The following is a 144,179-nucleotide window of genomic DNA, read 5'->3' as shown; positions in this document are numbered from 1 at the left end:
GGCAGTGTGAGTGTTGAGTTGTGTCAGAGTTCTGGCAAGAAACAAGTGGCACTTTCCAATTGGGTAATTTGTGGGGAGTTCCGTAGAGGGACTATTTCCAAAGGAATTGGAAGGTTAAAAAACAAACAAGGTTGGGTGCAGAACCTTGGGCCCTGAAGGCTCAAGGTCAAAGTGCTGCCTGGCAGGTGGCTGTAGCCATGGTGGTGGGAGGAAAGCAATCCGTGGTGTGATAGGAGTGGGGAGCAAGTAAATACCTTGACCTCACTCTCCTCCTGCCCTTCGGATTTTTGCCAGTGCCGTTCTTTAGCTGAACCAGCCATTCAGCTCAGCCTACTTGGTTACACAACAAGGTGGATGGAGCACACAGGAGATACCCAGCGAGTGGAAGCTCAATACGTATTTATAACCTGAACAAAAAGAAGCCGGACTAGGTCCCAGATCTCAGAGTTCAGGGAACTTTGACTGCTCTACCTCCTGAAGTAACTGCTGTGGGGTATTTAAAGTACCTGCTGTGTAAAGTGTTGCAGGCTGGGGCACGTGGGCGGCTCAGTTGGTTAGGCATCTGCCTTAGGCTCAGGTCATGATCCCAGGGTTCTGGGATCTTGCTCCAGGTTGGGCTCTGTGCTCAGCAGGGAGTCGGCTTCTCCCTTTCCCACTCCCTCTTCTTGCTCTCTGTCTCTTGATCTTTCTCAAATAAATAAACAAAATCTTAAAAATAAAAAATAAAGTGTTGCAGGCTGTGTCAATCTAGGAATACTCAGCTTGAACAGAATTTACCTGGGCTGCTGCAGCCACCAGCACAGACTGACATCTGCGCTCAGGGGCGCCTGGGTGGCTTAGTAGCTTAAGTGTCTGAGTCTTGATGGCACCTCAGGTCATGATCTCAGGGTCATGAGATCAGGCTCATGACCTCAGGCTGCCACATCAGACTCCGTGCTGAGTGTGGAGGCTGCTTGAGATTCTCCCTCTCCGTCTGCAACCCACCTAAAGAAAGAGAGAGTTAAAAAGAAAGAAAATAAATTTGAAAAATGAAATCTGCGCTCAGATTTCAGAAAGGCGAAGAAAAAGATGGCTTCTCCCTCTCCCTTCCCTGATACCTGGGTTGCTGTGAAGAGGCACAGAAATGGCTCCCAGGCACGTGACGGGAAAGCAGCTAAGGAGGCCTGGGGGGTCCTGGGATCGAGCCCCATGTCGGGCTCCCTGCTCAGCGAGGAGCCTGCTTCTCCCTCTCCTTGTGCCATTCCCCCTGCTTGTGTGTGCTGTGTCTTTGTCAAGTGGATGAATAAAATCTTTAAAAGAGAGGAGGAGGCCTGGGCTGAGCCATTCAAAATGCTTCCTGTGGGGAATTCTGCACTTAGGATCTCCTTTGGAGAAATAAGTACTTTACAGGCCAACTGCCAGGGTGGGTTGCCCATAATGTGAAAAAGAATCAGCTGCTATAAGAAAGAGGGGTGGCTTCATACCAATTCTATGTTTGTTTAGTGACTTGATGAAGTAGTTGTAGCTTAATACCTGGATATGTGGCACACTATCTCCAATATTAAACATAAAAATTAATTTTTGTGCCCCTGTTTTAGGGGTGGGGACTTTTTGGATATCCTTTGCCTGATGTTGGTAGAATCTCTCTGGTTACCCCCAGATAATTACACTCCCGGAAAGGTTTCTGTTTGAGAAGGCCCCTGAACTTTTCCATGCTTAATAGCCCACTGACTTTTAGTTATAGACTCAATATGGAAAGGCTGAACTTCAGAAACAGTTTCTTCAGTGTCACCTGATCAGTATGTCATCAATATAATGAGTAATTTCACTATCTGAATGAGGCTTAGGACAGCTGTTTAAATATCAATTTAATAGATTATGTCAAATGTTACAGAGTTGAAATATCTTGGAGGCAAGACCATAAAGGTAAATCACTGGCCACCAAGTGTCAGCAAACTGTTCTTCAAGTCTAAAATGTGAAGAAAAAAAAAAAGTATTGGGATTAAAAACAATGCCCTAGTAAGATCAATAAAAGGATACCAATCAGGGATGATTTTTTTTAAAGATTTTATTTATTTGACCCCACAAGTAGGCAGAGCAGCAGGCAGAGGGAGAGGAAAAAGCAGACTCCCCATTGAGCAGAGAGCCTCACGAGGGGCTCGATGCAGGGCTTGATCCCAGGACCATAGGATCATGACCTGAGCCAAAGGCAGACACTTAACCAACTGAGCTCCCTAGCAGCCCCCCAGTCAGGGATGATTTAGAAAGCTCTTCCTATAGAAAACCAGTTACAGATTCATTACATTAGTTTTCTGTAATCCTCAATTGACATCTGAGATCCATCTACTTTTCTAGTAACCCAACAGAGTTGAAGGGGAAAAGGTTGGAAGTGGGGATGGATTCCCAGTTACTCCAGTATGAGCTAAGATTTCACTCATGATCTAGCCTGGTACTATTTCCTGTTTACAGTTTTGGTGGGACAAGAGAGCTCCCTGAGTCCATTTTTTAGCAGCCAGTATACATCCCATTTCAGTAAGTCCTTTCTCCAAGATAGCAATAACTTAATTCCAGTGGTTACATAGTATCCTATCAATGTTCATTTCCTGACCTTGATATTTGTGATATGGTTATGTAAGACGCTAACATTAAGAAAGGGGGATGAATGGTATAAGGAATGCTGTACGAGTTTTGCAACATTTCTGTGGGTCTAAAATGATTTCAGAATAAAAGGTTGAAACAAAAAACAGCATTAGGGAGTGATGAAATCACCAAAAAGGATACCTTTGATCTCTGTCCCACCTGTGGAGTTAGTAAAACGGTCCACCTCAGACCCTTCCTCCTCCATATCCTTGAATATTTAGTCTTTCCCGTTTGATTGAGGTTTCCAAGAATTTGCATTATCTCTGATCCTGTATCTAAATCCCCTGAAATACTTGACTATTTCCCTTGTGCAGAGCATCTGGACTCAGGCATATGATTTCGCCAGAGGAATCTGAAAGTGTAAAAGGTCTAGAGAGAAAGGACGTCAGGGCCACATGTCTCTCCCTTTGAGGGGCCTTGTCCTTAGTCTTTAAGGAAAAGTTCCCTACATTCAGAGACATTAAATGGAAAACATAGTTTTCAAAATAACTACTTGCTGTCTGGGTACAAAAACAGCTTTATTCTTAGCCTGGTGACCCTGCTCTTGGCTGGGTTCCCAGATCTCTGAATTACAGAAGTTATGTTGAGTGTTTGCCAAGAGTGTTACCCTAGTGGCAGCTGTTATTGGAGAGTTTGAGAGATTAACTCTTTCAGGTGCTACATCACTTACTGTTGTAATTTTATTAAATCACTAGTAAGCAATGACAAGATAGTTTGACAAAGAAACAGTTGTACGGACAGAATGAAACACTGGCTCACAAAAACAAATTCTTTAAAGGATTTTATTTTATTTTTTAAGATTTTTATATATTTGAGAGAGAGAGAGCATGAGAGAGAGAGATATCACAAGCAGGGGGAAAGGGTAGAGGGAGAAGCAGACTGCCCCCTGAGCAGGGAGCCTGATGTGGGACTCGATCCCAGCACCCTGGATCATGACCTGCGCCGAAGGCAGACGCTTAACTGACTAAGCCAGCCAGGCACCCTTAAAGGATTTTATTTTTAAGTAATCTCTACACCAAACATTGGGCTCGAACTTACAACCCCAAGAGTTGCATGCTCTACCTACTGAGCCAGCCAGACACCCCACAGAAATCCATTTTCTGTTTGCCCAATTCTCTGGCTATTTACCACCAACACCATCCATGCTCTGCAATAGCTCTGCTTCTAACTATTTGAAAGAGCAGGATGTAAATCTTCGAGAAAATAGGAATGCCAGTTTCTTTGCATTTTGGTGAAAAGTAGATTATTTGGGCAACTGGGGCAGCCTGGCTCCGGCTGATTCAGAGGGCCTCCTTAATCATTCCTGACTCCTTCTGTTCTAATTCTCCAAGACTGCAGTTGCTCTCTCACATCCCATGACAAGGATCATGGTCATCTGCATAATCTCACCACACACAGAGACAGCAGCTAACTCTTGGAACATCATATTCAGAGGAGAGTGCTCACCGTGAGACCCCCTCTCCCCCAGTTCAGCCTGGTCAGTCCGAACGTCCTCTGCCTTTATCCTATGATCCTAGGAGCCGACATAGATTGTCCAGAAGTCTGGTTGTATATTACAGTGAGAGCTGGATTTCTGGGGAGTCACTGGGTCTCTTCTCAATAGTGTGTCTATTCATTGGCCCTCAGAAGCCTTCTTTTACCTCTGTTACTGGGTAAGTTTGAGGGGATCTATGGAGGACTAAATAAATTTGCTCTTCAACATCCTGAGAAGAAAAGTCAGAGAATCTGGTCCGGGGAAGAGACCAGCTGAATGCTCCCTGCCTATTCTGATTTCCTGAAAGCCCAGGAAAAACAGCCAGGAGACAGTGCTCTCATCCCCTCATCTTTTTACCCTAAGCTTTAAACTCCAAGTCTTCTACCCAGATTGACTTTCCTCTCATAATATCACAGTTTTCTATTATAATATTGTCAGTATCAGTCAGACTCAGGTCCTGCTAACTGGAATTTTCTTTCCTGCCTCATGTCCTGTCAGCGTTTCCTCCAGTGGCACGAACTAATTCTGGCCTACCCAACGGACTACATAGATTTAGACTACATCGCATTGTTTCCATTGGTGGTCTGTTGCATCTTGAATGTGGTCTCTAATTAGGACATCTGGAATCTCTATCATAGAACCTTGAACTTATCTAGGAGGTGATAATATCCTCGGATAAAGTGAATGGCATTTGCTAGGTCTTAGAAGAATGTCTTATGCTCAAATCATCAAGAACAACATGTACAAACTTGGACCTACCAGCAAGAATTACCGGGAACTAGTAGAACCATCAGTATTTGCTTATGATACACAGTGACGATGCAGTATTTACTTTAACCAATGCCAAAGCTCATAGAGTTCCAGGTTTTGGCCATACCTGAGACCAAATAAAAGCTATAGTCAGAATCCTGGGGTTATGAAGAAAATCCAGAAAAAAATTGATATTTTCATGCAGATTATATATAGTTAGTTCACCTTAGAGTGGACCAAAGTCTTTTCATTTTTTTCTGAGCATGAAGTAAGGTAGATATATAGACACTGATTGACATTTCTGTGATCGGTGAAGATCTTAGAAGGGATGGCATAATATGGGAGACACTCCTGAAAAACCCCATCATCCCTTCTCATGTCTCTATGTGATTAAAGTTTAAAGGTGTCAGGGCACCTGGGTGGCTCAGTTGGTTAAGTGTCTGCCTTCAGCTCGGGTAGTGATCCCAGGGATCTGAGATTGACCCCCATGGCAGGCTCCCTGCTCAGCAGGGAGTCTGCTTCTCCCTCTGCCCCTTCCCCTGCCTGTGCTCTCTCTCTCTCTCTCTTTCTCTATATCAAATCAATTAAGTCTTGGAAAAAAATTTAAAAAATAAAATTTAAAGGTCTGAAATTATAATTGTGGGCAAGATAATTGTATCACATATATGTATGTATATGTGTGTGTGTATAAATGCAAATTAGTAGAGAACAGCATCATAAGACAAGAGAATCATTCTGTATCAAGAGCACCACCCATTCATGTATTTATGAGATTAAAATGGGAAGACGGGTGCCTGGCTGGCTTGGTCGGTAGAGTATGGAACTCTTGAATCTCGGGGTTATGAGTTTGAGCCCCACATGGGGTGTAGAGATTACTTGAAAATAAAATCTTGAAGTAAAATGGGAAGATGTAGGGGCACTTGGCTGGCTCAGTCAGCAGAGCATGTGACTCTTGATCTCAGGGTTGTGAGTTTGAGCCCCATTTTGGGTGTAGAGATTACTTTAAAAAAATAAAATAAATGAGAAGATGTAGAGGAATTGCAATGCAAATAGATACCGTAAAAAAAAAAGATTTATTTATTTGAGAGAGAGAGACAGTGTGCATGGGGGTGGGGGGCAGATGGAAAGAGAGAGAGAAATCCAAGCAGACTCCCCTCTGAGTGCAGAGCCTGACATGGGGCTTGATGTCATCATCCTGAGATCATGACCTGAGCTGAAATCAAGAGTTGGACGCTTAACCGACTGAGCCACCCAGGAGCCCCGTGTTTGTATCTTTAAACAAAATTTTTTTACTTTTACCAATTTTTGAATCTTATATAAAACATTGACTTTTTTTACTTGATCACCATTTTTATTTAGCTGAATGCAAATCTTACAAGTGTATTCTACTTAAAAGCAAAAACATCTTTATGTAGTATGATTTAATTTACATACCATACAACTTACTTATTTAAAGTGTACAGGTAAGTGGTTTTAGCATATTCACAAGGTTGTGCAATCACCACCACTACTAATTCAAGAACAATTTTATCACCCCATAAAGAAACCCTGCACCCAGTTTCTCCACATTCTCACCAACACTTGTTTTTATCTTTTTTTTTAAAATTAGTCTCTGTGCCCAACATGGGGCTCAAACTCACAACCCCAAGATCAAGAGTCATATGCGCTATGGACTGAGCCAGCTGGTTGTCCTTCTGTCTTTTTCATTATAGCAATTTTAGTGGGTGAGAAGTGGGCTCTCACTGTGGCTTTAATTTGTATTGTCCAGATACCTAATGATACTGAGCATCTTCTCATGTGTTCATTGGCAATTTGTGTATTTTCTTTGAGGAAATGACTATTCACAAGTGTTGCCTATTTAAATTCCCTCAGCCTGAAGTTTATCTCACTTCCTCATCCTCAATCAGGTTTTTTTTAAACGAGCAAATGTTGAGAATTCGTTCGTTCTGATAGCTGAGTAATATTCCATTGTATATATGGACCACAACTTCTTCTTTTTTTTTAAGATTTCACCTATCTATTCGACAGAGNTATTTGACAGAGATAGAGACAGCCAGCGAGAGAGGGAACACAAGCAGGGGGAGTGGGAGAGGAAGAAGCAGGCTCATAGCAGAGGAGCCTGATGTGGGGCTCGATCCCACAACGCCGGGATCACGCCCTGAGCCGAAGGCAGACGCTTAACCGCTGTGCCACCCAGGCGCCCCAGGACCACAACTTCTTAATCCAGTCTTCTGTTGAGGGCATCTCGGCTCCTTCCATGATTTAGCTATTGTGGACAATGCTGCTATGAACCTCAATCAGGTTTCTGCTCAAAGACTACCTATTCAAATATGTCTTCCCTCACAAGTCTATTTTAGATTTAAAATATTTAAAATATCACCTCTCTCATCAGGCTCGATCTTATTTTTTTTATACTTCACAGCATTTATCATTTTATTTTCTTATTTCCAAACTAGAATAAATGCTCTTGACAGCAAAGACTTTGTTATCTTTGTTCATCTCATCAACTTAGAACATTGCCTATGAGCGCCTGGGTGGCTCAGTCGTTAAGCCTCTGCCTTTGACTCAGGGCAGGATCCCAGTGTGCTGGGATCCAGCCCCGCATCGGGCTCCTTCCTCAGCTGAGAACCTGGTTCTTCCTCTCCCACTCCCCTTGCTGTGTTCCCTCTCTCACTGTCTCTCTTTCTGTCAAATAAGTAAAATCTTAAAAAAAAAAAAAAAAGAACATTGCCTACCACATAGCAGGCTTTTACTAAATATTCGCTGAGTGAAGTTGAATACTGAAGGCAACAACAGAAAATAACAGCTTTTCTGTTTCTTTTGGAGTTCCTTTCAACAAGGTACTCAGCAGGTTTATTTCACCTTGACAAAATAAATGCTATATAATTAAGACCTAATATAAATCCATTTTGAATATACTCAGGAGATACAGAGTTTAAACAGATTAGTTAAACTGACTTTAATTTTCAGTGAGATTTTATTTCATTATTCATCGATGACAAATTCTTAGGACAAGATTTAACTGTCATAATTCTGTTATTTATTTTCTACATTTACTTTATACCCTGTACATACACCTACTCTCACTTGAGGTTAAATGTCTATCTCTTACTCTCTGACAGGAAATCAATACTATATATGATCCAAACTGATTTTGTAGAGCAGAAAATTGAACATACTAGGAAAATCAACCTGATATTTTGTTCTTTACTGGAATGTATAGTCCATTTACATTTAATGTAATTGCTGATCGGTCTGAGTTTAAATTATTATTTATTTTCTATCCTGCTTATTCTATATTTTTTATCTTCTTTTAGCTTTTTAAAAATTATTCAGGGTGCCTGGGGGCTCAGTTAGTTAAGTGGATGACTCTTGATTTCAGCTCAGGTTATGATCTCAGGATGGTGGGAACAAGCCCCGCGTCAGGCTCCGTGCTCAGCGTGGAGTCTGGTTGAGAATCTCTTTGTCCTTTTCCCTCTGCCCCTCTCCCCACACACATGTGCTCTCTCTTTCTCTAAATAATAAAACTATATAAAAATTAATCCATTTACCTCCTGTATTAGCTTATGGTAATAACTCTTGATTTATTAACATTAAATCAAAATTAATATTTTTACCACCTTGTGAAAAATGCAGTGGTTTTAGAACATTTCCACTGCACTTATTTCCTTCCTACATATGCTATTTAATTCTATGTGTATTTTAAACTCCATAGTATATTATTTGTAAATATTTATTGGGGCATGTGGGTGGCTCAGTTGGTTAAGTGCCTTCAGCTCAGGTCATGAGCCTGGGATCAAGCCCCATGTTGGGCTCCCTGCTCACCAGGGAGCCTGTGTCTCTCTCTCCCTACCCACCCCCACTCATGCTCTATCTCTCTCTCTGAAATAAATAAGTAAAATATTTAAAAAGATATTTATTTAGATTTATATACACATTTAACCTCTTCATTATATTCCATTTCTTCCTTCGTCTAAATGCTCTCCCCTGGAATCATTTTCCTTGTGCTTGAAGAATTCTCTTTAGTTTTTCCTTTAGAAAAAGATATGCTCTATTATCTCAATTTATATTTTTCTGAAAATTATTTCAATTTAATTTTTTTCAATAATCTTTATGAAAAATAAATGCTTTCATATTTAAATATCTCTTTTGCTAGCCTAGGCTTCTACTTTGTCACATATTTTCTGTCAGTGCTTTGAAGGTATCATTCCAGTGGCTTCCCGTTTCCATTTTGCTGTTTTTAAGTTAGTTTTTAGATTATTGCTGTTCCTTTGGAGGTTGTCTTTTTTCTGTGGCTGCTGGTAAGGCTTTTTAATCTTTAGCTTTCTTTTCAGCAGTGTTCCTACATAACAATTCTGTGGACAGATTGCAAAGATCACTGCAACAATTAACTCCCATCTCAGATGTTCTTCTAGGAATCTTGCAGTTCCCTTATCAGGAGATAAGAGTCTAGAGCTATTTTCCTTGCACTGACATCTTTGTGCTTATCTCAAACAATAGAGTACAGTTGAAGTGATGCTATGCGACTTCCAAAGCTAGGTCTAAAAAATGCCATGCATTTCTGCCATCCTCTCTTGGGACATTCATTTTGCAGGTCAGATATCATGCTATGTGAAAACTTGAGCAGTCTGTGGACATGCCCATATACACAGGAACCACAGTTGCCTTTAGGACTAGGTAGCTGGTGGAAGTTGGAAAGGCTTTAAGGAGACTGTTAGTGAAAGCCTAAAGGACCCCATGGAGGCTATTAGGGAAGCAACAAAAACTTATTGGAAGCCGAAGGCAACACTGACACTTGCAGTAATGTGAAAAATGGAAGAGACACCTAAATGAATTCAATAATCTGGCTGAGGGGATTTCCTGGCAGAGTACTGACAGTGCCAGCTGACTTCTGCTGCTGCCTATGATAAAATGCAAGAGAAAGAATTAAACTAAAGAATGAACTGTTACATGTGAAGGAACCAGGATTTGCCAAGTTTGACAATAATACTGTATCTTTCCCGGCCTCCCCATATGGCAAATTAGTCTTTAATTAAGACAGGACCTCAGACCAAAGTCAAATCCAGAGTGGGTCTATGGGAGATCCTTCATAAAGACCTCAGAAAGATTCAAGGTAGTGCTTCACAGAACATTTCAGACTGACAGAAAGCCCTCTGAAGATTTTAAGGTATCCCCAGCAGATCCTAACTATTAAATAATAGGCCTTGTTAGAATCTCAAGGGTATTACCCTCAGCATCCTCACAGGGAGACCCAGGTAGAGAAGTTTTTGCCTCAAATAGACTTATATTGCTGTGTTTTACCTAATAAAGTGAACCTCACTAAGGGTTTTAGAAAACCCACATAGTTCTTAAGAGAATTGTTCTGGTAGCAGTACAAATTTGAACTGAAATAGAATGCAGAGAAGGAAAGAACTTTGGACTCCTGATCTTTTTCATCTAAGAAGCTGACTGAGGAGACTTTGTCGTTGCTAACTCAGTTTTTTTTATGGAAAAAAAAGGTTTTCACTCAGAGGGTGGAACCAAGAGCTACAGAGAACAACTTACAGAGGGTTAACTGAGCACCAAAGAATTCGCAACATGTTCTCAGCTGGATTTCAAAATTGCTAGGGGCCAGTGACTGTTGTGTGCCTCCCACTTCCCCCATTTTTGAACAAGAATGTAAGAGTTATCTTACACCTATCCCACATTGTATTCTGTCTTTGTGTGTGTAGTTGTTTCTTTAGTTCACAGGTCTTCACTTTGACAATGATACTCAAGGAGCTATACCCAAAGAAGTATACCAGACGAGCCTCATCTGTACCTGGATGTGATATAGGTGATGCAATCTTAGACACTATAATGGAATGAGATTTTTGAGGGGCCTTGGAAGAGGAATGGATGTATTCTAACTGTGGGAGGAATGGGAACCACTGTGGCCAGAAGGCAGATTTTCAAAAAATGATTACAGTATTTCCCATCCTATATTCTTCTAGAACCTTGCTGCACTCTTTTTAAGAGGTGAACTCTATGTTGTCCTTGAACTTGGGTGGGGCTTTGGGACTGCCTTGACCAATAGAGTATGGCAAGAGTGATGCTATGTAGCTTCCAAGACAGGTCAAAAAAATGCCATGCAATTTTGCTTTGCTGTCTTGGGATGCTCACTCTTGGATCCAAGCCCAAGTAGCCAGTGAAAAGACCCATGTGGAGAGAAACTGGGAGATCCTCCTAACACATAGGACTGTCTGAATTCCCAGATGATGGCCACTACCAACCTCCTTGCCAGGTGAGTGAGAAAAATAAATGGTTACTATTCCCCCCACCCTTTTTACTGAGAGTGTGCGAGCACAGTGGGGACGGGCAGAGGGAGAGGGAGACAGAATGGTAAGTGGGTTCCGTGCTTGGTTGTGTAGTCCGACATTGGGCTTGATCTCACCACCCTGAGATCATGACCTGAGCTGAAATCAAGAGTTGGATGCTCAACCGACTGAGACACCCAGGCACACCAAATGGTTACTGTTTTAAGCCACCATATTTTTGAGGTAGTTTTTTACATAGCAATCGCTAACTGAAACATACCCCAAACCATTGTTATGTGAAATAAGAATCATTTTGCTTATAAAGACACGATTTGGACAGGGTTTAACAGGTACAATTCTGCTCTGCTTCAGATATCCAAAGCCTTTGCTGGGAAGATTTTAATGGCTAGGAGCTAGAATCATCTGGAGGTTTTTCACTCACATATCTGGTACCTGGGTGGAAATAATTTGAAGGCTGGGCTCCATTGGGACTATCACAGGAAATGTCTATAGTTGGCCTCTCCATGTATTTTTGGCTTCCTCACATTATCACAACCTCAAAGTAGTCAGACTCCTTAAGGTGGCTCACGGCTCCAAGAGCAAGTGTTCCCAGCAGAAAAGGTGGGACCTTCGTAGCTTTTATGATCTAGCTTCTGAAGTTACATAGTACCAGTTATGCTCTACACAACGGACTGACACAGAAGCATATCCAGATTTGAGAAAAGAATATGGATCTTCCACCTCTTGGTGGGAGAAGTGTCAAAGAATTTATGGCTATGTTGTAAAACTGCCACACATAATTTTTCTGTGATAATATGGTATTCTTTATACTTGCCTTCTTTGAAGTGTATAGTTCTTACGAACTGAATGTGTCACCTCAAAATTCATATTTTGAAATCCCAACCCACAATGCAGTGGCATTTGAAGGTGGGGCCTTTGGAATGTTATTAGGTTTAAATGAGGGCATGAGAGCGAGGCCACCATGATGGAATTAGTGCCCTTATAAAAAGAGGAAGAGAAACCAGAGCTCTCTTTCTTTGCCACAGGGAGACATGGGGAAAAGACAGCCATCTGTAAGCCACAAAAAGGCCATTACCAGGAACTAAGTCTGCTGGAACCTCGATCTTGGACTTCCCCGCCTCCAGAAAAACTGATTATCTGTTGTTTCAGCCACCAGTCTATGGTATTTTATAGCAACTCAAGCTAAGACATAGTGCTTCTTGAATATGTGGCTTGATGTCTTTGTCAGTTTTGGAACATTCTCAACCACTATCTCTTCAGATACACTTATGCAATGCTTTGCAGCCCTGATGTCAAAGAAAATGAGGAGTGAGGCCTCTAAGAATGTCACATTATGGTTTTCCAATGTCTATTCTTAAAGCCAGGAAGCAGGAAAATAAGTCATAATCATTCATCCTCGAAACAGAGTTTGGACTTAACTATTCTAGAGATGCTGCCCTTCTTTACCCCAACTCCACCTCCCAAAAGATTCTTCTCTGATCTCCAAGATGAAAAGGTCGGCCTGGCTTCCTTATACCAAGACCTCTCTGTAAGGTCTGGCCAATGAAAATTCTATCCTACCACCAGTTTTGAACCAGTAGCAAACACTGGATGGCAATTCTCCCACAGTGATTAAAGAAAAAAAAAGTAACCTAGTATTTGTTCAACTTTAAATTTCATCCATGGCTTAAAGTGTTAAGTAAAAAAAAATCTAGAAGAAAATACAAATTTTAACAGAGGGGATGCTTTTTACTTTTTGTGTTGTATACTTCTACATGAATCTTCTATAATAGGCATGTGTTACATTAGTAAAATTAATGAAAACATAATGTATTAAAAATGTTTCCTAAAATGTATCATTAATACCCATGACATGAATTTAACATTATCGAGGGGACAATGGATTCACATATGATTCTTAAACACCAGAATCTGACCTTGAATTTCTCATGTCAATAACAGACCAATGCATTACAATTTAGGGGAAGCTATATTCTGGATAGCTCCAAGATGCTTACAGAAAAAGGTTAGAATTTGTTTCCAAGCATCTTCCTGAGCCCTAGAATGAGCCCTGGGCTCCCCACCCCAGATTATAGGTTTGTTCAGTAATTTTGTCACAGAAGCTGGGCATAGGGGGAAGTAAGGAGGCTCAATATAATGCCCAGTCCCAGGATAAGAGATGATCTCGGGTTTTTCCTTTCCATGGGCCTGTAACCGTTCAGAGGCTATTTGGGCATATAACTCACTCCTCCAGTTATGGTCATCCTGACCAACGATGAAGAGGATGGGTCCCTGGGCCTTCTCTATTGGAATCATGCTGGGGTTTTCATGCCCTCCTACAATATCATTCCGTATATCCACAACATCCAGGAGGCCTGAGAAAGCTACCTTCAGTCTCCTAAAATCATGGCCCAATGATGGGATGCAAGTCTGCTTGTAGTATATGCCTCTCTTTGCACTGAACCCAGATCCATTGATGGAAACTGTGGCTGAGATGTTCTTCAAAAATGAGGCCATGGAAAGACAAATATCAGCCCCTAAAGAAATGCCCAGAAGTCCAATGCCTGGGCCCTTTACCTAGAAGAGAAGAAGAAAGAGGAGTCAAGAACATATCTCATAGAAAAATGTTCTATGATGATGGCAGTATTTTTCATCAACATCAGTTCACTTAGTGAGTTTTGATACTTTGGGTCTGAGTTAAGCTGAGGGTAGAGGGAAAATGGGGGCTGGGAAGTAGCTGTCCCTTTAGAGGTTGACAGAAAAAAAAGAAAATGGGGCTCCTGGTTGGCTTAATTGGTAGCACACATGACTCTTAATTTTAGCATTGTGAATCGAGCCGGACACTGGGCAGAGATTAGTTTAAGAAAAGTAACAAAGGTATTACGTAGTAAAACATTTTTTTAAACGTATCTAGAGATGCTAACTTTAATTTGTAAGTTGGCCACAAGAGTATCAACCTCAGTCCTTAGGAGTTTCTATCCACATAAAAAATATCTGGGTGAACCCATGGCAAACAAATTGTAAACTCACTGGCAAGTCTGGATCTTGATTACAAATGTTCCAGACTATCATCCACTAGAGAACGCTGAGTCATGGAGCCTGTCAAGTTCAGGTCCTCATTCAGGTGGGTATGATCTAAGTCTCAATGTGCCAAGGTAGCTAACTGTGCGGAACCAAGTTCTGTTCTAAGCGAGTGACTCATCAGACCCCATCTACATACACTGGCAAATGATTAACTTTATAGAAACAAAGTAAGACTTCAGAGTCAAATTAGGTAATTCTTAGCTTCTGAAATACGTGGGCAAGTTCTGATCAAAATCTGAGTACACACTGATACCAGAAATTAAAGATTAAAAAATCAAAATAAAAAGAATCTGCACAGAAAGTAAACAACAAAACTAAAAGACAACCTAAGGAATGGGAAAAGATATTTGCAAGTGACATATCTGATAAAGGGTTAGTATCCAAAATTTAGAAAGAATTTATAAAACTCAACGCCCAAGGCACCTGGGAGGTTCAGTGGATTAAGTGTCCAACTCTTGGTTTCGGCTCAGGCCATGATCTTAGGGTCCTGGGATTGAGCCCTGCCTTGGGCTCCCTGCTCGAGGGGAGTCTGCTCCTCACTCTCCCTCTGCTCCTCCCCCTGCTTATATTCGTTCTTGTGTGCACTCTCCTTCGAATTTTTTTTTTAATCTTAAAGAAAAGATGTTCAACATCACTCATCATCAGGGAAATGCAAATCAAAAGTACAATGAGATAGTACCTCTCACCCATCAGAATAGCTAAAATGAACAACACAAGAAACAAGTGTTGGTGAGGATATGAAGAAAAAGGAACACTCATGAACTGTTGGTGGGAATGCAAACTGAGGCAGCCACTGTGGAAAACAGTATGGAGCTTCCTCAAAAGGTTAAAAATAGAACTACCCTACAATCAGTAATCACAGTATTGGGTTGTACCCCCAAAATACAAAACACTAATTCAAAGGGATACATGCACCCCTATGTTTATTGCAGCATTGTGTACAATAGCCAAATTATGGAAGCAGCCTAAGTGTGCATCAATATATGAATGAATAAAGATGTGACGTGTATACACACACACACACACACACACACACACACACAGACGGAATATTATTCAGGCATAAAAAAGAATGAAATCTTGCCATTTGCAACAAGATAGATATAACTAGAGAGGATAAGCTAAGTGAAATTAAAGAAAGACAAATGCCATGATTTCACTCATATGTGGAATTTAAGAAACAGAACAAATGAAGAAAGGAAAAAAAAAAAGAAGTCAAGAAACAGACTCTTAACTATAGAGAATAAACTGATGGTTACCAGAGGGGAGGTTGATAGGGGGATGGGTTAAATAGGTGATGGGTTTAAGGAATGCACTTGTGATGAGCTGCTGAATCCCTGTATTGCACACCTGAAACTAATATAACACTGTATGTTAACTATCCTGGAATTAAAATAAAAAACTTAAATAAAAAAAAGCATGTAGGGGCGCCTGGGTGGCTCCATTGGTTAAGCGTCTGCCTTCAGCTCTGGTAATGATCTCACAGTCCTGGGATGTATCAGGTTCCCTGCTTAGCGGGGAGTCTGCTTCTCCCTCTCCCTCTGCCTCTTCCCTCTGCTCATGCTCTCTCTCTCAAATGAATAAATCAATCTGGAAAAAAATAAAAGCATATAGATCTAACAAACTGGAAACTCATTTTGCATAACAAATGCAAATTCCTGAATAATTCCTTTAAATAAAACCTCACATGGATCTTTATGATTAATTCTGCCTTACTAAGCCATCTGACAGAGAAAGTGTAAATAGGCACCTAAAGCCAAGGAAGGCTCCAAAAGAAATCTCTGTGAAAGAAGAATTGCAGCATCAGGGCACCTGGCACCGGTGAGTGCAAAGTGACACCCTCTCTGGATGTATCTTTTTTTTTTTTTAAGATTTTATTTATTTATTCGACAGAGAAGGAGACAGCCAGCGAGAGAGGGAACACAAGGAGGGGGAGTGGGAGAGGAAGAAGCAGGCCCATAGCGGAAGAGCCTGATGTGGGGCTCCATCCCATAACGCTGGGATCACGCCCTGAGCCGAAGGCAGACGCTTAACCGCTGTGCCACCCAGGCGCCCCTGGATGTATTTCTAGAGAGAATTATATAATAAAGGACATTAGGAGAACCTCTGAGTGTTGAAGCATGTAGCACAGGGCTTCTTCAAAGTAGTCCAGGTGTATGCTGTTAATTTCCTTGGGGAGATCTTCAAAGTCATAATAAGCTAGAGCCAAAGTGGCAAAGCCATGACCCGCCAAAAGGCTGGCTCGATATTCCAGCAGGCCCCCTCCAATTCCACAGATGTCAATGATCCCCGGGAAAGGTCCAGGTCCTAGAGAAGGGAACAATATAAAGGAAAGCATTATACAATTTAAACAATTTGCGTTCCTTCTAGAGATCTATTTAGTGGGCTCCTGTGAATCAAAGGGGGAAAAAAACAGCTCCCTGAGTTACTAGGCAAAAGAAATACAAGTACCTTGAAAGGAAAGTCTACAAGGTACCTTCTCAGTGAAGAGTTTATCCTCCATACGATTGTATAAGTTATCTACAAGGTTCTAAGAAGCTTTAGTTATCAGGGAGAGTAACAAAGTCTTTCATTAATAACCAAATCAAGAAACGAGGGATTTCATGTTTTAGACTGTTGATTCATAGTGTTTTGTTAGAGGATTGGACATAAAATTAATCTTGAAATAATGCAGAGAGGAAAGAAAAATATCCAGAGATGGCTTCAGGTGAGAAAGTCAGTGGAGCCTAAAGTGTCATCTGTGGTACATATGGGGCATGAAGAAGTGGAGAAGAGGCCCAGTGTACCCACGGCACTACGGAAGGGTGATACGGCAATAGCTTCCTTGATGGATAGGGCTGATGAGATCTACAGAGCAGTTATTAGTGACAAAACGGACCACATACCTATCCATCCTGACCCTCACTTGTGGGTTTTTTTTTTTTTTAAATCTGCAGAATAACAGTACTCACTTCATTGAGATATCATGGCGATTAAATGACATAATGCAAGCAAAACGCATAACACAGAGCCCAACACGTCAAAATACTCCATTTTGGTTGGCCACTGGCTTAGTCATCTTCAGCTTCTTCGTCCTTACCCAGGACCTGAACTCCGCCTGCAGCAGTACCGGAACCTCTAGCCGCCAATACCCCCAGCCGCGCGCCTCCTAACCGCCCCCCCCCACTCACCTGGGGGCAGGAAGAGCGTGCCCCGCGCTCTGCCCGCGCGCACCGGCTCCCGCCGCACCCCGGGCCGCAGGAAGTCGCGCTCGTGCACCGCCCGGCCCAGGAGACGCCCGGCGTCGGGCTCGTGGCCGTCGAGCACCTCCAGCTCCACGGCGAAGGGCGTCTGCACGTCCCGCTTTCACAAACCGCCAGAAACGCTTATCCGGCTCCAGGGCCCACACGAGCCCCATGGGCTCGACCCCCACGAAGCTGCCGCCCAGCGCAGGCGCGCGCGCCAGGTCCAGGAGGCCGCCGGCGTCGGCTTGGTACCGCGCGTGGGCCCGGAAGAGCGCACCCTTCTCGTCGCGCAGGGAGGCGCGCAGCGTGACGGGCTGTCCCGGCGCCAGGCCCCGCACGGCGATGCGCACGGGCTCGTCCCAGCGGCAGCGGCCCGCGGGCTGCAGGATCACCGTCACCATCCCGGCTGCGCGCGGCTGCCTTCTGGACCTGGAGCGGGGAAGCTGGAAGTCGCGCCCGGCCGAAGTCCGGTCCAGGAGGCGGAGAGCGCTTCGCAGGCCCGACGGGGTCAGGCGTCCCCTGGCGCAGCAACAGTGGGTGGCGGAGCCGCGTCAGGAGGCGTCTGGGCGCTTCAGACCCATGGCCTGCGCACCTGGGACCCGCCCGAGGTAAAAGCAGCAGGTCGTTCTCCCAGCCCTGGCCTGGCGCGCGGGGCGTTCTGAAAACTGGCTGTGGTGCTGAACCCGCCTCCGGAACTCTTGTCTCCCTCAGGCCAGACTCAGTTCTTGGAGTGAAAGTTGGCTAATGGATTCGTGGTGAAATCAGAACTGAGTGAGTTTAGGCAAAATTCCAAGAATTCCAGCCCCTCCCTGGAAAAGGGCAACTCTTTTTTTTTTTTTTTAACTTTTAGTGAACTATACATAAAAAAGCGCGCAACCCCTAATTGTACAGTCCAGTGAATTTTTACAACCGGAACATACCTGTGTAACCAAGCACAGGAATCCAGAAACCTCATTACCAGCACTCCCGCAGCCACCCTTATTCCTGCTCCAGGCACTTCCCCTGTCCCCAAAGGTACTCTAACCTATTCCAACAAAATGAGCTATTTTATGGAAATGAATCCTTCACTGTGTCGTCTTTAGTGTCTTTCTGCTTTCGCTCAACATTGTGAGATTCATGTATATTGTTGGGTGTAGTCGTAGATCATTTATTATCACTGCTAAGTGGTGTTCCGTTTTGTGATAGGACAAGTGTTTGTCAACGTTACTACCAATGGGCTTTTGATCGTTCTCAGATTGGGACTATAGTGCTATGAACATTGTTTTGATGAACATTCATGTGCATTTCAGTGGGGTATATACCTGAGTGGAATTGCTGTATGATAGGGAATGCATATGTTCAGCCTTAGTAGATGCTAAAAGTCAACCTTTTGAACGTGACCCTAGGAGCAGTATGGATATAATGTTCAGAGGTGCCCAGCATTTTATTTACACATACAACAATAATAGCTACTCTTTATCAATGCCCAGGTGCTTTACATACAAAATTCAGCATGTTCACAAAACACTGGGAGCATTTTTCAAATATTGCTGAGATGGAACTTGAGGCTAGGGGAATAGTAAGCCACTGAAGTTATCTAAGAAGTGACAGAGCCTTCACTAACTCCAGACGTGGAACTCAAAAGGTGATTAGCAGCATTGTAGTGAGACATAATCAGAGTTCCAGCTCTGACTTTGTTAACTAGTTCAGTAGCCTTCAACAAGTTTTTTATTTCTCTGGGTCTCAGAGTTCTTGTGTGTAACATGGTAAAAGTCTCTGATAGAGGATGAAACATGATAGCGTATATGAAAGTCTTAGAGTATGTGAAGCAAAACGTAATGTTTGATTTCATAATCGCCAGAGACTGAACCCATGTGTTTCATTTCTCAAGGTCTCCAGATAACTGCCATAGGTTTGCATATTGCTTTTTTAAACATACATATATTTCTGTATAAGAAAAATAAATAAATAAATACATAAATACATAAATAAATAAAAACTTTGATGTCACTCAAAAAATTAAAAATAGAGCTACCCTATGATCCAGCAATTGCACTACTGGGTATTTACCCCAAAGACACAGACGTAGTGAAGAGAAGGGCCATATGCACCCCAATGTTCTTAGCAGCATTGTCCACAATAGCTACATTGTGGAAGGCGCCGAGATGCCCTTCAACAGACAAATGGATTACGAAGATGTGGTCCATATACAATGGAATATTACTCAGCCATCAGAAAGAACGATTACCCAACACTTGCAGCAACATGGACGGGACTGGAGGAGATTACGCCAAGGAAATAAGTGAAGTAGAGAAAGACAGTTATCATCTGGTTTCACTCATTTATGGAACATAAGACATAGCAGGGAGATCGGTAGGAGAAGGAAGGGAAGAATGAAGGGGAGGTAAAGAGAAGGGGGAATGAACCACGAGAGACTATGGGCCCTGGGAAACAAACTGAGGGCTTCAGAGGGGTGGGGGGTGGGATAGGCCAGTGATGGGTATTAAGGAGGGCCCGTATTGCATGGAGCACTGTGTGTTATACGCAAACAATGAATCATGGAACACTACATCAAAAACTAAGGCTATAGTCTATGGTGACTAACATAACATAATAAAAAATGTTTAAAAAAATCTTTTCTTTATCACTATATTTTGCCAATTTAATAACAATATCTCTTGGTGTGGGTCTGCTTTTGTTGATTTTGATGGGAGTTCTCTGTGCCTCCTAGATCTGGATATCTGTTTCCTTCCCCAGATTAGGGAGGTTTTCAGCTATTATTTCTTCAAATACGTTCTCTGCTCTTTTTCCTCTCTCTTCTTCTGAGGCCCCTATAATACGAATGTTATTATGTTTGATGGAGTCACTGAGTTCCCTAAGTCTACTCTCCTTTTGCACAATTCTTTTTTCTCTCTTTTGTTCAGCCTGGTTACTTTCCATTACTCTGTCTCCTTAGGTCACTAATTTGTTCCTTTGCTTCATTCACTCTGCTGTTCATTCCAATTGTGTTTCTCATTTTGCTTATTGAGACCTTTATCTCTGCTATGTTATGCCTTATCTCTGTGTTAAGGGTTTCACTCATGTCTTCCACTCTTTTCTCAAGTCGAGTGAGTATCCTTATGATCATTGCTTTAAATTCTCTATCAGGCGTGTTACTTATGTCCATTTCATGTAGATCTTTGGCCGTGGCCTTGTCCTGTTCTTTCATTTGGGATACATTTCTCTGTGTCCTCATTTTGCTGCCTCTCTGTGTCTGTTTCTCTCCATTAAGAAAGTCAGCTGTGTGTTTTGTTCTTGAAAGTAGTGACTTTATGAAGAAGAGGTCCTGGAGTGCCCTGCAGGGCAGGGTCCCCAGTTCAGCAGAACGTGCCACTTCAGGAGAGTCTCCTCTGTGTGTTGCTTTTGCCCTGCTGTTATGTCTGAGTCACTTTTCCTTTCAGTGTAATCATCTGGCCTGACTCTGCCTGTTTGGAGCTGTACTTACTCTGTGTAGTGTTGGTGGTACTCAGGCCAGTCCGGAGGGGGCGTGCCCACCAGGGAACTTGAGAGCAGGAGGAGGTGGTAGCAACATTTGTGCTGGGCCACTAGGCCTATGGGAGATCCTTGAAGTGCTGTGAAGCGCTACTGTGGCTAGGGCCCAGGCGTGTGCGTGGCCAGAAGTGAGACTGGGCTCTGAGTTGGGCAGTGACGGGACCTGACTGGGTGTAGCGTGCAGGATTGGCTGGGGGCGCAGGATGGCAGCTGCACACAGCTGGGCACAGCACAGAGCAGTGGCTGGGCGCCCCACACCAACTGGAGGCAGCTCAGGGCAGCAGCTGTGCACCCTGTGGCTGGGCGGGACTGGTGTACAGTTTTAACAAACTTTGTCTTGAGTCCAGGGCCAAGGAGGTAGGCTTGGAGTGGGCGAGTGTGTGGTGCACTGCCCGCAGATTAGGTAGCAAGTTCTGTGCAGCCCAGCCTCCCGCAGGTGGTCCTGTGTTTGTGCTGGAGGTGGGGCATGAAAATGGTGCCTGCCAGCTTCCTCGTTTTCCAGGTCCCCCAACATGCTAGGAAATCAGAGTGACTACACCTGTCCCCCATTTGCTCACTGGCATTGCATAATCTGCTGTGTTTATTTTGCCTCTCTGTGCAGGGTGTGTTTTAGGGGCAACAGCCCAGCTATCCCTTGCCCTCTTGGGTGGAAGTGCTGAGTCAGCTGACTTTTAAAACTCCAGGCTCCAAGTCCCACTCACTAAACAAACTCTGAGAATTCAGCCCCTCTGTTTCTCAAAGCCAAACGTTATGGGGATCGGTGCAAGGGCCTGTGTCACTGCCCCCTCTACACACCCAACTCCTTCCCTGCTGCAGGCAGCCTCCCTCTGCCTTTATGGCACTCCTAACCTATTGCATACAGCTTCTCCTCTATATTTAGTTGTGGAGTTTGTTCTCGCAGGGTTTCGATGGCTTGATGGCTCTCTGGTTCAGTGACTTGGATGTGGATGACACCTAGTTGTAAACATGGGACGGAGTGATCTCAGGATCCTCCTAGTCTGCCATCTTCCCCTCACCAATAACTGATTTCTAAAACTAAGACTTGGGCTAGTTCTCACAGAGAAAGATCTTCACTTTACAGAAATTTAAAAAGAAGTTTTATCGAGGATTGTAGAATTTGGCACTGAGACTCCATAAAACTATGTCAAAGTTTACAAGGTACCACTGATTGTCAGAGATATTGATTAAACAAACACGATATGCATTGTATGTATGATTTAAGAAAACAATTGGCGTGGGGCACCTGGGTGGCTCAGTCGGTTAAGTGGCTGCCTTCAGTTCAGGTCATGATCCCAGGGTCCTGTAATCGAGCTCCACGTCAGGCTCTCTGGTCAGTGGGGAGTCTGCTTCTCCCTCTGGCTCTATCCCCGCCCAACTGGGGTCTACCTCCCCTCCTCCCTTTTTTAAGTAAGCTCCATGCCCAGTGTGGAGCCCGACACTGGACTTTAATTCACGACCCTGAGATCAAGACCTGAGGTGAGATCAGGAGTTGGATGCTTAATGGACTGAGCCACCTAGGCACCCCTAAATACTTCTCTTTTTAAAAGGAAAATATGGGGTACCTGGGTGGCTCAGTCAGTTAAGCCTCAGACTCTTGGTTTCGGTTCAGGTCATGATCTCATGGGTGATGGGGTCAAGCCCCATGTCAGTCTCCACACGCAGCTGGGAGCCCGTTTTAAGAGTCCTTCCCTCTAAACCCTCCCTCACTCAGGCTCACACACACGCATGTGTACTCTCTTTCTCTCTCTCTAAAATAATAAATCTTTAAAAAAATAAAAATGGGTTCTTGGGTCAGTTAAACATCTGACTTTGGCTCAGGTCATGGTTTCAGGGTCCTGGGATCAGGCCTCAGGTCAGGCTCTCTGCTTGGCAGGCAGTCTGCTTGTCTCTCTCGCTCCTCCCTCTGCTTCTTCCCCCGCTCATGCTCTCTCTCTCTTAAATAAAATCTTTAATAAAAAACAATGAAGGGGATTTGGGTGGCTCAGTCGTTAAGCATCTGCCTTTGGCTCGGGTCATAATCCCAGGGTCCTTGGATCAAGCCCTTCATCGGGCTCCCTGCTCCATGGGGAGCCTGCATCTTCCTCTCCCTCTGCCTGCTGTTCCCCCCTGCTTGTGCACTCTGTCTCCCTCCTTCTCTCGCTGTCAAATAAATAAATAAATAAAAACATAAAATAAAAGCAAAATGTCAGTCAAGTAGTGACCAATAGCTTCTATACAGAGATGCTAGGAAATAAATTAAGTTTGCAACTTGTTTTTCCTTAAAACTATAAACTTGCTGAACTAGAATCCTCTTTTAAACTCTGCAGAACCTATTCATTATCCTTAAAGGAAAACTTATATTTCCAGCCTTACTCTTTCTTAACAGGGAAGTCTTCTGCATCCCAAGGAAATGGTCTGAGATCTACACAGAAATGAATTTACAAAGGTAATCATCACAACACTAATCATTACAGCTAACTTGTTTTTAAAACCGGGATGTCCAAAAATAGAAAACCACTTAAGTAATTATAGATTATGAAATATTGTCAACATTCAGAAGTTTGGGTATCATGCTCAGTGTATGATGTTAGGTCAGAGGAAAGCAGGATAAAAATCTATACACATGGTTAAAATATGAGTACATGTACATACATAGAAAAAAATCTGGAAGGAAATGAAGTACACCAAAATTTTAATTGTGCTTTGTTTTTTAAATACTTAAACACTTTATTTTAAAGCATTTTAAATTTACAGAAAAGTTGAAAAATAACAGTTTCTTGTATACCCAGCACCCCCTTTCCCCTTTTGCTCGTACCCTATATTAATATGGCATATTCGTCACAACTAATGAGCCAATACTGATACATTAGTATGAACTAAACTCCATGTTCTGTCCATATTTCCTTAGTTTTTCCCTAATGTCCTTTTTCTGTTCCAGTATCCCATCTAGGATACCTTATTACATTTCGTCATGTCTCCTTAGGCTTTTTTGGCTGTGACGGTTTTTCAGACTTTCTGTTGTTCACGACCTTGACAGTTGTGAGTATTGTGGTTAGGTATTTTGCAAAACGTCCCTTAATTTGGGCTTGCTTGAAGCTTTTCCCATGATGAGACTAGGGTTATGGGTTCTTGGGTGGAAGACTGCAGAGGAGAAGTGCCACTTTCAACACATCGGTCATACCAAGCTTACGTGGTATCAACACAATTTATCCCCGATGTTTACCTGGCTAAGGTAGTGTTTGTTATGCTTCTTCATTATAGAGTTACTCCCTGTCCCCCTTTCCATACTGTACACTCTGGTAGCGAGTAACTAAGTATAGCTGCCTGCCTTTTGACTTCTTTAGAATTTTCAGTATTTTCTAAACGTCTACGATAAACATACATTTCCTTAAAAAAGTAAAAAGAAAGCCATAAACCAATTTTGAATCCTACCTGTAGTTCAAGTCCCTTCTGAAATGCAACTTCTCTTTAAGTCCTCCCCACCTCTCCACCAAGTTAGATGTTGTTTGTCCCATCCTTTCATAATATTGTCCCTATGGCACTTTTATTCTGTTCTACCTCTACAGTGAAATGTTATTTCCCCCACTTGTTTATACATCCATCTTATTTCAGAAGGGATTAAAGGAGGGGCGCCTGGGTGGCTCAGTTGCTGGGGGTCTGCCTTCGGCTCAGGGCGTGATCCCGGAGTCCTGGGACCCAGCCCCACATCAGGCTCCTCCGCTGGGAGCCTGCTTCTTCCTCTCCCACTCCCCCTGCTTGTGTTCCCTCTCTCGCTGGCTCTCTCTTTCTCTGTGGAATAAATAAATAAAATCTTAAAAAAAAGGGGGGGGATTAAAGGAGGGGCTCCTCTCCTCCCTGTGTCTGCTGCAAGGCCGAGTCTACAAGGGACATGGTCATCCATGCTCTTAACATTTTTGTGTCTGTCCTGAGGCTCTCTCAGGAGCCTGCTCTAGAATTGTTGAGGACACCATGTGTTCCAGCATGATAAACGGTGAAGAAATTACCTTGGGGAGTATAGTTAAACCAGTCTGGTTTTTCTTGCCCATGTGCTGAGGAAAGCATGCAGAAAGCACAACCAGCAGTACACAGAGAGGAAGCCCCCCACCCACTATTCCCTTCTTGGCTGGGGGGTGGGGAGGCATCCCTGAGCCCACCCAGGTGAGTGGAGACTAGAAAATATAAGCACCACATTTTCTTCATGTAAAAACAAACAAATAATCTTTGACTGTTTCATACGTTTTTGTTTCTTCTGTCTCTCAGTTTTCTTCTGGTTTAGTCCTGGCTTGGCAGAGCCAGAGACCACAACTCTCTAGGTAGCACCTTACTTAAGAGCTTTTTTCCAGACAACACTCTATTTATTTAGGTGCTCTCTGCATCTGAGGCAGGATTCTCTGTAATGTCCCGATTTAGAAAATTCCATGATAAAACAGAAAAAGAAGGGAAATATAAATAATATAAGTCATAATCCATGTTAAGAAAAAAGATTCAGGGGCGCCTCGGTGGCTCAGATGGTTGTCTGCCTTCTGCTCGGGTCATGATCACTGGGTCCTGGGATCGAGCCCCATGTCCAGCTCCCAGCTCAAGTTGGGACTCTGCTTCTCCCTCTCCCTTTGCCCCTCCCCCTGCTCATGCTCTCTGTCTCAAATGAATAAATGAAATCTTAAAAAAAAAAAAGATCCAGTCGCCATGTTTACATCTTAATAATCTTCCTGTTCTTTTTCTATAATTGTAAATATGTTTCCAAATGTTATTTGTAAATATTTTCTTGAAGACATCTCTGCTCTGGAAACTTATCTTAGGGCCCATGGATGTAACCATCAATCTCTAAGCCTTCCTAATTAAGTATGAGAAACAACCTTGCTAGTGTATAATGCCCAACATGCAAATATCTGAATTTTCATTATTAGGGAGAAGAGCTTTAGATTGGTATCACGGTCATCTTTCTTTGGCGAAACAACTGTTAACAGCAATCACTGACTCTAGCAGATTACATTTGCTTTAAAATGTTGTGAACGGGGCGCCTGCCTGGGTGTCTCAGTCTTAAGGGTTTGCCTTGGCCTCAGGTCATGATCCTGGGGTCCTGGAATTGAGTCCTGCATGGGGCTCCCTGCTTAGCCTGGGAGTCTGCTTCTCCTTCTGCCTCTGCCCCTCCACCCTACTAGGGCGCTGTCAAATAAATAAAATCCTTAAAAAAAAAAAAAAAAAAAAAAAGGTTACGAACAAGAGCTGTGTTTGCACATATTCTTTCACTTGCCTCCCAGAGTTGTGAGGATTAAATGACTGGCATAAAATTGGTGCCCTGGAAGCATATTTCTTTCCCCAGCTGGTCTCCTTCCTGGACTAAAACCACTGTCAGTTCCATGTGTTGCTGTGGCATCAGGTTTGTGTGAAGTAAAAGCTGCCTCTTTCCACCACTTGTTTTGTAAAGTCATTATTTTTAAAATAACATTTACACCACAAAACACCTTTTTTTTATTGGTACATATATGCATGTTAAAGCAGAATCTGTGAAGGGACACACATAAAAACCATCACAAAGATTATTTTATTTATTAGGATGATGGTAGCCTAGGGATTGATGGGCCACTGTGGCTAGAATATTTTGAGTTGAAGGCAAGGGAGACCCTGCAGGCTCAAGAGAAACTTCTGCCCTTCCCTTGATTACATGGAAGAATCTAAACTGAGGGTCTTTCCCAGAATAAGGGTTATTAACAGAGATAAACTGTATCTGAGTGACCCATCTGTATGGTAGGGCAAACATCTAATTATCAAACATCTGCCCTTCTTACTGCCCTGTGAATTGCATTCCTTCCCTTCGAAGTCCTAGACCCCTAATCTTTTCTCCTTAGTTCAGGATCATGTACATACCTCATTTTGCCTGTCTTTGGAATTTCCATGTCTGTGTGGATTTCCTGTGCATATGCGATCAGAATTGATTTTCTCCTGTTAATCTGTCTCTTGTCAATCTGATTCTTAGTCCAGCTAGAAAGACCTATGACAGGACAGGAATTCTTGCTCCCTGACAGTAGTGACAATGGTGAGAACACTGAAAGGAGACGGCATCTTCACCTGTAATGTTCCAATATTTAACCTTTAATAAAAGTTGCTTATACTTATGGCTCTCTTTTCATTCCTGACATAATTTGTATGGAGACTATGTTTTTTTTTAAAGGTTTTTTTTTTTCCATTTCTTTATTTAAGAGAGAGAGAGAGTACAAACAGGGGGAGCAGCAGGCAGAGGGAGAAGCAGGCTCCCCGCTGAGCAAGGAGCCCCATGTGGGACTCAATCCCAGAACCCTGGGATCACGATGTAAGCCGAAGGCAGACGCTCAACTGACTGAGCCACCCAGGTGTCCCATATGGAGACTATTTTTAATGGTGATGTCATTTAAAGAGAAAGGAATAAAAACCCAAAAGTGTTTTAATAATACATCTGGTGAACTGTCTTTAACTTTTGCTGCTTAGCATACATTAGTTTCACCTCCTAACCTTCAAATAGTGGGTTAAATTTTCAGGAGAGTCCCCCTAACTTTTCCCCACCAAGTGTTTGTGGAAGAAAGTCTGGAGCTGCTTCCAAGTGTCCACCTGGGCCATGGCATGAGCCCTGGGCTCCCCTCCCCAGATGACAGGACCACCCACCAAGGTGTGTAGGGAAGCCCGGCAAAATGGAAAGTAAGGAGGCTCAATGTAGTGCCCTGCCCCAGGGTAACAGATGATCTGGGGCTTCTCCCTACCATGGGCCTGTAAGCGCTTAGAGGCCTCATTAGCATAGAATTCACTCTTCCAGTTGTGGTCATCCTGACCTACAAGGAACAGGAAGGCACTCTCAGCCCTTTCCACAGGAATGAAACTCTTCTGGTCTGCTCCTTCCAAAGGGCTGTTCAGGACATCCAAAATGTCTGCCAACCCATCTTTGGTCAGCCTTACTCGATTTGGGTCAAAGCCTACAGGGGGCAAGGTCTCATCTTTGTAGTGTAAGGCTCCCCCGACATTGGCCACAGAGCCATTGATTATGACAGCGGCGGTGATGCCCTTCAGGAACGAGGCCATGGACAGGCAGAGTTCGCCTCCTTTGGAACTGCCAAGCAGCCCGACTCCTGGACCCTTTACCTGAGAAAAGGACAGAGGAGGAAGGAGAATGAGGCCATGAACAGTGCAATGTGATGAGCAGTGCCTAGAATTGGAAAATAGGTGCAACTGAGCCTGAATCTGGGCTCTACCATCTGCCAAGTTTTGCAATCTTGGGGTATTCAGTTATTCCTCCTATCTTCCTTCCTACAATTTCTCCATCATCATTCTTGGTGACTTCAGCAACCATGTGGAGGATATACAACTCTGGCTTCTCAGCATCCATGTTTCCCATCCATCCTGCCACATTCACTTACGTTTGCTTTCCACTTACCCAAAAGACCATGTCACACCTCTCCTACAACCTCAAGCCTCTTAACCTTTAACCCTGTTTTCTTTCAGTGTCAGCTCTTCACACCAGTGGCATAGGCTCAATGCACAGCTCTCCAGTAGGAACTCTGCCTCTTTTGACCCTGCAGGATCTAGTTAGTTCCACAGGAGCTCAAGCTCTCTGCCTTCCCTTGGGTTTCCCAAGTACCTCTGTGCTTATCAAAGGTGCCCCTGCTGCCTACACTTGGAAATCTCCCTCACTCTCATTCTCCAGGACTTGCTCCTGCAATTACATCATCTCTCTCCTTCCTCATCACTTTCCTCTCTACTGGCCCACTCCCATGGGGGTACTTAATGCTCTATTTTCATAACAAACCCTCGACCTCACATCCACTCTGCCCTAGTTTTCTACTCTTTTTCAAAGCAAAATTTGTGGGGACCAATTGTCTGAGTTGTTCTTTTTGTCTTCCCTTCTCTACCCCATCCCCTCAAGGTAGTTTGGGTCTGCACTATTCCAAAAGGACTGCTCTTGTCACAGTTACCAACATCTATTATAAATGGCCCTCCGATTCACCTCTCAACAGCAGTCTTTTTCTCCTTATGGCTTCTACAAGAGCACCCCTGACTGGTTTCAACCATTTATTCCTCCTAGAGGAAAAGTATTAGGAAATTAAATGATATATTATTATCATCCCAAACTTTTAGAGGAGGAAAGAGAGGCAGCAAGGTCATGGGGCTAGCTGGCAATTGGTGAAATCAAAACAGATTTAACTCTTATCTATCCACAACTCATGCTGGTGCCACTGCACACTATCACCTTTTTAAGAGTTCCAAAGCTTCCCATCCACTGAGCTCTGAATTGTAAAATACGCAAGGTTTATCACCTGATCCTCTGATATCCTGTGCCTGTAACTCTCAAAACACTTCCTAGTACCTAGGTTCTTTGGCTGCCCAGTTCTTCTTTAATACTTAACACTGTGCTCTTGGAGGGGCCACAAGGAAGAGAGGGTTATTATGCATATTTAACCTAGGGCCTTCTGGAGATAGCGTTTCCTGTCCCCTTTCCCTCTACTTCCTGTTATCAAAGCCAGGGTTCTCAAATATGTTTGGGCTTATTATGATATACTGTAAAATACGGGGATTTAAAATTCCAAACCAACTACGAACATCTTTGCTAGCAGGAAATACGATAACATAAAACTGCATAGAAACGGTCTATGAGAAGGGACTCTAAATGGTAGTGTGTGGGGGGGGACTGGGAGTGGCTGTGGTGAATATGTCACATTTTGCGAAAATTAAGAGCAGTTATGAAGACACTGATACATAGATCATAAAACCTAGAGAAGTTCCAACCTGAGGGTGACCCAGCAGGTAGTTCACAGCTTCTTCAAAGTACTCCAGGTGGAGGATCTCCAGGCCGTTGGGGAGGTCTTCATAGTTATGATAAGCCAAAGCCATCACAGCAAAACCCTTGCCAGCCAGCAGACTAGCTCGATGTTCCAGAAGGCCACTTCCAACTCCGTAAATGTCCACAATCCCAGGAAAGGGCCCTGGTTCTTTGGAAGAAACAAAACACAAAACTGAACTATTCCCGAAACTCTCTGCAGTGGGATCAAAAGCCCTGTGTTGCCTACTTGGTGATGTCAAAGTTTTCTATTGACAATCAGAAATGCTAGAAGATCTCTGGTTTTCAAAGATCCAGACAGTGGCATAGGCTCAATGCACATTTCCCCTATACCCAGAGCCTCAAAGCCCCACAGATTCTTTACAAAAAACATGCCTTACTTTTGTAATTAAAGATAATTTACAAGCAGACAATGAAAAGAGCAAAATCATTACCACTACCCCCCCCCCAAAGCTGACAATGCCAAATGCCTGAGAGCAGGTAGAACAAGTGGAACGCTCATACACTGCTGGTGGAAATGCAAAATGATACAGCCACTTTGGAAAACAGCTGGGCAATGTCTTACAAAGTTAAACACGTACTTACCATATGATTTAGCAATCTCATTCCTAGGTATTCACCCAAGAGAAATGAAAATTTGTGTTCACACAAAAACACGTATGCAAGTTCGTAGTGACTTTAATCATCATCTCCAAAGACTTGAAACGCAGCCTGTAAACCCATTCTTCAACTGTTGAATGAATAAAACTGTTTTTGGGTTTTGTTGTTGTTTTAAAAGATTTTATTTATTTGTTTGAGAGAGAAAGAGAGAGCACATGAGTGGGGATGGGGCAGGGTGAGAGAGAGAGGGAAAGAGAGAAAGAGAGAGAGAGAGAGTAGCAGAGACTTCCGACTGAGCAGGGAGCCTGGGATCACCACCTGAGCCGAAGGCAGCCATGTCCTACCCACTGAACCACCCAGCCTCCCCCTTCATGCTAATTTTCCTAAACCTTAATATACTGTGAGAGTTAGAAGTAAAGTTGCTATACTTTGCTATATATTTGCTATATATATATAGTTTTTTAAAGATTTTTATTTATTTTTTTGACCAAGAGAGAGAGAGAGAGCCAGCGATAGCGGGAACACAAGCAGAGGAGTGGAAGAGGAAGAAGCAGGCTCCCCGCAGAGGAGCCCGACGCGGGGCTCGATCCCAGGACCCCGGGACCACGCCCTGAGCCAAAGGCAGACGCTTAAGGACTGGGCCACCCAGGTGCCCCGTATATTTTTAAATATACCATTTAAAAAATCATTAAAGGGGCTGGCTCTGTCGGTAGAGCATGGGACTCTTGATCTGGGGGTTGTGAGTTTGTGCCCCACCTTGGGTGTAGAGATTACTTAAAAATAAAACATTTTTAAAAATAATCATTAGAGACTTGGAACTATTGGGCTGCCTGGGTGGTTCAGTCGGTTAGGCGTCTGCTTTCGGCTCAGGTCACGATCTCAGGGTCCCACAATGGGCTCTGCTCAGCCGCGAGTCGGCTTCTCCCTCTCAGTCTCCCTGTGTGCTCTCTCTCTCAGATAAATAAATAAAAGCTTAAAAAAAAAAAAAAGAAAGACTTGGAACTACCTTATAAATGTTTTTGTTTTCACTTAAAACTGTTTTTTCCCTTTCCTTATGATGTCTTCCAACCGACCTCTCAGTTTTGGAGAAGCAGAGCCACCTCCCCACCAGGGCCCACTTTGAGGCCCCCACAGACCTCTACGATGTTGGGAGCTACCTCCTTACTGTCGGCAGAAGTGCAGGAGACAAGAGAAAGGCAAGCAGGTCAGCCTGGGACGCAGCGCGCTCACCTGGGGGCAGGAAGAGCGTGCCGCGCACTCGGCCCGCGCGCACCGGCTCCCGCCGCACCCCGGGCCGCAGGAAGTCGCGCTCGTGCACCGCCCGGCCCAGGAGACGCCCGGCGTCGGGCTCGTGGCCGTCGAGCACCTCCAGCTCCACGGCGAAGGGCGTCTGCACGTCCCGCTTCACTAGCCGCTTCAGGGGCTTCTCGGGCTCCAGGGCCCACACGAGCCCCATGGGCTCGACCCCCACGAAGCTGCCGCCCAGCGCGGGCGCGCGCGCCAGGTCCAGGAGGGCCGCCGGCGTCGGCTTGGTACCGCGCGTGGGCCCGGAAGAGCGCGCCCTTCTCGTCGCGCAGGGAGGCGCGCAGCGTGACGGGCTGTCCCGGCGCCAGGCCCCGCACTGCGATGCGCACGGGCTCGTCCCAGCGGCAGCGGCCCGCGGGCTCCAGGCTCCAGGTTGCTATCTTCCGGGCAGGGGCCCAAGAGACCCAGCCACCAGACCACAGCTTTGGAGACCTTGGCAGGTGGCCCCATTGGCCGAGTCCGGAAGCTCGCAGGATAGCGCCAGAGGAGGCCGCCATTTTGCCTTTTGATTTCGGTCCTCAGTCAGCAGAACAGGGCAGTGAAGAAAAGTTAGAAACTGTTCAAAGATCTTCTAGTGGCGGACTGCCTCATCTGCATGTTAAGCGCCGCGTGGGGTTTGAGTAGCCCGCCAGATTCAGCTGGGAGGGCCAGACTCCTGTCCCACCAGGTCAGTGACTTACCTTTAAAAGCAAGAGCGAAAATAACACACATGAACTTGCTATACATACTGAAAAACCTGCACTTCGTGTGGGGGAAGACTTCTCCGGTTCTGCTTCTCAGAAGCTCCTTGGCCCATGCAGTGTTTGCCAAACTAAGGGCTGGCTCTGAAGAATTTTGGCACCTGGGAAAGTCTCCAGTCGCCAAATTTTTTTAAAAAATTAATTTCGAGTGGGTTGTTATTTTTCCACTTTTTTTTTTGAAGATTTTTATTTATTTATTTACTTGAGATACAGCACGAGCACGAGTGGGGCGGGGGGAGGGCAGAGGGAGGGAGAGNAATTTCGAGTGGGTTATTTTTCCACTTTTTTTTTTGAAGATTTTTATTTATTTATTTACTTGAGATACAGCACGAGCACGAGTGGGGCGGGGGGAGGGCAGAGGGAGGGAGAGAAGCAGGCTCTCCGCGGAGCAGGGAGCCCCAAGGGGGGGCTGGGACCTGAGCCAAAGGCAGAAGCTTAACTGACGGAGCCACCCAGGCGCCCCTGCACTCGCCAAATTCTTAACGGCTAAGAGGACTGCAGGACTGGAATTGAGTTTTATCAATTTGTTGAGTAGTTTACTTTCATTAATTATCATAAGACGTTTTGGAAAAGTGTGCATCATGGTGTTTTGCTTGTGAATTACCTGTGTATAGGCTTATCTTCCACACCATCCCCACATTTAAGGGGTCTGGAGTTTTACTAGCTGTGTGACCACAGCTTCGTTCCTTGTAGGTGTAAAAATAGCCAAATGAGATCATAGTTATTATACTGCATTGTCGAGTTGCTGTACTAGGCAAATGTTATGTCCCTCTCGTCTGGGACATCTTACTTCCCCCCCCCAACTTCTTCATTAGTGGGGATGGGTTCCACCTAGTGGTGAATTTTTCATCAAACTTAATTAACTTCAGGCCCTTTCCAAGAGTTTGTATTTGATTTTAGACTCATGATTTTTTCATATTTATTAGAGAAACCTGCAAGCTGTGTAAGCTCGATTCAAGCCCACAACACCTGTTTGCTACTGCTCCCCATGACCACCCTCAAGGACCTTCCCAACCAAGCCTTTTTACCTAGTTTCAAATGTTCTCATGTCCTGCTCATTATTAATCACGCAATTCCCTGTAGCTCTAATTAGTTTTGCGCTGGTTCTGTGGGGTATTGCAGTGTATTTTGTGCACAGAAACTAAAGAAAGTAAATAATAATAGTTCCTAATCCTTTCAAGAACCTTATGAGAAAATTAAGGCCTGGAGGGAGAGGTGAACTGATTTGCTGAAAATCAAACAACTAGAAGTAGTGGGATTGGGGCGCCTGGGTGGCACAGCGGTTAAGCGTCTGCCTTCGGCTCAGGGCGTGATCCCGGCGTTATGGGATCGAGCCCCACATCAGGCTCTTCTGCTATGAGCCTGCTTCTTCCTCTCCCACTCCCCCTGCTTGTGTTCCCTCTCTCGCTGGCTGTCTCTATCTCTGTCGAATAAATAAAAAATAAAAAAATCTTTAAAAAAAAAAAAAAGAAGTAGTGGGATTTATTTATTTTTAAATATTTTATTTATTTATTTGTCAGAGAGAGAGAGAGAACACACAAGTAGGGGGAGCAGCAGGCATAGGGAGAAGCAGGCTCCCTGCTGAGCAAGGAGCCCAATGCAGAACTTGATCCCCGGATCCAAGGACCCCAGGATCATGACTTGAGCCGAAGGCAGATGCTTAACCAACTGAGCCACCCAGGTGTCCTGAAATACTGGGATTTATATCTTTGCAATCAGATTCCAGTCTGTGCTCTGAACGATAATGCTTTAATTGTTCTTACATGATATGTCCTATGTTAAAGATTTGTAAAACAGATACTGATATACTGTTGATGAATGCATAAACTAGTATGACCTTTTCAGAGCAATCTGGTTGAAATGTTTAAAAGGTGTATTCCCTTTGACTCACAATTCCATTTCTAGGAATTTCTCCTAAGTATTCATGAATGTATGTATATATTGGCTATAAGGATGCTTATCATATTGTTGTTTTAATAGAGGAAAAGTTAGAAACAAACTAGCAATATAATGGTTTAATCAATTGTGATGCAGTCATGTAAACAGAAGAGATGTAGCCATTAAAGATGTTATAGCAGAATATGATGGGGAAACTTGCATGACATTGAAAGCAGGTAGAGATCCCTATAACCTTAAAAAATGCATATCAATACATTAAAAAAAAAAGACTAGTCAACAGTTATTCAAACTATTGTTTCTTAGGCTTTGGGGTATTTTGGGTAGTTTTAATTTTCTTCTTTATCCAGAATTTCTATCCGAAATAACATGTTGGGATGCCTGGGTGGCTCTGTTGGTTGAGAATCTGACTCTTGCTCTCAGCTCAGGTCTTGATCTTAGGGTCGCCTTGGACTCCACACTGGGCATGGAGCCTACTTAGAAAAACAAAAAAACCAAAAAAACAGAGAGAGAGAAAAGAAAAAGAAATAACATGGCTTTCATAATTAAATGTTTTTTAAAAATGGTATTATACAGGGGCGCCTGGGTGGCACAGCGGTTAAGCGTCTGCCTTCAGCTCAGGGCATGATCCCGGCGTTCTGGGATTGAGCCCCACATCAGGCTCCTCTACTATGAGCCTGCTTCTTCCTCTCCCACGCCCCCTGCTTGTGTTCCCTCTCTCGCTAGCTGTCTCTATCTCTGTCAAATAAATAAATAAAATCTTAAAAAAAAAATAAAAAATAAAAATGGTATTATACAAACATAAAATTTATCATTTTAACCATTTTTAGGTGTATAGTTAAGTACACGCACAGTATTGTGCAACTATCCATCTCCAGAACTCTCATCGCCCAAGCTGAAAACCCCTGCAGCCCCTGGAAACCACTATTCTACTTTCTGTCTCTAGGAATTTGACTATTCGAGGTATCTCATATAAGTAGGATCATACAGCATTTGTCCTTTTGTGTCTTATTTCAGTTAGCATGTCTTTCACGTCCATCCATATATGTAGCATGTATCAGAATTTCCCTCCTTTTTAAGGCTCAGTAGTTTATGTATGCAATACATTTTATCCATTTGTCTATTGATGGGTTTTGGGTTATTTCCACATTGACCACTGTGAATGTACTGCTATGAGCATGGGTGTACAAATGCCTGTTTAAGAACCCCTGTTTTCAATTCGTTTGGGTACATACTCATAAGTAGTAGAGTTGCTAGATCACATGTAATTCTGTTGAATTTTTAGGTCTTTCAGTCTTTTCATCTCATACTATGCCTTTTCACCATTTGTAAGGGTCCCAGGGTCTTTTTTTTGTTTGTTTGTTAAAGGTTTTATTTAAGGGTCCCAGGGTCTGAGCACAGCTTGAGCCCAGGCACTAAAGTGAGTTCTATTTATTTATTTATTCATTCATTCATTCATTCATTCATTTATTTGACAGAGATAGAGACAGCTAGCGAGAGAGGGAACACAAGCAGGGGGAGTGGGAGAGGAAGAAGCAGGCTCATAGCGGAGGAGCCTGATGTGGGGCTCGATCCCATAACGCCGGGATCACGCCCTGAGCCGAAGGCAGACGCTTAACTGCTGTGCCACCCAGGCGCCCCTAAAGTGAGTTCTTAAGTTGGTCAGCAAGGTACGGTGACCACCTGAACAGCCCCAGGCCAACAAGACAGACAGAATCTCATGCCCAGAAATCCTTCCTGCTGTCAGGACAAATTGTTTTTGTAAGCGAACTCCTGAAGACCAGTATTCTGGAGGCCTGGGATTTTACTAGTAGAAATATGAAATTTGAAGAGTCCCTTTGTAAAAACAGTGTCGCCAGCTGATCATCTAGCAAGGATTTGGGGAGCAGGAGAGATGGAATTGAACTGTGTGATCAAAGGAGATTAATTGGAGGTGGAGCTGAAAGGGGATTGGAAAAGACCCCAAAGACAGACCCATTCTACTGTTACTATTTGTTCTATTAGCCTAGTAATCTGAAGCATGCCAGAGCTGGGTGTTCATGTGTTCCCTTCTTTGCCTCTTTCTCAGCAGGACTTATGAACGCTTGTGGGGGAAAAATACGGAGCTGCACAGACTTAGAAGTTTATTTTCAAAGGATGACCAAGAAGTCCATTGTGCCGTCAATCAGTAAATACAATGCAGTTTCCCAAAGTTGTTTTCAAAAGGAAATTAAATAAATAGCTGAGGATACCAATGATTGAACCTGCAAATTCTGTCAGTAGACCCATGGAATTCTAAAGAGGAGGTTGCCTGGTAACCAATATAAACAGCTTTGGAACCTAAGAAACGAAGGGAGGTTTAGGATGCAGAACCTTGCTTCCCCGTGAAGACTGGGTTGCAGGAGGCCATCCTGAAGGTAATTTCAAGATGCTGCTACTTTACCAGTGTCTGAAAAGAGCTTTTAGCATCAGCTGAATGATGAGAGGAAGTCTGAAGTAGTTGAAAAGATTTTGGATTTGGATTAGGTGTCAAAAGGGTCTGGATTGCTTCAGGGATTAACCAGTACTGTGATCTTCATAGTGTCTCTTGTCTCTGGGCCTCAGTTTTGAAATCTGTAAGATAAAAGAGAACAGAATCATGTTTATGGCAGAGTTTCCGTAGTAATCTCAGGGGACAGTAGTAGATCTGTGTGAGTGCATGGCAAGGGCAGGAATTAGAAAGTAGAGGGGGAAGAATGAGGGAACTTTCTGATGAGAAAGAGGCAGCAGGGGCAGAGGTCTGAAACAAGCCAGGTTAAGAGGCTGTGTTCCCTGATCCTGCTCTCCCCACCACCAAGCTTCCTTCATTTCCCCCATAGATACCTGTTGGGGCTGTGACTTCTCTGAATTTAATGTGTATAAACACCTGTGAGAGCTGGTTGAAATGCAGATTTCTAGGCTTCACTTGCGGTCTACTGAATCAATACTCTGGGATGGAGGACACAGGATTCTGCATTTTATTTTATTTATTTATTTTTTAAAGATTTTATTTTTTTATTTATTTGACAGAGACAGAGACAGCCAGCGAGAGAGGGAACACAAGCAGGGGGAGTGGGAGAGGAAGAAGCAGGCTCATAGCAGAGGACTGATGTGGGGCTCGATCCCAGAACGCCGGGATCACGCCCTGAGCTGAAGGCAGACGCTTAACCGCTCTGCCACCCAGGCGCCCCACGATTCTGCATTTTAACAAGCTCCTCAAATGATCTTGATACAGAAGGTCCTTAACCATTAATACTCTCCTGGAAGCTGACTGTCCCCTCTTGGGCCCTACATTAAAACTTCAGACTCTGTGGGTGGAGGTGAGAGTCTATTACTTTTTAAAAGCTCTCAGAAATACTGTGCTAATAAGGTTTATTGTTTTTTAGCCTCCTGTGGTGGTTTCTGCTGCTTTAATAACAAGGAAAAAGCAAGGCATTGCTCTTTTTAGCATGAATTATTCAGGCCACTTCAATTATTTCTGCAGAATAAAGGTTCCAGACCAGGGGATGAGGGCCGGGGACTGGGAAGGTGAACCAAAAGGTGGTACTAAATTTGGAACCTTTGAGATGTCACTCATTGGAATCTGGATTCCTCTATTAGGTTTTATTTGGAGGCATATGGCCTAACCCTTCCAACCTGACTCCTGCTTGTCTAGCCAGGTTCCTAGAGGTGCAGAGATAATGCTGGTGATTGCTGTTTACCAGATTACCTGGCCTGCAGTTATGCCAGGTTTGACTGACTACAGGTTGCTGTGTATTCATTTTCTTTTTGTATGTTTGTTTTTTAAGATTTTATTTATTTATTTGAGAGAGAATGAGCGGCGGGGGTGGGGGGAGAGCAGAAGAGCACAGTGAGAGGGAGAAGCAGACTCCCCGTTGAGCAGGGAGCCAGCCATGGGGGACCCCAGGATCATGACCTGAGCCCAAGGCAGGCACCCAACTGACTGAGCCACCCAGGCGCCCCTCAGTTTCTTATGTTGTCTGTATATAAAGGTACCTGGGACGTACCACTCTGCTTTGGCACTTTTTAAAAAAAATTATTTATTTTTAAGTTGGCTCTATGCCCAGCACAGAGCCCAACACAGGGCTTGAACTCACAACCCTGAGATCAAGACCTGAGCTGAGATCAAGAGTTCGACAGCTTAACCGACGGAGCCATCCAGGCACCCCCTGCTTTTGGTTCTTAAGGGGCCATTTGTTGGGAGAGGACCTTGCCTCAATGTTGGTCTAGGTAACATTAAAGTTTGGATAATATGGAGCCTCCAAACTCCATACATAGTTTTTTTTCTTCCCTCTCTATCCACCTTCTCTTTAATTGACAAGGGCCCTAGTATTCCTAACCTGTTCTCTAAGTGCCCAGTGTACCATCTAACTGTGGGACTCCAGAGACTTACCTTTAGGGGCGTAGTCCATGCTCTAAATCAGTGATAATTCTTCACAGTTATGTAATACTATGAAGCTTGCAAAAAAACTTTCATACATGTTCCCTAATTTTGAGCTTCATATCAACAATAAATTAGAACAGATATCAAACTCTATTTTCAGACTGGCACACCGAGGCAAACCAGGTGGGCTGGGAAGTGCAGAACCTGGCCTTACACTTGTTTTCTGACCCTAAGTCCATCTAGGACAGGCCTCTTTTTTTCTTTTTTTTTTTTTTTAAGATTTTATTTATTTGACAGAGAGAGACACAGCGAGAGAGGGAACACAAGCAGGGGGAGTGGGAGAGGAAGAAGCAGGCTTCCCGCTGAGCAGAGAGCCCAATGCGGGGCTCGATCCCAGGACCCCGGGATCATGACCCGAGCCGAAGGCAGACGCCTAACAACTGAGCCACCCAGGCGCCCCAAGGATAAGCCTCTTTTGACCAAACCCTTCGACATTTTGTCCTGTCCTCATTCCTTTTCAAAACACATGAGGAGTTCCCCTCTTTTCAACAAGCCATCATACTAGATGAGAATAACTATACCTTGACAATTTATAATAACTGGTAATGCTAATATGGTATTCTTTCTGGGATGCTGGGATTGTAACCAAAAATTCTGTATGCCACCTGCTAAAGGGTGTATATATCTGGGGACACCCAAAATCATTCTGTATAGTCGCCTTGGGGTGAAACCAGTCCTCATCGTTTTTCAAGTGTTTAGGATCAAAATGCCCCCTGCCTTAGAAGCAAGAATTGACGCACTAATATGTTAAGAATGATAAAATGTGGGGCGCCTGGGTGGTTCAGTTGGTTAAGCGTCTGCCTTCAGCTCAGGTCATGATCCCAGAGTCCTGGCATCAAGCCCTGGATCAGGCTCCTTGCTCAGCAGGGAGCCTGCTTCTCCCTCTCCCTCTACCTGCCACTACCCCTGCTTGTGCTTTCTATTTGCCAAATAAATAAATAAAATCTTTTAAAAAGATGATAAAATTGTTCTACTAGGTAATACACGAGGCATGAGTACATGAATATTATTTATATCTAATAATTCATCTTCAACCAGTGAGAGTAGGCACTATTTCAGAAAATTACCACTTGTGACCACCTTCTCCCCCTGCCATAACGTTTTGGTTTTTTTTTTTAGATTTTTTTATTTATTCGACAGAGATAGAGACAGCCAACGAGAGAGGGAACACAAGCAGGGGGAGTGGGAGAGGAAGAAGCAGGCTCACAGCAGAAGAGCCTGATGTGGGGCTCGATCCCATAACGCCGGGATCACGCCCTGAGCCGAAGGCAGACGCTTAACCGCTGTGCCACCCAGGCGCCCCATAACTTTTTTTATTCTAACTTTTAAAATACTCCATGCCCTTATGGCCATGGTGCTTTCATAGTCATGAATAGATGGAACAACTAAATTAGTCTTCTGTGCAAAAATTCCTGATATCATACTAATCATGTATGATTTAATTTGAGTGAGGTTATCAGTTCTGGCCTAGTGACATCTAGATAAAAGCAGGCTCATAACAAAAATAAATATACCCACAGGTCAGATTTAATAGACAGAAGAAAGTGGACCAAATCGAGTCCTAAAGAGAGAAGGTACTGGGAAGCCAGTGTGGCACAGACGTTAAATGCTCTGGAGTTGCAATCTGGCAGCAAAGTTTAAAACCTGGCTCTTCTACCTACGGCCTGTGTGACCTGAAGCAATTCATTTACCCATTCGGAGCCTCCGCTTCTTTCCATACACATTAAAAACCATAGTTTCTTCCCGTGTAAAGCCCTTGACAAAGTGCAGGCATACCACATTTTATTGTGCTTCGCTTTACTGCACTTCACAGATACTCCATTTTTGAGAGATTGAAGGTTTGTGGCAACCCTGTGTCAAGCCAGTCTGTCGGTGCCATTTTCCCAACAGCATTTGCTCACTTTGTGTCTCTGTGTCACGTTTTGGTAATTCTCGCTATCTTTCAGACTTTCTCATTATCACCGTATTTGTCATTGTGATCTCTGATCACAGCTCACTGAAAGCTCAGATGATGGTTAACATTTTTTAGCAATATTTTTAAATTAAGGTATATATGTTGGTTTTTAGATATACTGCTATCACACATTCTGTCAACTACAATACAGTGTAAAAATTTTTACATGTACTGGGAAACCAAAAAATTCATTTGACTCACTTTTTTAATATATTCATTTTATTACAGTGGTCTGGAACCAAACCCACAATATTTCTGAGGTATGTCTATACTTCATAATTGTCAATTATCATTATTAGACCAAGGAAGAACTTCAGAAGGAAAATTATTTTAAAAAGCACTAAATGTCGGGGCATTGGGTGGCTCAGTCGGTTAAGCATCTGACTCTTGGTTTCAGCTCAGGTCATGATCTCAGGGTCTTGGGATGGAGCCCTATGTCAGGCTCCACACTTGGAGAGGAGTCTGCTGGAGATTCTCTCTCTCTTTCTGTCTCCCTCCACCCCTCCCCCTGCTTGCACGCACACACTCTCTCTCTAATCCAGGCATTTGTTCTCTACAGTATTTTCCATGCTAGCTAAAACCTGGAAACAGCTTGCCCAATAATTAAGGAAAAGGTGATTTATCTACTTGGTAAAATATTCTGTAGCTGTTAAACACTTTAACAATGAAGACTGTGTAGCAATATGGAAAGGTACTGGGTGATTTTGAAAGACAGCAGAGACAGAAGACATGGTCCTTAGGCAAAATAGTTAGAGAGCCAAATAACTAACGTGAGGTGTCATAGGACTGAGAGTTGGAAGTATGGTACGCAGTCATGATTGCACACCTGAAACTAATTTAACACTGTATGTTACCTATACTGGAATTAAAAAAAAAAAACTGGTACAGATGAGGAGTGATTTATACATTTGTGTGGGACATGGAGGCCTGGATAGGTCAAGAAAGTTCTGGAGCAGGTAGGAACTGACCTAGGCCTGGAAGAATGGATAGAATTTGTCAAGTATGGAGCAAAGGCTACTGCAAGTAGAGGGCACAGAAGGAAGCTCCACTGTGTAGAGGGAGGAATACGCAGAGATGAGTTCAGAGACTTGAGAGGTTATGAGCAGAGAATGTCATAAACTGGGATCACACTCACGCAGAACCCTGAATGCCAGGCTGAGTTGTCTGAACTTTACACTATAAACCCTTCAAACACGCAGAAAGCAACATTTGAGGAAAAATTAGAAGCAAGGATACGGCTGAAAAGCAGTAATGTAATCCCTCATAAGAAGAGGAGGGGCTGAGCTTTGGGGACAAACGGGAGAATTGGAAGCAAGGGGCTGATACAAGGAGTATTTAGAATGCTGCACCATTTCTTTCTTTTGTTCTTCTAACTCGTGTCACTTCTCCCCATGCCCCTGCCTCCCACTCCCCCGCCTCCCACTCCCCCATCTGTCTTCCCATTTCTTTCCTTTCTGTACTGCTACAGGCTACCGATTTCTACTGACTTAGAGCTCTCACCAGTTTTTTCCATTCCCTCAACAGGTACCTGGTCATGCCTCCAAGCCCTGTACCTGGACCAGGCAGTGTGGAAGGAAGCTTTTGCTGGGAAACAATGACCAGAACCCAACAGGGAAAGACTCTTCTTTCCCACCATTTCCATCAGTCACTCCCCCCACGGCTGGGATGGGGCATGAATTTTCCCCACTCAAAACCAGGAAATGAGGAGTGTGCCTCCTTGTCCAGTGTACCTCCAGTCTTCCACTTTAGCCCACATCGCTGTGCACACCTCAAGAACCAATATTTGCAAAAGGCCGCTACAAACCTTACCTTCTCTCAGGAGGTGGTATGGCAGCGAGGGCTTCCCAGCATCCCTTACAGCCAGTACAACTTCGACCATCTCTACAATGCAGACCATATCATCCAGCCTCCCCAGATCAGCAGGGCCCGATGTGAGAAACCCACTGGCTTCAAGTTCTTGCGTTCTTCAGGTCCCACGGCAAGGGTCACCTCCCAGGCTGTGAAGACAGAAAGGTCTACCAATCTTAAGAAGCAGCTGAAGGAATCAAAGCCAGCAAGTGTGGTCCAGGAAAAATCTTGCCCTCTCATCCCTCATTCCCGCAGGGATCCAGACATTCTGGGTCTGTCACTTTCTCCAGATGTGAACCTGGAGGAGAGGGAATCCTGGCTACCACCTCCTGAGAAGGAGGCCAGAGCCTGGGAAGCCATTGTGCTGGAAAAGCTGAACAAGCGCACTGCCCGATGGATCCAGAGCAAACGGCCCCTGAGGCCTGGGGTCCCCCCCAGCAAGTGGCAGGGCTTCTTGCGCCAGCAGTACGACTGGAGCCACATCCGGGATGAGCTTACTTCCACCAGTGACCTGGAGCTACTGAAACGGCTGGAGGAAGAAGAAACAGCAGAATTTGAGGATGAAAATGTTATCCTGCCACCCCAGGAGAGACAGAAGCCAGAGCTGCTGCTTCCTGTTTATTATAGGTACACTGGCTGGGGCCTCAGGCACACTCTGAGAATCCTTGGGTCCCCTTTCAGGACTCCTGGGTTGGTTCACATTCCTTATTTCAGAACACACTGTCCCACCCACCTCTAATGTTCTCCACTGCCAACTTGTTCCCTACGATCTCCTTAAAGTAAGGTGCTCTACCAGGTACTTCTGACATCCTGAGTTGAATAATTCTTTGGGGGGGGGGCTGTCTTGTACCTTGTAGGATGTGTAGCAGCACCCCACTGGATGCCAGCAGCACTCTCCAGTTGTGACAACCAAAGATGTCTTCAGACATTGACACATTCCCTTTAAGGGACCAAAATCACTCCTGGTTGAGAACCATTGCCTTTAAAGGGATCAGTTCTTGGCCTTTCCTAGCAGACTGAGCTATTTTGCTACCTCGGTGCTCTCAGAAATGTATCCATATTGAGAGTGAGAAGGCAGAGACCTCAAGGCTCTGAGGTTCGGTTCAGTCTCACTTTGAATAAGGAGGCAACATGTCAGTGACTCAGAAACTGACTGGCAGCCAGACAGAGAACTAAACAACGTGAGAGCTGATTACCGCATATTTCTTAGAGTGCTTCCTTCTCATTTATAGCTAGAGGGAAGACCAGAGCTATTATAATATCTGATTCCCAAAAGTAAACTTTTTAAAAGTTAAGTGGATCCATTTATTGGACAAACATAAACTGCCTTCTTCCTCCTTGCCAGGTGCTCTGCAAAGTGCTGGGAATACTATGTAAACGAGAGACATGGACCCTTTAAGGACCTTATGATCTATTCAATGGGGTTGACAGACATTAAATAACCACACACGTGATAAAGTGAAGTGATGTAGGAATTGGTTCCCTTCCCCCCAAGTCCATGCATCCTCTAAGGGAATCATGTTAAAAAAAGGTACTGCTGGGGGGGGGGCACCTGGGTGGCTCAGTCTTTAAACGTTTGCCTTTGGCTCAGGGTGTGATCCCAGAGTCCTGGGTTCAAGCCCCGCATCAGGCTCCCTGCTCTGCTGGGAGCCTACTTCTTCCTCTCCCACTCCCCCTGCTTGTGTTCCCTCTCTCGCTGGCTGTCTCTCTCTCTCTGTCAAATACATAAATAAAATCTTAAAAAAAAATAATTTCCTAAGCTATTAAAAAAAAAAAAAGGTACTGTACTGTTGGGAGCCTGGCCACTCTACCATGCTGCCCAGTGGCTGCAGGAGTGGCTCCACTGGAAGAAGGTGGCTGCAGAGAGGCCCTTCTGACGGGTCTGAATGTCCATTTGGCACTTTGGGAGCAAGGCCAATAGTTAAACATAGGTGGTTTCCAGATGCTCATATGGGTCTGATGGAAGGCCAGAGGTCCATGTCCTACTTTCCTATCTTTCACTTTTCCCCCCTCTCCCTCCTGCTAAGATTGCCCAGTTACCTGCCACAAGTGCAGACAGCTGAAACAATGCCTGGCAACAATGAGACTGCTGAGGATATCAAAGGAAAGAAGAACATCTGCCAGCCCCCAAAGCAAAGCCACTTCCGGCAGGTGAATCCTCAAGCTGGAAAGTTTGCTTACTCCACAGACAACACCTTCGAACAGGAGATATACTTTGGTAATAGAACTGGGGTGCTGTGCTGGGGGCTGAGGTGGACATGGAGCAGGGAGGTGGAAGGCAGCCGGGGAATGAATAGTCACGGGTGTGGATAAGTGGCCCTAGATGACCAAGGGGTTCCGGGCAACATCCCCCTGTGACTAGCTCAGGAAGGTTCTTTTGGCAGGGGGCAGGCAGGTATCTGGTGGGGAGGAATCTGTTCTCCCTTCCCCTTGCTCTATCCTTTTATCTTACTAAGGAGGTTGTGGAGTGTGGGGCTGTAAAGCAAACAAGATTTGGCTTGGAGAACAACTACCTCTTCTCTGCTCTTCTCCTTTCTCTCCCTTTGAGATAATTAAGGTGCTATGTTAGAAAAAAATCACAGGCTTTGGAGTCTGGAGAGGATCCGGTGTAAGCCCCTCCCTACTAACTTTAGCAAATTATATAATCCCTCTGAACCTTTTTTCTAAAATGATATTAACAAAAATGCACTTAAGGGGTGCCTTGGTGGCTCAGTCAGTTAAGCATCTGCCTTCGGCTCAGAGTCCTGGGATCGAGCCCCATGTCAAGCTCCCTGCCCAGCCGGGAGTCTGCTTCTCCCCCTCCCCCTTGCTTATGCTCTCTCTCACTATCTCGCTTTCTCTCTCTCAAATAAATAAAATCTTAAAAAAAAAAAAAAAGCACTTCAAGGAAAGAATAGACAGGAAAGCATCTATAATGGTTCTTGCTCAATGCTCAATAAATGTCCATTAACTTCCCCTTCCATCTTGCTATCCTTTCGATGCCTGGGCTTCCAAGATACACGATCTAGGTTTGCATGTTCCAAGCTGTTTGTTTTTCCTTGCCCCCATCTTGTTCCTAAACTGTCAACTGAAAGTGTTCTTAAATGTTTAAAAGAGTTATTCAGATGCAGTTATTTATGACTAATAAGAAACGGATTAGATAACCCCTTTATTGGGACGTAGCTTTTCATAGGAGACAATGCCTTCAAGTTAAGACAGGTTCTGCCTTGGCTTCCAAGCCTCTCTGAGACCACCAGCTCCTATTTCCAAGCAATAGTCACCTTCAAAGGATGCCCCTACATCATGGTAATCATGAGTGTTTGGGGCTGAAGAGTAAGGCAAAAGGAAACTGGGTCTGATCCTGGTGACTGAAAACCCAGCAAGAGAGGAAGGAGGGTGGTACTAGGGACTCCTTATGTCTTTATCTGTTCACAGATCGAGTCCGGATCATCCACCAGATTGGTGCGGAGAGAGACCACATTTTCCTGGAAAATCTCAATTGCTACAAGAAGCAGCTGTCTAAAGTCTTCCCTGAGACCCCAGAAAGGTGGACTTCCCAGCCAGTTCCTGAAGCACGTAAGCAAGAAGTGGGTAATAGGGGTGGAAAGTGTGCTGTTTTTTGTTTTTTTTTTTTAGGATTTATTTATTTTAGAGAGAGTGCGTGCACGCGCATGTGAGTGTGTGCACAAGCAGGGGGACGGGGCAGAGGGAGAGGGAGAAGATCTCAAAGCAGACTCCCTGCTGAATGCAGAGCCCCAAGCGGGGCTCGATCTCAAGACCCTGAGATCATGACCTGAGTGGAAATCAAGAGTCAGACACTTAACCCACTGAGCCACCCAGGTACTCCAGAAATGGAGCTATTTCTTTAAGGACCCTGTTTTATAGGCTGGGCATCACCGGTATGTAGGGGAGTCCCTTCCTACTAACTAAAAATCAACTCATAAATTTATAAAACACTAACTTTAACTAAGGAGAGCACTTGTGGAACATCCATTCAGTTGAAATCAGATCAGACTTAGGTGTGATCAAGAGATTTATGGCCAGTAATTACCAATGAGGCAGATCCCATCTTCTTCCCATGCTTCCAGGGGAAATACATCAAACCCTTGATCCAGCACTCTGCCTTGTCCCTTTGGGCTGGTTCTACCTTCCCATTCCATTCTCAGGCCCATACCTGCCTCAGGTACTAGGGTTATCCTCTGTTCTAAATTTATGTTTTATAAGCATATCATTTTTAATTCTGTAGGACAGACAGATAGAGGGAAGGGAGATGGCCAAGAAATGAACTTATAAAACAAAAAGTGCCCATCCTCCAAGAGACTATTTTTCCATGTCCCATGACTTTTCTTTGCCGTGTCACTGTTCCAGTGGGCCCTCTTGTGTAGAAACTAATGGTACTAGTGGAGAAAACACCCCAGCAAAGTCTTGGATTGGGTCTAGGCAAGTCACCTTCTGGGCTTCACCTGCTTCATAGAGCTGAGACTCTGATAATTCCTACAGCAAGGCACTTGGGATATACTTATTGATTTTGTGATATTTATTGATACTAGGTGACTTTGTGAATGCATTTTATAAACCATTAAGTGCTCAAACTCAAGGAATTATTATTAGTATACTACCTTCCCCACAACGCAACTCTATTGTGTATGCCCCACCCACCCCAGAACAGGCAATTCCACAAAGACAGAAGGTTGACCAGCAGTTGCTAGGGGAAGGGAGAAATCAGCACAGGGTTTCTTTTTGGGGTGATAAAAATATCCTAAAATTAGACATTGTGATAGTTGTACAACTCTGAATATACTAAAAACCACTGAATTGTATACATTTCAAAAGAATGAATTTTATAGTATGTGAATTCTACCTCACATCTATTATAAAAAACAAATCCCCCTGCTGAATTCAGATGCCTCACCACCTGTCTCACTGGCTTCACAGACACTTTTCCCCTACTGTGCTAGATACCCGCCCTCTTTTCCCCAGAACATACAACATTTAACAAACAGAAGTTGTAGAATCTTTCCCAAACTTTTTTTAAATAGTATTTGAAATTGGGGGGGCCTGGCTGGCCCAGTTGGTGGGAGTGTGTGACTCTTAATCTCAGGGTCAGGAGTTCAAGCCCCACGTTGGGTGTGGAGCCTCTTTAAAAAATTAAATAGGGGCGCCTGGGTGCCTCAGTCCTTCAGCGTCTGACTTCAGCTCAGGTTTGATCTTGGAGTCCTGGGATAGAGCCCCATGTTGGTCTCCCTGCTCAGTGGGGAGGCTGCTTCTCCCTCTCCCTCTGCTCCTCCCCCCTGCTCGTGCTCGCTGTCTCTCTCAAATAAATAACCTTTAAAAACAAAAAAAATTTTGAGGGATGCCTGGGTGGCTCAGTCAGTTGACCATCTTGCCTTTGGCTCGGGTTGTGATCCCAGGGTCCTGGCATTGAGTCCCACGTCGGGCTCCCTGCTCAGTGGGGAGTCTGCTTCTCCCTCTGCCTGCCGCTCCCCTGCTTGTGCTCTCTCTCACAAATAAATAAAATATTTTTTAAAAAATTTGAAATTGATCTGGGAGAAGTCAAGTCAGAATAGTAACACAGACACACCATCTTATAACTAATTCACTCATCGTCTCATCCAGTAAATACTAGGTATGAAAGGACCTAAAAAAGAAAAAAAAAGGGGGGGATTTTCCTGGAGTTAGGAGGTGTGAGCAGATTTTTTTTTTTACTCTCCATTTTGATTGAATTGAAAAATTTAGATGATGATTTCCTTAAAATGAGGAAAATTCTCAAGATACAAAGTGTACTTTTTGCTACATAGCCTTAATTTTCCCCAAGTTGTGATATAAAACTCTCTAGTATACCCAGATCATGACAGTTCTATAGTAAGCAGAGGTCTTATGGTACAAAGTGAAAGGCACCGTTTCTGCTGACAAAGTATACTGTGCCTTTTATCCCGTAGAAAGCCAAAGGGTTGTGTGTGTGCTCCCTTCAGAGGACTTTTGATGTGGAATGTGGCTAGTGGATGTTTATACCTGCCTAGAACTCAAGGACTGGAAGTAAAATTAATGTTGGCAGTTGTACATGTTTATTCCCACACAGGTTAAATACCAGAGACTCAAGGCTTTCTCACCACATCCTTTTTTAACTCCCTGAGCAGGGGGATATAGGAGGAAAGGGACTAGACTAACCCAGCCTCTTCTCACTTCCGTGGGAGGGATTTCAAGCAGGCTGAGAGGAGAGAAATGGGGGAGTATCATAGTATCGACTTACAGGGAGCTGACCTGTCCAGAGGCGGTTCTGTCTCTCCGGCTACATACTCTATACTGCAAAGGAAGCCAGCCCTCAACAGGGTGACGGAGCTCCCCCAGCATGACCAAGCTGGAGGAGAACCATTCGGAGGGTATGGTCTGAATGGCATCTGAGCTAAACTGCCCTGGAGTCTCACAGACTCTTTTTTTTTTTTAATTAATTAATTTATTTATTTATTTATTTTTAAAGATTTTATTTATTCGACAGAGATAGAGACAGCCAGCGAGAGAGGGAACACAAGCAGGGGGAGTGGGAGAGGAAGAAGCAGGCTCACAGCAGAGGAGCCTGATGTGGGGCTCGATCCCATAACGCTGGGATCACTCCCTGAGCCGAAGGCAGACGCCCAACCGCTGTGCCACCCAGGCGCCCCTCACAGACTCTTTTTACATAAGAAAGAAATGGTATTGCCTTTCTTGTTCAAGGGAAAGAACAGATTTAGAACAAATCTAAACACATTAGAATGAAATCTTGGAAGAAACACAAACCTTTGGTAGTGACAGATGAGAACATGAGACTGATAAGCAATGCCATAGATCATGAACTTGATTATCTGGAAATGTTTTCACATTTTTTGCCTTCTCCACACAACTGCTCTTCATAGGAAGAGGCTTTCTGAATCTGACACCAGGGAGATCACGAAGTCTAGAAAACATAACTATAACTGGTTTTTATATTAACAACTATAACTATTTTTATAATACATTCTTCTGTCCTCAAATTTCAAGCTGTTGTCAAAATGAGGAAAAACTCAGAGATGCTAAAATCTTTCAAACTTAGGAGTTTGTAGTAGCATTCCTCCTCCCAAATTAAAAACATTAAAAAGAAACATAAAAAGTCAGTACCTGGCTGGCTCAGTCAGAACATGTGATTCTTGATCTTGGTCCTGTGAGTTCGAGCCCCGTGTTGGCTGTAGAGATTACTTACAAATATATAAACTTAAAAAAAAAAAAAGATTTGAGAGAGAGTGTGTACACAGGCAGGGGGAGGGGCAGAGGGAGAGAGAATCCTCAAGTGACTCCCTGCTGGGCACCCCAGGACCCTGAGATCATGACCTGAGCCAAAATCAAGAGTCAGACACTTAACTGAGCCACCCAGGTGCCCCAATAAATAAATAAACTTAAAAAAAAAAAAAAAGAAAGAAAACCTAATAAACTAGGAATGGACAGTTACACTACTCTAAATTGCAGTATATCAGATATTGAATTTTGAGCAAAACCTTCTTACATATAAACAAATTTTGTTCTTAAAGATTAAATGTATAAACGGTTTGTGTAATCTCAGCCCCCCCCCATCACGGCTTTATCATGTCTGTCATCCAGACTTTTCCTAACTCCCTCTGGGACTTGTACTTAGTTCCCTGTATAATTTTGGGAACGTTTGTTCTCGGAGTTTTGTTTTGCCTTGGTGTTAGTCAGGAGTAGGATGTAATGCTAGCTGGGAACACAGGGCCCAGGGCAGTGGGGTCAGACTTCCTCACGCTGCCATACTGCACAGCCTGCAGGCCTGTGAAAGGAGCCCCGCGCTGGACGGCTCTGCCTACTCCAGTCAAGGATCTGCTGCTCCAGGTGGGTGAGGAGGATGTTGCCATTAAGACCAGGAGACTGAAGAAGCACGAAGAGTCACTGAAGGAGGATGTGACTTGGGAACTGGAGGTCTTGCAGAGGATGCTGCAGGAATGGAAGACTGCCTGGGCTCTGAGTGAGTGAAGGGGCAGGGGTGGGGCCGGAGGTGTTAGTAAACATTTGAGGGAGGAGGTTCTTCCCTTGGACTCGTGTTCTGTGAAAATCCATCCCTCTCTTGCGAAAACACAAATCTGGTTACCTCATCAAGGTGTCACTAGAGAAGAGCTTTTCACACAATGATAGTTGACAGATATCTGGAGGCTTTTTGCATGGGTGGGTTTTAACTTCAGTAATATGTGTACACTCACTACACCGAGGAGTCTTCACAGACAGGGACTCTGTCTTACAGCCTCTGAAACTTTGTGCTCAATAAATGATGCATGAAGGGAAGGATGAAATATGCTGCCCAAGCAATGGAAATGTAGTGATCAAAAGAAACTGTAGCTGGCTGTGGTATAAACAACGCCGCTCCAAAGTTCATATGTGGAGTTGGGATTCTCATCTATCCGCTCTGCCTTTGGCAATATGGGAGTAGAAGGCTGAGTGCCTGGGGCAGAGAAAGGGCCTCACAAGGACTGTTTAAAGCTATAAGATCTGAGGACTCAGGGCTGCTGGCTTGCAGAACATGAGACTAGTTTAGTGCAGGACAAACAGAGGCAGTCCATCGCATATACTGGAACAGGTGAACAAAAAAGGGCTGAAAGATTTTCTGAGTAAAACCTACTAGAAGGAACTCTGAAATGAAAGCTTGACACCTACAAAGAGAGAAGTTAGTAATAAAATGAGGAAGATCTTGAAAGCCAGATGGAAGAGACCTCAAAGGCAACCTAATGATAACCACAATCATTAACAGTTGCGTCCTTAGTATCTTGCCAGGCATTTTGTTAAATACTTTGTCCAGTTAACTCATTTAATACTCAAAGTAACTCAGTATGGTAGGTTCTAGTACCATTCCCATTTTATAAATGAGCAATATTAAGCTCAGAGAGGTTAAGTTACTTATCCAAGGTCACACAGCTGATAACAGTGATTCCAAACCAGGTATGCCTGACAACAAAGTACCCTTAATCACTGTTTTATCACCCCCTTTTATTTCCCAAATGTTAACAATGAAGAGTTATTTAAGCAAAGAGAGACAATATAAGATGGGATTGGGTGGCGGGGGGACACGTAGCAGTGTTTGGGAACTCTCCAACAGGGTACATGGATCATCAGAGAAATAACTTCCCAAAGGACCCCATATCCCTGGGGCCCTTTATTCTTCTGAGCTTATGTTTTGCTTGAATTGTGCTAAGAGGAAGGGGCCTGTCTAACCCTAACCAGACGGTTTTCCTCTCATTTTCTTCTCTGTGGCATAGTCATCGAGTGGCACCATGAGACGATAGAGGGCCTGCTGCGGGGCTTGGTGGACATACATGATGACGTTCGGATCCAAGCCATCATCACATGTGCCACAGCTGCTTTAGAACGGCCCCGGATTGTCACTAGCCAGGGGGACTCAAGTGAGAACCAGAACTTAACTGCTTGAGAATATAAGCAACTCACACAGCTGTAGACAATGATAACTGGTGTGGACCTTTGAGCTTATCTGAGATCATTTTAGAATCAAAAACAAGGCCCAGAGCCTGGCCTGAATATACATAGCTTATCAGCAAGAGATGAAATTCAAATTCCTGACTTCTGGTCCAGTGCTTTAGGCACTACATTTCATTATCTTTTGTTTGCTCAGTAGCTTCAAGGAAGTTCACATTGTTCCACCCCGAGAGATCCTATTTGTAATAGCCCCAAATTACATATACTTTGTGTGTGTATATATATACATGTATGTATTTCCCCTCCTAACTATTTTAGCCCTTCTTTTGACAGCACATCTGAAACCCAAACTGAACTAATCACCCTCACCCATAGACCCCTCCCCAAGTTCCAAACGTCCATCAGCAGCCCCACAGTCCATCTAGTTTCTGAGCCAGGGCTCTGGGAGTCATCCTGGACAAACCCTTTCTCTTCCCATAACCAAATAACCAACAGATTCTACTGATTCTGCTTCCCTCTTTGTGTATTCATCAGTCAACATAGGAGTATAAGAGGTAATTCTCTTCCCCCAAAATTCCCAGTCCCAGTCCCACCCTGTGCCACTCCCCAGGGTAACCAATGTTCAGTTTGGCATTTCACATCTTTCTCAATGGTTTTGGAAATAATATACCAACATACATGTAGGCTTTTCTATGTATTATAAAAATGAGTGTTGAATTTTACCAGTCATTTTCTATTTTCTCTCCTTTAATTTGTGTATATGATGAATTCTGTTGTTAAATTCTTAGAAATTAGAATCTAATAGATTATGATATATTATTCTTTTATTACTCCACTGGGTTTGATTTGTTGATATTTTAGAATGTTTTACTACATTTGTAAGTGGAATGAATAATTTATTTTTGTTAAGTTTTAGTTTTTGCTAGCTTTATAAAATGAATTAAGGACTTAGCCGTCCTTTCCAATGGTCTTTAATCTTTTGGAAAAGAAATGTCAATAGCTTTTCTTTTTACTAGCAGTAAGTAGTTAAGGAAAATGTCCCATCAACAATAGCCAGAACCATAATCTGAGGAGCCAGTAACAAGACATAGGGCCCAGATGATGAAAACTACCAAGTGCAGTTGAAAGGACATAAAACCAACTGGCTTACTTATTTCTCAGATGCCCTCAGATACCCTTTATGTGTAAAGCCTGGGCTAATGCTTTTTCCCTTCTGCTGCTGGTAGCATCCTAATAATATTCTGCCCTAATATGTATCACTCTATCTTAACAGTCGTTTACTTTTCTGCTATTCCTACCAGATAAGGAATTCCTTAATGGCAGGGACCAATTTTACTTCTAGAAAAGTGTCATGTTTTTAAAGTTTCATTTATTTCCTAGCTGAGTTCCAGATGTGGGCATTTTTGCTACAAGTTTTCGAACTTGCTGCCCCATCTGCCAGAAAACTCATTTCTCTTTATCTGATTAACTTCTATACTTGTCCTTTAATTTTCAGCTATCACCTCCCCTGAGTTCCCTGCCTTATCACCCAGACATTGTTCATTGTCCCCGCTATATGCTTCCACATATATACTTTTTTTTTTGTACATAAGCTCTACGCCCGACATGGGGTTTGAACTTGTGACCCCGAAATCAAGAGTTACATGCTCTTCCAAATGAGCCAGCCAGGTGGCCCCCACATATATACATTTTTTATTATAACTGCTTATTTCCTTGGGTATTAAATGGATGATATATTTGCAGTGCCTGGCACAGAGAAAACCTTCAATAGGCAGCCACAGATATTATCTTATCCCCAATCCACATATATATATACAAAGAACACTTGTCTGCCCCCAGAATTATGTCTTCATATAATCCCTTTCACATGTCTTAGGTGTCTAGATTTTAACCTTTGTCTTGTTTCTTCCCCATACCTTCCCTAAGAAAAGTGTCTTACTCATTACTGCTTGACATACTCATTTGACTTCTACATATTCCCATAAAATACACCTATTCCCATCTAGCCTGTTCCTAACAAATGGCATAGCAGCCCATAGCAATAATAAGACAGATTAGAAATCCTAAAATCTTAGTCATAGATCCAGCTCTGCCACTTCTTGAGGAGTCAGTTAGCTTATGTGAGCTTCAAATTCCTTCTCTCTATAATGAGGATAATTGTGGACAAAAGGTAAACAGACCCTTTCCCCTTCTACTTGAGAATTTGAGCTTTAGTTAAAATGCCTACCTGTTGCCCTGATAAGCTTTAGTTAAAATGCCTACCTGCTGCCCTGATCTTTATAGGCAACATAGCTTATGGTAAACATGAACTCTGATAAATCACATCTGGACTGGGAAAACTGTAAGTGAAATAGAAATGCCTTAAGGAGGTGCCATCCCCTGGGCATCCACGAGTGCCGTGACTTCTAATAGGCCCTGGGACTAGATCTATGGACTTGTTATAAGACATACTCACTCCTGTGGAACATAGCATGTGTCCCCAGAAGCCTCTGTGGATTGCTACCCAAAGTGCCTCGAGAACTCTGGCCAGAAGGAATGCCTGATGCTGCCCTGTTGGCAAACTGTGTCCTATCCTAGATCCTTTGGAAGATTGGTGCTTTGTGTGGTCTGTGAGTCTTGTGAGTCTGACTGTTTCGATCTAAAAAGACTCCTGAAATGACATATTTCAGGTGAGCTCTGCAGTTAATACCTGCCTTGCCTACTTCAATGAGGACTGTCAGACTGAATGAAAAAATGAATATGAAAACACTATAAACGGCAAAGCACCATCTAAGTATAATTGCTATTATCATTAAGAATATAAAAATATGTATGGTAAATAGGTTGATTTTCATCACTAAAACTAGTGGTGAAGGTCGCCATAGTCTAGCTGGAAACCTCCTGTGGCTTGAATCCAGCTCTTTAAAGGCCAGGTGATCAAGGATGGGGAACAGGCATACCCAGCACAGAAGTGAGCCACAGAAGCCTGCCCATTGCAGAGGCTCAGCTAAACTCCAATTACATTAACTAGCAGTAAGCACCGGCAACTGAGACTGAGGTCGACCGCTATGTGGCTATGGGAAAGAACTGTTCAGGTGAAAATCAAAGGGGCTAGCACCCTCTTACCTGGTTCTCTTTTGGTCACAGACAAGGAGACTGCGAAAGCCCCATCTGTCCAGGACTTGCCAGAGGTTCTACAGCCCCCCCTGAAGGCTGCTCTTTGCGACAAAAATGCCAATGTGCGGATGGCGGCGGCACTATGCCAATATGCCATACAGTCGCATAATCCCCTTGCCCGGGACATCATGCATAGTGTCCTTTTGAAGGGTGAGTAACTCCCTGTCATTTCCGACCTGGGAGTATGGGTTAAAGACAGGACATCTCACCGTCAGCTTTTCCTAATCCTTTCTTCTCTGATATCATGCTCCGTGAGGTCTACTGTATTGGGGGATTTGGGTTTATGTTCATCAACATCCAGAGATAGTGCTTCCTAGGTACTTTTACAAAATAGGTGCACTGCCACCTAGTGGCATCTGGGTGGCTAAGTGTTTCACAGATGCATTTGCCTAGACACCTGCCCCCGTTCACACAAATTTGAGAAAGCGAGCAAGTGAAAGCGGGGTGGGGGAGGGAGGAGTGGACAGAGGGAGAGGGGGAATCTTAAGCATGCTCTACACCCAGTGTGGAGCCCGACATGGGGCTTGATCTCACGACCCTGAGATCATGACCTGAGCTGAAATCAAGAGTTGGATGCCTAACCAACTGAATCACCCAGGTGTCCCACAAACTCACTTAAAAAAAAGTTGATTTATACATGTATGTATGTAATCTCTACACCCATCATGGGGCTCAAAATCACAACTCCAAGATCATGGTCTTCCGACTGAGTCAGCCAGGTGCTCCACACAGATTTACTTTTAATTTAAAAAGATGATGTAACAATATTAAAGAATACTTTCTGAAAATTAAATCACCACTTGAACACATCATGCTTCCATCTGCACATTAACTTACTAGCATCATCCACACTCTTGGGAGTAATATAAGCAAGAAAGTTGTCAGGTGCCCAAGGTGCCTGGCTGCTCTCTGAAAGAGTACCTGTTCCTTCCCGTCCTGGGGGCACTGGGGAGATGGGCCGACAAGGATAACTGGCTGACTGGTTTGGCCTTCTGCGTATAGACCCTCAACAACTTAGTCCACCTGTCTTAAGAAAGTCTCCACTCCAGGGGTGCCTGGGTAGCTCAGTCGGTTAAGCCTCTGCCTTCAGCTCAGGTCATGATCCCAGCGTCCTGGGATTAAGCCCCACAATGAGCCCCACATTGGGCTACCTGCTCAGGGGGAGTCTGCTTCTCCCTCTGCTCCTCCCCCCTGCTTGCATGCTCTCTCTTGACTTCTCTCTCTCAAATAAATAAGTAAAATCTTAAAAAAAGAAAAGAGTCTCCACTCCAGGCTTCCCAATCTCTAGGGGAAGGAACAACTGTATCTCTCACCCAGGACATAAGGGTCTACTGCTTTTATCCAACAAGACCCTTTTAGGATTTGACTTTACAGGTTAAGATTTTCAATCTATATTTAAAACCTTTATATGATCCATTTAAATACAGGCTTTGTCTTCTATACTGAGTGGGGCACAGGGGAGTAAGATACCAGGCAGGTAACAGCCTTGGGTACCAACCCTGAGGCTGTTCTCTCCGCAGAGAGAACAGATAGCTATTTTTCACCCCACCCGACAGGTAATAGCGTGGACAGCTGGGCTGCAGCTCAGTGCTTGGCTCTGGAAGGTGCTGCCACATACCCCGTGATTAAGAGGATCCTCCAGCAGCTGTTTAATAAGAAGAATGACGACACTGAGCACCAGTCTTGTATGCTCCTGAACCATCTCAGTGAGAAGACAGTATGTATTCATTACAGGGTCAGAGAAAGAAACCAAGTTATGGGGAACATTTGAGTCTGAGGTCAGTTCATATAAGGAATCAAAAATGCAGGTGGTTGAGTAAGGTGGTAAGTATAGTTAAAAGACTGGACTAAGTGTGTGGGTGAACTGGGGTATAGAGGTGTGTATACAAGGAAAAGAGACACCAGCCACCTGAGACAAAGGTGAGAGAAGTGGGTTGCAGATGGTTTCTGTGTATGCAAGAAGAGTTGTGATATGTAGAATTTGTTTCTGCCAGTTTACCATTGAAAACTGCACAGACCTACAAATGTGTTTACTTTCAGTAGAAATGTGAAACTCACAGTTTGAGGCATATACAAATCATCTTAGGAGTAAAGATAAAGAGAAGGCCCTGGGAGTTTTCTGCTCAGGTTACTAAATCTGTATTTTGTTCCCTGATTTATGATTCCAAAGTCAGTTGGCTCAGATAGAAGAGTGCCCCATATCTTGTAAACCCACTCTTTCCTTTGCTAGGGATGGGCATCTTACGTACTTGTGACATTAATTAGGCTGAATGCCATGTTAGGATCCAACACTTCTTTAACGCTCCAGCATCTCTAAAAGTTATCAGGAATATCCACGTAAGTCTTCCATTCCTCAGACCCTGATACACACCATGCTTGCTGTGGAGCTGAACAGCTACCAGTGGAGGGACCGGATCGTAGCCTGCCGGGTTCTCTCACAGATCGGTGGGAATGTCAGTTTGGTAAGCCTTCTGTGTTTCCAGGACAGAAAGTCTAAGCAAAAGGAGGCTGGGGAGCCCTTCCACTTTTTGCTGCTATTCAGTATCCCATTCTTACCAAGCAGATCTTTGTCTCTACCTTGCTACCTTAGTCCTAACCCAGAATTATCTCATATGCCAACATGTCTTTCTGACTCAAGGCACCTGCTTCTTAGCATGGTGGCAGTTCACCAGTTGTAACTCATCACAATGAAATAAGCAAAAAAATCCCTAGGAGAATTTAGAAACTTTTATAGTACTTTGACATTGCCTTAACATGAATGTACTGTGTAAGTACCAGCCAATGACATTCCTCACTGCCCCCCCCCCCCGCCAAAACTGATCCTTCATCAGATAGGTTGAGAAGCACGGGCTTAAACTACCCAACACCCCAACCATACTAGTGTCTATGTTGGCTGTGAGTGTTCAGCACATAGAGAAGGTATAAAACACAGTCCCCACTTTCCCACATTATAGTTGGAATAACAATACTAACATACACAAATGATTCAAGAACAAATGATAAATGTACGGTACACTCATAACTTTTTAGAGAGAGACATTAGTGTAGGCTGAAACTATCAGAGTTTTGGGAAGAAGTGTGGAACAGCTGGACAAGACTTGGATGGAACTGAAGAGGGACTTCCAGGTGGAGGAAACCCTGACTATTATTTGAGCTTTCACCTGACCTGCTTCTTGCCATTATTTTCTAATCATGTTCAGCTGTCCAGATGGGGCGTTTCCCTTCTTCCTATGTGCCACTGTATCTTTTCCTTGTAACACTCAGTACCTCTAAAATGGTCCAGACCACCGCCATTCCCATGAGAAGTTAACACCCTCCACCCTTGGACCCTCACATTTTGAGTGGAAAGCAAAAATCTGGTGATTCAGTATAATCATCTGAAGATGTTTTAGTCTGGGTTAATTCTCACCCCGTTGCCATGGACCCTTCCTCTAAAGTCCTGACCAGCAGCACAGGCATCACCTGGTAGCTTGTGAGAAGGGCAGAATCTCACCTCGGGCTCATTCAATCACAATCTGGATTTGAACAAAATCTGACTCATTTGCACATTCACCTCCTTAACACTTGTCACTCAGGATTGCCAACTGAAAGAAAGACATGCAGAGCAGGCAGGGGACTCACCTGGCAAAGATAAGAACTTCACGTCAGGTTGCTGGGATGAAAGAAAGGCACTATGTCCATCAGTCCTTCACTCATTCAGTAAGCAGTGTCTGACCACATCCTACATGCTCGCACTATGCCAGCATTGCGTATGCAAAAATACTGTCTTGTCTTGGTAAATGTTATAAATAGCTATAAGAGAGGCAGCTGTAAAGCATTATTGGGATTTCCTTTGCTTACAGAGGGCAGAGGAGAGTTCAGAGATGCTTTCTGAGAGAAATCCTAAAAGAGTAAGGAAGCATTCCAGCACGTAGGGGTAGAAAAGAGATGTTCCGGGCAGGGAGAATAGCTTGGGCACATTGACACAATCATGAACTACAACTGTAGTAATCTTGGTCTCTTCCCTTCTGAATGAAGTACTAATATATAGGGTGGCCAACTGTCCTGGTTTGTCCAGGACATAGGACTTTTAGTGCTAAACCCAGAAAAGTCCCAGGCAAACTGGGATGAGTATCACTCTATTAGTGTATAACCGTCAAATGTTAAGTCCTTCAAGTACAGATAACGTTGGTCCCAACAGAGTATAGCAGTTTAAAGCATAAGCTTAGAGAACAGACTGGGTCTTGAGTCCTGGCTCTAGCATCCAACCGGTTAACCTTGAGCAAGTAAACCTAACCCTCCATTTTGTCATCTGTAAATGGTAATCTGCTTCACTGGATTGTTTGGGGGGATTAAGTGATAGGCAAAAACGCCTGGCACAGTACCAAGCACAAAACTGACACTCGATAAATGGCAGCTAATTATTACTCCTATTTATAGGATATGAAACATAAGTTGATCCAGATGATGCTGAGGGACTGGAATAAGGAAGTAAGACACGCAGCTGCCCAAGCTCTGGGGCGAATGAGCTTTGGTAAAGAGCTGCACAACACCATCAGGTAAGACCTAGTTAACATGAACTCAGTGAAAACTTTTCTAGTCTTAAGGGTTCAGGGAGCCTAGGATCCAGCCAGCCAACATCTGTTGTACTGCTTTGTATGGTCAGCATTGTACTGGGTCCCACTGCAGGATTATTTTAAAAATAAAAAATTACCAATCCCTATAGACACTAACAATGTGGCTAAGGAAAGACTCGGAGTGTCCATTAGGTGTTCAGCACTGTTTTGGATGTTTGAGTTCAAAAGTATGACATGATTCTGATTATGTAGGCAAGATACACAAATACTTAGTAAGGTCAACTTTCATGGAGGATGGATTAGACTACATAGGCAGAGAGAAGGAAAGACATTCCAGGCTGGGAGCCAAATACAAATATAAAAATGAGGGTGGCACATGTGAGGACAGTGAAGAGAACTTGACTATAACAAGAGGTACACGAAAGTTTCCTTTATTGAGCCATTCAACATAGTTTAGTGCCCAGCACATGCTAGTAATAGGGGTTGAAGTTAAGTAAGACAGTTGAGATCTCTCCCCAGTGAAACTTAACCTCATGAGCAGAAGGCTGACTAGGAAAGGGTGGGAATGGGTGATGGAGAGCCTTCAGAGGTTAGATTTTATCTTGAGGGCATTAGTGGGGGTGGTGGTGGGAATGCCAAAAGTTTGAGGGAAAATAAAAGCGCTTGTGCCTTCCAGAGTCAAGCTGAGTCAAGGAAATTTCCAGGAGCGTGTGGAAGCTCTCTCTCTGATCGGTGGGCTCAAGCTCATGACTGCCAGGCTTCTCCCAAGTTTCCTGAACTGCTTCTCTGATGACTTCATGGCAGTTCGGCGGGCAGCCTGTTTGGCAGCAGGCACCCTGCAGATCCGCGATAAGCTGGTGAGTCAAAGAAACACATTCCCATCTTACCTGATTAACCCGAAGAGGGCATTACCCTGAGCTTCCCTTGTTGTGCATACTACACTTACCATTCTATGGACACACAGAATGGAAGATCAGAACCAGGAAGGTGAGAGGGTAGATTGGCCACATTAATGAGTCAGGACCACATTAGGTCCCAGCCAGCCCAGACTGAACTCTAGAGCACATCCTTGAATCCTGTCCTCACCTCAGTTATGGGCTTTAGGATCAACTCCAGTGAATGGAGTTATAATCCCTAGTTATTAGGGGAAAACCTGATTGGAGGTGTTGTAAAGAAGCCTGTATGACCACAGAACTGCAGGCTGAGGAAAATCAATCTAGATAGGAGATAATTCAGTTAATACACTATGTGTGCAGGCTAGTAATTCAGCTCCCAGCTCATCTGTCACTAGAACTGATAGAAGCCAATTCTTCAGTGATAGCACATTTTAGAAATAAGAGGGGTCCCTGTCTCTGGTTTACTCTTGCTCTGATCCTCTCCTCTCAACACTGCCTTTGTATTCATCCCAGGTCCTTGAGTGCCTTTTGAATCTGATACAGAGGGATCCTTACTGGAAAATCAAGGCTTTTGCCATTCAAGGTAATATGGGAGTGGCCCCAGCTTTTCAAGCTCAAATACCTTCCCACATGCTAGTATGAATCCCCAGACTCTCTCTAGGAAGGGGACAGAATGTAGGGGAAGGGATGGTTACACCTCAGAACTTCTTGTCTGAGAAATCGAAGATTATTTTCTTCTTTCTTTCATTAAGAATCCTGAGTCTAGGTTTACATCAAACTTGTTAAGGCAAAGGGCTAAGAAGACAGTCCCTGCCAACAGAATTAGTACCAAGTTCTAAGTAGGTATCCATTACTGGATACACTTGCTCTGGAAGTTTGGTTTTGTTTTGTTTTGTTTTTAAGATTTTAGTTATTCATTTGACAGACAGAGAGACAGCCAGCGAGAGAGGGAACACAAGCAGGGGGAGTGGGAGAGGAAGAAGCAGGCTCCCAGCCGAGCAGGGAGCCCAATGCGGGGCACGATCCCAGGACTCTGGGATCATGCCCTGAGCCAAAGGCAGATGCTTAACAACTGAGCCACTCAGGCGCCCCATGGAGGTTTCAACTACAAGACTCTGTAAAAGTCAGACCAGATTTAAGACTGCTGCATACTTAAAACCCTGCCCTCAAACCTTCCTAGTTTCTTTGTAAGGATTTTTGGCATTGCTTCTCTCTTTGACCATCTTTGGTTTAGGTAAACCTGTTAATTGTGTCTCCTTTCCCCATTATCTTGCCTTGACTAGGCTGGTCTTCTGAGATAACTGTCCCATATCTCATCCCTACATAAATAAGTAAATTAGTGTATTCTCGGGCGCCTGGGTGGCTCAGTTGGTTAAGTGTCTGCCTTCGACTCAGGTCATGATCCCAGGGTCCTGAGATCGAGTCCCACGTTGGGCTCCCTGCTCAGTGGGGAGCCTCCTTCTCCCTCTGCCTGCTGCTCCCTCTGCTTGTGCTCTCTCTCTCTGGCATATAAATAAATAAAATCTTTAATAAAATAAAATAAAAATTAGTGTATTCTCACATCTTAATGGGCAAGGTTGGAATGGATCCTCCCTCCTCATCCCCAGAGGAATTCTTTGGAGATGTCCTACTCTAACCCATCCCTAAAATTCTAATGATAATTGTCATCCAAAAGAGAAAATACTAACAAACTAGTTTAATATTTGCAATACTTAATTTAGCAGGCAGCTCTCTACATATTATTACTGTTATTTGTTAATAAGGCCATTTCCGGATGTTAGGATATGGCCAACTCCATCTTAAGTGACCACGCAACATGCTGCCCTCTAATCTCTGCAGCTTTGGGTCAGATTGGCCAAGTGAGTCCCCAGCTAACAGACCTCCTGCTCTGGGCCATCCATTATGAAGAGTCACCAGGTGTTCGACTAGAAGCTTGCCGTAGCATCCTAGCCCTCAATCTTCAAGGGGACCGAGTCAGGGACACCTTCCTAGATGTGCTGCTCCTAGAGAACCATGAGGCTGTTCTAAAGTAAGCTCTAAACCTGATTCCTGCCACTATCTCTTGTACTGCCAACTCTCCCATCCTTGTTAACAGAATATATCCCTGCCTTTCCAGGATGCCTAATGGCTATAAAAGTACAGGCTCACCTGTGCCATTCACCCACCTACCTAAGTGGGTAACAGAAAAACTGGCCTAAATTAAATGGAAAGTCAGGTCATGTAGTTCACATACCTGTTCTCCGTCCCAGGTGGTTTTAAATGATTCATTTATTCAGCTAACATTTATCAAGTGCCTACTGTGATGACAAGCTTTAGAGTCAAAAAGAAGAGTTTGAATCCCAGCTCAGGCATACACTAGCTCTGTGAACATGGGTAAGTTACTTAAACTTTCTGAACTCATTTTTTCAGACATCAAAAGCAGATAATAGTCTGCTTAATGGGTCTGTGGTGATGATTAAAGAGAGGACATGTTAGGTATCCACCATAAAAGTGTTCAATAAATGGTACCATTAGTATCTTCAAATATATCATCTAAAAAACTACATAACATCTTTATAAGCTAAGCATCATACCATTTTTGCAGATAAGGCTTAGCAAAACCACAGTCAGGATTGGAATTTAGGATTCTTGATTGATTCCTACTCCTTTATTTTCCACCCTTATGTTTTTTTTTAAAAATAAGAATAATCTGGGGCACATGGGTGGCTCAGCTGGTTAAGCATCTGACTCCTGATTTCAGCTCAGGTCATTATCTCAGGGTCATTGGACTGAGCCCTGGGTCAGGCTCCGTGCTGGGCGTAGAGCCTGCTTAGAATTCTCTCTCCCTCTCCTTCTGCCCTTCCCACCCCCAATTTTCTAAATTAAAATTAAAAAAAAAAAATAAGAATGATCTAAGAAGTTCCTTTTATCTTTCAGGGAAATTCACCAGGCAATGAAGATACTCAACTTAGAAAACGAAGGAAACCAAGAAATGCTTCAGGAGATCAAGAACAGGGTAAGTGCAAGCTATGTTTTCAAGAGAAAATTCAGGGCTCTTAAGAGTTCCTCAGACCCTTTTCTCCATCACAGAAATACTTTCTACAACCACACAGGCACCATATTTTCTGAAGATACAAAACATTTATGCAAGATCAGATTATAAAATCCTAGTAAAGAGAAAGTAAAAACAATAATCCTATCAGCCCTATCAAATAACCCTCAAAATGGGTTGTTTCCGAAATACTTATTTTTCCTTCCCTTCCCGTTTTCTCCCCACCATCAACTAAACCCAAGCTGTTCTTTTTTATAAGTAGACCTAGAGAAGGAATGAGTGACTGGAGTTAGCCCCCTTGATTTTTTCCTTTTTAACTTTCCTTAATCCCTAACCTGGGGTTTTACCAAAGGAATGCTCTAGCTGAACAGGTGGTTCTAATTTTTCAAAGTTGTTAGATGAGATGAAGAAATAGAGGGACAAAGACTTCAAAAATGTAAGATTCTTTCTTCATATAGTTCACAAAACCAGCTTCACACCAAGCAAGCATTTCTAAGCAGGTTTCTTTCATCATGCCCAAAAAGCTAAAGTAGATTTTTCATTAATGGGTGTAAAAAATGTCCAACCTATATCAGAAGTATGCTGAGGCATTGTACCACCTAACACCAACAAGCACAATGCAGTAAGTTACTTTATTAATGGTTTTGGATGATTTGCAGCCTAATACAGTTGTTTTTTTCAACATTTCTTCTGATCTAGATTCAAACACTAAGCCAAAAGGACTTGCTGACACAGAAAATATTCAAGATGGAGAGGGTCATAGCAAAAGTGAAGGAAGAAACAAAACGTGTTTACTTGCAACCCAAGGAGGGGCAAAAACCACTGAAACTCCAAACTTTTCTACAAGAAACTTTTCAGGGTAGGTTTCCAAGGGGCGAGTCTTATGTCTTGACTCCTTTAAGCCTCTTCTGGTATCTGGACATTTGGGAAGTTTCGTTTCTAGCCCTGTAGGATTAGTCAGGAAAGGCTGCTACCTTTTGTTTTAGGCCACTATTCTCTCAGTCCTTTTATTTTTTTTTCCTGCCTGCTCCCTGGCTTTTATTTATTTACTATTTTATCCCTTTAAAAAAAAAAAAAAAAGAATGAGGTAGTTCTAATTGAATGGATTTGAAAATTAGGTCAAAAAATGAGAGGTTAGGAAAACAAGGGTATAAAACAAAACAAAAACTGTTATGTTTGATTAAGCATCCAAACAAAGCCTTTTAAGTTTAACTTTTAATAGCAGTTATCTCTGGAAAGTGGGGTTGGAGAGAGAGCTATCACTTTATGTACATCCACGCTTTCGCAACTTAAAACTTCATAAAGTTCTCAACCTTATATAACTGCAGCTGTCAGTTATGGTGATAGGCTCTTAAAGTTCCAGACACAACCTAAATGAAATGCAGACATCAAGCTGTACCAAAATATACTTACAAAATCTGTGTGCCCAAGGTGTAGCAGCAGCCTCACATCAGTCAGTCAGCTGCCTACCAGCCACCACCCCAAACCCAGGTCTTCTGGTTCCAAGTCCAGTGCTCTCTCTGGTACACCAGGCTGTCTTCCACCAACCGTGAGAATATTCACCTGCCAGGTTTGGGGAAGATTCTTCCAACTGCCAGAAAAAAATGAGAGTGGAAAGTAACTTGAACACCAGCCTTCCTTCTTGGCCAGCTTGCTACAAGCTGGTTGACTGAGGCACAAGTAGGTGACATGCTGGCCCTTTGGGACCAATGCCAGCTACTGATGCAAGCAAGCACTGAGCAAAAACACAATACACTCTTAACTTTTCCAATAGGATTGTGCTGTTTGGGGTGCAAGCAGCATAATTAAAATAAATTGCCCCCAAAGTTATAGAATTGGCCCCAATCCTACAACCACCCCAAGTTACCTTTCACCTCAACCATTATAGATTTTCCCTACTCCCCCCCACCCAATTCCTTCAAACCATGTCACATAATAATCTAGCCTTAAAAAAGAGAAACATTCTTTGGCACTTTAATAACTTTTCTAACATTCATACAGTCACAGTAACAAACAGGATACTGACCCCAACCCTCCCCCCAAACTGAGGAAAGAGAACTCAAATGAAGGATGCAAATTCCAAACAAAAACATCTCATGTCTCAAGCAGAATGACACAGCAAGTGCTACACAGTACACTGAAGCCTGAGGGTGATGATGAGGCTGGTGCTCTGAAATGATCAGGGATCAAAGTTACTTCTGCAAAAAGAGCTCCTTTTTTTCCACCTCCAACTTCTGCTTTTACTTTTGTGCCTAGATGAAGTGGTGATTCCTAGAAAACCGTCTGAAATTTGTGACATTAAAGCAGTCATAAAGGTAAACGTAAGCAGTCATAAAGATAAATGGTTCTCAAGGTAAGAACATGAGTCCTCCCATCCCCTCCCTCTGCCCATCCCGCAAAAAAAGGTGGTAATGGTGGTTAAGAGAGAATCACCACTGTCTTGCTTCCAGCAAGCAACAAGAAACTAGTTCAGGTTAGAGGCATCTTGGTAAGCAGCAGCCCCTTGTCATATAACATGGTTGCCAAGGAAAGCTGGTCCTCCACAGTGTCACAGGGCAGGTCCCCTACTCTCACAAACTCTGGGTAGGAGCGGAGCAAGAGTTCCATGGCATCAGCTTGCTGAGGGTATATCTCCAAGCACTTGGGCTCTTCCAGATGATAAACACGGGAGTTCTCCACTGTATAATAGAGAAACAAATGGCCTCCCTCACCCACCAGCCGAGCTATCCCATCTTGAAGCATGTGCACTTCTGTTTCTGTTGTCAACTGGGCCCCCACGTTTACAGGTTCGCCAGCCTCCCAGCGAATTGGGAGCCCATAAACACTTAGTGCCCTCTCCCTATCAGTCAGCACAGGGGGGAGAGAGTCGTGGATGAAGTCTTTGGCTCGCTGGTCAGCCACAGCATCGACAGGAGCAAAGTGTCCCAAGCGGGCAACCAGGACTCGCACCTTCTCCATAAAAGCCGTTCTTCGTGGATCCTTAGAATCTGAGTGCTGGGCCCCCATGTAATCCATGAAGTCTCGGGGAAGACCCCTTCGGAACTCCACATTTTCTTCCATTGCAGCCTGCACTGCCAGAGGCAGTACGGCCTCCAGGAAGTCGCCCCAGGTATTGCGCTGGTACGTGGACAAGGTGAGGTGCAGAGAGTGCACTCCATCCTGGCATTCGGCTTGGTGAATGAAGCCCCGAGGAAAATAGAGCAAATCTCCAGGTTCCAGCACGGTCTGCAGCACCGGCTCACCGAGGTCCTCCTGGCTGAAGTTGGGACTGGATGTCAGGGCCAGCTCCTCCGTCGGGACCCGGGGTCGGTACACACGCCAGAGTTTCCTACCTTCCAGCTGCAGCACAAAAGCCTCGATGTCGTCGTAGTGGGGGGCAAAGCCCTGCGAGTTGGGGGGCGTGAGGTAAATGTTGGAGCCTGCCATGCTTCCAAATTGCTCCTGGAGCACAGCCAAGAACTGCCACACGGTGGTCGAGAAAGCCTGCGGACAGAGGAGGCGCAGGGAGCAGCCGGCCTGGTACAGGGACCAGGCGGCGGCGGGCAGCGCGCGGCCGGGCGGGTTCAGGGTCTCGCGCCGCCCATTGACGTAGCGAGCAGCGTCCAGGTGCTGCCCGAACTGCACCTCCTCGTGGCGCAGCATGGAGTCCAGGTCTGCGGTGGAGAAAAGCCCCTGGTAGTAGGCGTGGTCCTGCCGCCGCACCAGCACCGCCTCCCGCTCCCACAGGCGCCGGTAGAAATGGTCGGGCGGCATGGGCGAGATGAGCCACTCGAAGAGGCGCGCTGCCCGCCGCCGACTGCTGGGGATGCGGTTCAGCTCGGCCAGGACGCGCTGCAGCGGGGAGTCCCACGCCAGCTCCCCGCCCGTGCTGTCCACCTGCGGCCCCGACAGCGCGGCGGGGGCCACGGACGGCGGGGCGGCCGCCAAGTGCTGGGCATTGCACAGCAGGGCCGAGGTTTCCACCACGCGGGCCGGCGCGGCGGGCACCTCCACCAGGCGCGCGGGCGGTGCGGAAGCTGGCACCAAGCGGGCGGGCAGGGCAGGCGCCTCCACTAGGCGGGCCGGCGGGGTCTGCGCCTCCACCAGGCGGGCCGGCGGGGTCTGCGCCTCCACCAGGGAGCGGGGGGTCTGCAGGGAGCGGGCCGCGGGCGAGGCCTCCAGCAGCTCTGCAGGCCCCAGGTGGCCATACGGCTCTCGCCGGGCCGCATCGGGGATGGCCGCCGCCCCACCAGGCAGCGGGTCCCCCGGATCGTCGACCGTCGACTCCACCCTCGAGTCCTCCGAGTCCTCGCTGGGCAGCGTCTGAGCCCTTAGTGCAGCCATGCGGGACGCCACGCTTCTCCTTAGCTGCCTTCGGATCTTCCTGGGCCTTAGGGGCAGGGCCAGGACCGACCCGCTATGTGGCTGCGGCTGGCGCCGGCGTCTCAACCTCCCGCGCCTTAGCAGCCCGGCGCCAGCTCGGAGCCCGTCCATGGCGGGAGCCCCTTCCGAGGCCGGCCGCGCTGGGTAAAAAAGGGATCTCGCGGGGAGCGGCTGCGAGGCACTCTGGGAAGGGGGCGCGGCCTCCATCGGCCTCCCGGTTGGCCACGCCTGCCATTCTTCCACCGGGCGCCTCCCGCTCGCCCAGCTGGCAGTACCTGGCTTGTTACCGGAGTAGCGGTGTCCCTAGCCGAATTAGCAAGGGTTCCACATCTGCAGGGCAATTTAAAAACCAAATTGCTGGGGACTCCGGGAGAAAGAAAGTTGTCTACTTAATTAACTCTTCTTTCCTTCTTTAATCTCTGTATATTGGAGTATTCCCTAGGACGTCCTCATTTCTGAACAGCGTGTTCCCCAGCAACTTTGCACGGGAAAGCGCACAATTCTTACTTTCAAGGAATGTTCTTGGGCATAGATCGAGATTCCTCAGGCAAAGTTCAAACCTCGGGTCCACCGGGTCTCCTTTCTCAGCAGATGACGTCAGTGATTGACTCCCTAATGTCCTTCCTTCCTTTGACCAATACAAAAATCTGTCTTCTGGGGGTGTAGGAAGCCCTGGCTGGCTCAGTCAGTAGAGCAGAGCGTGTGTGTGATCCTTGATCTCAGGGTTGTGAGTTCAAGCCCCACATTGGGGGTGGAGCCTACCTTAAAAAAATAATAATGCAAGGATAAACAAAATCTCAGTCATTGCTCTCTCTATGATATGGGAACGAAGTTAGGAGCTTTTCTCCTTGCGTTCTTGATATCTGCCCTTTCCACCCCATCTGGGGCTTTGTTTCATTATGACATTTCTCCTCAAAATCTTCTATCACACCTTCTCTGAATCTTAAATTGACCTCTTAGATCTGAGCCTCTCATTTAACAGGCACTATTAAATGTGGTAGGCATGAGGGTGCAGTTGTTGCGAACAGCACGGTCACTACCCCCTGTAAATATTGTTGCTTTGTACATGAAGATTATGTCTTCATTTGAATCATTTGAGATAAATTTCCAGGAATGGAATTGCTGGGTCAAAGGGCAAGATAGCTTTTGTAATTGTTAATAGGTTTTACCAAACTCCCTTCAAAAGGGTTTACCAAATTGCCCTTCTGAAGAGTTTACAGTGTTGCAAGCAATTAGGAGTATGTTAGACTACATCTGTTTGATCCTTCCGTTCTCTTCAGTCACACTCCTATCCAAACACTTGCCAAAGCTTTTAGGTTTTACCTCTGCCCATGTGTCACATTCACCTTTTTAAATTTTGACGGTAATATGGTCTGTTATAGTGGTTCTCAACTGGGGTGATTTTGCCTCCCAGGAAACCCTGGTGTTGGGGGTGAAATGTTAAAATATGCAGTGGGGAGAGACCAGAAATGCTGTTAAACACCTACGGTGCAAACACCTACTCCCCCACCAGATAATTATCTGACCCAAAATGTCACTACTGCTGAGACCAAGAAACGTTGGTCTGTTATAAGTAGTCTCCCAACTGGTCTCTAACTTTGATCTCTCCCTATGCCAGTTTATAACACAGGTAGCGACAACATTACTTTTCTCAAGCTGTGGCCCCAGATTTGCCTTTGCCCCACTCAAAACCCATTTGGTACTTCATTGACCAACCCAAGCTTCTTAGCTAGGTTCTGAAGTCATATAATGTTACACCTTTATCAGTCACGACTCCCCTAAGCTCTACTTCCAGACGTTCAACTATTTGCTCTTCCTTGCCTATGTTCGCCATACCTTTACTCATGATGTTTCCCCTAAATGCTGTCCTCCAAACGTCTTTTGTGAAAACCCTTATTAAAGCCCATTTCACATTCCATCTCCTCCTCAAAGTCCCTCGCATCTCTCTAATCACAAGAGAACTTTGACCCTTTCATGTGAACGTAGCACCTTGTGCCTTGTATGGGTATATTATATACTTATCATTTTCCTTTCTAAACTGTAAACTCTTCCAAGGATGGTGGGATTTCAGAGAAAGGACTTCCATATGCCTTTTTCTCTTGAGTTTAGTAAACTGCCTTTCATACAAGAGGTGCACAGGAAATGTTTGTGGGAAGAAGACCAACCAGAATTGATACTTTCTCACTCATTATCTGTGGCATTAGCTGAGTCAAATTACTCTCTCAGGTCTCAGTAATCTCATCTGTAAAATGGGAATACTAATTGAACCTACTTCATTGAGTTGTTGTGAGGATAAAATAATGCATATAAGGCACTTAGCACAGGGTCTGGTACAGAGCTAAACACTTAAAAAATGATAGCTACAGTAATAATAATTCATTATTATGGAGCAAATTGTCAGATTGCTTGTGTGCCCCAAGCCTGTTTTGGAGGACCTTGGAGTGGGGTGAGACATGAAGTTCTTGAATTGGGCAAGGTGACAGCTGGGATGGGGAGATTAAAATTATTTTTGCATATGTTCTGTAGAAGTTTAAGTACATCAGCAGGGACCATATCAGACAAGGCCATTGTGGGAGGAACTACTCTACAGTTACCAGACCAAGAGTCAAAGTATGAGCTGGGGTGGGGGTTGGGGGAGCAGTATGAGCTGAAACCAAATGATGTTCTCCCAAATCCTGTGCTCTAGATTAGGGCTGCAGTGTCTAGAAAGGACAGCAGGAGGCAGAGCCTTCTTCCTGACACACAGGCTGTGTGTGCTGGCAAGGCCATAATACCAGATCCCCTGGGGAAATGGTGAAGAGGGCAGGTCTCTTTTGTCACTGGGAGCTTTAATTGCCTTTTCAGAAGGAGAGGTTTTCAATAGACTAGGGACACATCCTGCAGCGAACTAGGGGGTTGAGCTGTGCTCCTTGGCTCACAAAACTAGGGTATAAATTCAGAAGAGGACTATAAATGTATCTTTTCCACATCCTGTACAAACATCTCCTCCTCCCAGTTCTTCCTGTGACCTCATCTTTTTCTTTTTTCACAATTTTGTGATTTTCTCAAAGAATGTTGTTGCTATCTGTCTTTGAGATTCCCTTGTGACTGAGAGGTGTCTTCTGGAAACTTATTTTAAATTTCATCACTTTTCCTGTGGTGCTACTTAGTTCTCACTATAAGAGTAGATATTAATAACCATCTTCAGAAATACAATAGAATGACATGGAGTAATGTTCTTAATGTATCACTGGGTGGGGAAAAAAAGACAAGTATTGTAGTAGGATCCCATTTGGGGGACATTTACATATGTGTAATGTGTATGTGTGTACCTATCTATCCATACATACATCCAAACTGTTAAAAAAACAAAATCTGAATACATTTGAAGATCGAATTGGCTTTATTCAACAATTTATGAATCAGGCAGCATCCCATAGCAAGTAGCAAGGAACTCCAAGTTGTACAAAATGGCAGGTTTCTTACTGGCAGAAAGAAGGTGGAACAAAGAAGTTAAAAGGGTGGATTATTTCAGGTAAGGTTACCTTCCCTTAGGGGAAGGCAAGGGGTCTTATGCAGACTACCTCATTGGTGCAGATCTGGAAATTCCAGACTAATTGGTGTAAAATCCACTGCTGGGAGTGGCTGGAAGTACAATTAGGTTAGGTGGTGAAGCATGGTGGGTTTTAGCAAAAGTGACTCCACTGAGGCCTGTTGCTTTTTTCTAGAAATACATACTACTCAAGAAAGTTGGGGAGTCTTTATGCCACAATATTTAATAGTGATTATCTTTGGATGGTGGGATTCACGTGACTTTTATTTTCTTCTTTGCTTGTTTGTACATTCTGGGTTTTCTACATAAAACATATATCGTTCGTTACTGAAGCCCAAGTTTGGCTGCCCATCACTCGAAAGGCCAATACTCAGAATATTTTTAATCTTTTTTGGAGAGGAATGTGAGCTTTATTCAGGAGGCTGACCACCTGAATAGGCCAACTCCCAGGCTTCTGCTTGGCCCAAGATTTTTAAAGGGGTTTAATCCATTAAAGGAGTGCAGTGGTCTGTGACATTTCCTGATTACAGACGCAGTGATGCCAGCTAGAGTTATCTTGGTACTCGGAGGCTGTGCAAAAAGTTCTGATTCCAAAGCTCCTGGGTGGCTCAGTAGGTTAAGCATCCGACTCTTGATTTCGGCTCAGGTCATGATCTCAGGGTGGTAAGATGGAGCCCTGCATCAGGCTCCATCCTCAGTGGGGAGTTGGCTTGAGATTCTTTCTCTCCCTCTCCTTCTGCCCCTCCGCCGGCACTCGTGTGCAAGCAGTCTCTCTCTCTCAAATAAATAAATCAATCTTAAAAAAAAAAAAGAGAATTCTGGTTCCTTGATGCCCAGGGGTTGTGCAAGAGTAAGTACTCTGTTCTTTCTGCAAAGGAGGACAAGTTTTACAGATGTGCAAAGAGAAGCCAGTAAAGTCATTTGTGACACTTTAAAAGAATAACATTTTGCTAAAAGATTACTGGGCTAATTAAAAAGCTAAGGGGGCTTCGGACTTGCTGGTCTCTGTGGTGGCCTGGTCCTTTATTCCCCAAGGCTAGTAGCCTGCAAATCTCGAAGAAAGTAAATTCGTTCTGTTACAGATGAAGGGCCTTAAGTCAGCAAGCAAGGAGTGTGTTAACTTGAAGCAAGTTAACCCTTAAGACCAGCTGGAGTGCTGTGACAAATCACTTGTGCGATTAGATTAAAAATAGAGTGTTTTGGGGCACCTGGGTGGCTCAGTCGTTAAGTGTCTGCCTTCGGCTCGGGTCATGACCAGGATCCCGGGATGGAGCCCAGCCTTGGGCTCCCTGCACAGAGGGGCGTCTCTTCCTCCCTCTGCCTGCTGCTGCTCCTGCTTGTGCTCACGCTCTCTCTCTCTCTCTCTCCTGAAAAAATAGATCAATAAAATCTAAAAAAACAAAAAACAAACCAAAAAACCCCAGTGTTTTCAGGGACACCTGGATGGCTCAGTCCATTAAGAATTTGCCTTTGGGTCAGATCAGGATCCCAGGGTCCTGGGATCGAGTTCGGCATCGGGCTCCTTGCTCAGTGGCAAGCCTGCTTCTCCCTCTCCCCCTGCCTCTTCCCCTGCTTGTGCACACGCTGTCTTTCTCTCTCTCTGATGAATAAATAAGTAACATCTTAAAAAAAAAACTGGTTTAAAAAAGATATGGTGTTTTCTAAGCAACAAACTTCACTTTCCCAAATTCATCTCATTTTTCGTGATCTCCATCATTGCCTGCCTTGCTCTTCTGGTTTTTTGAATCAATAGAACTCCCCTTTAAAAAAAAAACATCAAAGGAACCTGACACTAAGATTATAGAAGTTAATAATTGTTCATCAGAGAAGCTGCTATAGAAAACAAGTTGAATAAAGCCAACTCCATGTTTAAGTTTACATAGAATGATCTGAAGCCTCTCAGGAAAATGCCCCAAATTATCTCCCCTGCCAAAATCCATTGTTAGATAGTTATTCCTTTGGATCAATCATTGACTTTTTCACTCATTCTTTATTTAAAATTCAAATACACTGGGAGGGTATATGAGTTTGCTAGGGCTGTCATAATAAAATACTACAGACTTGGTGACTTAGAAATTTATTTTCTCACAGTTCTGGAGACTAGAAGTCTGAAATCAAGGTATTGGCAGGGCTGGTTTCTGAGAGCTGGCCCCTTGTCTTGGTGGAAAGCTGTCTTCTCCCTGTTTTCACATGGTCTTTCCTCTGGACAAATCTGTGTCCAAATTTCCTCTTTTATGAGGACACCAGTCATATTGGATTAGAGTCCACTTTAATGACCTCATTTTAACTTAATTACCCCTCTAAAGACTATCTCTAAATATCACATTCTGAAGTTCTGGGGGTTAGGACTTCAGCCTATGAATTTGGGAGGGAGGGGAACATACTTTCGCCCATAATGACATCAGTTGTCTGGGTCTAAGGACCCAGGGCGGTCCTCAGGACCAGCCAAGAGGACTGACTTCAAGAAGGATAGAAATCAAACTTGAGCCAGCAGGAAGTGAGAGCAGAGTTTATTGAAGACAAAGAGAGTGCAGGTGCAGTGTCTAGGAAACTCGGAAAATATAAGTCTCATCTTCGCTTGGGGTCTGGAGTTTTTACTGAGGTTGGTGATCTGGTGTATGTGTCCTCTCAGGCATCCAGGAACTGGCCAAAACAAGGATGAGTGCTTAGGTGTCCTCCATAGATCACTTATGCCCTGGAGCCAGTGGTCTTAAAAAACGTACATGACCACCCCACCCGGTCAGCCTTTAGATACTATCTATTGTGCTGCAAGACTCCAAAGAAATCATAAACTCCTTGCCCTTTACAAGGAGGACATACATTATTTGTACTAGAAGCCATGATGCAGGGCAGGAGTGCAGGTCGTAGCAAAAATAGAAACAGGAAAAAGAGCAAAGAAGAAAACCAGCTTTTTTTTCTTGGGGTCCTTTCAGTTTCCCTGTCTCAATAACAGAGGGTGATGTATTAGAAAAACCTCCGTTCCCCCCCACCCTTTTTTAAAGATTTTATTTATTTATTTGACAGAGATAGAGACAGCCAGCGAGAGAGGGAACACAAGCAGGGGGGAGTGGGAGAGGAAGAAGCAGGCTCATAGCGGAGGAGCCTGATGTGGGGCTCGATCCCATAATGCTGGGATCACTCCCTGAACCGAAGGCAGACGCTTAACCGCTGTGGCACCCAGGCGCGCCCCACCCCCCGTCTTGTATAAGGAAAAACCCGGTTTTTTTCCTCCTCCCGTGTCTGTTTTATGTGTCTCCTTTACCCTTCGCCTACAGAACATTCACAACACTTCACTTCCGTCACTTCTGGTCACCAAATACATGAGGGCTTTTCCCCACAACAAGCAATTCTCTGCAACACCAGCTGGGAGTCCTATAACTTAACTAAATTCTAACACTATCTACCTACAGATAGCATCTGATTCCGCAGGTTAAGGGCTCAGGCCCACAAGACTGCTCCCACCCTACTTCAGATGCCAATTATAAGTAGTAGGTCCCCAGGTTACCCTGAACTTCTGTCCAGTTTGACTACAAATCAAAGGGGTTGTGAGGTTCCCACAACCCCCTCCTCAGGTTCAATTAATTTCTAGGGTGGCTCAGAAAACTCGGAAACACTTCTGTTGACCAGTTTATTAAGGATATGATAAGGAGACAGATGAACAGCCAGACCAAGGGCTACATAGGGGGAGGTCTGGGAGGGTCTTGACAGCAGGAGCTTCTGTCCTGGTGGAGTTGGAGTATGTGTCACACTCCTGGTGTGGATGTGTTCACCAACCAGAAACTGAGCTCCATACTATTGGCATTTTTATGGAGGCTTCCTCATACAGGCATGATTAATTCTCAACTCGGTTTCTAGCCCCTCTCGCCTCTCGAAAGGAGGAGGGTGGACTGAAAATCCCAAGCTTCTAATCATGGCTTGGTCTTTCTGGTGACCAGCCCCAACCCAGAAGCCTGTCTCGGATTACCTCAATAGACCAAAAGATGCTCCAGGTGCACTTACCACTTAAGAATTTACAAAGGTTTTGGGTGCCTGGGTGGCTCAGTCAGTTGGGCGTCTGCCTTTGGTTCAAGTCATGATCCCAGAGTCCTGGGATCGAGTCCCACATTGGGCTCCCTGCTCAGTGGGGAGCCTACTTCTGGGCCCCTCCCCTGGCTCGTTCTTTTTTTTTTTTTTTTAAGATTTTTTAAATTTATTTGTCAGAGAGAGAAAGAGAGCGCAAGCAGGGGGAGCGGCTGGCAGAGCAGGCAGAGGGAGAAGCAGGATTCCCGCTGAGCAAGGAGCCTGATGTGGAACTCAATCCCAGGACCCTGGGATCATGACTTGAGCTGAAGGCAAATGCTTAACTGACTGAGCCACCCAGGTGTCCCATCACCTGGCTCGTTCTTTCTCTCTCTCTCTCTCTTTTTCTCTCAAATAAATAAATAAAATCTTAAAAAAAAGAAGGTTACAAAGGTTTTCCCTATGTCAAGGAAGGGGTCAAAGACAAATATTAGAACAAGTATTAGTATTCTTATTATTAGGAAATTACAAGGGTTTCAGTAGCTCTATGCCAGGAATGGGTGGTGGGAAAGATCAATATATATTTTTTCTATTATCTCACAGGTGATATATACTGAATCACAAGTTCCTTTGAGTACTTTTCCTTCACAAAGGCAGGATAATATGAGAGGTTGTTGAAAGGGGAATAGGAAAAAAGTGAAATAAAAGGAAAATAAAAGAAAACAAATGTCCAGGGCAATGGTTCTCAACGAGTGATTTTGCTCCCACGGGACATTTGGAGTTGTCTGGAGACATTTTTTTTTTTGGTTGTCACAACAGGGGAGTTGCTACTGGCATATAACTGATAGAGGCCAGAGATGCCAACAAACATTCTGCAACGTACACTACAGCCCTACAACAAAGAATTATTCAGCCCAAATGTCAACTCTGAGTTGACCCAGTAATTGTGCTTTTAGGACTCTATCCTTTGAAATATTCACCCATGTCGGCCTGGCTGGCTAAGTCGATAGAGCATGCAACTCTTGATCTTAGGGTTGTAAGTTCGAGCCCCATGCTGGGTATAGGGATTACTTAAAAATAAAATCTTTAGGGGATCCTGGGTGGCTCAGTTGGGTAAGCGTCTGTCTTCAGCTCAGGTCATGATCCTGGGGTCCTAGGATTGAGCCCCTTGTCAGGCTCCCTGCTTAGCAGAGAGTCTGCTTCTCTCTCTCCCTCTGACCCTCCCCCCCTCCCCTGCTAGTGCTCTCTGGTGCTCTCTCTCTCAAATAAATAATCTTAAAAAAAATTTTTAAAAAATAAAATATTCGCCCATGTGTACAAAGATACACAGATGTTGATTGCTTATAATTTCAAAATTGGAAATGATTCAAATGCCTATTAATAGGCAATTGTTAAAAAGAATGACAAGGAAAGATGTTTAAATTGTAAATTGAGGGATGCCTGGGTGGCTCAGTTGGTCAGGTTCCGAACTCTTGATGTCAGCTCAAGTCATGATCTCAGAGTTGTGAGAGTTTGTGTGTGTGTGTGTGTGTGTGTGTGTGTGTGTGTGACACCTTATCCATTTGTTTATTGATGTACACTTAGGTTGCTTCTATATCTTGGCTATCGTAAATGAGGCTGCAATAAACATAGGGGTGCATGTATCTTTTCAAGTTAGTGTTTTTGTTTTCTTTGGGTAAGTACCCAGTAGTGGAATTATTGGATCATATTGTAGTTCTAGTTTTAACTCTTCAGGAATGCTCTATACTGTTTTCCACAGGGGCTGCACCAATTTATATTCCCACCAACAGAGTGTGAGGGTCCTTTTTTCTCCACGGAGGACATCCCTCTTATTAACCCATGGAGTAAGGCAGAAACCTTGATTGGTATTAGAACTACCTAGACTCCTGAGCATGCTGTAACCTAGGTACAAGCTCATCCCTGGCCATCCCCACGCTGGTTTATGGGGCTGAAATAGAGCAGTGCTATGTCCCCAGGGGCTGTTCACCCTGAGTGAACCCACCTCCTCAGCACATCCCAGGAATAAGTCTTTTTAGTCATAGCTCCAAGAGTGTCCCATCGCTGCTGCTGCTTCTGCATAATAGTAAAGACATAAAAAACGCGGGCTAACCCAAAGGTTATCACACAGATGCCCAAGCCCTCTGGGTGGGAAATTCAGGAATATTTGCCACATTAGGCTTCTGACTGGGGTCAAAGGAGGGCAGGCCTTGAAGTGATAAATTCTATTTTCTTATATATTATAGTTGTTCATAGAACTGTTCTGATAAACCGTGGCTGAAGAGGCTTTCTCTTTGGGTCTCCCTTTTGCATGAGACCACATGTTCAGCATAGGCACTCATGTGTTAATATTTCTCTGCAGCCCGTGAGGCCCCACACACCAAATCCCTGGTCACAGAGTCCAGTCCTGGATCTACACACAAAAAGCAGAGGTCAGTTGTCTTCTGTGAAAGATCTGCGCACTGCCCGGGAAAAAAGGATTATGATGGGACCATTTGGATCTGACAGCCCGGACCTCTAGCTGGGTAAATATTCAGAGATTTTTTCCAGGGTCATGTCCTCTTCCCCTGGAAGGAAAGGTGATCATTTCTAGGATGAGACCTCTTGCTTCAAGACAGACAGCAGTGGACCTAGTCACATTCTATTTTTTAAATTGATGTTGTACAGTCTCTTTGTCATTATGTTTATAAAGAAAAATCTGTTTAACAGTAGTCCTGGTTTTTTAATGTGCACCATTTACACAGAGGGTTAAAGAAAATTGACATCATATTAGGTGATTGAGCGTATTTTTCCATACCCTAGAAAGGTTATATACTAATTATAGGTCAGAGCTCCACATTTTACTAGAGTAGAAATATTAAAAGACCCATCATCCTTTGCAAGCTATATAAAGAGCCCTCTGAAACCCAAACTAGAATACCATTTGTCTAGGAAAGAAATGGCTTAGGTGATTTTTTTAAAAAAAATCTACAAGTCTAGTCTTGTTCTAGAGCAAGTTCTTTACAAGAGTGTTACAAGAAGACCAAGCTGGCATGATCATTTTCCCTTGCACCACATAGGTGGGCATGAATACTTTGAGATCCCTTGGAAGCATCACTGCAGTTTCACAATGCCGATTAACAATTCTCAGGAACCTCAACATACCGTCACGCGTTAAAGATTTAGACATGATGGCAGAGTTGCAGACTGTATAGGTTTCATTAGATGGGATTCCGTATGAGCATACTGATGTAGGCAGGCCAGGTGAAGGACTCAGAGGGGGTCCTGCAGGACCAACCAAGAGGGTCCTTGGCTTCACGCAGGATAGAAATAAAAATCGAGGCAGCAGGAAGTGAGAGCAGAGTTTACTGAAGGCATAGAGAGTGCAGATACAGATGGAGCATTTGGGAGACTCCGAAAGGAAAAGGAGCATGAGTCTTGTCTTTGCTTGGGGTCTGGTGGTTTTATTGAGGACAGTAGTTTGGTCTACGAGTCCTCTCCAGCAACCGGGAACTGGTCAAAACAAGGATGAGTGCTCAGGTGTCCTCCATAGATCACTTATGCCCTGGACCCGGGGTTTTTGGTGTCTGGAGCCAGTGGTCTTGAAAAACGTACATGACCACCCCACCCGGTCAGTCCTTAGATACTATCTATTGTGCTGCAAGATTCCAAAGAAATCATTAACTCCTTGACCTTTACAAGGAGGACATACATTATTTGTACTAGAAGCCATGATGCAGAGTGGGAGTGCAGGTCGTAGCAAGAATAGAAACAGGAAAAGGAGCAAAGAATAAAACCAGCTTTTTTTGTGTGTGGGGTCCCTTCGATTTCCCTGTCTCAACATGATACCAAAAAATAATAATAATAATAATAAAAAATTTTTAAAAATCACTATGGAAGAGGAGAGACCCAGTATTCAAAGTAGTGTGACTCCAGCTTTCTTTTCTAAAAATTGATTGCTATTTACACCTTAAAAAGCTTCGGGACATTTAGAGATGAAAACACAGGCAATGTGAGTCGCTCCCTTTTTCTTCCCCTAATCACATTCTCTTCTATTGGCACTGTTATCACCAGCAATATAAAAAGCAATAATTTCCACTATGAATGCCTCACAGCTATGGGATACAGGGAAAAAAGAATTTGGGGGGAGTATCAGTTAACTGCATAACAGAAAATCTTTCCTTTTCCTAACTCCTGTAGCCCACGTTTTTATTTATTGTTTTACACATTCCATCCAAGTGAAATAGGAATCCAAAAAGCACCGTCATGTATATTGGGGTTATTTCCACATCTATTAAACAGGAGGATTCTGGGATCTGGCTACCAAGAGGCATTTGAGACAATAAAGAATTCTGTACGAGTACTTTCTCAGTCCCTCTAGCTTTGACTTTGTCATTTCCCAGTGAAAGGGCTTTATTGTGCACTCTGCATTGCTGGCAAGAACAAGAGAGCCCAAGTGAACTCTTCAGTCAGTCAGAAAGGCCAAACAGAGGTCTCTTAGAAGGTCCGCACTGTGGGAGATGTAGCAGCCGCAGAAGAAACGGCCCTTGTGCTCGAGGAGTTTACAAGGGGTTTTATAAGACATACATTTAAGGATCTTTCAAAGACAATATGCTTGATCTAGTAGGAAATGTGTGACACCCAGCAGATGTGCTGTAGGAGTCGGGGTTGGGGTGGGAGGTGCTGGAGTAGTCATGGAGACCCAGGAGCTCGCTTGCATCTCAGGCCACGCACAGGACTTGGATAGTACTGAGGAGCGGAGGGAAGACCTTCTAGGTGAGCGGAAGGACAGGAGAAAAGCTGGAGGAAGGAATGAGCTTGGTAGCCGTCCATGACAGCTCCTTTTTCCTCTCCTGATTCTAAATTGGTTTACTTGTTATATTGCAATATAGAAGCTGGACATCCATTCTCCTTACCCTCATGCTTTTGCTGATCCATTGATATTAACAAAATATTATAATGACAAAATACTCCCAAGAGTGTCACAAATCCTTTATAAAGAGCCTTGCCTGTTCCTCCTGACTGAGATGTCTGAAGGACATTCTCTTCTCAGTTATCTCCTTTTCCTTGTTCCTCTTTTCATCTTTCCTCTCACTTTCTTCTGCCACAACATTCATGAAACTCCACTGGTTGATTAAACAAGTGACAACTCCCTATCCTGATCTAAAAGGAAGCTTCTGGGGGCACCTGGGTGGCTCAGTTGGTTAAGTGTCTGCCTTAGACAAGGGTCATGATTGCAGGGTCCTGGAATGGAGCTCCACCCTTGTGGGGGCTCCCTGCTCAGCGGGGAGTCTGCTCTCCTCCCTCTGTCCCTCCCCTACCCCCCTCTTCCCCTCCCCTCCGCTTGTGCGAGCTCTCTCTCTCTCAAATAAAATCTTTTAAAAAATAAAAAAAAGGGGCATCTGGGTGGCTCAGCTGTTAAGTGTCTGCCTTCGGCTCAGATCATGGTCCCAGCGTCCTGGGATCAAGCCCCGCATCAGGATCCCTGCTCAGCGGGAAGCCTGCTTCTCCATCTCACACTCCCCTTGCTTGTGTTCCCTCTCTCACTGCCTCTCTCTGTCAAATAAATAAATAAAATCTTTAAAAAAAATTCTTACTTTAAAAAAATAAAAATAAAATAAAAGGAAGCTTCTGTTTGGCCCAGCATGTGGGAGAAACACCATGCTGTCCTTCTCTTAGTTGAGATCTAGAGAAAACTTCCATTTTTCAACCAAGATTCACATCTAAGTTAGCATCCATTAGTGAATCACCATCCGCAGCAAGCTTCTTGACCAGACCAATAGCAAAGTGGGGCTTGTGGGTCAAAAGGAAAGCATCTGTCTTAGAATTTACTCTCTGTCCTTCCACAATCTCCTATTGGTCATCACTTAATCCTACCACCCTACCCTCATTTCCTGATGATCTGTATTGTCAGCAAATACTCACCAAATGTATGTGTTATTTACCCATCATGGACGCACCAGGAAGCATAAGACAATTTCTCTTACTTTGAGGAATTTTTTTCTGTAGTTGAATAAACTGGACTTGTCTGTTTGGAGGCAGCATCAGACCCTCTCAGGGGTCAAGAATGAATGAGCTGGATACTCTAACGTTTTTGAGACTCCAGCTCTATTTTAAAAAATAAAGTGCCAAAACTGTATTTTAAAAAATGATGGTAGATTTTTAATGTATGCACTTAAATGATTGCTTTTAACACAAAACATTACAATGACTAACTTTTGAAATAGCAAAAATCTAAATTGACATGAATATTCATAGCAGCATTATTCATAGTAGCAAAGAAGAGGAAACGGTTCAATTGTCCATCAATTGATGGATGGATAAATAAAAGTTGCTATATCTGTACAATAAAATATTATTAGGAAGAAGAATGAGGTGCTGGTACAAGGTACAACATGGCTAAACCTTGAAAACATCATACTAAGTGAAGGAAGCCAGTTTTATATTGTACGATTTATATGAAATTTCCAGGGCAGACAAATTTATAGAGACAGAAGGTAGATTAGTGGTTGCCTAGGGCTGACAGAATGGGAATGGGGAGGGAGAGGAGAATAGGAATTGACTGCTAAGGGGGTTTCTCTTAGGGGAGACAAATATGTCCTAAGATTAGATTGTGGTGATGGTTGCACAACCCTGTGAATATACAAAAAACCATTGCATTGTACACTTTAAATGGGTGAGTTGTATGGTATATAATTATATCTCAATAAAGCTGTTTCTAAAAAGTCTAAATTGAAAGCTTTTTTATGATTCTGAAAGGCCCACCAGTGTGGGACACTGAGCAGTGCGGCACAATGGACAGAACGCCAGTTTGGGAGTCAAACTTCTGAGTCCAAATATTCTGCTACTTATCAATTGCGTGAACTTAGGTGAATTACTTGAATTCTCTGATATTTCTTTTGTTCACTGTAAAATGAAGATAATAATTCCTCTTATAGGACTGTTTTTGAATAACGTTTATTCAAAAAATACTTATTAAACAGTCATTATGTTCCAGGCACAGTTCTAGACTGAGGATATGGTAGGTGACCAGGACAGTCAAGGCTCTCTACATTACATCTCACACAAAAAATTGAGATTTTTACATGAAATCTCCCCAATGTTAAATATTGACAACTAACTTAAAAATACTCCCCCCCCCGCTGGCTCTCTCTCTCTCAAAAGAAAAGAAAGGGGGGTGCGCCTGGGTGGCTCAGTTGGTTAAGTGTCTGACTCTTGATTTCTGCTCAGATGATGATCTCAGGGTCCTGAGATAGAGCCCCGCGTCTGGGCGTGGAGTCTGCTTGAGATTCTCTCTCTCTCTCTCCCTCCGCCCCTCCCCCATCTCTTAAAAAAAAAAAAAAAAAAAAAAAAAAAAAAAAAAGAAAAAGAAAAACACTATAAGCCAATACTGTGCCAAACACATCTGTGAGCCAAATTCTGTCTTTGGGCTGACAGTTTGTGACCCCTGATGTAGGCTTTTCACATGGTGGGTTTCTAGAATATTGCCCACTTGGCTGAACCTTAGCACCCTCAGGCTGCTCCCATATGCTGCCCAGCACCGACCAAAGAAACATTTCTCAAAATTCAGGGAAATCATCCCAGCAAGTCACGGAGCCAGGCAGTGGCCTGGATCCCATCTCTGTAAGACGCCACAGCCCTCCTCACTGACCCAATGAGGTCCCGTTCATTTTGCATGCCTGGGCTGAACTGGCACTTTCTACACGATGGGTTTGGAAGAGGTTATGTTTTGTACACCTTTCAAGATCGTCCATCCATCCCCTTAGAACTTTTGTGGGAGGTCAGTTTAAGACACAGTCTTACATGTTAGGGTTTAGACCCTTTCATTTTCATTTACCTGCTGATATCTATCACCTCAACAGTTTTGGCCGGACGTGTAAGTGCAGTAGTGGTACAGGCAGCCCTTTCCTGAAACTCAATAATAGATGATTAATTCAATCTGTGTAAATTCTCTAACATATTCAGGATCTCAGAAAAGAAAAAAAGTTTTAAATTTATCTTGTAGCTGTTTACTTCAGAATCAAATAACTTCACATTGCTCGTTTATCCATCACCAGAGCAGTTGAGTTTAAAGCTCTGGGAAGAGGGAGGATTCAGGAAATCAGTGCCTTCATTGGACCGTATTACCCCATCACCACCAAACTTTTGTTTGGAGTACTTCACCCCATAGGGTCGTGGAATTCCCTAATGCCCCTAAGTTTGAGACTCTCACAGACAAAAGCTAAGCGGAGCACATCCGACTTCTAAAAGTCTTTGCAAAGACGACGTGATGTGGTAGAAAAATAATGTGCTCGAGTTCAAATTTCCTTCTGCTACTGTTTGAGCAATAATAATAATAATAATGTTTGAGACTCTGTGCAGGTTACTTTACCATTCTGAGCTTTACTTCGATAATTTGTACCATGGAAAGCATAATGATCTCATAGGTCTATTGTTGTGGTTCTCAGCCTGGTTGCATATGAAAATTGCTTTTTAAAAAATATTGCAGCCTGTGCCATACATACCTCCAGCAAATTAAGTCAGAATCTCTGAAGGTGGACTCCAGGCATCCATAAATTTTAAAAGCTTCAAGAGTCATTCTAATATGCAATCGGGATTGAAAATAACTGATAAGGATGAAATAATGTTGCTTGTGTGAGGCAGGTGCTCCGTTGTCCCTCGTGATTCCTCAGTTTAAGTTTCAAAACAGCAACGGATGTACTTTTGGTGTGTGTTCTAAGATTGCACCACTAGGTGTCGGTTTGACCATGCAAATTGTTCCTAGAAACTTCTGGTTACCTATTGTCAGGGTAACAACTAAGTACCATGACCACAATTTGTTGAGTATCTGCTTTATGGCAGTCACAGTGCTGATGACTCTTTAAACATGTGATTTCTAATCCTATATCAAGTGGACAAGGTAGTTGTTGTCCCAATCATGAAGAAGCGGAGGGTCAGAATGATTCTGTTTCTTGTACAGGACGTACAGTAAGTAGCAGAACTGAGATTCAAGCTTCATTCATTCATGTTCTCATTCAAAACCACTTACCATGAGCAAGGTACTGTATGTATCTGGTATTAGGGAGCCCAAGGTGAATAAGGCATAGTATTTGTCCTCTGGAAGTCCGTTTCTACCTTTCATTTCTAGGTACATTTAAAAAGAAAAGAAGGCAATCTTATTTTACTGTTCTTGATGTTGGGCTAGCTATCTCTTCTGAAGAGCTCAAATGTTTTGTTCCTAAGAGGGTGGAATGACCCTTAGGTAGAATTTCCTGGGATGGCTGTTCGTCTGTACTCAGCCACTATAATAAAATTAAAAAAGAAATTTTTTTTTGAGAGGCTGTTAGGCACCTAAGAGGCTAGAGACCACATCTGGTCTGTTTTAACACTGTCGTATTTACTTATCTATATCCTCACTAACAAACTATCAGCATAGATAGAGCACATATCTAATTTTTAATCAATGAATATTTACTGAATGCACAAATGAATGTACTGTGCTAAACACTGCAAAAAGAGCCACAAGGGAAATGTTTCAAGAAGTCTGCACCTTACTCTGGTAAGCAAATCTGAATATTTCCTTCCAAAGGTAGTACCATGTTCTAAAAAGCCCCACTGATTCATCCCTGTGGTGGGCAAGTCTCAAATCTTGGAGAAGTTTCTAAATGGGTCAAGGACCAGAGGATTGTTGTACTACTGGATTTGATCAGTGGATCCAGAGTCTAAAGGTCGCTTTGGAGTTTGTTCCGTGTCACAAGGATACCAGCCGTGCCTGTCTCTAACCAAGCCATTGGACAATTAGGCTCATAGGGATTACTGGGCTGGGTCAAACCCATAGGCCATTCGATGGTCTTTAACCTTGTAGAAAAGGTTATCTGAGCAGTGGAACTTAAACCTGGTTATGAATCAGAATCACTCGGGGGAGCTTTGCAAAAATAACATACAGATCCCTGGATCCTACTCCAGCCTAGTGAAATGAAATCCCTGCAACTAAGAGAGGGGCCTGGGATGGTGACATAGGACCAGGGTTGAAAAATGGCTGGTTCACTCATATATGGCTCTGCAATTCACATATTTACTGTATTCTTTTTTTTTTTTTAAGATTTTATTTATTTATTTGACAGAGAGAGTGAGACAGCCAGCGAGAGAGGGACCACAAGCTGGGGGAGTGGGAGAGGAAGAAGCAGGCTCCCATCGGAGGAGCCTGATGTGGGGCTCGATCCCAGAACGCTGGGATCACACCCTGAGCCAAAGGCAGACGCTTAACCACTAAGCCACCCAGGCGCCCCCATATTTACTGTATTCTGATTATATTCCCTCCCTGGATAAGAAAGTCATGCATTTATTATTTACAGTGTGACGTAATATTCCTTTTTATCAGTACTAAGCTTATTTCTACAGGAAGTTTATAAATGACATTGAAATCCTAGAATTTGGGGATTTCAAAGATGAGTCCATGTTGATCTTACCCATGCTCTTTGTGATACCATAGATTTGGCTCAGCTTTCCTCCTAAAGCATACCTACCAGTTACATGCCCATTCTCGTGATTGTTTGTTTACAAGCAGCTCTGGCTTTATCGAATGATCCATTCTGCATCAGCTAGACAACCTTTGTCCACTTTGTGCAATAGCAGAAAAATAATGTCTGTTCCTGTGATAATTGTGACCTGGGGTGGCTGCTGCTTAGGTCATTCAGGACAGGTAAGTACTTGTTGCAGATTTGGGTTAAAGTCTTATTATGAGTCTAGACAGCCTGCTAACTTTGAAGAGATCAGGAAGGGGAATATACTTTTACTGAATTGCTCAATGACTAACATCCCTTTGGAATGACAGTCTGAATGGTTTGCAGAAAGAAACCAGAGAAGGGAGTGGGGCGGAAGTATTTATAGGAAAGCATACAATGTATTGAATTGAGAAGAATGCCAGGGTCACATACCTGCCAAATAAAAAGAAGAAAGGGTCTGTTTTAACCACTTCCTTTAAAACAAAAAGGCTGAGTGGTTGGAGATGGAGAGCCACAACTGGGGTGATCATTTTGGAATCTCCAACTGTCCCTTGATGAGTCAACGTTTCTAAGTGGCCTTATGTACAAGGGAAAAAGAGAAAGAGAGGAGAAAGAGAGTTTGGGAGAGATACAGAGAGAGAGAAGCATGATCAGGTCATAGCTTGTACACCCCTCTAGGCAAGTGAGGCCTGCCAGGATCTATCTGCACAGAAAAAGTATTAGAGCTTGGCTGAGAATTTCTAATACTCCAGAGATGAGATTTCTGGTTGTATTCTTTTTTTTTTTTTTTTAAAGATTTTATTTATTTATTTGGCAGAGATAGAGACAGCCAGCGAGAGAGGGAACACAAGCAGGGGGAGTGGGAGAGGAAGAAGCAGGCTCCCAGCAGAGAAGCCCGATGGGGCTTGATCCCAGAACGCTGGGATCACGCCCTGAGCCGAAGGCAGATGCTTAACGACTGTGCCACTCAGGCGCCCCTTCTGGTTGTATTCTTTACGGACCTCAACGATGACCCTGTCCTCAGCTAAGGTTGTTAGAAAGTAGATCCCTAGGGACTGGACCACCCAAGATGAAAATACTGTGGCTCCTGATTCCAGTACAGGAGCTTAGAGAGGCTCTGGCTTCCATGTGATGGAACACTCAACACAATAACTTTTCCCGGCAACTCTTTTCATCTAGAGATTTCAGGGCATCTCACAAACATCTGCCCATCCCCTTGCTAGCTGATTAAGCCACATCTCTGACATTCATCTTTCACTTCAGGTCCTCCCCTAAATTGATGACCGAGCTGAAACTAGAGTGTGGGCCTCCCAATTCAAGGTCTCACACTCAGTGTCTCCTCCTCTGGGCTGCCCTCAGTCTTAAGCGGTTTGTAGCGCTCCCACACGGCCTGCTCCTTTGCTGTCATTACCTCCCACTGACTGCATTTCTGCTTCCCCGGTGTCCTGGCAACTGGGCTATGCCTCGGTTGTCTGGGATGCGAGAAGTGTCGAAGAATCTACAGGGATTCTTCACATCTCCTCATCCTTCCTCCCAGTTTCCACCTCCCCCCACAGCCTGGGGCCATCAAAGTACTGTGCCCTCTGCTTATTCTTCCTCTTTCTCTCTCTCCATTCTCACCTCCCCTCAGTAACAGGAAGCCACAGGCCCAGAGCTTGTGAGGGAGGAAGCAATGGGAAGGAAAAGTCTTTTTTTTTTTTCCCCTCTCAGATTGCCCTCTTGTTCCCAGGGTGGGGGCTGAGGCCATGAATGTTGGCCCCAGTGGAAAGAATTTTTGCTTCTATTGCTCATCCTGGAGGAGTTAGCTTTATTTATTTATTTATTTATTTATTTATTTATTTATTTATTTATTTATAATTTGGAGAAGGGATGACTCAGTGCAGACCCTTAAAGGGAAATCTGTGTCAGAGCCTGAGGGCCACCGTTGGCCCCATATTTTAATTTAATATCCCAACCAGAATGGTTTCACTGACTCAGAGGAAACTGATCTCTCCCTGTCCCCAGTGTTGGCCACGCCAAACAGAACTTCCCCCAAAAGGAGTAACTCTGTCCAGGGGAGTCCAACAGAGACAGGCAGTGGGATTCCAGATTCAGGGTGCAGGGATGGGCCCATATCCACTGGCGGAGGGCTTTATTTAGTCATGCTCCGCCACTGTGCTTTATCCTACTAATTACTGTAACCACTAGTGATCATTATATGGTAATTAGCACATGCCTTTTTTATAATTCCCAGAGCACCACCCCAGAATAAATGATGGAGTAGGGTGGCGGGGCTGCTCCTAGAGACAACTCCTGACTCATTCATTCACTAAATATTTAGGGAACTCCCGCAGGCCAGGCCCTGTGCGAGGCAGCTATGACCAGCATGGATGTGGTTCTTGGTATCACATGCTGACATGCTACAGGAGGGGTAGGCACAAAGCCAGTTGACATGTGGGATGTGTGTATCCAATGAGGAAGTGTTGTGTGTATAAGAGGAGCGCCCAACTCCGTGGTGGCTGGGAGAGGAGGTGTCAGAGGTTCCTCGGCAGTAGTAACTTCGAAGGTGAGATCTGTAGGGTGAGTAGGGACTAGTCATGGAATCCAACCGAGGGTAAGCCTACACTGTTCGTATAATTTCCCCCGAACATAATGTTAAACCCAAAGCTGCCCCCTCGTATTAGCCCTGCAAGGTAACTCCCCGGCTATGCCAAATACGGTGCCTCCAGCTCTGGTTCTGTACGGCGGGACGCTACGTTGGAAAAGTGTGAGCTTCGACACAAGTGGAGGATGTTAATACTGTGTCCCCGTAGGGAGAGGAAGACGGCACCAGGGAAATAGGCGTCCCCGTCAGGTTCTTTGGTTTCCACACCCAAGCCCAATGCTCTGTGCCCTTGAAGGGTCCGGGTCTGAGACGGGAAATATGTTTGTCTGTCTCCACTCGAACGACGACATCCTTCTTATCAGCTGCTCCCCTGAGAAGACACTGAGGTCCTCGTGCAGGAAACTAACAGGAAAAGAAAGAAAGCTACCACTAAATACACTTCCTGAGTGCAAAATGAAATGGCTGCTGTTCTGGCTGCCTGTAGGAAAGGGCTGAGTAAATAAATACACCATCCCCATTGTGTAGCCAGGCTTCGGGGCGGGGGGCAAGTCCTCATCTCCCCACCCCCTCTCTCCTTTCTCAAGTCAGCCACCCTGCAGAGGAGCAGACAGAGGTTTTCTCTGGCTGCTGAAATGTCTTGAAACTTACAAGTCTCCTCTTTCTCAAACACAGAGGAAACACAGAGATAGAAGGAGAGAAGACAGCAGTCACAGGAAGAGGAACTCGGTATTGCTACACACCTCTCCTTGAACCTCAGAGAACTTTCCCAGCAACTTCTGCTTCGAACCTTTCCGTGCACAGATCTGGTAATGTCTGGGGACATGTCAGGGGGAGAAGGGTCCAGGGCTAGTGCATCTCCGAAAATCCATGGGCCTGTTTAAATCACAGCTACACAAGGGACTTGATTTGGAGGCAGTGGTGTAAAGTGTCTTCATCTGTGAGTATTTATTGAGCTCTAACAGTATAGCAACCATACCAGTAACTGCTTGAGAAGGTGATTGTGCATCAAGAAACAGTTCCAGTCTAAGGATCCTAAGGCATTTCCTTGTGAGGATTGTTTTTTCTTCCTCATGGAACACGGACAGAAGGAAAGAACACGAACACTTATCGGGCAGGTGGAGAAGGGGTTGTGGGGAGAGAGAGAGGTTGGGAACAGATACCCCTGGCCTAAAAAGGTGAGATCAGATGAGCAGTGCACTTGGACTTTTGTCTTTCTATAGTGTTTTTGGTGCAAAGATTATCCTTTAGGAACTCCCCCCCCCCGCATTTTTCTCATATAATCATGAGTGAGCCCTGAGAAATGACTCAAAGCCAAAATAATGGGGTTTCCTTGATTATAGTTCCTCATTTTCTCTGGCCACAGGCCAGCCCTCCATATCCTCCTTCCTTATAAGGACGCCAGCTTCGACCCAGCCCTGCTGGCTCACTCCAACCTCTTAGTGATCTTTCTTTCACATTGCAAACTGGACTGTCTTCCTTCCACTTTCTTTTTTTTAATTATTAAAAAAAAATTTCTCTTGAGTTTGAGTAATCTCTGCACCCAACGTGGGATTCGAACTCATGACCCTGAGATGAAGGGCTGCACAGTCTTCTGACTGATCCAGCCCGGTGTCCCTCTTCCTCCCACTTTATTTCCTTCTTTTTGAAAAAAAAAATTTTTTTTAGTTATTTATTTGACAGAGAAAGAAAGAGCACAAACAGGGGGAGTGGGAGAGGGAGAAGCAGGCTCCCCAAGAGCCTGATGTGGGGTTCGATCCCAGGCCCCCGGGATCATGACCTGAGCTGAAGGCAGCCGCTTAGCAGACTGAGCCACCCAGGCACCCCTTCCTCCCTCTTTCTAATTGCAAAATTGCTTTTCTTTTAGTTTTTTGGTTCTTACTGCTCCCAATCCAGCTATGGAAAGATCCTCTTGGGGGCCCTTACTCCATCCACAGAGCCTGTGTGGGATCCCCCTTTCTCTTATCTTCAGTTAAGGACTGACTTAGCAGACTGCACGGTGACCAGCTTTTTTTGGAAAGGGACAAAGTCCACACAACCAAGTCCCTGCTCATTCTGGGAACACTTCCCCCTCTCTGGAACTTCCATGGACCCAGGTTCAGATTTCTGTATATAGGAGGGGACGTGCTGATTAGCCCATCTTGCTGGTTTTGGGTATACATTTCTTAGCATAGGGCAGGCAGGAAATTAGGCTGGAGTTTAGCTTTGTTGGCCATATTTTATGAACCCCAAATCCGACATTATGGTCTGGCAAGTGTAGGGTATGTATAGATAAATGAGACAAAATATTTGAAAATAAGTCCATCCCAGAAAAGTTACCATAGTCATAGCATATTCCGTAGCTTTGCGAAGAAACCAGATATCACACACTCATATAAAGCTAATAATAACTAATGGCTACTGAGTACATACTATGTGTTCAGTACTTCCCGAATTATGTAGATTATCTCATTTATTCCTCATAAAGGTTTTGTTCTAATAGCTAGAAGGGAGAGAAAATCAATCATTCCATTTCATTTCTATTGTACTATTACATTACTATATGTACCGTTGCATTAATAGTAATAATAGTTATTATATATGCCAGTTATAAAATATGTGCCAGGCCCTGAATTGAATACATTCTCTCATTTAATCTTTATATATTTTTAAAGATTTTATTTGTTTATTTGAGAGAGAGACACATGAGTAGGTGGGAGGAGCAGAGGAGGGAGAGGGAGAAGCAGACTCCCCATGGAGCAGGGAGCCTGATATGGGGCTCAATCATGACCAGAGCCGAAGGCAGACGCTTAACCAGCTAAGCCACCCAGGTGCCCCTCTCATTTATTCTTTAAATGAAACTTACAAAGAGGTATTGTTGTTATTTTGTTTCCTAAGGTAGGCTAATTCTTTATTTTTAGAAGTGGGGGAGGGGCAAAGGGAGAGGGAGAGAGAAAAATCCTAAGCAGCCTCCACGCCCAGCGGGAGCCCGACAACAGGGTTCCGTCTCACAACACTGAGATCATGACCTTGAGATCATGACCTGAGCTGAAATCCAGAGTCAGTTGCTTAACCAACTGAGCCACCCAGGCACCCCTAAAGTATGGTAATTCTAAAATGGCTCCAAAGATCCCCCTCTTGGTATTTATATTCTTGCATAATCCCCTCTCCTTGAGTGTGGGAGGGACCTAAAGTCTTGCTTCTAACATTCTATAGAATGTGGTAAAAGTGATGGGATATCAGTTTTGTGATTAGATTACAAAAGACTATGATTTCTATCTTGCTAGCAGTCTTTCTCTCAATGGCCCTTCCTCTTGCCCTCTTGCCCTCTTGCTTGCTTACTCTAATGACATAAGCTGCCCTGCTTTGAGATGCTTTATGGAGAGACCCTCATGGCAAGGCACTGAGGGAGGCCTCATATCAATACCCCATGAGGATCTAAGGCTTTCGTCTAAAGCCTGTGAGCTACTGAGGTCTGCCAACAATGATGTGAGCTGAGAGCAGATCCATCCCAACTGAGCCTTGAGATCCCTGCAGCTTTGTGAGAGACTAAGAGCCAGAGGACTCAGCTAAGCTGCATCAGGATTTCCACAGAAATGGAGATAATAAATGTTGTTTTAAGTTACTAAGTTTTGGGATAATTTGTTATACAGCAAAAGATAACTAACACATCCCATTTTGTAGATGAAGAAACTGAAACTTGGAGACATGGATCAACTTCTCCAAAGTCACACAGCTAGTAAATGGCAGAGCCAGGATTTGACACATTTAGGTTCAAGAGTCTTAGTTAAAGTCTACTTTCTTATGTGATTCCAAGTGATTGGAAAAGTGGAGTTCTAGAAGGCGTTCTACTCTCTGAAATCTTTGGAGCATAGCCATGTTTCCAGGAAACTGTGTGTAGAACAGGGATGGACAAAAGTTTAAATGGTGCTCCACAGCCCACTCCCTGCTGCGGAAGAGTGGCTGGCCACCCATAGATCTAGTGATAGTAACCAGGGGCTCCATTCAACAGCATAATGGCAGAGCTAGGAGCTGTGGCCCATCCATTTTACAAGCACTCAAGCTGTCTTATCTATAAAATGCAAGGTGAGTAAAGGGGTACACACATTTTTCTTGAGGATGAAAATACATGCATTACATAATGAGGAGGTCTGGTGTGCTATTTAAAAATCATATGGAGGCATCAGTTGGTTAAACATCCGACTCTTGATTCCAGCTCAGGTTGTGATCTCAGGGTTGTGAGATTGAGTCCTGTGTGGGGCTCCATGCTCAGTGTGGAGTCTGCTTGAGATTCTTACCCTTTGCTTCCCCTCTCTGCCCCTTCTTGCCTCTCTCTTTCTCTCTCTCTAATAAATAAATAAAAATCTTGAAAAAAAAATCTTATGAGCCCTAGCATTGGAAAGCAAATGGTTCTACCTGAGAGAACACCATTTTTCACTCTTTTCTTTCTTTCTTTTTTTTTTTTTAAAGCTTCTTCCCATCCATGGAAGACAGCCTTGAACTTTGAAACCACAGTGCATTTGTTCCAGCATGGAAAGTAGCTTGGCATTCCTCTGTATTGGAATCTCCCCAGTTTGAGACAGTGAAAACATCCTCCAGACAGTTTCCCTTTCTTCATCCAGAGCTTCATGCGAATGGTCCCCTTCATAAAATCAAATGAAGATATACTTGTTGGCTGGCTGCATGGATCTTGTCAGCTTTGCCCTGATGCCAGAGCAGCAGGCTTTGAGTGCAGGGAGGATTTCCAGGTGGCAGCAGAGCAAAGATCCCATAGGGTAAAGTTCTGACATGGTTTTCCTTTCGACCAGTGACAGAGGCTGCACTTTGTTGGTGTAATTGTGCAACCTGGTGTAAAGTCCACAGCAGGGAGATGGGGGTAGGACTCTAGGCTGACTCAGCAGTCTGAGGCCGCTTGGCTCTGTCTAGTTTCCCTTACTTTCTTCTCTGCTGGCCTTCCCCGCAACCCCCACCCCAACCCCTCCTCTCTAATCCTTTCATCCCTGTCAGTCTCCATCTTCAGGGATCCCTAATTCAGAGAACTATCTCTTATCAAATATCTTGGCTTGCTTCCAACTACTAGAAGCAGGCAGCTCTGGCTCTTGTCTACTATCTGAATGATTTTCTTCTCTACCAGTTGTTTGTTTCTCTAATCCATTTGGAATTGTGTGTAGAATCCAAGGAAGCGGGGGGAATCAAAAAACAAACCCCCAAAAGGAGCTTTTCCCCAGTGAGATTGCCCCCTGGACTATAAGAGCAATGAAAGGAAACCTGGATTCTGCTCCCTTGAAAAGTGATGTGATGAAAAGAGAGCAGAAAGTAGCCTCAGCATGCACTGGAGCCCAGGGCAAACTGGGCTACTCCTTAGACATCAGGACATCACTCCAAGTCCTTCATTGTCTACTTAATCAAGATTTACAAAGTCTATTTTTGCCTTTAATATACCTGCTATCCTGGTCTTGCTCAAGTGGCTCTGAGCAGATATCATCTGCACCACCTCCACAGTCAGCCTCACAACACAAAGATGCAGACTCCCTGACTCCAGTGTTCTTGCTTTTTAAGATGGGGTCTTAAGAGTGGTGAAGACATAGCACAGGAAGGAAAAGAGAGGCTGGCTGGATTCATCACGTTATAAGGTCACTTTGTGTGTGCAAAGTCAAAATGTGGGGTACAAGCAATAACCTTCCCAGCACTGCATGGACTTTATTTATTTTTTTAAAGATTTTATTTATTTTTTTGACAGAGAGAGAGAGAGCACAAGCAGGGGGAGTGGTAGGCAGAAGGAGAGGGAGAAGCAGGCTCCCCGCTGAACAGAGAGCTCCAATGTGGGGCTCAGTCCCCAGGGCTTAACTGACTAAGCCTCCCAGGCGCCCCCTGCATGGACTTTCTAGTGGATCAAAGAATGTTCCTGAAAACCTTTCTTCTTTAATATTTTTTTTCTCTTCTTACTGAATTGAACATGTTTATTTTACATTTCTTTTCTTATCGGATTTTCACAAGGAATGGTAGTGGTAGAAGTGTATATATGTATGTATGAGTGAAAACATTTATGAATACTTTTTCAGTGTGTGGAATAGAATGAATAGCTGACCTTTGTGGCAGTATTCCTAGTTTTGTGATAGTAATTTTGTTGAGTTCTTGAACTTGATGGCAAGTCCTCTTAGTGAGACTGGCGTAATTCTATGTTCTCTATGGCACCAAGTCACTACGGCTGTACAAGAGCCATTATTACCCAAAGTACCATAATAATGCCCATGCCCTCCTATGACGTTATTGTTTCCTATCTGCCAGGACATTAATTGCCTTCTAACTTGCTCTAAAATTGGTAGGTAGGGCATACTGCCAAGACTAGAGAGAAGAAAACTGGTAATATATTAAAAGGCTGTGTAAAGGACATACTGATACCTCCTTCTCATTGGGGAATCTTCACATTTGCATGTTACTTCATTTGTTATGGTTGTTAGCTCAGGCTTGCCTTATGTCTTGGCTTCCATCTTATCATGGTCAATGTCTGATCTTTCCTTCAACTGAATGATTCAGACATCTCTGAAGTTATTTTGTCTTTTCCACTTTCCTTTTACAGGCTTTTTATGAGTCATTGAATTGAAGGGGAGGTTATTTCTAAATTGGAAGGTGAGGATGAGGGAAGGGGGAGTAAAGTTCAGGAAAATAACGAGGAAAAGACACCTTATTGTTATAGTTACTGGAGGAATAATTTCCGCTTAGTTTTGGTGACAGGTAGTTTATTCAAACTTGACTAAAAATATAAGCTAGAAAATAGACAATTTTTTTTTTCCTGGTTAACAAACAGTGCAGTTTTAGACTATTCATAGCTTGCTCTGCAAAGAACCAGAAGAGTGAATAGAAGAGATATGGGACAAAGAGTTAGCAGGAAGAACAAAGGGGCAAAGCACAAAATTTCTGAAGTCCAGATTCTCAGTCCCACAGGAATTTCCCAACCATAATGTAATGCTTGTGAGGGGGTACTTCTTTGACCTGTCCAATCCATCCCTTGGTATGTTTCATGGTCCATGGGTTTGTGTATTATAGGTAGAGTTGTGAGGAAGGTACATTTAAATCTGACTTGGAAATTTAAAGAGTAATCAGGCCAGCATTTTGTTATTTAGGAGCAGGAAAAGTGGGTGGAAATGAATAAGAAAAGCAAAATCTAATGACGGATATATTTCTAGGAGCACAAGAGTTTTTATAGCAACACCAGATTTCTCAAAAATGCGTACTGTGACTTATATCCAAATGAATTAAAAATGCAATCACTTATTCTTGTGCATTGTGCCAATGTAAGAAAAGGGCTGCAATTCATTCACTGGTCCTAATTTAGACTGCTAGGAAGAGGAGAGGTTGGGAAAAAAAGACAAGCTTTTCAAGTAACTGACACACATCTAGTAGGGCTATTTAAGAACTGCTGAACATAAAAATCAAGTTGGGAGAAGGTGGGGGGAACTGAATTCTCATTTCCAGAGCATCACAAGGGTAAATGTGGCCCCTTTAGTCCAAACTTGCTGATGGCTGTTTGGTCGCTTGACAGGAGCCAGCCGGGGGTGAGTCTGGAAGCTAGAGAACGCTCAACATGCCACTTCAGTTTAATAACGACGTTATAATTGCAACAGAAGTGACAGATTTCTGGTAAATGAATGGTTGTGCTTTGCCCTTTAGCATGGAGACTTCTGGAAAGAACTTCAAGGAAATTGGGTGCATTTGGGACTTCAAGAAGAAATTTTTATCTGTGTAAGTGCTTTTCTCCCAAGGAGTTGGAAAACACTCCTTAAACACAGTCTCTGGTGTTGGTATTTTGTAAGTACTACCCTATAAACTAGCAGTGATAAACTTCTCCTTATAGGAAGGGAACTGGCGAAAGGGATGGGTATACAGAGTGAACTCTACAACAAAGAGTTAACCCTTCCCCGGTAACCTCGGTTGTGAGCGTCTGCCCCTTCCTTGCTTTCTACTGCGCAACCAAACTGTGCCCAAGCTTGAATCAACCATGACCATTACATCGCTTGCCAGTTGACTTAACAGACACTTTTGGCAGCCTATCATAACTTCGAACTGCCCAACACCAACCAATGACAACTAAAGCTTGGTTCTAGGCGCTCCAGGTCCGGACGGGGGCTAATACCGGGTCCAGGAAAAGGGGCGGTGAGGAAGCTATGACGGACGGCTAAGCGTAGCCAATTAAAGCAGAAAGCCGCCGCCCTACTACCCAATGGAGAGGTAGAAAGTATGAAACGGGGTGGGCCTGTTGTCATGGGGGAGGTGGTGGCGCTTGGTGGCTACTGGCGGCCGAGGTAGAGGCAGTGGCGCTGGAGTTGGTTGGGGGCAGCGGCAGGTGAGTGCCGGTAACGCGGGCCTGAGGTCTGGGGGCCGTAGCAGGGCGGAAACTCCAGCTCGGCGCTCCGGAGGTGGAGGCCAGAGGAAGGGGGCCTGGACTGTGGGCCGGGCCGGGGCCAGGGCGGCGGCGGCGGCGGCTGCGGCGAGTTCGCGCTGACTGGGCTGGTGGGAGAATGGCCCGGTTCCCGGCGGCGGAGTTCGCATTGGCAAGATAGGCTGAGGCCGGACCCAAGCGGTTCTGGCCGGGAGGTCTCTTGGGACGTCCCGCTGCTTGGGTCTGGGGCACTGAGCGGCGGCGGGTGTGTGAGGGATAAGATCCCTCGGTAGACGGGAGCGGACGGGGTCCGGGGGGGGGGTGACCCGGGGTGACTGGCAACGACCTGGTCCGAAGACCGGGTGACTCGGGACTACACACCCAGGGCAGCTTGGGTACGAGGGAGTAGAGGAACCCGGGAATCCCAGGAGCGGCCCGAGCGGGGAGAGCTGGGGGGCCGGGAAACTGGGAGTGGCCGGGGTCCGAGGGAGAAGGGAGACCGAGAGCGGTCGGAGTTCGGGGTGACAGTGAGCGGCTTCGGTCCGAGCGAGGGCATCGAGGAAAGGCGGGGCGAGGGGCGGCTGAGGACCCTCTTGAGTAAGGCGGCTGTCCGGGGGTGGAGGGGTTCGGGGGAGTCAGGAGCCGCGGGTTTTAGGAGGGTGGGACCTGTGGAGACCTTGAACAGCTGGGGTGGAACCGGAGCGCCCTGCCCCCACTGCTGGTCTGGGATGGGATACCCAAGACTGGACTGGGAGCTCCTGGGTCTGAGCATCCGCGGGCGACCAGGGATCCTCTAGGAGTAGCTCGGATTTGAGACTAGGGTGAGGGGTCTACTGGGGAGTGGAAGTTGTCTCAGTTGGAGAGGAGTCAAGCAAAATGACACGGGTGGGCGGGGAGAAATAATTTCCTTGCAGGAAGCGCGTAGTAGATAGGGCGTAGTAGGAGGGAGCCAGAAAGTTGCTCGGGAAGAGAGTGGTGGTGTTGTGGAAACTGTCCAGAACGGTAGATAGGAGAAATTAACGGTGTGGCCATTCGTAGATTTTAAGTAGAAGAAAATTCAGCTTCTTATTAATACTAAGATGTAAGGGAAAAAGCTAAAAGTAGGGTTAAGTGACTTGCATTCCAGTGCTTTAGGAAAAAAAATTGTTTTAGGATGACACCAATGATACTAGAAAACGAGGACATTGACAGGTGGTGAATTTGAAAGGGAAAAGGGGAGGAGTAGCTGAAACTAAGCGGAAGAAAGAGGGGAGTCATGAAAGGATGGACATACCCTGGCCAAATTAGAAATAAATTTGAGTTCTAGTTAGCTTGAACAGTTTAACCTCTCTGTGCAAGTTTCCTCGTCTATATAATAGGGATAATAGTAGTCTATTTCATAGGGTTGTTTTTTCACATGAGTTAATATTTGTAGAACTTTTAGAATAGTGACTGCCAGAGAGTGAGCACTGGGTACTTACTGACTGGATTGTTAAATAGAGGAAAAAGACCGGGTTTTTTTTTTTTTTTAATTTTTATTTTTTATTAAAAAAAATTTTTTTTTTATGCTGTGGTTCTCAAACTTTAGCTTGCACCAGAATCACCTGGAGGGCTTGGTAAAATACAGACTGCTGGCCCCCTCCAGAGTTTCTAATTCAGTAAATTTGGGCTGGATCCTGAGAATTTGCATTAATCTCAGGTGATGCTTATGTTGGTCAGAGGATCACACTTTAAAAACCACTTGCTTCAATGAAAACAGTAATAATGTAGCAACCTTAAAATATCTGTCTACCTTGCTAGAGACAAGTAGAGGCAGATTGCAAAAATGATCCAAATATAAGGGATACCCTCTGTGAAGCCTGTGTTTTTCAAACTGTGGATCATGATTTATTAGTAATTTATAAAATCAATTTAGTGGGTTACCGTCAGCATTGAAAATAAAATGAAATAGAACAGAATTGCACTCGGTAAGGAAAATAATTGGGAAATTTTTCTCATATGTGTGTGTACTAGGTCATGATGTAAAGTATATTTCTTACAGTCAAAAGAGTTTAAAAAATTGTTTCGAGCCATCCAGTGGAGCAAAAGTAATCCTTCAGTAGGGGATTTCTAGGACCGGGTTTATTATTTATATCTTTATTTTTCTTTTTCTGGTAATTTGTCTCTGGTGGTGATACATTCTATTAAGTTTCTTCAGCTTCTGATTTGGTTTCTCTTGTGTTTGCCTTATCACATACTGCGTTGTGCCTCTTTTTAGATATTGAGAATCTTTGGTATGAGGACTTAAGGAAATTTGAGGCAGAGAAATGAAATCGAGTGGTGTTTCTCAGATGTGGTACACGTTTGTTTCACTTGTGCCCTCTTGTTTACCCTCTTTTTATGCCACTGTACTTACTGTAAAGCACTGTCTGTAAAAAACCTACGTATACATAGACATATTGGCAGTAAACAAGTAATGCTGAAATGGACTGGTTTGAGAACAGTTCATGTGTAGAAAATAACCAAAAGCCAAATAAGACACATTTCAAAGGAGAAAAGCACCGTCTTTTTAAAAGAGAGTGAAAATTATTTAAAGCTTCTCATGGCCTTACACTAATACAAAACATATAAAAGCATTTTTAAGGGAATCAGATATACTTGTGTATTTTAGATTTCTAGGTTTTTTAAGAGCGAAGAAAGTGATAATCACAGTAAAATGCACCTGGGATAGAGGCTTAACTACAAAGTAAATAGTTTATTGAACAAGAGCTTTTGTTTGGATGTTTTTCTCCCTTGAAAATGAACTGGATGTGGCATATGTTGTAAATTTAACTTGTTTGAGGGAGTTCATTGTAATCTACGGTACCTTTTTAAAGCGATATTAAGAATATATATGTATGGGGCGCCTGGGTGGCACAGCGGTTAAGCGTCTGCCTTCAGCTCAGGGCGTGATCCTGGCGTTCTGGGATCGAACCCCACGTCGGGCTCTTCCGCTATGAGCCTGCTTCTTCCTCTCCCACTCCCCCTGCTTGTGTTCCCTCTCTTGCTGGCTGTCTCTCTGTCAAATAAATAATAAAATCTTTAAAAAAAAAAAAAAGAATATATATGTATTTTCTGCGCTGTTCTTGGGTTGATTTTCTTCTATAAAAACCTAGATGGTTTATATTTAGGAAGAGTTGAGTTACATTAGTTTTTGTGGATAAAGACCAGAGAAAGCAGTATTGGAAACAGAGATTCTTGCAGTTCTCCTTAAAATCTTTAATTCAGGGAGTTTATGTAACCCTCTCATTAATGTTTTATGAAATTGTGAAGAAACTCTTGGTGTCTTTGCATTAGGATTTTTAAAAAAAATTTATTTATTTATTGGGGGGGGGGAGAGAGAGAGATATGAGCAGGGGGAGAGGGAGAAGCACACCCCCACTGAGCAGGGAGCCTGAATCAGAACTGGATCCTGGATCTGAGCTGAAGGCAGATCCTTAACCTATTGAGCCACCCAGGCGCCCCACATTAGGATTTTTACATAATTTCTTGTCTCTCAAAAATAATTTTTCTCAGATTTTTATATTTCACTAAAAATTTTATTTTTGTTTGGAAGACTACAAAACATATAATCATCACATATTTGAATTGAAAAACATAAGCACTCTTTTCACAGAAAAATTTACTCATTTTTGTGACAAAGGTTCCAAGGATGAAAGCTTTTTAATTCCTTGCATTGTGTTAAATGGAGTATCCCTACCACCAAAATGGTGGTTCTGTAAATCACTTGTGCAGTTGGTGGGTACATTTGTAGAGATCATTCAGTTTTTTACTAAATGATGGAGGAATGTAAAATCTTAATAATTGTGGGAAAATATGAAAGTTCATTCTTTGTAATTGTGAACATTGACTCGTTTGATTACTTGCTTTTTAATAAGTGGACTTTATTCAATTGACTTATTCACCCATAATTTAATCACACTTATCTATGAATAGCTCTGATTGCTCAACTTACTTTACAATGAGATTTATTAATCTGTAGTTGAATAAATGGTGGTTTTTAAATCCCAAAGAAACTGTATGCTCCTGACTGTACAATTTAGTGAGACTTAATTTCATATATCAAAGAAAATTCAAGTAAATGATTTTAAAAAGTAGAAGTTCAATTAACACTAGTTAATTAAGTTTTTTTTTCTATTTCAGTAGCGTTTTATCCTCTTTTATAAATAGCTTCTGATCTGCTCTCTCTGCTTCTAGCCTTTATACAGTAAATCCTAATGGAAATGTTGGTGCCTGAAAATCTAGTTCTGTAAAAGTACAGAAACCTATGTCTGTTTTTCAGTTTGTGAGAGAACGACTTTTATCAGAAAAGGTCCCTTGGTAAATTTATCATCTTAAAAAAAAAGTTGTTTATTTAATAGGGTACTTGAAAACCAGCATTTAATTTTGGGCTTGCCAAAGCATCTATTGTGTTTGATAGATTTTGATTTCCACAGAATGGCTCTTGAATTTTCCGTTTCTGAACTCTGATACATGTTTCCTTGATAGGGCTAAGGAGAAAGGAAACAATTGTACTCCTTAAATACTGAAAAAGAATTTTGCTATCTTATTTTTTTATCTTGACATTAAAATAAATCCTTTTATTTGCCAAGAAAATTTGTTTCAGTAATATATCCTATTGGAAATTTCATTATTAAAGTTAGAAATACTGTATGAAGCTTTAGGATGTTTGTTCAGATGTGAGACACAGGTTCTGATAAGTAGGATGTCCTTATGATACTGCTATGTATTTTTGAGAATGTAAAATACACACTCGGAAATCTTGGGGCAAAAGGAGGATTGAAACTAACGGAGAATGAGGAGAACACTGACATGTGTTTAAGGAGGAGTCTGGAGGAGCTGTAGGAAGTATGTCTAGAGTAGTGAGCCACTCTTGGCAGTTTTCCTAGAGTGACATATGTAAAGGAGGATGATCCTATTTGCAGCATTCTCCCATGGACATATTTTTTTGTTCTGTGCAGTTTCCACTGCTTGCCATAACTCTTCCTTTGTTATCTTCCACTCGGGAAAGCAGGTCAGAATGCAAGTGAATAATAGATTGAGAATTGTTAGTCCTAGAGGATGGGAGCCTGGGCAGGACCATGTGGAATTAGAAAGCTGGACACTTGTCTCTGCTTCTGCAGCTCTTGGGAATAGGTCCGTAGCAATTGTAACTAGGCCAAACCATACCACTTGTCCTTCCCAGTGGAGTCTAGGATTAAGCAGTGGGAAGAGACCCCCTGTCATCTAAATGGGTTACCAAGGAGCTGGTGTATTAATAATTAGTGTTCAGTGTCTTCCCCTTTTCTTACCGCCAAATCTGTTTCTCCTCACTTGCTTGCTGATTCTTTATATTCTTCTAATCAGGTTCAAAGTCCTGAGTTCTCTGATTAGATAGCAAAATCTTAATTGTAGTAACTTACTTATATTAAGGTACATATAGTTAATGAGGAAAATGATTATCAGATTTTTTTCCCCGGTTACTTAGGGAAGAAGAAAGATTGAAAGCTGTAGAACACTGCTTGGCTTCTGAGTAAAGGCAAAGTCAGGGAAGCCAGTAACACAGAGAAATATAATATTAAGTTGATTTATGAAACTTAAACTTCAATCTTGAATTCTTCTTGACTGTCTTATTTTTAGTCCCATCTGTTGAATAACCTGACTCTTTCTTTTAATTCAGCTGTATTTTTTGCCTTTAAGGTCACAGTAAATTCTTAATTATTTACACCCAGATTAGCAATGTTATAACTAATCCCAAAATTCTTTTGGTTATGAAGTATAGGTATGGAACCTGTTAGGTAAATTTTTCATTAGATCTGGCTTCTATTTTTTTAAGCTAAAATTTAAGTATTGAATATCCTTGGCACTGAATATCCTTCAGCAATTCTCAATCTGTTACTCTTCAAACTCTTTGAATTGGGGTGGATGTTTTGTACAATTAATTCATTTGCTCATCAAATATTACCTGTAGACAAAAGTAGTAAGTTCTAAAATTTAATTATACTTAAAACACATATATACTTACAACTTACTACTTTCATACATATATACGTACGTATATATTACATATGCTATCTATATTATATAAATGTTGAGATGAATTAAATTTTTTATTTTGAAGACTAGACCGAATTCATAGTAGCATTGGTTGTTTTGACTATTTGCTCTGTCAGTGGATGTTGAATATTCAGCTGTTATCATATAAGGATTAGTTACTATTTTGACTTTTTTAGAAAATCTATTTTTTTTCCTATTTTGACTTTTAAAAAGGTTCATCCTTAAAAGCTCTCAGCGTACTTTTTCTACCTTTTCCTTACCCAAGTGTGCCATTTCAGAAACCCTGACATACTTCTGTTCCCCCCCCCATGGCAAATGTATTCTTTTTTCTCCCTCTCTCTCTTTCTCTCTCTCTCTCTTTTTTTTTTTTTTTGACAGCTTTATTCAGGTATAATTGACATACAGTGAAGTTGCAGATATTTTAAGTATACAGTTTGATGAGTTTTTACCTATTTATCCGCCACAATCAAGATAAGGAACATACTTAACCATTCTAAAAGTTTCCTTGTGCCAATTTGTAATATATCTCTCCCTTTCCACCCGTAGAGGTAACCACTAATAATCTATCATTATAGATTATTTTGCATTTTCTAAAATTTATGTAAAGAGAATTGTAGTATGTACTTTTTCTGATAGGTCTGGCTTCTTTCACTCTATGTAATTTATTTGAAATTTATCCATGTTATTTTGTGCATCAGAAATTTATTCCTTTTTATTGCTGAGTAGTATTCCAATATATAGTTATATCACAAATTTAAAAATCTTTTGTTGATAGACATTGGATTTTTTCCAGGTTTTGGCTATTCAAACAAAACTGCTATGAACATTCCTATACAGGTTTTTGTATGGACATGTGTTTTCTTTTCTTTTCTTTTTTTTAAGATTTATTTATTCATTTGAGAGAAAGCGAGCTCACACACGTGGAGGGTCAGAGGGTGAGAACCCTAAGCAGACTCCTCACTGAGTGCAGAGTCTGACTGGGCCTCCATCCCACCCCCCATTAGATCATAACCCCGGGTGGAAACCAAGGGTCAATGGCCCAGCCGACTAAGCCATCCAGGTGCCCCTTCATTTCTTTGGTATATATCTAGTAGTAGTAGAATTGCTGGCTTATATGGTAACTCAGTTTTCCAAAGCAGCTATATATACCATTTTGTATTTCCACCAGGAGTGGGAATGAGCATTCCAGTTTCTCCACATTCTCACCAACACTTGTTATTACTTTTGGTTTTTTATTATAGCTATCCTAGTAGATGTGAAGTGATAACTCCTTGTGGTATTGTTTTGAATTTCCCTGATGGCTAATGATGAAAATTTTTTCATGGGTTTATAAGCTATTCGTTTATCTTCTTTTGGAGAAATTTTTTTTTTTTGGATCCCTTGCCCATTTAAAAAATGGGGTTATTTGTTTTTTATTATTGAGTTTGAGTTGTAAAAAATACACATTCTGGACACAAGTCCCTTATTAGATACTGGATTTGCAAATATTTTCTTTCTTCCTTCCTTTTTTCCTTTCCTATCTTCCTTTCCATCCTCTGCCTTCTTTCCTTCCTCTCCTTCCTTCCTTTCTTTGAAAGCTTTTTTTTTTTTTTTTGTAATCTCTACACCCAACATGGGGCTCTAACTCATGACCCCAAGATCAAGAGTCACATGCTCTTCCAACTGAGCCAGCCAGGCACCTCTGTTACAAAAGTTTAATAAAATATTCTGCTTTGTTACTAATTCTTCCAGGTAGCAGTTTGTTGGCCTTTTGGTCTAATGTGGCAGTTGGGATCATGGTGCCAAGGGAAGCATTGCAAGAGTTGCAAGAACGGGTTATAAGTGAATCCACTGATTTAAATATATGATTGTGTAATTTCATCCTTATATTATTTCATACTTGAACATTAAGTGAAGTTCAGGTGTCATTTTTCTGCTTACAATGCAGCCTTGTGTCCATAGTTCTACACAAGCTTCAGTGTCGGACCTTTAATGGAAATCAGGGTCAGATTTTTAAACCTCATACTTAAGGGAAGAATAGTTTCTATTGTACCTCTTCTTTTTTTCCCTCTTTTTTCTCCACTCTCTCCCAACCTCCCTCTTAATTTTTTTTGTTTTTTCTTAAGATTTATTTTATTTTTTAAAAGATTTTATTTTATTTGCGTGTGAGAGAGAGAGAGTGCACAAGCAGGGAGAGCTACAGGCAAAGCAGGCAGAGGGAGGAGCAGGCTCCCCGATGAGCAAGGAGACCAGTCCACGACTCCATTTGATCCCGTTATGACCAGAAATGAAGGCAGAAGCTTAACCAACTGAGCCACCCAGGCATCCCAAAATTTATTTATTTTAGAGAGAGAGAGTGAGTGCACGAACACGCACACCCACATGAGGGGAGGGAGGGGTGGAGGGAGAGAGAGAATCTAGCTGACTCCCTGCTGAGCAGGGATGACACACACACGGGGCTTGATCCCAGGACCCCCGAGATTGGGACTTGAACTGAAACCAAGAGTCAGAGGCTTAACTGATTGAGCCACCCAGGTGCCTGTCTGCTCTTTAACTCACCTATCCTAATACCCTTTTATCTAAAAAAGACACTTCTTTTGAATTAAACATGTAGCCTTTTTCTGAGGGAAAATCAAATACTAAGTCCTTATTATTTAAATTGGAAATTCAAGGAAATGTTCTATAGTGATGATTAAAAACATTATATTGGGGCACCTGGGTGGCGCAGTCGTTAAGCATCTGCCTTCGGCTCAGGGCGTGATCCCAGTGTTCTGGGATCGAGCCCCATATCAGGCTCCTCCACTGGGAGCCTGCTTCTTCCTCTCCCACTCCCCCTGCTTGTGTTCCCTCTCTCGCTGGCTGTCTCTCTGTCAAATAAATAAATAAATAAAATCTTAAAAAAAAAAACATAGAGGAAAAATTATAAGGATCTTAATTAACCTTGGTAAATTCAAAATCAAGAATTAATGTAATTAGTATTACAGTTTTCCATGTAATCCTAGTTGAAAGTGAGAAATAGCATGGTATTTTCCTTTTCATTTAAAATATAATAAAAATATAATTCTTTTACAGTTTGTGTGATTTACTTAGCATTTTGAGATAAACTGATTCTTTGTTTAAAGAACATTTAACTTGGGGATCCTGGGAGGCTCAGTTGGTTAAGTAACCAACTCCTGACTTCTACTCAGGTCCTGATCTCATGGGTCGTGAGATGCAGCCCTGTGTTGGGGCTCTGGGCTTGGTGGGGAGTCTGCTGGAGATTCTCCCTTTCCCTCTGCCCACCGCCCCCCCGCCCCGGTCAAATAAATGAATCTTAAAAAAAAAAAGAACATTTAACTCTAAATTGAGCTCCTTTTTCCTATGTTTTAATATGCATTATTTTTTTTTTCTTTTTGGAGATCTTAAGAGCAAAGGGAAAAGTGTACATCTTTTACAATGCTATTTGAATTTTGTGTGTCTCATTTCTCTTTGTAGAGTTCTGCTTTTTTAGAATATGAGGACAGTACTTTGCCAAGTAAGAACTAATTTCCTGGGAAATTAGGTTGCTGGCTTGACTTCTTGCTGTGCCTTTCCCTTTTTCATTGCTTTGTAAAAGAGCTGAGCTTAGTCCTGTGGAAAATAACTAAATCACTTAATTATTTTCTCTAGTTCAAATTAAACACGATTGATACATATTTGCATTGTTGTGAATTCTGTAACTTTTTCTTATAGATTTGTTAACGTACCTTGAAGGGCTTTGACTTCATTTAATAAGTTGGCTGTTCATATCTGAAATAATACTAATGGTGTGTTCCTTTAATGAATGTTCTTATTTTTTTGGTCTCTTTTCCCCCCTCTAGTAGACTAGGTAGTGTGGGATATCACTTGTGCTTTTACAAGAAAGCCCAGACACTGAAATACAATCATAGTTTCTATGATAGTGACTCTTCATTATTTTTTTTAAGATTTATTTTGAGCAAGAGTGTGTGTGTGTGTGTGTGTGTGCGCGCGCACGCATGTGCACGTGGTGGGGGCACAGAGGGAGATAGAGAACCTCAGGCCGACTCCACTCTGAGGGCGCAGCACGTTGAGGACTCAAGGCAGGGCTTGATCCCACCACCCAGATCATGACCAGAGCCAAAATCAAGAGCCAAGCACTCAACCGACTGAGCCACCCAGGTGCTCTGACCCTTCATTATTTTTTTAATGACATTAACATTTATCATCTATTTTTCCTCATGCATATTTTTATTGAACACATAATTTTGGAACCTGCTTTTTTTTTTTTTTTTTTTTAAGGTCCTGCACTGGGCATGTGGCCCAACGCAGGGCTTGAACCCACGACCCTGAGACCAAGACCTAAACTGAGACCAAGAGTTGGTCACTTAACTGACTGAACCACCCAGGCACCCGTGGAACCTGCTTTTTTTAACATGCACTTTTAATTTCATTATAATTATTTGAAAACAGGTTAAAACAGCTAAGGAGTATTCCATTAAAGGATATATCATCATTTATACAACTGATTTCCATAGTTTTCACATTCAGATTATTAATTTCCAATTATTATAAACGGAACTTCATTGAATATTGCTAAACACAGATCTTTGTCCACATTTCTATATTGTTAAGATAGATTCTTGTAAGTGGAATTATCAAGTCAAGGTGTGCATTTCTGAGGGTTCTCAAGAGAGCAAAACATTGCATAATTGCTTTCTAGAAAGGTTGTACAAATTTACGTTCCCATTAGCAGTGTATGAGCTTGAGATATATACTCTTGCCAGCAGTGTTATCATGGAAAAATATTGGCTAATTTGATAGGGAGAAAATAGTAACTGGTTTCTGAAATTTGTATTTTATCACTAGTGGAACATTTTAAATATTATCATTAACCTTTAAGTATTTCCTTTAAGTGAAGTTATGTTCCTGTTCTTTGTCCTTTTTTTTTTTTTTTGAGTGGTGTCTAATTTTTATGTGGGATTTAGGGATGGATAATATTCAAAGATGGACTTAATTTACATAAATGATCATGTCCCTTTCTCTTTTTAGATTTTACTTATTTATTTGAGAGAGAGAGAACGAGCAGAGGAAGGGGGAGAGAGAGAGAGAAGCAGACTTCCTGCTGAATGTTAATGTCCCTTTAAATTTTGTTTTGCCCTCCCTCCCTGCAACTGCTTTCTGATTTTGTCTGTTCTTGAATTTCATATAAATGGGATATATGCTCTTTTTATCTGGCTTCTGTGCTTAACATATTTTTGAGATTCATTTTGTTTTGTATATTTATTTTTTTGTTAAAAAATAGAAAGTTACAGCGATTGTATGCCCTTTTAAATACAGTGCCATTTAAACCATTGCTAGGCCACAATTTATTCAATGTACCTTAAGTCCTACTTGTATCTCCCTAAGACACTGTTTCCATTGAAGTAGCCATTTTAAGCAAGTCTTCTTTTTTGTATATACATGGAAAATTTCTGGAGGGAACACTTAGGAGGAACATGCACCAAGAATGCATAAGAAAAAAGTATGTATGGGGGCGCCTGGGTGGCAGAGTCGTTAAGCGTCTGCCTTCAGCTCAGGGTGTGATCCTGGCGTTATGGGGTCGAGCCCCAAATCAGGCTTCTCTGCATGAGCCTGCTTCTTGCTCTCCCACTCCCCCTGCTTGTGTTCCCTCTCTCGCTGGCTGTCACTGTCTCTGTCAAATAAATAAATAAAATCTTTAAAAAAAAAAAAAGAAAAATATGTATGCGCACGTACTTTTAAGAGTTTTACTTAATAAAAAGTGGTATTGCTTGATAAAACCCTGAGATTTATTTGCCTCTCTCTCTCTCTTTCTTTTTAATTTTTTTAATTTTTTTAATTTTTAAGCAATCTGTACCTAGTGTGGGGCTTGAACTCACAGTCCCCGAGATCAAGACTTGCATGCCATACTGACTGAGCCAGCCAGGTGTCATTTGCTACTTATGGCACCAACTAAAAAATTCCTCAAAAGTTTATCTTTGGCAAAAAAACGCAAGTGAGTTACTAAACAAAAAATAAGTTTATTTTCAGAATAAAAATTAGCTTCAACTAGGGATTAAAATACATTTTATTTTTTTTAATTTTTATTTATTTATTTTTTAAGATTTTATTATTTATTTGACAGAGAGAAAAACAGCCAGTGAGAGTGGGAACACAGTCACGGGGAGTAGGAGAGGAAGAAGAAGGCTCCTAGTAGGGGAGCCTGATGTGGGGCTCGATCCCAAAACGCCGGGATCACGCACTGAGCCAAAGGCAGACGCTTAACGACTGAGCCACCCAGGCGCCCCTAAAATACATTTTAAAATGAGAATTTGAAGAAAATAAAAAGACATAACTTCCTAGGTCGCACAGTATTCCATTTTGTGAATACCACACTTTGTTTTCTGTTCTCCTGTTGGTAGACATTTGTGTTATTTCCAGTTTTTGCCTGTTATGAATAAGGCTGCTATGAACATTATTGTACAAGTCTTTCTGTGAACATGTTTCATTTCTTTTGGTTGACTACCTAAGAGTGGAATTGTTGCATCACAGGGTAGATGTATGTTTAACTTCATAAGAAATTGCCAAATGGTTATCCACTAGCAGTGTATGAGATTCAGTTCCTGCCTATCGTTGCCACCACCTGGGTTGTTAATTTCTTTCTTTCTTTTTTTTTTTTTAGCCAGTCTAGTGGGTATAAAATGATGTCTTAGAATGGTTTTTATTTGCATTTTCAGATGGCTAAAGATGTTGAGCATTCTCTCTCTCTTTTTTTTTTTTGTTTAAATCTTCATAAGGGCAAATTTCCAAATTAATAGTAAATATGTTAGTAAAAGGTTCAGTATATTTTATTACTATATGTGGATTTAGATTTATTAATCTGATTTGTAAGATCAGAGCTCAATTTGTAATTAAAATGAAAAAGATTTATTTCAAGCATAAGATTTTTCAGAAGTTCCATATCATAGTGATAATTCATAGATTTCTTGGAGATAAGTAAACTTACACTGTTCATTAATATTTGTGAGAATTTCGTTTGGTAAGTAAATGATTTAAAAGGAAGACTTGGGCTATGTTTTGTAGAGCTGTTTTTTGAATTTGATATATTGAATCATTGATTCAGGAACATTAAAATTGCATGATCTGGCTGGGAAACTAGCCCGTTTTTGAGCCACGTGTGAGAACTGATAGTCTAGTAGTGGGATTAGGTGTTAGTAGTAATACTAGCAGCAGCTGATGCTGTATTCCAGGCATTGTTCTAAGTGCTTTACATGCACTAATTTAATTTTCGTAATAACTCCTGTGAGGGTAGGTATTATTATTATTGAAGATTTGATTTATTGAGAGAGTGAGCTCGAGTTGTGGGGGCAGGGGGAGAGGGAGAAGCAGGTATAACACCCCAGGACCTCAGGATCATGACCTGAGCCCAAGGCAGACACTTAACCGACTGAGCCATCTAGGTGCCCCTGTCTTTATTATCCTTATTTTCCTGTTGAGAAATTTGAGGCAAAGAGGTTAAAGCATTTGCCCAAAATCATAGAGCAAATGGTGGACTCAGACATAGGGAGTCTGGCTCCAGAGGTCATATTCTTACCCTTCAGTGCTCAAGTGGTTAAATACAGTCAATTTTATGTTCTTTATAGAGCATATCCTTCTGTGGTAGTGGTGGTCATAGTTTAAATTGGGATTTTAATTTTGCAAATAGGTTCTCTACAGGTTTCCCTCACTTCACTATCAGTACTCCTGTCATGTATCCCAGGGGGCGTGATTTATGGAAGGAAAGTTTTATCTGAGTTAACAGATGAACAACCCTAGTAACCTGAGATTGAGCGCTCTCCTAGAGATGTCATTTCTGTCTATACCTTAATTGAGCCTTGGAATTGGAACAACTACTTTCAGACAGTCTTCAGCCATGTTTGTTTAACTGGTCTTTGTGAAAATCTCTAAATGTAAATGTTTAACATCCTCTGGAAACAAACTGAGTGAGATATGAGGTTGATGGAGCTTGTGCCTGAAAAATGTTGGGCCTAATAACAGCACTCCTTAAATAAATGATATTCATAGATACTTTTGAAGCGCTGACATAAGAATCACAGTCTTAAAATTCTTTTCTTCCTGAATCTCCTGCATACTGAAACTCTTTGTCTTTAGTTTGGATTTAGGCAAGATTGATCTTTGAGGGCTGTATTTTTTTTTTTTAAGATTTTATTTTTAAATAATTTCTACACCCAGTGTGGGATGGATCTCACAACCCCGAGATCAAGAGTTACAGGCTTTATGGACTGATCCAGCCAGATAACCATAGATTTATTTGGTCAGTTTCCTTGAAAGAAGGTTTGAGGTTGGAAAGAAATGAAAGTATAAATTGGCTTTTTATGTTGCCACACCTTTTTTGTCTTCTTCCACTTCTGATTTGGTATTGTTGATATCATGGGTGACTTAAACAAATTGGGGTAGATGGGAAGCATTTGGTGTGTATTAAATGAGAGAATGTAAATTAAAAAAAATTTTTTTTAAATTTATTTGAGTAATCTGCATCCAACATGGGGCTCGAATTCATGATGCTGAGATCAAGAGTCACATGCTCTTGTGACTGAGCCAGCCAGGTATCCCAAGAATGTCAGTTCTTCTTCTTCTTCTTCTTTTTTTTTTAAAGTTTTTTTTTTTCCCTCCTCTTGAGCAGGGAGCCCACCATGGGGCTCAACCCCAAGGCCCTGGAATCATGACCTGAGCCGAAGGCAGACACTTAACCACCTGAGCCACCGAGGTGCCCCTGTAAATTCTTGAATAAAGAAATCATAAGATATGAATTTAATTCCTGTGTAGCCCCACTCTGTGATTTGGCTAAATGTTTTAACTTCTCTGGGTCTTTATTTTTCTTTTATGAGGTGATGGTATTGGACTTGATGATCTTTAAAGGTTTTTAATACTGAAATATTCAAATTATTCTGAAATTATAGTGAATAATATAATGAATATAATTCTTTTTTTTAATAATTCAGCTTTTTAAATATCAAAAATAAGTGTGCCAATGCTGTTTTTAGAGCAGTATCCATTTGTCACTGATTTTCAGTAAGGATCTTAAGTCATATGTCATATTTCTATTTACGTGTGGGCCTGTTTTCTTTTTTTTTAAGATTTTATTTATTTGATAGAGAGAGAGCCAGCCAGCGAGAGAGGGAACACAGGCAGGGGGAGTGGGAGAGGAAGATGCAGGCTCCTAGCAGAGAAGCCTGATGTGGGGCTCGATCCCAGAATGCCGGGATCACACCCTGAGCCGAAGGCAGATGCCTAACAACTACGCCACCCAGGCACCCCAGTGTGGGCCTGTTTTTATGCTCTGTTTGCCTATCTTAGAGCCAGTATCACACTGTCTTTATTTACTATAGCTTTGTAGTAGATTTAGATATCTGGTATGGTGAGGCTTCATACCCCCACTTTGTTATTCTTTAAAATTATCTTGGTTATTCTTCTAAATCTCTGTTAACCTTTAAAATTCTGTGATTTTTGTGTATTCTGCTTAGACTTTCTGGGTATTTGATCGGTAATCAGTATAGTCTTAGTGAATGAATACAGTGAACAACAGCCAGTTACCCTCTAAAGGCTTATGAATAATAGTGTTACAAGTTAATATCAGTCATAAAATTATGACTTTTGAAAATATTCCTAAAAAACTTGCCTTTTTCTTTTGGTAGTATTTAACTAAGTTACTTTCGAATTTGGGCTGGGTGTAATATTAAATATCTTGAATGGTCCTACCCCTGGTCTCCCTGCCTGCCACCTCTTTCGATACTCCCTTTGGATTAAAATTTTGGAAAGAGTAAGTAGGATTTTTGAAAAATTGTTGTTTAGACAGTTTAAAACCACCTTAAAAGTCATGATAAATTCCACATGAAATTGATGAAATATGCTTTTAATGAGCACTTTTACTTTACAACTAGTTGTGTTGTATGAGCGCCATCATTTGAACTTCAGACCTGGAAAGGACATTAGTTTTTGTTTACTTGAAAATACTTCATATTTTCATTTTGTAGTGTGTAAGGTTGAGTTCTATAGCACACTCACTGAAAATTTTGTTTTCTGTTTCCTAACTAACATCATCAAACATGATTTCAGTGGAACTCTACAGTTTCTCTATGCTGTAGCTGGTTTGATCTTTTTAACCTCTTCTTCTTATATGTCCTTTACTTTTTTTTTTTAAGATTTTATTATTTTTGTCAGAGAAAGAGGGAGCACAAGCAGGGGGAGCAGCAGGCAGAGGGAGAAGCAGACTCCCTGCTGAGCAAGGAGCCAGAAGTGGGACTCAGTCCCCTGAGATCATGACCTGAGATGAAGGTAGACACTTAACCAACTGAGCCATCCAGGTGCCCCTGTCCTTTACTTTTTTCCATTTTTGTCCTTTTATTAAGGCTTTTTGGTCTGCCTTGAATGCTTTTTTTTTTTTTTTTTCCTGTTACCTTCTAAGCCATCATAGAACCATCTTCTTATATGAGGGCTTTCTTATCACTTTTTCTACTTTTATGTCTTTCCCTTTTGATCCCATAGCACTTTGTAGCAGTATGATATGGCATATTATCTGCTCTGCATTTATAGTTACATACATTTTTCCTCCCTAAGTAGATTATGTACCTACTGGGAACAAGATCCTTGTCACTTTGACTTATTCTTTGTAACTCCCACAGTTGCCTATCACAGTTCCTTGCATGTAGTGGGTCCTGAGTGGTGTTGGAATTGAATTAATTTAATCATCTCTGCCCTCAGTGAAGCTTATAGTGTAGGGGAAGGAGATGCACAATAATAAGTACAGAGGAAGATTGCCATTTGAGAATATGCAATGAAAATAATGAATGGTATTCTATGGTGGGAGAATAACAGGGGAACCAGTTTTGATCTGGTTGGCGAAGGCCACACTTAGGATTGACATTTGAATTGGTATGAAGAATTAGAAGGAACCACCATGCACAGAGCTGGAAGTATTTTGTGCTTGTGGAAAGAGTAAAGTAAGAAAGAGCTTGAATTTTTGAGGAACTGAAGTCAGGCAACAGCTTAGTGAGTGTGAGGAAAGCTTAGTGAGCTTGTAAGATGAGCTTAGATAGGTATAAATACAGAGGTCAGTCATGAAGTGCCTTGTAGGTTGCTGTAGGGGATTGGGATCTTGTTCTAAATGGGGTGCCATTGAAGGATGTTAAGCAAAGGATAAGATAAATATGATATACATTTTTAAAAGATTTATTTATTTTAGAGAAAGAGAGCCTGAGTGAGCTGGGAGAGGGGCAGAGGGAGAGAAGCAGACTCCCCGCTGAGTGCAGACTCATGTCTCAGCCTCATGACCCTGGGATCATTCCCTGAGCTGAAAGCAAGAGTGAGATGCTTACCTGACTGGGTCACCCAGGCAACCTATGATACACATTTTTAAAAGATCATCATGACTATTATCCGATAGATTGTAGGGAGAAGCAAAAGAGAAAGCAGGAAGAGCAATTTAGAAGGGTGTTGGAAGTAGAGACCGAAATGGATGAATTCAGATACATTTAGAATTTTCAAGATTTACTGATGGATTAGATGTGAAGGAGAAAAATCAAAGGAATCAAAGCTATTTCCCACATTTCTGGCTTGGTATTTATTGAGATATAGGAGGACTGGGAAAAGAACTTTTTTTTTTTTTTTTTTTTTTTAAGAGGATGAGAATCATTGTTTTGGATCTGTGAATTTCCAACTGACATCTAAATGATAGTGTTGAGATATGGGAGGCTGGAGCTTAAGGAGAGGTGATGCTGGGAATTGTCATTGTATAGATGGTATTGAGAGCCATGAGGAAAGGGTAGAATCAGCTGTCTGGTACTGAGCTGAGAGGAACTCCAAATATTCCTTCTAGTGAGGGAGGAGAAGAGAGTTTATATGGAGAGAATCCAGGATTTGTCATGTCATGGAGGCCGAGAGAGGAACAGTGCCAATTTGATTTATCAAAGTGGAAGTTATTGATGATCTTGTGTTGGTCATCTCTCTGTGTCTTTTCAGATCTGTTTTTGCCCTTTTCTTCCCTTCTTTGTGCTTCAGAAGGCTGACCTCTATGGTTGGCGTCACCCAGGCTTCTTTGCCTTCTGGCTTCATGTTGTGTTCAGCCAGTGGAGATACAGTTGACAGGAGATTGGGCAGTGGAAGGAAAAAGAGATTAGGGTATTTATTCCCTTTCCTCTTCCCTGTGTGGCTGCAGTTTACGGAAAAACTGCATACCTCTACCTGTAGCTACGGGGTACCTTTTCCATCGCCATAGCCTTTTCTGGTTCTGATAACTTCAGGCTTCAGAGAGGTGAGAGCTTGTACCTTCTAGGAGTTCAGAGAAGGTAACGGCCTCTCTCTCTCTCTTTTTTTTCCTTCCTTCCTTCCTTCCTTCCTTCCTTCATTCCTTCCTTCCTTCCTTCCTTTTTTGATTGCTCTCTATATATGTTACCTTAATCTCACCACACTTTGGTAAATTGTCTCTCCATTAAGCTCTCTTCATTTATTCCTTTAAGTATGCCATCTGTTTAAGGGGCAGTTTCAGTGAGCTTGTGGAGGTAGACCAGTTTGGAGCAGGTTGAATAGTGAATGGAAAGTTGGGAATTAGAGACTGTGAGAGCTGATACTTTTTTGAGGAGTGTGGCTCTAAAGGGTAACAGAAATGGGGGAGGAGGAGCATAGCTGTGTAGGGAATGATGGGATACTCTACAAAACATGTAAATACAGGAGGTAATAGTACATGCTTGCATGATAATGAGAATGATCTTTTAGAAGAGGACAGATTGATGATACAGGAGAGAGTGAATTATGGAAGGAAGGAAACCTTTAAGTGAAAGAGATAATACAAAGAGCAAACTTCAGTGGTCATTTAATAGTAATCAGAGGGGCGCCTGGGTGGTTCAGTTGGTTAAGCATCCAACTCTTGGTTTTGGCTTAGGTCGTGATCTCAGGGTCTTGGGATCCAGCCCCATGTCGGGCTCTGAGCTCAGTGTGGAGTCTGCCTGGGATTCTGCTTCTCTTCCTCTGCCCCTCTCCCTGCTCTTGCTTGCTCACTTGCTCTCTCTCAAAATAAAAAAAAAAAATCTTTAAAAAAATTAATCAAGATGCTTATTCATTTTAAAGTAGGGGAGAAGATGATTACTGGTTCAGTTTGGGGGGTGTTATAGATTTAGTTATAGAAAAAATAGGGAACTTTAATCTGATGGCTTCTATTTTCTTAATGAAGGTATTGTAAATTAAGGAGTGGGAGAAATGGAGAGGTGGGTGAAGTGTTTAAGGATTGAGGAAAAGTTATAAAACAGCCACTACAGGGAGCTTTAAGAGTTGTATTGCTGTGGGACGCCTGGGTGGCTCAAGTAGGTTAAGCGATTGCCTTCGGCTCAGGTCATGATTCTGGAGTCCCAGGATTGAGTCCCACATCAGGTTCCCTGCTCAGTGGGGAGTCTGCTTCTCCCTCTGACCCACCCCCTCTTGTGAACTCTCTCTCCCTCTCTCGTTCTCTCTCTCTCAAATAAATAAAATCTTAAAAAAAAAAAGTAGTATTGCTGTGATTGAGGTTGTTGTGAATTTATGACAATAATCAGTCTGACTGGATATGTGATTTTCTGCAATATTCCACCCCTCTGTCATGGTCATGGAGAAGGTTAACTGGAATTTTGCTAGGAGAGTATGAAGGAGAGAGACATGGGAAACATTGAATTGAGTGCAAGGAGTGATTATATTGATGAACTGTGAAATCTGTACTGGATAAAAAAGACAAGTGAAGCCAGGGGAATGATAGAAAGGAAGTGGAGGGTTTCATAAGCAGGTGGTCTCATTAAGAGCTAAGAATTATTTCTGAGGGCCAGTTGAACAAGTGCGTTGGAAAGATCAAATCTTTTATTATATGTCATCTTTCTCATTTATGTCCCAAATAACCGGTATTTGTGTAGACTTAGCCACTTGGCATCTCCCATTCTATTTTTTTTTTTTTCAAAGATTTTATTTTTTTGGAAGAGAAGGAGCATGAGTGAGAGAGAACAAGAGAGCACAAGCAGGGGAAACAGCAGAGGGAAGGGAGAGGGAGAAGCAGGCACTCTACTGAGTAGGGAGCCCAACACAGGGCTGAATCCCAGGACCTTGGGATCATGACCTGAGCTGAAGGCAGACGCTTAACCAGCCAAGCCACTCAGGTGCCCCGCAGAATCTCCCATTCTAAATAGACAGTTTATTTTTTATTTTTAAATTGGGTCTTTTTTTTTTTTTTTAAAGACTTATTTGAGAGAGAGAGTATCGGTGCATGCACTGGGAAGAGGGGCAGAAGGAGAGAAGCAGATTTTCCACTGAGCACAAAGCCCCACCTGGGGGCTTAGTCTCACGACCCTGAGATCATGGCTTGAGCTGAAACCAAGAGTTAGTTGCTCAACCAATTGAGCCACCCAGGTGCCCCTAAATAGATGGTTTAAATCCACATTCTAGGGGCGCCTGGGTGGCACAGCGGTTAAGCGTCTGCCCTCGGCTCAGGGCGTGATCCCGGCGTTCTGGGATCGAGCCCCACATCAGGCTCTTCTGCTATGAGCCTGCTTCTTCCTCTCCTACTCCCCCTGCTTGTGTTCCCTCTCTCACTGGCTGTCTCTATCTCTGTCAAATAAATAAAAAATCTTTAAAAAAATAAATAAATCCACATTCTAGCCAGATGGATTTAAACACACACACTGTCTGACCTATAGAGTTTATGAGTGTGATTTCAAACTTGGCATTTTAAAGTCTAATAAAAATATTTGTCTATTTGATAAATATGGATATTTATCAAATTAACTTCCTTTGTTAACTGCTTTCTATATATAGGACACAGGAAAATAATTTCCTCTGAATAATATCTGGTTCTATTTAGGATCTTTCTATGAAATTTGTGACATAAGATCTAAACTCATTTTTCCTTAAAACCATTAAAAAATTCTTATTTATTATTGGTACAGTCTTTTGGAAAACAGTTTGGCATGTTCTCATATACAGTTAAACACACATTTACTGTAATGATCTAATAGATCTAATAGGTATTTACTCAAGTGAAATGAAAACTTAAGTCAAGCTGAAACCTCTATGCTAATGCCCCAGACTGGAGACAAATTCAAATGTACAGCAACTGTGAACCTTCATACAGTGGAATACTATTTGGCAGTGCATGCAGCAACATAGGTGGATAGCGAATGCCTTATGCTAAGTGAAAGAAGCCAGACTCAGAAGACCACATACTGTGTGATTCCATTTTTCTGCTATTTTGGAATAAATGAAACTAAAAGGACAGAAAACTGACTAGTGGTTGCTGGGGGTGGGGGCATGAGGGAATTTTTTTGAGGTATTCTTTTTTGTTTGTTTGTTTAAAGTTTTGATTTATTTATTTGACAGCGAGAGAGAGACAGCCAGTGAGAGAGGGAACACAGGCAGGGGGAGTGGGAGAGGAAGAGGCAGGCTCCCAGCGGATGAGCCTGATGTGGGGCTCGATCCCAGGACTCTGGGATCACACCCTGAGCTGAAGGCAGATGCTTAATGACTGAGCCACCCAGGCGCCCCCTTTTCTGAGGTATTCTATACTGCCTCTATCTGTTCTGTATCTTGATTGTGGTGGTTACATGACTGTGTATTTTTCGAACTCAGAAGTGTACACTTAGGGGCGCCTGGGTGGCACAGAGGTTAAGCGTCTGCCTTCGACTCAGGGCGTGATCCCGGTGTTACGGGTTCGAGCCCCACATCAGGCTCCTCCACTATGAGCCTGCTTCTTCCTCTCCCACTCCCCCTGCTTGTGTTCCCTCTCTCACTGGCTGTCTCTATCTCTGTCGAGCAAATAAATAAATAAAATCTAAAAAAAAAAAAAAAGTGTACACTTAAAAGTGAATTTCAGGGTTGCCTGGGTGGTGCAGTCGGTTGAGTGTCTGACTCTTACTTTCAGCTCAGGTCATGATCTCAGGGTCATGAGATTGAATCCCGAGTGGGGCTCCGTGCTTATTAGCAGCAGTGTCTGCTTGAGTTTCTCCCTCCTCCCACTGCTCTTCTCCCCCATGTGTGTGCGCATGAGTGAGTTCTCTCTCAAATAAATAAATCCTTAAAGAAAAAGTGAATTTCAGTGTTTATAAATTATACCTCAAAGTTCTAGCATATAATATGTTACCATATTAAAAGGTATTTTGGAAAACTGTCTCAAGAAAATGTTTGTCTTTAGATTCTACCTACGTGACTTTCGGGAAGGAGAGTGCGGTAGACAAGCATCATTAGCATTTATAAAGTTCTTTGAAGCTCTAGAAACACGTAAATGCTGAATTTGTCTATGTATAGCAAACACTCCTATCATATGTTTAAAAGAATGTTACAATGTTAGAAGAGAAAAAGAGGAACACCTGGGTGTCTCAGTTTGGTGTCTGCCTTTGGCTCAGGTCGGTCCACATCAGGCTCCTTGCTTGGCAGGGAGCTTGCTTCTCCCTCTGCCTGCTGCTGCCCCTGCTTATGCGCTCTCTCTCTCTCTCTCTCTGACAAATAAATAAATAAAACCTTAAAAAAAAAAAAAAAAGACCCTGAAGTCTAGGTTAGGTTAGCCAAAGTCACACAGCTAGTTATTAGCAGAGATAGGTCTAGAATTTAAGTGATGGATTACTAATTTGATATTTGTTTTATTAAAACACCCTTTTTATTCTGAGCTATTCCTTCTAGAGACTATTTTTAATTCCTATTTGGAACCCTTTAATTGTGTCATCCTAAAGCTGGAAACCACTCCCTTCCTAGTGGTAGGAAAGTCCTGTGTCTGGTTGATAATAGGACTGTGTCTGGTTGATAAATAGGAAGGTTAAATTTGAGAGATCCTGCATCACTTGAAGTTTGCTTAGACATAATCAACAAGTTTAGTTATAAAGACACTTTTCTTTAGCTGTGGGAAACTGGATTCTTAGTTCTGGAGTTGTCAAAGTTTTCCAGTTAGAAATAGGTTTTTGTAACTTTATTGCATTTAAAAAACAACCTTTTGCTGGGGTGACTTCCTGACGCAGAGGAGTGTGCAACTCTTGATCTCAGGCTTGTGAGTTCAAGCCCCATGTTATGTATAAAGATTACTAAGTAAATAAATAAAAACTTAAAAAAAAAAAACTCCAGCCTTTTCAGATTATCATGATTATTGGTTTGTTGGGAAGGTAGGAAAGGTTTAAGAGTGGTATGTTTTTTTCTGGTTACCTTAAGGAATGAGGATTTATTTTATAAATACCCAGGGGTGTGAGGAAGCACCAAAAGGCTTAATAGTTACACATGTAGGAAATGGAGAATGGAACATCATTCAGATACAACAGCAGATTTAGTTGTCTTCTATATATTATGGAAAGTACAGTTTTATTATTTTCAATTTTTAATTTTTCTTTTTTTTTCTTTAAGTTTTTGTTATTGAAGTATAGTTGACATACAATGTTATATTAGTTTCAGGTGCACAATGTAGTGATTCAACACTTCTATACATTTTATAGTGCTCATCACGGTAAGTGTAGTCACCATCTGTCACCATAAAAGGTTGTTATTAACTGTATTCCCTATGCTGTACTTTTCATATCTGTGATTTATTTAACTGGAAGCTTGTACCTCTTAATCCCCTTCACGTATTTTGCCTATCCCCCACCCTGTCCCTTCTGNTGCCCTGAGCCGAAGGCAGACGTCTAACCGCTGTGCCACCCAGGCGCCCCTCAACACTTCTATACATTTTATAGTGCTCATCACGGTAAGTGTAGTCACCATCTGTCACCATAAAAGGTTGTTATTAACTGTATTCCCTATGCTGTACTTTTCATATCTGTGATTTATTTAACTGGAAGCTTGTACCTCTTAATCCCCTTCACGTATTTTGCCTATCCCCCACCCTGTCCCTTCTGGCAACCACTGGTTTGTTCTCTGTATTTATAAGCCTATTTCTGTTCTGTTTTGTTTTTTAGACCGCACATGTAAGTGAAATCATGTGGCAATTGTCTTTTAACATTTGATTTATTTCACTTAGCATAATACCCTCTGGGTCTATCCATGTTGTTGCAAATGGCAAAAACCTCATTCTTTTTTATGGTTGAGTAGTATTCTTGTGTGTGTGTGTGTGTGTGTGTGTATACACCACATCTTCTTTATCCATTTATCTGTTGATGGACAGTGAGGTTATTTCCATGTCTTGGCTATTGTAAATAATGCTGCATTGAACACAGGGGTGCATATATCTTTTTGAGTAATATTGGTTTTTTTTTTGTGGGGGAGGTAAATACCCAGTAGTGGAATTACTGGATCATATAGTATTTCTGTTTTTGACTTTTTGAGGAACCTCCATACTGTTTTCCACAGTGGTTGCACCAATTTACATTCCTACCAACAGTGCATGAGGGTTCACTTTTCTCCACATCCTCACCAACGTCTGTTACTTCTTTTCTTTGTGATATTAGCCATTCTCACTGGTGTGAGGTGATATCTCATTGTGGTTTTGGGTTTTCTCTGGTGATTAGTAATTTTGAGCATCTTTTCATGTGTCTGTTGGCCATTTGTATGTCTTCGTTGGAAAAATGCCTATTTAAGTCCTCTGCCTGTTTTAATCAGATCATTTGGGGCGTTTTTGGTGTTGAGTTGTATACGTTCTTTATATATTTTGAATATTAACCCCTTTTCAGATTTATCAGATATTATTGAGAGGGAGCTTTTGCTGTCCCTCTATGTTCACTTCCCTCCTTGTATTAGAAGTTTTATGCTTGCCTCTGGACCTCAGTTCTAGAACCAGGCTTAGAGTTCCTGCCTCTCAGGGATATTGGTGATAGTGTGGATATTGCAGAACCAGTTACAGAGCTAATGGGTGTCCTGGTTACTGTCTTGATTTTGAAGCTGTGTCTGTGTCCTGCAACCTTCGTGGGAGTTATTTACTATAAGCCATAGCCCCAGGTAGAGCTGGCAAGTTGTTTTCTTTTCTTTTCTTTTTTAAAGATTTTATTTTATTTTTTAAAGATTTATTTATTTGAGAGAGACAGACAGATGAGACAGTGAATGTACGCTGTGGGGAAGGGGCAGGGGGAACAGGAGAGAGAGTCTCAAGCAGACTCTGAGCTGAGCACGGAGCCTGATACAGGGCTTGATCTCACGACCCTGAGATCATGACTTGAGCTGAAACCAAGAGTCTAACACTGCCACACAGGGATCCCTAAATTTTTTATTTTTAAGGAATGTCTACAACCAGCGCAGGGCTTGAACTCACAACCCTGAGATTAAGAGTCACATGCTCCACTGACTGAGCCAAAAAACCCCAAGTTGTTTTCTTTATAAGGGAGCCCTACCCCAACCCTAGCTCTGATAAATCCTCTGTCTTACTTACATGGAACACTTTTAGTCCCTGTTCCCCAAGGAAGCCAGACTCCCAGCTGCCACTGCTTGTTTTTGAACTAGGACTCTGGTGGGCTCCTGGCTTCAGCACTGCTTACCATTTTGGATTTACAATCCCTATCACTGCTTGAAAGATATGTATGTTATTTTTTATGCATTGTTTATGTATTTGACACATTTGTATATTGTTTTTGGATGAATTTACTGCACCAACTAGAACCCTTTTTAATCTTTCAGTTAGTTTCTCATCTTTAAAATTGGAATTATAGCCCTTATCTCTTGTTTTTTGTGCTGATGAAGTGAGGTTATATACACACTTGTATCTGAATTCTGTGAACAATGCCTATCATACAATAAATGCTTTATGTATGTCAGCTGTTATATTTTCAAGTGAGTCCTATAATTCCTTATTGGTTTCTGTGTTTAGACAGATATATCTATAGATATAGATATCTATATATAATATATAATAACCCTAAAACACTTGTCAATCAGTATTTGAAACTTCTGCAAATGTATCTGGGGATTATGGTATGTTTTGAGGGTTTTGGGTGATATATTTAAATCTAATTTTAATCTATGTCTTAGCAACTTTGAATTGGAGGTTTTTCAAGATGACTTGCAATTCTTTTCAATATATGAAGTGTTGAAGTGCTTAATTCTTTCTATTTGTGGTAACATTTTAGAAATATTCAGGTGATTGATAATTCTTTTAAGCTCTATTGCATATACTTTCCATTAGCTACTAATCAAAAAAGTTAGTGCAGTATGATATCACAGAGATTATGGAAGTTGTAATGAAGTGAATTTCAAGTCAGGAAAATAGAAGTAACTGTGCATGAAGGAGAAAATAAGGTCTTGTTTCAAGTAGAGACTTTGGCTTAGACAACCACAATTATGACTGAGTAAAGTTCCTCTTTGGGAAGGAGGAACAAAAAGGAGGGATAAAATATAACAAGACAGGGGTGCCTGACTGGCTCAGTCTGTAGAGTATGCAACTCTTGATCGCAGGTTTGTGAGCTCGAGCCCCACGTTGGGTGTAGAGATTACTTAAAATCTTAAGACTTTCAGCTTTTGTGTGTAGTTTATAACTAATATGCTTTCATGTTGTAACTCCTAAAGAGTTCACTCCAGCCAGTTAAACTTTACACGTGAATTTAGAAGCATAAATGAAAAAATTTTTTTCTTTTAAAATAGAAATGTCAAATTATTCTTTCTTCTTGGGTTTTGGGTTTGAATTAGTGGAGGGATGAGTCATGTAGATTATTGTCCACCCTTTTTTAGGGAAGCCTTAGTATATTAGTTCTGCCCTTTGGAAATGTGTCTAAGAAGATTGTACTTGCTGATAAATGATCTTATTTCCGTATTTCTTCAGCTGAAATAATAAGACATACTGCTTCCTTTTTCCTCTTACATCAAGCCTTGGTATGCCTTTGCTTTTATTTTTGTCTTGTCTTATAAACTGTTGTGTGCATATGGATGTTTGGAACTATGGAAGTGTATTATCAATTAAGAACCATAGCACTAACACCATTTAGAGTTTTAAAGTTAATCTACCAGTCACAAATGAGTTATAATTCAATAAGCCATCCCTTCATGTTGTCATTCTCAAATGAACTGAGACCACTAATCTAGGGACTACATTAGAGACACTTCGGTTAAGCTGAGATTTTCATGAAGTTCTTAATGGTTATGCATTTCTCTCCAAAATGGAAAGGATTGTTGTTGTTTTTTTTTTAAGGTTTATTTGAGAGAGAGCAAGCGCATGGTGCAGGGAGGGGCAGAGGGAGAGGGAGAGAGAATCCTCAAACAGATACCCCTCTGAGTGTGGAGCCAGATGTCGGGATGGATCCCAGGACCCTGAGATCATGACCTGAGCCAAAATCAAGACTTGGTCACCTAACCTAGTGAGTCACCAGGCACCCCCAAATGGAAAGGTTTTTAAAAAAGACTTTATTAACTTTTTAACAGTCAGAATCTGTAGTGAGATTCTGGAATGTTTGATTAAGTTGAAGATTGATTAAAATTATGATCCAGAATCTTTTTGATATTAGAAAGTAATTAGATACTATACGTCATCGTAATTGCTAAAATTTTACCTTTCTTCTGGGGTGCCTGTCTGCTCAGTCTGTAGAACATGCAACTCTTGATCTTGGGGTTGTAAGTTTGAGCCCCACGTTGGGTGTAGAGATTACTTAAAAAAATCTTTTAAAAATTCTCATATTGAGAAATAACTACTATAGGTAGTATAGCTGTCTGTGATATATCAAAATAGTTCAAGAGGCTTTTTTTTTTTTTTTAAAGATTTTATTTATTTATTCGACAGAGATAGAGACAGCCAGCGAGAGAGGGAACACAAGCAGGGGGAGTGGGAGAGGAAGAAGCAGGCTCATAGCGGAAGAGCCTGACGTGGGGCTCGATCCCATAACGCCGGGATCACGCCCTTAGCCGAAGGCAGACGCTTAACCGCTGTGCCACCCAGGCGCCCCTTCAAGAGGCTTTATATTGATCTTTTGCCAATAACACTTTTCTTGTATTGACTGATGTGGGGTTTTTTTTTTTTTTTTAAAGATTTATTTATTTGAGAGAGAGAGAGTGAGCAAGACAGAGAACACGAGCAGAGGGAGCAGCAGAGACAGAGGGAGAAGCAAGCTCCCCACTGAGCAGGGAGCCCAATGTGGGGTTCAATCCCAGGACCCTGAGTCGATCATAACCTGAGTAGAAGGCAGATGCTTAACTGAATGAGCCACCCAGATGCCCCTTACGAATTTCTTTTTATTTGTATTGCCATATTGAATCTTTGTGAAGCAGTATAGTTGATGGAAGGAACACAGGATTTGAAATCAGAGGGCTTGAAGTCTTATCTTTCAGTTTACCAGCTCTGTGACTTTGACCTTTTTTGAGATTTTTCTTAAAAGTAATATAAAAAAATAATGGTATTTGTCTTATAAAATTGTTAGAAAGATTAAAATTAAATAATGCTTTGTAAACTATGACATACTTTTTGAGTGTTACAGTGTTTTTCAATTGGGACATTCGTTTTATTTTGCAAAATAACACTGTCCTCAAAGATTGCTATCAGATGGGTGAAAAAATTGCCAAACTTTGGTTCGATGTATCACTTTCATTTAGGGCGAGGATCCTTGGGTTTTGATCTGCCTTTATACTTTCTCTAATAATAAATTTCTTCACTGAATAAGGATTTCTTCTTCTTTTTTTTAAGGTTTTATTTATTTAAGTAATTTCTATACCCAGCATGGGGCCCAAACTCACGACCCCGAGAACTGAGCCAGCCAGGCGCCACTCTTCTTTGCCAAAGTTAGAAATTGGGTAGGCTTTATCGTTTCCTTTAGCTTTATGGTGTTGTGAAAATAAAGGCTGTCTGGAAACCACACTGGGACTTAGCCTTTCTAGAAGTCACTGGTTCTCAGTGGGGTCAGGACCCCTATGAATCTTTGAATCTTTTAAGATGCACTTTTGGTTGCCACAATGATTAGGGTGGGGTGGGTGCAGCCTTGGCATTTAATGAGCAGAAGCCAGGAATGCCACACATTCCACAACGTCTGAGACAGTTCTGCATGATTTTTTAACATTTTCCCTGCTCTTGTAGGTGAAAAACCTGTTTGTACTTATCTGATGCTAATTCTGCTATACATTTAAGCACATTTAAACAAAGTATTTTTTTTTTGCATGGTTTTAATAGACACTGAATTTTCCAGAAATGCAACTACTTAGTAAACTGAGAGCAGATTGTACTTTGTTTCTTCAGAACTTTAACAAGAGTTGTTAACTGTTTTGGAAAATCATATTACCAATGGCATTGACCCTTTTGGCATCTGATTTTCTAATACAATTCATTTGTGTCAGTCTATATTTGTAGATGTCATGTGCATGGCATTTCGTATATGCATGCAAGTATCGATTTCCTTAGTAGTATGAATGCTGGGATGGTTATACCTGAGCATTTAAATACTACAATGTATTATTTTAAATTACTTTTCTTTCTTTTATATTATGTTAGGCATTATCTTAAGTTTTGAGAACTGAGGATAGATAAATTACCTACTTGCATCTCATTTCAGGTTTGTGCTTTTTTTTTTTTTTCTTTAGATTTTATTTATTTACTGAGAGTACATGCTTTGTGAGTAGGGGGAGGGTCAGGGAGGCAGAGAGAGAGAAACCCAAGCTGACTCTGAGCTGAGGCTGAGCATAGAGCCTGAAGGGGTGTTTGATTGTTCAATCTCATGACCCTGAGATCATGACCTGAGCTGAGAGTCAGACAACTCAACTGACTGAGCCACCCAGGCGCCCCAGTTTGTGCTCTTAAAACAAAAATCTTTTGTTTTAGTGGAGTTCCTGGATGGAGCCTGTATTTAATGGAAATCTACATTGCCTTTCAAGGGAGAGATAGGAAGTTGATTTTGACCTGTGTTATAGATGTCTATCCTTCTCTTTCCTTTTCTGTTTTCCCTTCCCATTATGAAGTATTTGATACACAGACAAGAATATGATGCTGTGTATGTAAGTAATGAAGCATATAATAAAACCTGTACCTGTGAGCTCATCACCCAGGTTAAGGAATAGAACATTACCGATATTGTTGGTATGTTTCTCTTTGATTTCCATTCACCTGTCTCTCCACCAGGGATAAAACTATTCAGAATTTTTGTTTTGTTTTGTTTGTTTATTATTTCCTTCAAGTTTACCACATTTGTATGTATTTCAAAAATATATTATTTAGTATTACTTATTTTTTAGCTATAAAAATGGAATCATAGTACACACACACACATATATATATATATTTAGACTTTTATTTTTTTATTTGACAGGCAGCAAGAGGGAACACAAGCAGGGGGAGTGGGAGAGGGAGAAGCAGGCTTCTCGCCGAGCGGGGAGCCTGATGCGGGGCTGGATCCCAGAATGCTGGGATTGTGACCTGAGCCGAAGGTAGACGCTTAACAACTGAGCCACCCGGGCGCCCCATAGTACACATATATTCTTGTTTTGTTTTACTACATATATTTATTTGCTTTGGCTAATCAATATTGTGTTTTTAAAATTCACCCATATCAGTGTGTATAACTGTTACTTATTTTCTCAGGTATATGTATTAGTTGTATGACTGTACCACAATTTATCTTTTCTCCTAAAGATGGACATTGTTTTTTTTCCATTTTGTTGGTATTACAAACATATTTTTGCTTATCTTCAGGTGCACATGTACAAATATTTCTCTACAACAGTGAATTTTAAACATTTTTTTTATGTTTTTATTTTTGTTTTTTAAAAGATTTTGTTTACTTATTTGAGAGAGAGTGAGAGAGAGAACACGAGCTGGGGAGGAAAGGGCAGAGAGAGAGGGAGAAGCAGACTCCCCACTGAGCAGGGAGCCCAGTGTGGGGCTCCATCCCAAAACTGTTCAGATCAGAACGTGAGCCGAAGGCAGACGCCTAACCGACTGAGCCACCCAGGCACCCCTTTAAACATTTTTTAAAAAGATTTTATTTATTTATTAGAGAGAGAGAGAAAGCACAGGCTGGGGGGAGGGGCAAGCAGACTCCCCACTGAGCAGGGAGCCCCACGCAAGGCTTGATCCCAGGACCCTGGGATCATAACCCAAGCCAAGGCAGATGCTTAACCAACTGAGCCAGCTTCGTGCCCCAAATTTTAAACATTTTCGATGGTGACCCTCCCCCATACACACATAGAGTTGAAAGGAAAATGAGGATCCGTAGATCAGTATTCATCCTTAATATATGTGATGCACTCATCTTTTCTATTTTATTTCTCTCTTTCTAAGTGCTAATTGTGACCTAAATGTTTTCACAGTTTAAAATAGTTGTCTTGGTTTCTTGTGGAGAGCAGTGTGTTGACCTGACTTCCCTTTGCTTACAGAGTGTGCCAGAGGGCAGCATCTCATGAGGTGAGAGTGCACCTGGCTAAGCAGGAACACTGCTCCCACACCTGGAAACACCTGGTCCTTGAGCTCGATAAAGATTCAGCTAGGACCTCTTAAGTACCTGCCACTCCTTTATGGAATGAATTCCCTAGGTATGACCTAACCAGATATTTTGAGTTACACCAGAGTCAGACCATTCTCAGAGGATGGGAGGGGGAAGATAGGTTTGGTTGGAGCTTTCTATTCTTGATGTTTACTTTGATATCAGACTTGGCTCCTCCTTTTACTTATTTTGACTATAAACTGTACATTCTCAAAGGCTCAGATCTCAGTAGTTTATTCTTCAGTTTTCTCTTGACTTTCTAATGTCCATATTCAGATATTTGAGATATTTCCTCTTGGGTTCTTTGCTATATTCTAGATAGCTTGAATTTTTTGCTGAAGAGTATGAGAGTTAATTTACATAGGAATTTGACTTTCATCTTAAGTAATTAGTAAAAAACACAGAAGCTACATGGTTTAACTCTGATTTGGTGTCTATTAAGAATATGTATGCACACTGTAATTTACAGAGCTATGCTTTGAACCTCAGAGGAAGAATATTTACATTTGGTACTATTTTTTTTACTGTAGGTTTTTATTTTAATTCCACTTCATTAACATACAGGGTTATGTTAGTTTCAGGTGTACAATATAGTGATTCAACAGTTCCATACATCACCCTGTGCTCTTCAAGACAAGTGCACTCCTTAATCCCCATCACCTATTTAACCCATCCCCCCTCTCCCTTCCCCTCTGGTAACCATCAATTCTCTATAATTAAGACTTTGTTTCTTGGTTTGCTCCCTCTCTCTTTTTTCCCCCCTTGGCTCTTCTGTATTGTTTCTTAGATTCCAGATATGAGTGAAATCATATGGTATTTGTTTTTTTCTGACTGACCTTTTTCGCTTAGCATTATACTCTCTAGCTCCATCCATGTTGTTGCAAATGGCAAGATTTCATTCTTTTCTGTGGCTTAATAGTATTCCATTTGTGTGTGTGTGTGTCTTTTTTTTCCCGTTCATCAATCAGTGGACACTTGGGTTGCTTCCATATCTTGGCTGTTGTAAATAATGCTACTATAAACGTAAGCATAGGGGTACAAATATCCCTTTGAATTAGTGTTCTTGTATTCTTTGGGTAAATACCCACTAGTGGGATTGCTGGATAGTAGTGTAGTTCTATTTTTAATTTTTTGAGGAACCTCCATACTGTTTCCCACAGTGGCTGCACCAGCTTGGCGTTCCCACCAACAGTGCACAAGGGTTCCTTTTTCTCTATATTCTCTCCAACACATGTTGTTTCTTGTGATGTTGATTTTATCCATTCTGACCGGCATGCAGTTGGTACTATTCCTGATGACTTGTGTAGGGAGTACTGAATAGGACTGGGAATAGGAATAACCAAAGTAATGCATTTTTTTAATCTCATTTTTTATGAACATAGGACTCAGAAATAATAAGCACAGTGTTTATTCCAGTCTAGAAGACGTGTTATGGTTTTCATTATAATTTTTAATCTAATTTTATTTTCCTAAAGATTTTATTTATTTATTTGAGAGATTGGGAGAGAGAGAGAGCACAAGCTGGGGGTCAGGTGGAGGGAAAAACAGGCTCCCTGCTGAGCAGGGGATCCTGACACGGGGCTCGATCCCAGGACCCTGAGATCATGACCTGAACCGAAGGCAGATGCTTAACCAACTGAGCCACTCAGGTGTCTCTATAATTTTTTTATTGTAGTAAAGTATACTAACATAAAATTTGCCATTTTAACCATTTTTTCTGTTTTAACCATTTTAGAATGTACAGTTCAGTAGCATGCAGTACATTCACATTGTTGTGCCACCATAGAGCTTTATCTTTCCAAACAGAAACTGTACACATTAAACACTAACTCCTCATTCTCCACTCCCCTCAGCCCACAGCAACCACCTTTCTACTTTCTGTCTTTATGATAGGAATTTGACTGCTCTGGATATCTCAAAAACGTGTAATCATACAGTATTTGTCCTTTCCTATCTGGTTTTATTTCACTTAGCATAATGTTTTCAGGGTTCATCCATGTTGTAGCATGTGTCAAAATACCACTTTTTAAGGCTGAATAATATTCTGTTATATGTATATGCCACATTTTGTTTATCTGTTAATATATCCGTGGACATTTAGGTTGTTTTCATCTTTTGGCTATTATAAGTAACACTGCTATGAACTTTGGTGTACAAATATCTAAGTACCTGCTTTCCATTCTGTTGGGTATATACCCATAAACGGAATTGCTGGATCATATGGTAATTCTGTTTATTTTTTCTGAGGAACCACCGTACATTTTACTGTTTTTTTTTAACACCTGTAATTTGTTATAGATGTATTTCTAATTAATAATTATAGATCTGCATTATCATTTTTAATGGCTGTAGAGAATTTCAAAATATGGATATACCATGGTTTATTTGTAGACATTCTGTAATGGTAGTAGTTTTGCTATTATAAACAATACTGTTCATTCAACAATAGTATTTATTCATCAGATATTTACTGAACACCTGCTATGTACTGGGCATATGTAATAGCTCTTATGTCCATATATGTCTGTACACATCCATTTAGTTAGAAAAATTTTTTGGAAGTGGGGCTGTCGGGTCAAAAGATGGGCATATTTTGAAATGTGATTATTTTCCTGAAAGCTTTTATAATGAGAAACTGTTGTTAGATATAATCTCAATAGTAGCGAATAAGAGTGCTAGGCTCCATATACCTTATAGAACAATGGCTCTTACTGATATTTTTAGTATCTGTCAATATGAAATGATAGTAATTTGCATCTCTTTGGGGCTCCTGGGTGGCTCAGTCTGTTAATGTCTGCCTTCGGCTCAGGTCATAATCTCAGGGTTCTGGGATTGAGCCTTGCATGTCAGGCTCCCTGCTTAGTGGGGAGAGTCTGTTTCTCACTCTCCCTCTGCCCCTATCTCTGCTCACATTCTCTCGCTCACTTGCTCACTCTCTCAAATAAACGCAAATTATTTTTTTAAAGATTTTATCTCTTTGATTACTAGTGCAGTTTAACATCTTGTGCTTATGCTTTTGTTTCTTCTTTTGTAAGCTGTATTTTCATGTATTTCTGCCCATGCTGAGCTTCTTATACATTAAGGGTATTAAATCTCTGTTTTATATTGTAGATATTTTCCTAATTTGTCATTCGTGTCTTAACTTTCTTTCATAGTGGTTTTTGCAGTGTAGATGTTTTAATTTTTAAAGAAAGTTTGTTTGTTTATTTATTTATTTTTAGTAATCTTTGCACGCAATGGAGGGCTCGTACTTGACCCCTAGATCAAGAGTTGTATGCTCTTCCAACTGAGCCAGCCAGGCACCCCTAGATGCTTTCCATTTTTATAGTTCCTTATGATTTCTATTTTGGTCCCTTGTTCTGGTGTTCTTTCCCCACCCTAATTTAACCTTTATGTAATTTTTTTTGCATGTAATAGATTTCTAGAAAATGTTTTTTAGAAATAGAAATCTCTGCACGTTTTGGACTAAATCTAATATAAATAGGGAAAATGAAGTGTAGAAGGTAGGTGAGGAATCAAAACTTTATTTTAACGTTTATTTTTTAAGAAGATTTTATTTATTAGAGCATGAGAGAGGGTGTGTAGGGGTGGGGGGTGGTCAGAGGACAGGGAGAGAGAATCGCAAGCAGACTCTGTGCAGTGTTACTTATAATAGCCAAAAGATGAAAACAACCTAAATGTCCACGGATATATTAACAGATAAACAAAATGTGGCATATACATATAACAGAATATTATTCAGCCTTAAAAAGTGGTATTTTGACACATGCTACAACATGGATGAACCCTGAAAACATTATGCTAAGTGAAATAAAACCAGATAGGAAAGGACAAATACTGTATGATTACACGTTTTTGAGATATCCAGAGCAGTCAAATTCCTATCAATGGGGGCTTGATCTCACAACCCTGAGACCATGACCTGAACTGAAACCAACAGTCGGGTGTTTAACCGACTGAGCCACCCAGGTGGTCCTAACCATTTTTATTTTTAATGAAAATCTTCATAGAGATCGATGAAAACTTGTCTAGACTCAATGCTTGTCAAAGAAAACAAAGTAATTTGCTTTTTTATTGATCTCTGAGGGTTAGGGTTATATTTCCTTGTTCCTTATTAATTTGGATATATAGGCTATTGTAGCTGGGAGAAATGATACATTAACCCCAGAGATATTTTTAAAACACTCTTTTTTTTTTTTTTTTAAGTAGGCTCCAAGCTTTGAACTCATGACTCTCAGATCAAGAGTCACATGTTGTACCACCTGAGCCAGACAGGTATCTCAGTCCAGAGATATTCTAAAATTTACTTGTTCTCAAATATTCTTTTTATTTTTTATTTTATTTTTCATTTTTTAAAGATTTTTATTTGTTTATTTGACAAAGTGAGAGAGGGAGAGAGAATACAAGAAGGGGGAGTGGGAGAAGGAGAAGTAGGCTCCCCACTGAGCGGGGAGCCCAACTCTAGGCTTGATCCCAGAGGACTCTGGGATCACAACCTGAGCCGAAGGCAGGCGCTTAACCGACTAAGCCACCTAGGTGCCCCTCAAAATTTCTTGCCTTGTGTCATCATTGGAAGTTTCTGAAATGGATGCTGCTTCGGTTGGTATTCTGCTCTTTGCTTTTGTAGCCGCTTTTGCCTTTTCTAAGTCCCTAAATCACATTCTTTGAGACTTTTGATTACTATTAATCTCTGTTCTTTTCTCTATCTTGTTGCCATATCTGGTCCCTAATTTTTTTTTTGTCTTTTCTGTACTTTTATTCTTTTCTTTCCCTTTCATTTCTTTCCTGTATTTCAGTGTAAGCACAGTAAAGATTGGAGGCACTTATTTCTTCTGGCTTTGAGGAAACTAATACCATGTAATTTCAGTTTTCATGTACACATTCTTTCCAGCAATGTGTACATTTTAGGCTTCCTTAAGCTCTAAGTGCACAACTCACACTCTCTGCATTTGCTAGCTACTTGGATGATAGTGTATATGTAGAGGAAATATTGTTATTTGACCTAAAATATAATACTAAAATCCAGTAATAATTATATGATATTGGGGCACCTAATTGGCTCAGTCGAAAGAGCATGTGACTTTTGATCTCAAGGTCATGAGTTCGAGCCCCACGTTGGGTGTGGAATATTATTTAAAATGAATAAATAAATTAAAACTTAAAAAAATGATATGAAAAAATGTTTTTGAGCCTTATGAACTTAATAGTGAACCTGCCTATTGACCTTGACCAAGTCACTTAAAGTGGCATATTTTTAATTTTGTACATTTAGATGATCTCATATTTTAGCTTCCCTTCCTTAGATAGAATTTTGCTTACATAACAAATGGAAGAGCCAAAGATTTAAAAGTCAGAGGACTTTAGGGATCATCTGGTATCTATTCTGTTTCTTCTACAAATATTCACCTGACACTCTTTTGGTCTTGAGGGTATATTGAAATCTCTGGCTTCATAGAACTTACGATCTTTTATGAAAAGAAGGTTGTGAAGAAACTATAATCTTATTTAAAGATTATTCCTCACTTCATTTTGGTAGGTCTTTTTTTTTTTTTTTTAAGATTTTATTTATTTATTTGACAGAGATAGAGATAGCCAGCGAGAGAGGGAACACAAGCAGGGGGAGTGGGAGAGGAAGAGGCAGGCTCATAGCAGAGGAGCCTGATGTGGGGCTCGATCCCAGAACGCCGGGATCACGCCCTGAGCCGAAGGCAGACGCTTAACCGCTGTGCCACCCAGGCGCCCCTCGGTAGGTCTTAATATGCTCAAAAGAGAAAGGATCTGATTCCTTATATGCCAAATTATAGTTTAGGAACTGTAAAGCAGGAGGAAAGGGACCCTGAATGAGTGAATTACCATAGGGACTCTAAAAATTTTCTGTGTATGAATCACCTGAGGTTCTTGTTAAAATGTAGATTCTGTTCAGTATATCTAAGGTAGGACCTGAAATGCTACCAGTCTGTGAAACACATTTTGAGTAGCAAGGAATTTGTATATAATTAAGAGAAAAGAATAGTGTGCTACCATTTTGAGAAGAACGGTTTGGAGCTATGGAACACAGGCTTGGAGTTGTAAGTAGCACATCACATATAAGAGCTCTTAATGATCATATATTAAGACGGGGTATTAAGGAGATAATCACCTATTTTTTGAATGGCATTCAGAATTGAGATTGGGTGGTGGGTGGGTCTAAAATGTTTGAAAAGATATTAAAAGTGAAAGAGATGAAGATCTTCAGGTATGATGAACAGAATTTATGAGTTAAGTTTTGACTAGGAGGAATTAATTTGTAATTGGAAAGATTTCTTCCCCTTACACTTACTCTAATTGGCATAGTGATTATAGTTAAAAAAATGTAAAATGTTTTTTTAAAAATAGATAATACAGTTTTTTTCCGTAGGCATATTCTATGTGGGAAGTATGTCAGATTTCTTTGTTTTCCAGGTCTGAATAAAGCTTAAATGTTGTGCTTAAGTTGCCCTTTTCCAATCTGTTCCTCTGGGGACAGCTACTTGGAACGTAAACCAAACTGGGAGTTCATTTTTCTTCATAGAATTAGCAGAAGACTCTTAGTCTTGGAGTGGTGTAAAATGTTTAATGGGTGTTGAACATTTATCCATAGGGAAAAGTTTGGCAGACCAAATCTTGGAACCAGCAGCTTTTTATTTAGTGCTGTGAAATCACAATGCTAGTGTTTCCATTTGTGTTTTTAGAAATTTAAACTTTTGGGGCACCTGGGTGGCTCAGTTGGTTAAGCGTCTGCTTTTGGCTCAGGTCATGATCTTAGGGTCCTGGAATCCAGCCCCACATCGGGCTCTCTGCAAGCAGGAAGCCTGCTTCTCCCTCTCCTCCCTGCTTGTGCTCTCTCCCTCTCTCTCTTTCTCAAATAAATAAATTAAATCTTTAAAAAAAACAGAAATTTAAGCCTTTTTTTTTTTTTCCTTTTCTGGTACTGTTTTGGAAATAATCCATAGTCATATTTCCCCTTAAATATAGCATCTAGCCTCCAATATGAAGATATTGGGAAAATTACTGTTAACCTTCATAACTTCTTATGGCTCCTTGGTTCGTGTTATTGGAATATTGGCGTCCTTGAAAATAGCTGCAGTATAGCAAGGAGAATTTTAGGTTATTGTGTTGTTATGGAGGCAGAAAGATGTAGAATGTAGTCGTGGACAGAATATGACTTGCTTTAATTATAATGACTCATTATAATCAAATACATGTCAAGTGTTCTCTCTAGTAACATTCGATTTCTGTATATTTGGAAAGCATTTATTATGTTATATCTATTGTTATTTCTCTGTAGTATTTTTTCTTATTTCTCTTTTAACACAACTGTTAAAACTCAAAAAACATCAGAGGCATTATAGTCTGTTCTAGAATCAAGCCAGTGAAGAAATGAAGTGAAATACATTGTTGCCTAAAAATATATTTTGTTAAGTTACATCTGAAATTCTTCTAGAACATGTATTGGAAGTAAAATTCAGCTGTTCTTATTTTTTTTTGAAGATTTTATTTATCTATTTGTCAGAGAGAGTGAGCAAGAATGAGAGAGAGCAGTCTAGCCCAAGCAGGGGGAGCAATCTAGCACAAGCAGGGTAGTGGCAGGCCAAGAAAGAAGCAAGCCCCCACCGAGCAAAGAGCCCAAAGCAGGACTCGATCCCAGGACCCCGGGATCATGACCTAAGCCAAAGGCAGAAGCTTAACCATCCGAGCTACCCAGGCGTCCCTCAGCTGTTCTTATTCTGTGGGGTTTTTTTTTAAATGTGATTATTTGAAAGGAAATTTCCATACAAAATAAGTTTCTGATATCTTCCATTTTTAAACTGATTTTTCCTTTAGGACCACATAAGCCTTTCCTATATATCCTGAAAACTCAAGATAGTAATACCTGGAATTAAAGTAAATGAAAAAGAGGGGCGCCTGGGTGGCTCAGTCTTTAAGTGTCTGCCTTCGACTCAGGGTGTGATCCCCAGGGTCCTGGGATCCAGCCCTGCATCGGGCTCCCTCTCCGCTGGGAGCCTGCTTCTTCCTCTCCCACTCCCACTGCTTGTGTTCCCTCTCTTGCTGGCTGTCTCTCTCTCTGTCAAATAAAGAAATAAAATCTTTAAAAAATATATAAAAAATAAAGTAAATGAAAAAGAAATTACAGATAAACCTAACATTGAGATAATTAAATTTAAAGGAATAAAATTAGTTGGTTAAGCATCTGACTCTTGATTTCAGCTTAGGTCTTCATCTCAGGGTTGTGAGTTCAAGCCCCACGTTGGGTTCCACACTGGGCATGGAGCCTACTTAAATTAAAAAAAAAATAATAAGAGCACCTGGGTGGCTCAGTCAGTTAAGCATCTGCCTTTGGCTGGGGTCTGGGACGAGCCTGCTTCTCCCTCTCCTGCCAGTTGTTGCTCTCTCTGTCTGTCTCTCTCTCATAAATAAATAAAATCTTTAAAAATTTAAAGTAATAAAAATCAAATTAGGATATTGCTTATTCATGTTACCTCTGATTAATAATGTCACCACATTGATGCATAGGGCCTTCAGGGGGAGGGACAATATCATGTATTTGTGTTTAGTGTGCATAGGAAAGGACTCCTTGTTCTGTTAAAAAAAAAAATTGCTAGAAGCAAATACTCCTAGTTCTGGTAAAATCTTTTTTTTTCAAACAAAGTTATTTAGTTAAATAAAAATTAAAAAGGGGACTCTGGAGTCATGCAGCTGGATTTTTTTTTTTCTTTTTTTAAAAATCCTAACCCTACCTCTTAGAAGTTTTATGATATTGGAAGTAACTTGACTTTTCTGTGTCCATTTATTATAAAATGATCATATAAATAGCTCATTTCATAAGGGTTCTTGTCAGGATTGAGATAATCCATGGAATGTGCCTAGAAGAGTTTTTTGGCACATAGTAAGTGCTTAATTAATGTTAGCTGCCACTCCTCTTCTTATTCAGGAACACCACTATTACATTGGTGAATTTATTTTGCTTTTTATTTTATTTTCTTTTAAGATTTTATTTATTCATTTGAGACAGAGATATAGAGAGAGAGCGTGAGCAGGGGAAGAGGCAGAATGAGAGGGAGAAGCAGACTCCCTGCTGAGCCTGTAGTCCAATGCAGGCCTCCATCCCAGGACCTGGAGATCATGATCTGAGCCGAAGGCAGATGCTCAACCATCTGAGCCACTCAGGCGCCCCTGTTTTGCTTTTTAAAACAAGCCTGCCGGGGCGCCTGGGTGGCACAGCGGTTAAGCATCTGCCTTCAGCTCAGGGCGTGATCCCGACGTTATGGGATCGAGCCCCACATCAGGCTCCTCCGCTATGAGCCTGCTTCTTCCTCTCCCACTCCCCCTGCTTGTGTTCCCTCTCTTCGCTGGCTGTCTCTATCTCTGTCGAATAAATAAATAAAATCTTAAAAAAAAAAATAAATAAAACAAGCCTGCAAACCAGGGATGTACTGTATGGTGACTAACATAATATAATAAAAAAACATTAAAAAATAAATAAATAAAAATAAAACAAGCCTGCATATCCAGGTTCCAATATGACAGGTTGAGTACTTAAAATACACACTTAAAATTAGTTTTGAATGAACACTTAAGAATTTTTACTTTCAGCTATTATAACTTAAATCCTACAAAAAGAAGCCATTCATTCATTCATTCAGTCTTTTTTTCTAATAAACTATTTATTACTACCTGCTATTTATAAGGAATTGCACTAGGTGCTAGGGATATAAATGGAGCAACTTGGTTGTACCCCTTCAGTTGTTTAGAGGTTCGTGGAGAAAGGTACCTCTGAGTATAAATCAGTGTTGTAAATGATCCCTTTTGTGCTGATCATTAATACATGATACATTTTTAATTTGTCTTTGGGAAAGTATATAAGCCAAACTTTTGGGTGGATCGGCCTTTGTTTTTAGCATCTTATCTATTTACTGCAACTCTGTGTTATCTGTAATCATTCCTGTTTTGCAAATCAGGAAATTATAATTTAAAGAGGTTAAGGAATTCCTCATACAACTATAAAACTCACTTTAAAAGCCTACTTAATTTGAGGCACCTGGCTGGCTCAGTCAGCGGAGCATGCAGCTCTTGATCTCAGGGTTCAAGCTCCATGTTGGATGTAGAGATCACTTTAAAAAAAAAATCTTAAAAAAAAATCCTACTTAATTTAAAAACTCATTCATTCCGCTATTTTACCTCTTAAAAGGTGCAAAGCCTCTATTAGAAAACTTAACCCGTTATATTGTCTTTGAGGTTTATGTATCTGCTTTCCTATAAGATTGGGAGATTTTTTAGAGCAGGGACTAATCTTATTTATTTTTGGGCTCCGCCAGCAACTAGTAGAGTCCCTGTCACATGTTAGGTACCTAAAAAATACTAGTTGAGTAGCAAATCAATACATAGAATGAAATTGAGGGGATTTTAGAGCTCATGGAAATCATAGAGACACTATAATTTCTAAAAAGAATTCTGTATTGCTTACACAGGGCTACAGCTTTTGATTTTGACTCTATTTATAAAACAACTAGTACTGTCCATCACATCGTCTCATAAAAGAAGCCATTTTAATACCAGAAAAAGTAGGAAGGACAACCTCAGAGTAAGCACTGTTGGTAACTTTACATCCATTTTTGGTCATGGCTAGCATCTATTTAAGGATTAGATTTCTGGAATCATTATCTGATTCAACCCTCTTCTTTTAGAGATGATGTATCTGAGCTCAGAGAAGTATCAAAGTTCTTACAGCAAGGCAGAATAACTGAGTTTAGAACCCAGGTCTTCTGACTACCAGCCCCAAATTTTGATCCAGTCACTTTAGTCTTCATTACATGATGACACTTAGGCACAGAGAATTTGTTCCTTAAGTAAGATCATATATCTAGTAAGCAGTAGAGCTGGGACTTGAATCTGCATTATCCAACTCCACCTTCAGTGAAACCTATGCATTGCTTACATGTAATCTTAATCCATTCTACCAGCCCCCATTCAGTTGTAAAGATGGAATTATAAATGATTGAAAGGAAATGTTTAGGGGGGCCTGGGTGGCTCAGTCGGTTAAGTGTCTGACTTCAGCTCAGGTCTTGATCTTGGGGTCCTGGGATTAAGCCCCACGTCCAGCTCTGTGCTCAATGGAGAGTCTGCTTCTCTCTCTCCCTCTGGCCCTCCCCCCTGCTCACGCTCTCTAGTGCGTGCACACACTCTGTCTCTCTGAAATAAATAAAATCTTTAAAAAAAGGAAACGTTTATATTCAGTATTTTCTTTCCTTAAAAATTTCAGATTTGGAGCTTCAGCAGCTTCTTCCAGGGAGGAGGTCCAGCGTAGCTGTTGTTTTGACCCAGGATCTTGATTCAGATCCATAGATCGGAATATTGGTGTACCAGCCATCCTCAGACACCTCACTAAGGACAGGTATGTGAAACAGATAGTAAAGATAAGTAGAATGAATGCTAGTGTTTTTCCTTTCTATTTCTTGTTAGATGAGAACAGTTGACACCTTTAAAAATTTAGCCCTTTATCGTGGTAAAAACAAAGCATTTGGAATATTAATTGAGTGGGGCAAAATATTTTCTTGATGGTAAAATATGTGTCAATGTTAACAGTGGTGAAACTTAGGGTAATTAAAAGTTTTCTTCTTTCTCTTTTTGTGCATTTTTCAAATTGTATTTATGAGCTTGTGTTAGTTAGCTATTGTTACGTAACATAACAAACCACCCCTAACTTAGTGGTTTAAAAACATACCAGTCATTTATTTTGCTCATGTATCTGTAATTTGGACAAGATCTGCTTAGTGGGGACAGCTTGTCTCTGTTAATATGTGGCCTAAGATGAAGCAGCTGAAAGGGTGGGGGTGGCTTGATGGCTGGGTGGTGGAATCATTTGAACACTTGGCACACTCATATATGTGTTAATGCTAGCTTTTGGTGTGGACCTAAGCCTGGGCTGTTAGCCACAACACCTACACATGACCTCTCCTTTTGGCTGCTTGGCTTCCTCACAGCATGATGGCTCGGTTCCAAGAAAGAGCATCCCAAGAGAGCAGGGTGAAGTTGCATGGCATATTTGACTTGGTTTTGGAAGTCACATAATGGTACTCTGTTTTTTTCTTCTGGTTGAGGTAGTCCTAAAGGTCCACCTAGGTTCAGAAGAGGGGGTAGGGGCACCTGGGTAGCGCAGTCGTTAAGCGTCTGCCTTCGGCTCAGGGCGTGATCCCGGAGTCCTGGGATCGAGCCCCACATCGGGCTCCTCGGCTGGGAACCTGCTTCTTCCTCTCCCACTTCCCTGCTGTGTTCCCTGTCTCGCTGGCTGTCTCTCTGTCACATAAATAAATAAAATCTTTAAAAAAAAAAAAAAAGAGGGGGTAGACATAGACCACACCGCTTGAAGGGAGGAATATCAGCATCTCATTAGAAGAGCTAATAGGATGGAATCTGCCATTGTAGCCTCTTTGGAGAATATAATGTGTCACAGTTTGTATTACTTTTAAGATAAGAGTATAAATAACATGTGTAATGTATAAAAAGAGAAATATTGACGGAAATTATGGTGTATGAGTCCAGTAAGAATTTTGTGTGTTTTTTCCTAAGTAGAGTATGATGCTGAAAATAAGATGCCTAAACAGGAAGAGGTGAGATAGATTTTGAATCTTCTTTTGTATCAATAAAGCAGCAAACTGAAAAATGAAGACAAAAATTTATGAACAAGATGCAAAATAAGATTTGTAGCTTGGATTTTTTGTTTTTGAAAAAATGCTTTTATTTTAGTTTAAAGGCTACTTTTTTTCCCCTTATTTTAATAATTGGAGAATTATTTGGGAAGCTGGTTTCTGATATGATAGATTTGAGAAACTAGTGTCAGTGTTACCGTATGCATCGTTTGTTTTGTCTATCTGCTACTTTTAAGGAAAACTAATCTTTTTTAAGATTGTACAATTTTACCTGCTAAATTTCTTGTAAATATTTAAAAATTCAGTGGCACAAGAAAACTTGCAAAGTTGTAGAATATTTGGTTGTATTATTACTATTTTTTAAAAAGATTTATTTATTTATTTGAGAGAGAGAGAGAGCGAGAGCGAGTATGAGTGAGGGAGGAGCAGAGGGAGAGCATCTCAGGCACACTCCCTGCTGAGCAGGGAGCCTAACTTGGAGCCTTTCAGGACCCTGAGATTATGACTTGAATTGAAATCACGTGTTAGTTGCTTAACTGAGCTACCCAGATGCCCCTATTTGGTATTATTGGTCACACTTACCAATTTTATGAATCGCCTTTGGCAGGTTTGAATATAGTTAGTACTTAATTTCTGAATGTAATGGGATAATATTTTTAGATAGTCATCTAAGTATTACATGGAGATGTTGGTCCATTCACTATAGGTGGGAAATGAGCTATAATTAATATATACCAGTATGTATGTGTACACACACACACACTGTCACACTCATTATCTCTTAGGCCTAGAACAATTTTTTTGCTGTCTAGATATGAGCCTAATATGGCAGAGATGGTTCAGTTCTATTTCCCAACTACTCACAGATATCTTATAGTGGGAAATGACTTAACCAGCTCTTGTGACAATAGAGGTAATCTCAGAAGTTTGCCCTTACTGTGAATAATCAATTGACGGAGTTTGTGAAATGGTATATTTTATTTTAGTTCAAAGGTATAATAATTGGGAAAGCTGTTTTAATTTTTTTTCATTTAAAAGCATGATGTTTTCCAGTAGACATAGATTGGAAATAATGAGTAGTGTAAAATATCGTGTCTTAAATAACAACAACAGATACATGCATATACGTATAGACATATATAAAGCCTGTAAGCATTAACTTGCCTTCTTTTTTTGTTTTAAGCATTTTTAAAGCCCACTTTTGCTTTTAAGAAGTTTGAGTAGGTAAATTGCTGATTAACATCTTTTCTGGGTTTATCTTGCCATTCTGCAAGGCCTGTGCCTGAGGGCTTAAAAAAATCCCTTGAGTAAGTGAAATACTGCTTTCTGACTGAAGCTAAAACAAACACCACTTCTAAAACACCCTATAGAAATTGCAAATATGCTGGTGTTTACTCTGTGGCACTCTATTCAATTCATGGAAGGAGGTAAATGATAAGGTTCTCTTGTGAAGAGGAATGACTTTTGGGGCGCCTGGGTGACTCAGTCGTTTGGGCGCCTGCCTTCGACTTGGGTCATGATCTCGGGGTCCTGGGATCGAGCCCCACATTGGGCTCCCTGCTCAGCTGGGAGTCTGCTTCTTCCTCTCCTTCTGCACACTGCTCGTGCTCGCCCTCTCTCTCAAAAAAAAATCTTTGAAAAGATGAATATGTAAATATTCTTTTAAAATACAAAAAAGATTTTTTGAATAATTATGGAAGGCAGAAATTATATTTCGTTGGGATTAGTGGTTATCCTACTTTGATTTCGAAAATTATAATGACTCATTTGAAAAATGGCATTCAGTTCATGCTTATACAGATTTTTGGCAAAATAGAAGTTGTGTGACTTTCTTGTCTTGAACTCCCCACCCCCCATTATTAAAAAATATAACACCTTTTATGTTTGAAATGTTTAACAAAAGTGATTAAAATTTATGGTAAGGAAATGATTGGCATAGCATAAAATTTTCCATATTAACTATTTTTTTGTGTACAGTTCAGTAATATTAATAAGTATATTTGCATTGTTGAACAACCAATCTCTAGAACTTTTCATCTTGTGAAACTGAAACTTTATACCTATTAAACAACAACTCCCTTATTCTCCGCTCCCTCTACTCCTGGCAACCAGGATTCTGTCTGTGAATTTGGCTACTGTAGGTACCTCATATAAATGGAATCATCCAGAATTGTCTTTTTGTGACTGGCTTATTTCATTGAGTGTGATGTCCTCAAGGACATTTGATGTAGTACCTGTCAGAATTTCCTTTTTTTTTTTTTTGAGAGAGAGAGAGAGAGAAGGAAAGAGGGGGGCAGAGGGAGAGGGAGAGAGAAATCTTAAGCAGGTTCCATGCCCAGTATGGAGCCTGAGATCATGACCTGAGCTGAAATCAAGAGTCAGACACCTAACCAACTGAGCCACGTAGGCACCCCAGCATTGTTCCTTTTTATTATTGAATATTCCATTGTATAGTTATACCAAATTTTATTTATTCATTTTTAAAAGATTTTATTTTTAAGTAATCTCTGCACTCAATGTGGGGCTTAAACATAAAACTCTGAGATCAAGAGTTGCCTGCTGTACGGACTGAGCCAGCCAGGTGCCCCTCGATATACCAGTTTTAAAAATTAATTCATCAGTTGTTGGGTATTTGAATTGTTCCTACTTCTTGGCTATTATATTTATCATCTCATTTTTTCAAAAATTTATTTATTTATTTTAGAGAGAGAGAGAGCACAAGCTGGAGGGGTAAAGGGAGAGGGAGAGAGAATCTCAAGCAGACTGTGTGCAGAGCGTGGAGCCCTATGCAAGGGCTCCATCTCACAGCCCTGAGATCATGACCTGACCCGAAACCAAGAGTTAGATGCTTAACAGATTACGCCACTCAGGTGCCACTATCTCATCAGTTAAACATTTTCTCCTTTGTATATTTAATATATATACATATGTTTAATATAATATATCTAGATATAATATAAATATACATATATTGAGGGATATACTCAAATATTTTTAGTAATAGGTAAGGGATCAAAAAAGTTTGGAGGTCAGTGTTCTTGTCCAGAACAGTCAGAAAACAACTAGAATTATCCTTCGTCACAGGTCTGATTGTACCACTTAAAATTATATTCTACTACCTGTGAAAAAAAGCTGAATTTCTTAATGTGATATTTAAGGAGCTGTACCTTAATGGACCTGTACTTCCTTTTTGTTTTCTAGGTACATTTCAGTCTTATAGCTCAGTGCTACCTTTTAGATTATTCTCACCAAATTCCTCGTAGTTCCTTTAATATATGATGTTCTGCCTTTGAGCTTTTGCCAACTCTTTCCCA

The 144,179-nt window shown here is 42.2% G+C and overlaps 5 protein-coding genes and 1 non-coding gene across 17 annotated transcripts in view; 3 read left to right on the top strand and 3 right to left on the bottom strand.

Moving 5' to 3' along the window:
* Positions 1 to 8,695: 8,695 nt before the first annotated feature.
* On the bottom strand, positions 8,696 to 18,410 carry ACOT4 (acyl-CoA thioesterase 4). The gene is given in 4 exon segments (XM_034643002.1): positions 8,696 to 13,695; positions 16,307 to 16,509; positions 17,373 to 17,547; positions 17,549 to 18,410. Coding segments are annotated over 4 exon segments (1,263 nt in total). The 5' UTR covers positions 17,828 to 18,410; the 3' UTR covers positions 8,696 to 13,089.
* LOC117796208 lies at positions 13,748 to 13,818 on the top strand. Its single transcript, XR_004620572.1, has one exon. It is a non-coding gene; the product is annotated as a small nucleolar RNA SNORD56 (small nucleolar RNA).
* Positions 18,411 to 25,481: 7,071 nt separating the features above from the next.
* On the bottom strand, positions 25,482 to 32,153 carry LOC100478713 (acyl-coenzyme A thioesterase 1). The gene is given in 4 exon segments (XM_011219025.3): positions 25,482 to 28,025; positions 29,667 to 29,869; positions 31,549 to 31,831; positions 31,833 to 32,153. Coding segments are annotated over 4 exon segments (1,359 nt in total). The 5' UTR covers positions 32,121 to 32,153; the 3' UTR covers positions 25,482 to 27,440.
* On the top strand, positions 32,154 to 89,307 carry HEATR4 (HEAT repeat containing 4). 3 transcript variants are annotated; one of them, XM_034642989.1, is made up of 19 exons: positions 32,154 to 32,290; positions 40,883 to 40,914; positions 42,179 to 43,129; positions 44,530 to 44,720; positions 45,917 to 46,057; positions 50,265 to 50,468; positions 51,751 to 51,894; positions 55,052 to 55,231; positions 56,638 to 56,798; positions 57,439 to 57,543; positions 59,501 to 59,619; positions 60,314 to 60,494; positions 61,047 to 61,116; positions 62,373 to 62,562; positions 63,450 to 63,528; positions 64,264 to 64,423; positions 65,821 to 65,879; positions 77,817 to 77,979; positions 89,174 to 89,307. In XM_034642989.1, exons 1-18 carry the CDS (start codon positions 32,219 to 32,221, stop codon positions 77,973 to 77,975), a joined length of 3,198 nt encoding a protein of 1,065 aa, XP_034498880.1. In that variant the 5' UTR covers positions 32,154 to 32,218; the 3' UTR covers positions 77,976 to 77,979; positions 89,174 to 89,307. The 3 variants fall into 3 exon arrangements, with proteins under 3 accessions (XP_034498880.1, XP_019650170.1, XP_034498881.1); XM_019794611.2 differs by lacking the exon at positions 89,174 to 89,307 and having other exon boundaries at positions 77,817 to 80,721; XM_034642990.1 differs by lacking the exon at positions 89,174 to 89,307 and having other exon boundaries at positions 65,821 to 65,917; positions 77,817 to 77,959.
* Positions 65,915 to 68,074, bottom strand: RIOX1 (ribosomal oxygenase 1). The gene has a single exon (XM_011219026.3). The coding sequence runs from the start codon at positions 68,035 to 68,037 to the stop codon at positions 66,034 to 66,036; it is 2,004 nt and encodes a 667-aa protein (XP_011217328.3). The 5' UTR covers positions 68,038 to 68,074; the 3' UTR covers positions 65,915 to 66,033.
* Positions 89,308 to 96,690: 7,383 nt separating the features above from the next.
* Positions 96,691 to 144,179, top strand: part of NUMB (NUMB endocytic adaptor protein) — a 176,620-nt gene continuing 129,131 nt past the window's right edge. For 8 of the 10 annotated variants that reach the window (XM_034642993.1, XM_002914681.4, XM_002914679.4 and 5 more), the window contains exons 1-2: positions 96,691 to 96,821; positions 139,479 to 139,610. The gene's annotated coding sequence lies outside the window, so the exon portion shown is untranslated. Of the gene's footprint in view, positions 96,822 to 120,314; positions 120,337 to 120,537; positions 120,574 to 139,478; positions 139,611 to 144,179 lie in introns of those variants that run through there. The other 2 variants (XM_034642995.1, XM_034642994.1) reach the window with 2 other exon arrangements.

Source organism: Ailuropoda melanoleuca, chromosome 14 (genome assembly GCF_002007445.2).
Source record: "Ailuropoda melanoleuca isolate Jingjing chromosome 14, ASM200744v2, whole genome shotgun sequence".
Taxonomy (NCBI): domain Eukaryota; kingdom Metazoa; phylum Chordata; class Mammalia; order Carnivora; family Ursidae; genus Ailuropoda; species Ailuropoda melanoleuca.
This window is presented reverse-complemented; position numbering and strand designations above follow the sequence as displayed.

Bases quoted from the DNA above. Each gene is read 5' to 3' on its own strand.
- RIOX1 (XM_011219026.3), bottom strand. From the start codon at position 68,037: ATGGACGGGCTCCGAGCTGGCGCCGGGCTGCTAAGGCGCGGGAGGTTG.
- HEATR4 (XM_034642989.1), top strand. From the start codon at position 32,219: ATGTTAAGCGCCGCGTGGGGTTTGAGTAGCCCGCCAGATTCAGCTGGG. The intron at 44,721-45,916 runs GTAATAGAACTG...ATCTGTTCACAG, and splicing joins CGAACAGGAGATATACTTTG to ATCGAGTCCGGATCATCCAC. The intron at 63,529-64,263 runs GTAAGTGCAAGC...CTTCTGATCTAG, and splicing joins TTCAGGAGATCAAGAACAGG to ATTCAAACACTAAGCCAAAA.